Here is a 132,582-nt window from a genome sequence, read left to right on the forward strand (position 1 = left end):
GGGGAGATCTATGTGAAGTCTTCTGAGGAACCTCCATACTGCTTTCCAAAGTGGTTGAACAAGTTTACATTCCCACCAACAATGAAGTATGGTTCCTTTCTGTCCACATCCCCTCCAGCATCTGTTGTTAGAGTTCTTGATTTTTGCTGTTCTAACTGGAGTGAGGTGATATCTCAATGTTGTTTTGATTTGCATTTCTTTTATGGCTAGGGATGTTGAACATTTCTTCATGTGTCTATTGGCCATCCTTCTTTCTTCTTCAGAGAAGCTTCTCTTTAAGTCTTTCGCCCACTTATTTATTGGGCAGTTGATTCTTTGAGGATTTGTTGTTGGGTTCACCACCATGTAATTCTTGTCGCTTCCTCCTCTCTTATGAATTTACCCATACTCATTGATCAGTCATTCCACACTTCTCCCTTATCTCGGCTTCTGGCATTCACTAAGCCATTTCCTTTCCCTATCAGCCACCTTATTTTTAAATGAGAGGAAGTTATGTGATTAACACTTTGAGTTACAATAGCCAATAAGTATAGCTCAGGGCTGGGGGTTATCAACAGAAATGTGATTTCTTCTCTAGAGCATCATTACACATTGTTTTATGTCCAGGTCAGTTAAGCAGCTTCTTCAGGAAATGTGGCTCACCATTTCCTTCTTTTTTGGGGTGTATTTGACAATGATATCCTAAACAAGCACTTCATTGTATCTCATTCATTCAATTCACCAAATACCTTGTTGTTAATATAAGAATGGCCGTATCTCTATGTCATTGAATTATTGACCAAATAAATCATCTGTGTTTGTCTTTCCTGGGCATCTTTTATTACCCAATCTGTCTTCAATTTCCTCTCCTATTGCATTCCAGTAGTTATTGAATATGTGAACACATACCACTAATGACCTTCATTCTATCTCCTTAAGGTAATGGCTGATGATAGCCTGACCATTTTCTAACATGTATTGCAGAAGAAACTTTCATTTCTAAAGTTCTTACTTTGTATCTGGTTCTGCTCTAAGCACATTACTAATGTTAGCTTATTCCATCCTCACTACAGTTAGAAGGTAAAAAAGTAATGTATCATTTTCCAGCATTTCCCATGTGTGGAAATTGGGGTGGTGGAAAAACTCAAACGAGTCACTCATGGTTACATATTTAAGATAATATTGTAAATATTTTATCAAGATTTCGGTTTACCAATAAGAATGTTTTAGGAGGTATATAGAGTCAGGTAATGCATAAATCAAGTTAATTGGTGTTCATATCATTGTATTTCTTGCAAAATTATTAAAATCTATTTAAATTCCTTTAATTGTTGGATCAATTAATAGCTTAATTATAAATTTTAAGGAGATAATGTTAGATGCAATATTTCTCAAACATTGAAAACCAGAGCTTTTAAAATCAACTTATCAAGTTCTAAATTTCTTGGAACAAATGAATGTACCTTAAATGAAAACTCAGTAAGTTACGATAATAGAATATGAGAAGGGTAAATAGCCATTTTCTCATCGTCTTCTCTGGGAGTTTCCTCATTCCAGCACAGGCAACTACCAATTGACTCTCCATCGTTATCAAATAAATGTATCTTACATAGAACTTCACGCATGCAGACATAAATTATGTATTCCCTGGTCTGCCTTCCTGTCCTCAGCAAAATGGTTTAAAGTTTCATTCATGTATGGTTCATGTTATGTCAGTAGCTTTTTTATTAGTGAATAGTATTCCCATATATAGAAATATGTTTATCAAAAGAATATTTTATTGCTTTGATGGAACATCTTTCTTTTTGAAATTATTAATATGGATTTCTATTAAGGCAGATTTTAAAATATTTATAGACACTTGGGGAAATAGAAACCAGAAACATGATGTAATTCCAATTCTTTTAGAGCATCATCTTTACACCAGACATGTTCATCATTCAACATCTCTTACTTCACTGATCCCTGGAATGAGTAGGAAACCAAATGAAGACCATAGTCATAAAGCATTTGGGGAAAGAACCTCTGTGGTGTGTGTGTGTGTGTGTGTGTGTGTGTGTGTGTGTGTGTGTGTGTGTGTGTGTGTGTGTGTGTGTGTGTGTGTGTGTGTGAAATACAATAAATAAGAAAAATAAATTAGAATCTCTCTCTGGATAAATGGAGCATGCTTTTGAAACTGAATGTTAATATAACTACAATCCATAGATTAATAGCATGTGCCTTCTTAAAAGTAATTAATAAATATGAAGAATTAGATATTGAGTCAGATATCTGTTGACCTTGTAATGCTACAGAATTTACAGGCCATAAAGTGTCCCTGTATGTTGTACTGAATCTGTGTCTTGTTTTCACAATTATCTTTGTAACTGATCTCACTCAGTTACCATTCCTGAGAGCGACTCTCCCCTATTACAGCACTAATAAATTAGGAGTTCCATAAGTGCCTTTGTTAAGATTCATTTTCTTCTTTCAGTTAATGAACAGCCATCTGCAGCTGCTCCTCAATCTCAATCCATCTGCATGGAACGCTATTGTTATATACAGCATTCTATAAATATTGCTATGTTGACAAGATGACTGCAAATAGGGGGGGCATTTTTTATTATTATTATGCCTGATTAAGAGAAAGACCAGATTGACAACACAAGGGCTTTGAGGTCCCTTCTCTTCTGTAAATTGTCTGTTTCCATAATTATATTTCTAGTAACAATATTACGGTATGCATTACAATCATCATTGTGGTTGTTTGTCATTTGCCAAGTGCCACTTCTTTATTCTGCATTGTGCGAGACACAGCATGAGAAAAGACAGAGTTCAGACCTGAAAATATTAAATATTCTTCTTGTAAAATGAATTCTCATCAGGCTAAGAGGATGGAGAGAATGGAACTGCAAAAGGAGATAATGGGTCTTGTTCCACATTCACCTGCAGTAGATTTACAGAGGACTGTACCACCTTTGTGGAAAACCCCCCACTTACATGATGAGATGTCTAAAGCTCCTAAAGTAAAGCAGCATGTTAGAAGAGAAGCAACTTCATTTAAATTCAGAATATGAAGATCTTCTTTTAATGGGACATCTTGAGAGATGACAAGTTCACAATTAGTGTAAAAAACTTTCATTACCAATGACTTAGTCATTTCTAATCCAAAAAGTGAGAAAGAGACTGTGGTCCACTTTGTTTGGAGGTAGAAATTATATTATCTTTTCATTAGGTGCCTAGTACATACAAATCATCATGTTGGATGATGGGAACACCACTGGGAATGAGATCAATGTATATTTGTCAAGAGACTAGGCTTGAGGTGAGCAAGACAGATACTGAGCACATAATCACAACCATGGGTAAGCAGAAGTACAGGCCACTGTACAGCATATAATGGAAGTCCCTTGAGAAGAAAGGCATTCAAGTAGTTGCCCTGTAGTATATTAGACAATGATCTCCAAAATAATAAAAACTATAACCCAATCATTCGACTATGTGAATATTACCTTATTTGGAAAAAAGAAATTTTGAGTATAATTAATTTAAGAATCTTGAATTGGGAAGATCATTCTGAATTACTGTGTATGTCTAAATTCAAAGGCAACTATCAGGGAAAAATAGAGGGAGATTTGGAACGGATTAAAAACAACAACAATTAGAAGACCTAGAAAAGAAGAAGAGTCAAGGTAACTAGAGAGGCAAGTACTAGGGGTGAGCTGTATTCAAGGAATACAGACAGCCACAAAGAATACAGATAGCCATCAGAGAATGGAAAAGGCAAAGAATTGGATCTTCTCTACCTATAGCCTTCAGAGGGAGTGTGGCCTTTCTAACACGTTGGCTTTTGAATTCTATCTTGCAGAACTCCGAGGGAATGAATTAGATGGTCTTTCTAATTTTATAATAATCTTTACTCATGATATCTAGACCAAGTGAAAAGGCCAATGTTAGGAGAATCCTAACCTAGATGTGTCTAGTTTAGGATTGCTTGTGGCAATAAATCCACATTCCACTGTTTTTAAACAACATGGAAAAACAAAGTGTACACCTCTCTGGGGGTATAAAATGGAACCATTTTCCATCTTAATTATAAATCTCACAGGTAGATCACATCTTGCATTCTGGGTTCAAGTGTGAAATGTCTAATGGAGGAAAGTAAAAAAAGACCCTGGAAGACACATGAGAGATCTTTGACCTCTCTTTCTAATTTACCATTGCATTTCAATTGCTTGTACAGTAGAAGTTATCAGTAAATCTTGATCTTGGATAAAAACCTGTGATTTGTATGGAACCTTTTGGTCATTTAAATCAATAAACTAGAGACAAGGAAAACTTTATGTGTAAACTGAGAGCTGGATAAAGGGTCATTACTAGCCAGTAAGGCAGACAGAATTCTTCTAGAGTCCTCTCAAGATTTTCTTGTACCCTGACATTTTCACCCTGCATAACACCCACATATTGAGCAAAATGGATGGGATAGCCACGACAAGTTAATATGATGAACAAATCCCGCTCTTTGTTTTTCTTATTTGAACTCAGGCCTCAGGCTTCCCAGGCAGATATTGAACCATGGAATCATGCCTCTTTCTCTAGTTTGCACTGGTCATTTTTGGATAGGGTCTCATTTCTTATCAGGGTATACACCTAGGCCATGGCCCACCTGTGCTAGACTTCCCATCAAGCCTAGGATAATATTATATACAGCCTATCTTTCCCAGGTCTCCATTGGGAAAGATTCTTATGAACTTTCCTTCCCAATCTGGCCTCAAACTTCTCTTCTTCCAATCTGTCTCTCAAGTGGCCACTAGTACCTAGCTGAGAACCACTCTCTTCATCAGATTATGTTATGTAGCAGAAGTGATATGATTATCTTAGTGTGTTAAGCTACATTATAAATGTTCCACCTTAGTAGACTGAAGGGAGAATTCTCCTAGTGCTCTGTTGTTGATACAGATAGATAGGATCTACTGAAGGAAGATATCACTGTCACCCTATCTAGAGTAGTGGCAGTAGGAATGGAAAAAAAAAAGTTCAACTCTCTAAAATATGAGGGTTGAATTTGTCGTGGTAGATGTGGTTATAGAAAGAGAAAGAAAGAAATAAAAGATGACTTAATATTTGGCTTCAGAATTTGGGTGGATGGTGTTGACATTTTACTAAGCTAGGAATTAATACGGATGAAGCTGGTTTGTGATGCATGCTTTCTGTACCACAGAAATCTTTTTGCTCTTTTTTTTTAAAGTTATTCTTTCAGCACCCTACGCTATGCCCCAGGAGAAGGGCCATCATATCTTATATTTGCTCTCTCACTTCCAGCTTGGCTCAGCAAATAAAGGAAAAAGAAGAAATGAAAGGAAGTGAGAAAAGTGAAGAGACCTGCAAATTTACTCCACTGGATCTCTTCATTCAGGGTTTACCTTGGGTTGCCTTGGTTTTGTTCCACTACCTATTAGACATCCTCTCTCTCCCATCTCTCTCTCCCCAAATCTCCTAATCTTTCCCAATCTCTCATTCTTTCTCCTCTCTCTCTCTCTCTCTCTCTCTCTCTCTCTCTCTCTCTCTCTCTCTCTCTCTCTCTCTCTTTCTCTCTCTCTCTCTCTCTCTCTCTCTCTCTTTCTCTCTCTCTCTCTCTCTCTCTCTCTCTCTCTCTCTCTCTCTCTCTCTCTCTCTCTCTCTCTCTCTCTCTCTCTCTCCTCTCTCTCTTCCACTATTTTTCATAACCCTTCAGACCCAGGAGTGCTAATAGATTCCTGCTAGTCCACACTGACACATCAACCATCCTTCCTTTTCTTCCACTTCATTCACATTTTTGCAAATAGTTTTTTCATTATCATTTCTTCAGCTTCCTGCCAGAATTCTGACGGGTACACATTCATATTATACAACATATTGATTTCAAGGTAACTGTAAGGCACACTAGTGGAAATTTGCATGGCTTAGAGTGCAAAAACAAATGTGAAGGGAAGTTATAAACATGCATACTACTAGTATAGGGATAATAACAGAACTTCTGCAGTTGATGAAGGAGGCATAGAGTTATGAAAATAACCTAGAATGAAACAAAGAGGAATTCTAATATTTAAAGGCTAAGAGTAGGCACAAAGCAATGAACATAAATGGTAAAAGAAACCCAAGTGTTGTTTTTTAAAAGGACAAAAAGAAAGTAAAATGGAGAAGTGGTCAACTATTGAAGAAGAGGCCAAATGATGAGATGTTCCTTTTCAGGGGATGCTAAAAAGGAACCATTGAATTGTTAAATGCAGATAATGCATTATGTATGTATAAATTAGCAACTTACCTTTAGGTAGCAATTTTTAGGTGTTCATGACACCTAAAAAATAATTCAATTCTTCATCGCATGAAGTTTCCTATTGTTAGTCAGTTATGACATAAATATAAATATATATGTATATATTTAAACACAATAGTAAAATAAAGCAACAGCAAGGAGCTTTATGAAAGTCTGAAACAAAAAATATCAAATATCATTGATTGTTTACATATAGATGTCAGAAAGCTACTGGGCAACAATAATAGAGGGTAGGTACTATTATTATACCCATGGTTATTTTTAACGTGAAAGAAAAAATAAGAGACTTAGAGACAAAAAGAAATTTCCTAAAACCATTGTTTAGTGAGTGAATGAGCTGAGATTCAGGTTTACTTGATAATGAAACCAGGCTTTCAATGTATAATAAAGGGATACATTTGTTAAAAACAGTTTTTACTGTTAAAAATGATCAATACACAAGTTTTTAATTCCAAAAACTCTCCAAAATGTTAAAAAAAAAATTATTTTCAGGCAGCCAGGCACCAGTGGCTGTAATCCTAATCAGGAGGCTGAGATCTGATGATTGTGCTTTGAAGCCAGCTGGGGCAGGAAATTCCATGAGACTCATCTCCAATAAACTCACAAAAAGCTGAAAGTGGTCCTGTGGCTCAAGTGATAAAAGAGCTAGCCTTGAGCCCAAAGAGACTCAGGGACTGCACTCAGGCCCCGAATTCAAGTCCCAGAACCACTAAAATAATCAGTTTCTATGATAAAAGGGATTATAAAAAGCATAGCCTTTAAGTGTCTTTCACTTCCTCAGATAGGTATATTTTAATAACTACAGCACAATACCAAAACCAAGCAATTAATATTGGTACAATATATGTGTACAATTCAATGTCATTTTGTCCACGGACAGACTGGGCATCTATCACGAAAATCAAGAAACAGAACTATTCCATAATCACAAAGATTTCTTATATTCCCATCTATCTTTTCTACCCCTATCTCTAATTCATGGTGTCTACTATTCTATTATCATTCCCATAATTTTGTTATTTTGAAAATAATATACACACAGAATCAGGCAGTATAGGCTCTTGGGAGTTAGCTGCTTTCATTGAATATAATTTCCTTGCATTCCACCCAAGTTATTACTAAGTGGTATTTGTTATTACTAAGTAGTATTACTAAGTTCTATGTTGTTGATGTACCAGAATTTAATTAAGGACTCACTTATTGAATGACATTTTGCTTATTTCCAGTTTGAGACTACTGCTAATAAGGCATCTAATATTAGCCAGAGATGTTGAATAGCCTTTCATGTGCTTTGTTGTCTTACCATCTCTATGCATTTTTTTGGTATTTAACTTCTTTATTTCTTTTGTTTATTTTGTAGTTTAATTGCTCCATATTTTTCACTATTCAGCTTTAGTGGTCTTTTATATATTTTAGACATGAACCTTTTGTTACCTAAATGATGTACAAATATTTTGCTTGGTCTATAACTGTCTTTCCCCTCCCACCCACAAATGGGGTTTTCATTTGAGCAAAAAATTTAATTTGCACATCTGTACATATATAAATGATTTGAATATATTATATATACAGACTTTTACAGAGCTCTGTATTGTATTATATACGTACACTATATATACAGTGCTTATTTATATAACTTATACAGAATATAATTTATATTGACCAACTTGGAAGTCTTTCATAATAACATTGTTACCTGTATCAGAAACTGCTAATATTTACATATCATTTCTTGGCAAAAGCACATGAGCTAGCAAATGTCATGGTATATTCTACATCAATCACTTTATTATACTATTCATGAAAACAGAGAAGCATGTGGGCCAGCTGTTACTAATCCATGTAAATTGTACAGTCAGATGGCCTATCCTTTGATTATATTTTTTTCAGAGCATTTTTATTCAGGAAAGAAACTATTTCATAAGCAGCAAGGGAAGGATTTCAGAATTAGAGAAGACTGGAAGGTGGTATGCATAGAGAGGTTACACACTACAATTAATGCAATTTCTTTAGATATCAGCATTGGTAAGGAATATCTGAGCTACCTTTCATAGTTGATTAATCTAAATTCACACATTGGAATACAATATCCAAACTCTGCAAGATTTTATAATTTGCACCTGAGAAACATCCATTCAAAGGGTATCTTTATGGGGTGACTAAGTTTCATGTAGCAAGAAAATTAAAACAAAGGTGAAAGTGGAGTTTTTTTAATTGCATTTATTTATTTATTTATTTAGTCAGTCAGTCAGTCATGGGGCTTGAACTCAGGGCCTGAGCAATGTCCTTGGGCTCTTTTACTCAAGGTTAGTGCTCTACCACTTTGAGCCACAGTTTCACTTCCAGTTTTCTGGTGGTTGATGAGAATTTCAAGGTCTTTTCTTCCCCAGGCAGGCTTTGAACCACAATCCTCAGACCTCAACCTCCTGAGTAGGTAGGATTACAAGTGTGAGCCACCAGCGCCAGCTTTATTTTTTTAATTGATTCAAACATATAAGAATACTACCATAAAACAGGAAGATGAGCTTTTTTCCTATCGAGTGTCAAATTCAGTGTTATTTATTCTAGGTTTCCACTGACAACTGAGCTGTGTAATATAACTGCAACATGGTATTACTTTCATTACAGTCTTGCCAGAGAAGCAGGTAATTTAAGTCCTTACATATCTAATCTCCAAATCTCTATTATCTGACAGGAAATAGTTTCCCTTGGTTTTCTTTTTGATATTCACCATTTAATAATAAAAAAAGGTCTAGCAATCACAAAATAAGTCTGAATCCAGCTTGTCTCTAAATTCAGTATTTTATTAACACTGTTTTTTTTATAGAGATTGAGAATAGATGTCTAAATTTTTAATTTAATACACTATTCTCAAATATTCAGAGCTCTCAGGAAATTTTTTGAGTAAGATTGAACTGCAAAGAAGAGGCATTTTTGAAACTAGTGAATTGTAGTATATAGAATAGTCAATAAAACTATGTTGTCCCTCTTTTATGATATTTCAGTTTTGGACAAAGAAACTTTCCAGGTGCTAGTGAAGTCGCAGATCACTCCAGACCACCTTTCATGGACAAAGTGGTTACCAACGAGATACAGGGCCTGGTGGGTTAGCTTCAATACCATCAGCAGTCCGGCTATGGATTAGAGTTCATTCCGTTCTTTCAATTAAGTTCCTAACAGATGCTGGAGGAAATGAAAAGCTTGAAAATCACAATGTACAATAAGAGGCAAGAAGCACAGTCACAGAAATGTATTTCAGATACAACTTTCTAACATCAATAAAACAATGTGTCACAGAAAGGACACACTCAGGAATGATCCGAATGTTGGTCTGATGATATAATTATTTATTCTGGTGAGTGGTATTGCCAGGAATATATTTTATAAATTAAATACTTATAATAAAACATTAACATAATTTATCCCAAGAATGCCTGCTTCATCTCTCTCTCTTTTATAGCAGAGGGTGAAGTCAGTGGCAGTTTGCCATGGTTATGTGATATTCTGGCAAGAAAATGCCTCATGGTATATCACAAACATATGTTCCAGTAATGGCTTCATATTATATTCCTTTAGTGCTTTATTCCCATTTTTAAGAGAGCTCTTCTAGACAAGAGCAATATGTTTTCTTGTCAATCTATCCCACTGACCATTAACACATGTCTCTACTTTTAGAGTTCACAATGGTTAAAGAGTTAAAACTTAACATCACATTTCTTGTAACCTAAATTTTGACTATACAGCAAAGTTGGTCACTGGAGTTCATCTGTGGTGGTTACTCTGCCTCCTTTTCAATTAAGGAATTCTCTTTCTTTTCAATGGTGATGTTCCTCAAATTACAATTGATGAAGTTGGGATGTATACAAAATATGGCAACCACGATGGTAAGATGACTCTAAACTTGAGGTCACAAATTAGCCTTCCAGAGCCAAATCTGGCCCCCAGATGTGTTTTGTTTGGTATACTAAGTGTTTAAACTTTTTTTGTCTCTGTTTCTGACATTTAAAATTTAAAACATTTCAAATAGAAATCTCTATCTTCAAGTTATTTGAAAAAAATCTCTGGCAGCCTTGATAGACATTTTCACATAGCAACAGCTGGTGGGTGCTGGGTAACCTCTGCCTGTTCTCCGGAGTTCTCTCTTTCTCTGGTTCTTCAGTTCTACCCAACATACTTTCATTTGTCTGTGTTGGATGTCTGAGCCTGTCTAGGTCTGAATGTCAGACTCTTCTTCTCAATTACATTGCATGAGAACTTTGAGGAGGAAAAACTGGTAGTCAGTGGCTTGGAGAGATAATCATAAAAGGTAAGTAGCTCTCCTCAATTAGCTGAAGTACTATTCCTGGAGGCAGGGATTAGAGTTGTAAGGTTTTGCCTCAGAGGGTAGAAACAAATCCAAAGTAAGACAAATTATGCTTCTTATACCCATAACAAGTGGAATTCTGGGCCAATCAGACACGTGAGTTGGTATAGGACAAACAGATCATTATCGCTAGACATGTGTATATAGATGGTGGGATGGTGGGAAGGCTTCCTTTATTATTTTCTTTGGATCTGTAAAATGAGGAATCTGCTAACTGAAATCCAGTTGGAATCTAAAAGCATTATAGGAACATGTAGAACTTTAGTTGACATAGTTTTGGACTCGTGGGATAAGGGCTATTGAATACCAACATTATCCTTCTGAATCATCGGCAACTCCCTAATTAGATTTGTTTTAGAGTGTTATTCTCTAGTCATAGACCATTTGATTTCCTTTCTAAGAACACATGGCAATCAGATGTACAGTTTTTCTTCTGGGGAAAATATTATTTTAATAACTAACATCAGCACAACTGTCAAAAGAGAAAAAAGTTTTCAAGTGATTAATAAAGCTTTAATTTTTAAAGAGATTTATTATTATTACCTTTAAGTAGTTGTACAAACTTTTCGATTTGATGTGTCAGTTTATAAGTACAATGCATCATTCTCCCCTTCTCTTCCAACCCACCCTAAAGAGGTTAAATATATACATGTGTACATGTACACATATAATATATGATATCATATTGCATCTATTATATATGTAAATAATGTTCCTGGAGTCATAATAAATCACTGAAAAATGATAATAATTGCTTTGTAAAGGAAAAGCAATCCTAAATACTTAACATTTTCATAGCAGATCTTTCTCTATTAAGGTTTTGCTTTTAACATAGCCCAGTGTTGGCAAACTGAAGTCCTGTAAGCCAAATGTCTTTCATTTTCTGAATAAAGTTTTGTTGGAACATAGCCACACCCATTCGTTTCCATGTTGTTTCTTTTCTACCATGGCAAAGTTTAGTAGCTGCAACACAGACTAGACCCCATACTTAAAAGATTTTCTGTGCGAACCTTAACAGGAACAGTTAACTACCCTTTGCACCAACTAACTGATTTGAACTATTTGTATTTTGTCAGTAAAATTAATAGTCAAGTGACACTGGTGTCTCAATGATGCTGTAGAAGAAAATACCATACTCTATCACTTAGAGAAGGGGGTTGGTAAACAAAATGCAGGTTTTCTTTCATTTCCAGACTATTATTTCTTTTTTCAACGTTCAATGATTGAGACACAAAACTCAGCATCTTTTTTTTCCATTTACACACAAAGAATTCACTCATGGAGAAGATCAAGAAGCTATATAGATTTCACCAAAGTGTTTGGGGGATGGTAAACAGTGATTGCTTATAATAAACTTTAAGGTCTCTTTAAAGCTTTATCAAGAATCCCCTTTTCCAGAAAGCTGTTAACAACTTAGTTCTTAGCAACTTTGACTATGATTTTGATCCAGATAGATGAGAAGGAGCAAAGTAGGCAGGTTTATTTATATACTCCTTAGTTTACTGGAATTCTCTTCATTTTAGATTTCCATTTCTTCTGGAGATGAAGAGAGGACCACACCATTTAGTCTTGGTAATATCTAGTCAACACATGATGACTATTAGCCTAGAGAACTGGGCTGGATTTCAATGATGGCTCCTAATTTTTTTAAATAACACATTTCACACCCATTCTAGTGAAATGACAATATTACTTCTGCTGCTAGGATATGTAGCTCTAACAGTTATCTTTGAAATTACATTTTGGATGGTGGAAGTAGAATAGATTGTTGCTAAATATAATTTGTAGCTACAGTAAAGTGAATAGTTTTTGCTCAAAATTTGAATATACTGAGGACTTCAGTAGCTGGCAGTATGTCAAGTCAGGCATTAAGAAAGCCATTTCAACATTTGGAAATACTGGATAAAATGAAAATTTTTCTTTAAATACAAAAAGGAATCCAAAAGCCCCAAAGCCACTTGGGATAAGCGAAGAGTCCAGGAGTTTTCCTCTCTTATGATTCTCAGTGACAGACAAATCTTCCTGGATCTTTTCCAGAGTATGTCAATTTCTCTTCCCTATTATAGAGACCACTTTGGCTTTGACCCAGTCTTTAACACCCCACTTCCATATGTATTTTCTTCAGAAAAAAAGTTGTTAGATTTGAATAAGAGCCCATTCTTTTTCACACTTAGGTAGCTTTTAAAGAGATTGTTGTCTTGCTATTTCCCAATACCTGCGTAAGCAGTAGGTTCAAAGTATTTTCATAAACATACACAATGTTTCATCCATTACATGGGATTTTCTCCATTTCTTTACTTGAATTGGAAACAGAATTGTATGACTTGGGAAAGTTTCTATAGTTCTTCTGTGAAGCAAAAATGGTATCATGTTACCCTTCCACCAGGTAGATAGGAGAAGACTCTCGGCTGGGTGGACCAGAGTGAGAGCTAGTCGATTTTATTTGCTCTGTGCTTCAGGTACAACATCAACCCTATTCTTATCTCTGCCAGATGCGCACTGAAAAATACCACTGATACTATATAGACATCATCTACCAGTGGGCAGCTCAAAGTCAAAATCAGTCAACTCAAAAAAAGATGAGAAAGTATAAAAAGGAAGCTTTGAGAAGACATCATTAATACCAAATACTTCCAGTGTGCAGAGGTGCCTCAGAAACCCAAAGGGAACACAAGAATCACACAAAATCAAAGATTCTGAGACTAGGCTTAGATTATTCTGACTCATCTTTTAGATATTAGTTCAAATACCACTTCTTTAAGATTGTCTTGATATTGCTAAGGTGTCAGATCTTCCTATCATTCACTTTTGTAACTCTTAATTTGCTTACACATTTGCATGCACAATTAAATCAGTATTCAATTAATCAGTACATATATCTCGTATAAATATATATTCAATGAAATAGAAGACCTCATCTTAAGTACTGGTCTGTTTCCAGTGGCAAGCACACTCCAGCGTTTAGTAAATGAAAGAATTATAAAAGATAAAAGTATTACAATTACACATTTACAACCTTCATAATGTTGCATCTGTTTACAATGTGTATCTAAGCAATGATGTTGACATTTAAAAACTACCATTAAATACTTTGCCAATCTGAGATGAAAAATTAACAACAGAAAATGTTGTTCTCCAAAACACAGAAAATCATCAGATTTACTTCATGCTAAAATTTTCAGATTAATTTTGTTTGTATTTTTCACACCAATCATCTCTCATTCACTTATGAGTTGGAAAACCCTATCCTGAGGAACTTGAGAAACAATTGACTATGGAGTGCTGTTAAACTTTATCGTTCTTCAGTCTGTCTATATTTCATAGAATATAGACCAAACATTCTAGTTACAGCATGAATACTTGCTAAGGATCCCAAAATTACTTAAATTAGGGTATAGTTGGCAATGCCCCACTGTGGTTGCTTATAAGCAGAGGATGCTGTGGGAAAGATGGCCCCATATACCAAGGTTCATTGTGTCCTAGGGGAATAATTCACTTGGAGGAAATGTAATTTACCTCACATTTTGACTGTATATTTATAATTAGATGTGGATTCCTTGCCCAGTTTTACTTTACATCAGACTAACATATGCTGTGTTACAGATGGGAGTCCCAGGTTATTTAGCATCAGGGGCCCTGGTGTCTTGTGATTCCAAATTAAACTTGGGTGTGCACATAAACCATGCAAATTAGGCTGTGTCCACATGCTCTGCACTGCCAAGAAGAAATCAGGCAACAAACTATAGAATGCATCAAGGGCTACCTCTTCTTGGTGGGAAAAATTCTACTAAGCTTGGAAATTGAGAGGTTTTTTGAAAGTAAACTTTAAACTCTAATTGCCATGAGCAGACACATGTATTTCTTTGCCACCAAGACAAGATGAGATGGTGAAGCAAGCTGGCTCAACATTCCTTCACATTAGTAGATGAGGGTAAAGTTAATGAGCCAACCAGAAAACATCTACTGAAAAGTTATCGCTAACGTAAGAGTTACTGAGAAGAAACTTGAAATTTTTTTCCCACTAAAATCACAAACAAGATATGGGTGTTCTTTCTGACCATTCCTTTTAAAACCAGAACTCCTAGAAAATGCCAAAATTCAAAAAAATAATTAAAAGTATACTGACTGGGGAAGGAAGAAATAAAACTCTTTATAGATGATGATTGCTTATGTGACAATTTCAAATGTCAAGAACACAAACAAACTTAGAGAATGAGTAAGTGACTATAGCAAGTTTGCAGGACACATGGTCAATACACAAACATCCTTTGCTTTCCTATATAAAAGAAAAGGTAAAATTTGAAGTTAAAACCACAACATCTAATTTATATTAGCATACAATAAAAGGAAACACCGGCATAAACCTAAAATTTCCACACAATGAAGACCACAAGTGAATTTGAAATCAAAGAATAATTAAATAGATACTTATGCCCATGTGTAGGAAGACTCAGAATTACCAAAATGTCGATTCCTCCCCACTCGATCTAAAGACTTTATGAAACCCTAATAAGTTCTTTTGTGGATAAAAAGAAACTGATTCTGAAGTTTATGTGGAGAGGCAAATGACCCAGAATAATAGCACAATATTGAAGCAGAACAGCGTTAAAGAATTAATGCTACCCAACTCCAAGATTCACTACTAAGCTTCAGTGATCAAGAGAATGTAGTATTGTAAAGAAAAAAAGAATAGATGAATCGAACAGAATAGAGTCTAGAATTCAACATAAAAATTTAGTCAACTGATCTTTAACCAAAGAACCAAAGCAAATCAACAGGGAAAAGATACTATTTTCAACAACAATGCTGAAACAACTGGGTATTCACATGCCAGAAAAGTGAGTCTGCATAAAAATTTCCACTCTATAGAAGGTATCTCAAAATGGAGATAAAGGTACCTAAACATCAACAGTATAAATACCTAAATATAAGTGCCGAACTACAAAATAATGAAGTAGAAAATACAGATGACCTGGAGTTTGGCAATGACTCATTTAGTAACAAAGAAAAGGCATGATTCATGAAAGAAATGAATAACAAACTGTCATTCATTAGAATTAAATTTTTTAGCTCTACAGAAGACAATGCCTAAAGAACAAAAAGAAAAGCCACCTACAGTACCTTAGAAAAGGTACTTTAAAAAGACACTTCTTCTAAAGGACTGTTATTCAAAATAAAGAAAGAGCAATTAAGTTCATGAATTAGAAGGCTACTAATATTAGTAACAGCACAATAAATAATGGGCCAAGGATCTTACCAGACATCACATCCAAGAATACATGAGGATGAGACAAGAGAACTTATGAAAGCATGCCCCATATTGTAGGTAATCAAGAAAATGCTATTGAAACAGCCATAAGATATCATTACTCACCTATTATAATGGCTCAGACCTTGAATAGTAATGATAACAATTGCTGGCAAGGCTGCTTTGGTGGGTATTTTAAGTTTGACAAAAAACGTACTCACTACCTTATATATGTAACTGTGATCCCTCTGTACATCCCTTTGACAATAAAATTAAGGTACAAATAAAATTAAAAAAGAACCTGTATTTGGGAGTTAAACAGATATAACCTTATTCCGTGTTAGTTCTATTCGCCCATGTGGTCTCAAGTAAAGTTTCATTTTCTTTCTGACTTATTTTCTTCAACAGTATAACAATAGAAAAATAGTTACTGACTAGGAAAGTTGTTACAAATGATCAATGAAATGATAATATGCGAACTCATGAGGATTTTGTAAACATCCATTATATATTACTATGCATTTAAAAACAATGGCAAGTGCAATCCATGGTATTTATGAACTACAGCAGTAATAGTCTCTCTTTTGAGACTTCTGAGCATCTGGAATTCCAAAGCATAGAGACAATAGGTTAATCTTGTCATTGTTCCCACAGGAATGAACTGTTGCATCATCTAAATGTAAACTGATTGAGTTTAATGCTTTATTATCATTGGAAAGAAAACCCTGTATCCAGACATCATTGGGACCAAGGTGATTTGGTCATTACTGTCTGCGATTACAAGGCTCCGAGTCACCATGTCATATCACAATGTCATGAAAGAAATGACTGAAAGACCCAGGATAGGATGAGTATGTACCCTTTCTTTTTCACCAAATTAAGAACAACCATGGACTGTTTGGGGGGCCATCAATCATGCTTTCCAAATGCTTTTGTTAGAGTGTCTAAGTGTGAATGGGCTCGTTTGTCAAAACTTCACCACATCTTCTTCTGCAAAGAGATGTCATGTTGTTTTAAGAATTGAGAAGTAAAGTTCTTTATTGACTGCTCTTGCTCAATTTATTGAATCTAACATCCCCTTCCATTTTAGAAGGAGCCGATTCTTTTTAAAAGACTTGGAGAAAGCATCAGGTTAGCATAGTTGGGCAAACATCCCACTGCATCTCCAAACACCAGGGCTTGGTCTGTGCAGTTGGAGAATGCAATGTGTCTTTAGTTTAAAGTGTATCACTCACATTCTTTCTCTTACTGCTCTATTCTTGGGGAAGGTGGGGAAGTGACTTTTATGAGGATTTTGCGTTTGTTTTTTTTTTTCCTGGCTGCTAAGAACCAACTCCACTCTTGGCTCTTACTGAGCTGTGTTCTCCTTGTCTTCCAGTTTTACAAATACTTGTAGTGTCCTCCCATACACCCCCACCCCATACCAGGGCTACTTAGAAACCAAGAAAGACTGATTCTTAAGTTATTACACGTAAAACACATTTTCCACCATACTTGCTTTAATTTTTAAAAGCTTGTATAATTTAAGGAAATTTAAATCCATGTGTTTTTTATTCACTTGGACTGACATCATCAAAATAGCCTTCTAAAGCAGCTGCATGAGCCTTTTTTAATAAAGTCCTCTTATGACTCGTTTCTTTTTGAAAACAGATTCTTCTTTTTGCCAAAGGCAAACGAACTTAAATGCCAAGAGATTTGGATTTAGATCAAAATTTTAGACCTATAAAGTTAGAGATTAAAACTTTTGCAAATGGGCTCCTGACTCCCCATTGAAATTAGTTACAAAGAGGAAAAAGCAGCATCTGAAGGAAGTTCATGGTCAAGCCTGGTGTCAGATTAAAGAAATGTCTATATTTGCTACTTATATTTGTGCCAAACCTGAAATGAATCAATATCTGATGTATATGGGATTATTCCAGAAATATGATCCACTGCCAAGTAGTTAACTTTTCCGCCATCTCTGGTTATCATGAGCAAACCACAATGCCATATTCTCCAGAGGTTGGAAACCCAGCACGCTAGCCTGTCTATGATTTGTGAGATTTGATTGTTTTAGCAGAACCATTTTGGGACAGGACCTTTGCTAAACATTCTAGAGGGTATTATACACACGAACATGCTTGTATGTGCACTTCCAGGATATGTATGCATATAGAGTAAAAGTCCCTAGGTATTTTTCTCTTTTAATAGGAATTTTCTCTTCTGATGGTATACTTAACAGTTTAGCAAACAAAATTATAATTCAGGCACAAAAAATGTGTAAAGGATCTCAGTCCTTAAATATATCCATATGCTGTAGTTGAAACAAAACACTTAAAGCTTCTTGATATTAACAATCAGGCCTGTTTTTCTCCTTGTCACAATGTATATAGTAAGCAGTAATCAGAGAGATGTATGGCTGAAAGAACTTGAATTTTATGGGAATCTGTGAGACAAACAGGCATTCCACACTCTTGTAGCCCTCAAGCAGAACTGCGGAAAAGAATGCCCCATTTGAGAAACAAATTTGTCTGCCATAGAGAAACCCCATGAAGGATAATTTTTCTGGGATAGAAAAATTGAAATAGAAAGACAGAAGGACAACAGAATATGTTCTCTGATTTTGTTTTACTGCAGCGATTGTTGAAAGGAGAAACGGAAGATAGACATGTCAATAGACTCATTTATGAGTTTACAAAAAAAGAACATCTCTGCTTTAAGAAACTGAACAGGCAAAAAATAAATAAAAGCAAAGTTCAGATGATCAAATCTTTGTCATAGATACTTAACTGTCTTAACTTTCTCAAGCTCCAGTTGGAGACCATTGTCCCCACTGAGGAGTAATTGGACTTTGGCATAGGAAGGTGTGGGTGAATTAATGAACTTGCTATGAATGCACAGTCACAGAATTTTTAGTAATTCACTGCTGGGTCAATTTAAATATAAACTTTCATTTACATTGAATAAGTAGATGAAGGTTGAAGATGAAGTATCAAAATGCAACTGGAAATCAAAACCTAAAGAAGGTATCGCCCATTGAAGATCTAACAAAAATTAAAGTTTGCAGTGACAAATAGGATCTGATTTAAATACATTTGATTTATACCTTTTAAACAACTCTTTGATTGTGTCACATGAAGTGCATATCTATTTGCATTATTAAGCAATGGAACTTTTCAGAAGTGTTTTATATATTGACTTTTCAGCCTAGCCTAGAGTATACTATTTAATATTGGCAGCAAAATTGCTGGAATCTATGACTTAGCTATATGACCTTGGCAAGTTAACAAACTTTCTATGCTGCAGTTTCCTCATTTATAAAGTGACAGTGATGATATATGGACATATTGTACAAAAATGAATGTACTGAAAAACGTGAGAGTGTTTTGAATTTCTTACACTGTGTTCAATAATGAATATACATACAAGTCTCTCTTTCCCTCTCTTCCTTAGCTCTCCCTCCCCTTGTGCATTCCATTCTCCTTCCCTACCCCATGAAATTTTCCTCATAGAATTATAAATTGTGAAAACTCAAAAAGGCCACAAAGATTACACCTTTCTGCCACTTGAAAAATTGCAGTTGCAAAGGAATGAAATGATTTACTCAAAGCCACAAAACTATAAAGCTACCTAATATTGTAAGTTCCCAGTCACTAAAACTCCCAATGATAAGCTGATAACCAGTTCTCCTAACTAGGCATTAAGAGTATAAGTTCGATGTCTGCTATTAACTTTCTGCATTTCTTAAGTGAGGTTAAAATGAATATCTACCTCATGATATTACTGTAGAATATTAAGTATATCAGGGAGGTCTTGGATTATATTAGCACTTAGAGAATAATACATATCGTTACCATTTTCTCGTGGCATTTCATAATTTTACTTGAGGCAGTTTAGGCTGTATCTATTTCCAATTTTGCAGTTACAGCTAGTAGTCATCATTTGTATTCTCAACAGCCCAAGCTGATCTATACAGAGCATTAATAACTACCTTAAGTACTAAAGAAATGGTACTTGAGATCAGTAATAGCATGATGCTAATCATATTTACGAAAGAGGAAACTGACTCAGAAAAGTGACTTATTCCAGAGTACATGGCTGTGAATCATGGTACCTCTCTTGGATACATGGAAGCTCCAGGCCCTCTTCCCCCTCTTTTAGTATTTGTGTTTTGCTTCTATGAAAGTTACAAGGATCATACAGCCTTACTAAGTCCAAGTCAGCAGAGCTGGACCATCAGAAAATGGGATGGCCTCACATGTGCTGTGAACACCAGAGCTAATTTCTTTCTGGAAAATTGTGAGATGTAGCTCCCAGCTGCACAGGAAAGAGGCTCCACAATATGAAAATGATAGAGTTGTCATAGGCCTGGAGACCTATGCCAAATCATCCAAGAGTAAGAACAGTAGGATGTCAAATCCTGCTTTCCATGGATGCTTGTCCAAACCCAAGCTAGCTGAGCCATTGTTTGCTGGATGCAATCCTGGCCATCAAGCAGCCAAAGACACTTCAGCTTAAGGTTAAAGTGGTTCATTTCTGGGGGAAAAATTGCATTCACTGAAACCTTCATTCTACGGAACTGTATGCATCTCTCATTCCTTGGAGTATTAGCTTTGTAAGCACGAGGCTGTTAAAAAGCTCATTTAAAAACAGAGACGGATGTTTAATTATTGTTTGATTTGGGGTTACAGTCTTTCATTTTTCAAACATCTTAAGAGCTGAGAATGAAAATTGTTACCTAAGAAACTATTGAAATTCTCTTAACTCTTCTGGGTATGCATTATGTATTCTGTGAGTTCTCTGCCAGGGATATAAGTCAGAAACACTCCTGCTGGTTTTGATTACAGCTGCGAAGTCACAGATTTGAACAGCTCTAGACAATCATTCTTCTGAACCTGCACATAAATATAAAACATTTTCTTTATCCTTATCAAATAAACCTGAAACGACATTTACTTCCATGTAAATTCCAGTTTTCTTCCCATATTTCCCATGATTGTTTGAAAATTAGCCAATAAAGGTGTTGCATTTGCATATCCAAAGGTCACTGTACAGAGTCAGGTTATTTAACATCAAAGCAAGAATAATTTAATCATCTCTTTCTGTGGATTCAGATAAAACCTAAAATTACCCCTGGCTTTTAAATTTTGCCTGTTTACAGGCATATGATAAAAATATGAGGTTGGAATAATGACTTGAGCCATCATTTCAGGTATAGTAAACTTGTTTCATGTTTAGCTTCAGGTCTATGCATTGTCACTTTATTATTTAAAATGAAGCCATTGCATTTTTTGGTGAGTGATATCCAAAACGTAATTTGTTAAGATGCCTCTTTATTTGAGGTGCTGTCAGGCCTGACAATGAGAAATGACATAGTCTTTCGGTTGTAAGTGACAGGCACCACCATATAAGTCCAGTGCTGGTGCATTTCTCTGCTGTTTTTGAAAAATTGCATTTCCTTTGTGTAAGCAGAACAAAAAGAAATAGAAATCGGTTCCATGTGAATTCTGTGGTCCTCTATATTAAACTGTAATTGTTTCCTGGTTAAAGAAAACCAAGCCTGCAGGATTTCCTGAAAAATAATTTACAAGGATGGATACCAGGTCCAGCTTGCTTTTTTATTTTTATTTTCTTGTGCTTTTTTGATTGATGATACTGCAAGGAGTTGATAGATATGCTGCTGTTGAATCTCCAGAATGAGATTTTTCTTTAAATAAACTGTAATTCTGAAAGAGAGAGAGAGAGAGAGAGAGAGAAAGAGAGAGAGAGAGAGAGGATTCTTACATGACATTCACTTTCCTGGTTTCTTGATTAGTAGGTGCTTTTCAGCTCTGTCCTGGCTCTGAAGGCATCCAGTTAATGTCCTCAGTGGCATCAATACCACTAAGAAGATAGCCTGAATGATTCATTTAAGGTCATACCAGGCAAAAAAAAATGTAATTTGATCAAGCAAACTCAATAGTAAGTTCTTTGAGGGGGGTGGTCATGGGGCTTGAACTCTGGGCCTGGGCACTGTCCCTCAGCGATTCAGCTCAAGACTAGCACTCTACCACTTGAGCCACAAAACCATTTCCAGCTTTTTCTGTTTATGTAGTGCTGAGGAATCGAACCAGGGCCTCATGCATGCGAGGCAAGCATCCTACTACTGAGCCACCTTCCCAGCCCATCAATATTAAGTTCTTTAGAGAAGGGTAATAGGGAAGGAATGCTGCTTTGAAGTGCTTTAGAACTGAGTTCAAATCCCACCCCATCTACTGCACTACTTGTGTGTGACACTCTAGCTATGGGAGCCATCAGTTCTTCTTCTGCATATGGGGAAACAGTCAATTAGAAGAGGAAGCAACAAGCTTATAGTAAGAGACAGTGAGTGACTGGAAAACATTTCATATCATCTAATAAAGCCTCAAAATGTTAAATGAGAGCTTAAAACTCTACTTTTTGAGGATCTGGGTTCTATTTTAATAACAAACTCTGAACAGCAAATGTTAAGTGTTCTTAGCTCTCACTCTGTTTCAGGCACTATGACAGTCCCATGACATGTAGCAGCTCATTTATTCCCTACAAATGCTTTTCAAGGGATGTGATAAATATCAGGCTCTACCTTACACAATTTTGCACATTTCTCTTCTGTGTTTACAGTCTATATATTATGGGATGTATTTTACACTTCTATGATGATGTTTTACACTTCTATTTAATAATTGTTTAATAATGTTCAATAATAATATAAAATATATAGAGTCAATAATTATTAAATAACTCAAACATATAACTACATGTAATCTTTAAAATAATACTTTGAAGAGTGGACACGTTTCCCCATTGAGAAAACTGAGGCTCAAGGATATTAATTTATCCAATCATACAATGAGTGAGTAAGATTCATTATATCACATCCCAGCCAGGTGTGGTAGCTCAAGACTATAATCCTAGCTATTTGGGGAAGTGGAAATCGGAGGACTATAGTTCAAAGCTAGCCTAAGCAATAAAGAAGTGTTGCAATTTCATCCCAACCACTGGCTGGGCATGGTAGCATGTGCTTTTTATCCAAGAGACACGGTGAAGCACATAGGAAGATAATGAAAGCACAGGTGGCTCCAGACATAAAGCAAGGTACTACCTCAAAAGGTGATCCATGGGAAAAAATTATCCACGAAGGGGTTAGAGGCATAGCTCAGGTGGTAGAGTGTCTGCCAATGAGTGAACAGAACAACAGAACAGCAATTGGAATCCTGAACTCAGACAAAACAAAATCAATGCACAAAGCTGCTGGAGGCATGTCTCAAGGGGTAGAACACTTGCCTTCGCAAGCTCAACGGGCTGGATTTTAATCTCCAATAACACCCAAAAAAAAATCAGCCCCACCGCTCCTTCCATAGCCTTTGATTTTTTTTCAGTCCTGTTTTTATGTTTTGTTTTTTACAAATCTTGGGGATATTTTAATCTGAGTTTATTTATAAAAGTGTGCAATAGGACTAGATGGTGGCAGGAAGACAAGATGATTTGTTCTGTAATCTTTTTATCGTCTCTCATGTCCCCATTTTACTATGGCCCTGAGAACTTTTTAGAATCATATAGCACTCTAAGGCCCAGAAGACTCTTCTTTTCTGCCCCTTGGTAGTCTTTTAAGCAAGGTTAAGAATATGTGAAATGAGATGAGAATAATGACATAGTCATTCTATTCTACTGCATCTAAATTGACCTGACTATATATTCAGTGCACATGTCCATAAGGCACATGAAGGAAACCATGCTCTCATGCTTTACAAGCAACACTAATTATGTTCCCTAATCGTCCTTCTATTCATCCTTAGTCTTTACATCAAGCTACAAATAATAGATCTCACTTTGGAGGTGTTGTACTATGAGAAGAAAGTCATCCTTCAAACCTACTCTTCTAGGAAGGATGAATGGGTTCGATGCATGGCTGACAAATTCTCTATGACCTTAGAAGAGATTGAAGAATAGCAATAGGCCAAATGAGAATTCAGAAATATTTAAAGGCCTGCCAGAAGTCAGATGAAGTAAACATCCACACCCTGAAGTTCAATAATCAGAAGTATTTAGCAGCCAAGCACTTTTGTTTCTGCTATGGGGAATCTTTCTCATCTCCATGTATCAGATGGCTTCTTGATGAATATTAAGCTTTGACACTTGCTATGGAAGAATCCAGGGCAAGATTCTGATTCTCATGATTACTTGTATTAGATCCTTAGTCTCCTATCCTGAGAATTAAATAAAATATATACCAACCAAAAAGAATGTGGCAGACCCAAAGCTGGGCCATGCCAGATACACAGTAAGCACTGAGTAGATGCTGGTTATTGGTAATCGTCAGCATACACTCAGTTTTCCCTAGAGATCCTTCACCAGCTCAGGCCACATTCTATCAGATCACCATAAAATAACCTTTCTCAAATCGTGTGTCCATCTTCAGCTTACCTTCTATTTGTACCATGATCTTGTTTAGAAAGCAAATATTTTTATTTTGGTTGCTTTGATTTTAAAGGTGCTTTGTGGCATGTTCTGGGATTTAGGAATTTTACAGAAATAATTGTGAAGATAAGTTAAATTCTTTTGTGTAGCTATATTTCATTCTTTTTCTATGCCTGTGTTGCATTCTATTGAGGAAACCATGATACTCTCTTCTCTTGTCACTGGGTATTTGGATTATTTCTATACTTTGCAATCTGCCTTGCTTGAAAGGTATATGCTCACTAAGCAATAATAATTCAATGAATAGCCAGTATATTTCTTCTTAAACACTTTCACCTTTCAGATGTATTAACATAAAACTAATCTAAAAGGAAAAAATGAGAAGCAAATTCATTTCAGTAAGTACTGCTGAATGGGGTGGCAAGAAAGTTTATTTTAGTAAAGACTTGCATTTGTCTATTAACTCCAATGGATGTTTTACCCACATGATTACATTTAACATCCCCTGATCTAGCTATTTTCAATAAACAAAAATAGTTCTGCCACCTTGAATAACTCCCGGCACTTCAATTTCTTCCTCTGTGAACATAAACTGGCTGAGTTTGATTATTTTCTCTAATATCCAGAACCTAAAGAAAAGATAGAAATATGTCTTTCAGGGAAAACATGACAGTTGTTACCTAACTGTAAAGTACATGTTTCCCTATATTACTCACAGTATTTTATTGAACGATCACAAACTCTGGGTTGGTTGATACTGTTATTTCCATTTTGAAGACAGACAGCAGCATAAACTAAGAAACAAGTTCCATTCCTTAATGTTTCATATAGCAAGCCTGGTGAGTTATGGAAGCAGGAAGTTATGGAATCCCTGTGATCTGCACCCAAGATGCTTCGTATGCAAAGCACTCTGGATTTCTCCAAGGCATTTTGGCTACCATTTATTTTCCCTAAACTTCTAAGAGTAAGTACTGTGAAGGTCGAATCACCCAGCATTCTTCCCACAAACTAAAGAATAGAATTGGCATCTTTCGTGAACTAGAGCTTTTATTCTAAGCATCTGCTAAAATACGCATTTTCTGGTTTGTTCCCTACAAGCATTCATAAGTGACCACAGCAGAAGGAAAAGTTGCTTGGACTGGGGGTGCAAGAATGAATTCGGATGAAGTACTGTCATGTCATCTATGTTCCCAACTCTACGGTATGCTGTATTCTTACGTGTTTTAAAAAAGATATCTTCAAATATGATTGTAATAATATGGAAACTTTAATCCACAACATAGAAATTAGTATTTGAACATTTTTGCCAACATACCAAGTTACCACATTTTCAGAGTATATGAAAGTTTCGACTCATTAGGAAGCTAAGGGAACACAGTGTTGCCAAATTTATAATCCATCAGTCAGTGAACATTTATCATGGCTGTGTGCAGAATACACAATCAGGCAGTTGTGGAACAACAAAAGAAGCAGAAGACTCATTATCAAATTGTTCTATAATTTAATTGAGGAAATTATCTAACAGTAAGAGCAGCTTATGGAATAGCTAATATAAATTTAAATGGTATGACTTAGATTGGTATAAAATGAAGCAACAGTGAGTAAAAGAGGTTTAACCCAGCCATCTCACTGTTCAAAACGAAATGTACTCGTTACCTGACTTATGCAACTAGAATCCTTCTGTACATCATCTTTACAATAAAATTTTTTAAGAAAAAGAAAATGCTATCTGCAGTAAAACCATACATTTATTGTAAAGTAACTACTATGGGTAGTCCCTGCATTCAGTATTGTGCAAGTAGATTCTCCTTGAGTCTTTACTTTGCCCCACTTTAAAGATGAGAAAAATCTAAGACTAGAAAGGACATACAAACCATATCCTCACCATCTGAGGATTGTGGTTCAAAGCCAGCCCAGGCAAGAAAGTCTGTGAGACTCTTATCTTCATTTAACTACCAGAAAACTGGAAGTGGTGCTGTGGCTCAAGTGGTAGAGTGCTTGCCTTGAGCTGAAAAGCTGGAGGACAGTGCCCAGGCCCAGAGTTCAAGCCCTACAACCGACAAAAAAAAAAAAAAGGACATACAATATAGCAAACATTGACCAACTACCAACTATTGATGAACTGGGTCAGGATTTCAGCTCAAGCCAGACACCAAAGCTGATTATGTATACGATGATCAAGAAATAGCACATAAATCAAAATTTGCTTTTGATAAATGGACCTGAAAAAGGTGAGCATATCTAGGATACAGATCTTGACATGAAAGTTGGGGATTATGTGGAATATTGCAAGTAGATACAGATTTTTATTCTTCTCTATTTATTTGAGCTAATTTTAGACATAAATTGCAAAAACTGTTTTCTTTTTTTAAGGGTTCTTTTCCACTCCACCGTTTCCTTCCTGTGGTGTTTACACTTTCTGAAACCATACATTTTCTGAATTCCACACTTCTGAAGCTATCTCTTTCTCAGGGTTTGGGATAGTAACAGTAGCATAGTATTGTTCATGCAATCTCAGATCGCGATCACAATTCCACTTTCTTACCAATATTGAATTTCGGCTCAAAGGTTTGATTCAGAGTTCCGCATTCAATTTAGCTGCTTCTCCTTAGTTAGGCTCTCAAAATTCCCCAGTCTTTTCTCTCTCTCTCTTTTTTTTAAGGTTGACACTTTCAAAGAACCTATCACTTACTTTATGTTTCCCAAGTTGCATTTTCAACATTTTCCTACAATTGGAACGAATTACTCATTTTTGGCACGTCTACCATTTTAAAAGGATGTTTGTGTCCTTCTCAGTGCATTATAACTCCAAGCTCATGAGGGTGACGTGTCTTATGTCTAGTTTCAGCACCAAAATGGCTATCTTTCGAATGGTGTATATGCTGTCTGACATGGAGAAATTAGATCTAAAGTATGCCAGGATATGATAGATTATACAGCATTCTAGATATACACAGTGAGACCTTAAGAAGATACTCTTAGGAGAGAAACACAAAGTTGTAATGCCCAAGTGCCTCTTCATATTTATATAAAGTGATACTTATATGTATTATGTATATATATACATACATATATATACTGAAACCAACTCCAAGATATGGAATCAAGAATCATTTTCTTTTTAGCTTTTAGTTTTTGATGATTCTATTTACTTTACCTTATGTATAGTATATTCACATGTATATCTTCCGGAGGATTGGGGGAGGGCATAGAACTTGAAGAAAAAAAAGGGTGAAAAAATGCAGCAATGCAGCGCTGTGGACACTGATGAAAGTTAACTATACAACTTGTGGGTGGAGATGGGAGGGAGGGACACTGTATGAAGGGAAGACACTGTATGAAAGGAAATGTGCTCATTACCTGACTTGTAATTGTAATCCCTCTGTACATCACCTTTATAATAACAATAAAGGAAATAATAATAAAAATTACTGTCCTTTACTTTGTATTTGCTCGGAATTTGAGGAAACATATTTTGCTCAACAAATCCTGATTCTTTTCAAATAATGTCTCACAAATTGTATTATCCTTCGGGGGATGTTGTTTGCCACATTATTATTTTATTGTTTGCCTAATGATGAATCTCTCTTTTTTCCCTACATTTATTATTTGAAATTCTAGTGTGAGAAAAAGCTGTCTCATCTACTGAATTAATTTATTTGATTATGTGCATAAGCAAATACTGTGGATATTTTATTCTATGAATGAACCTCAATATTCTGGATGCAGCTGGAATAATCCAGGATTTGCAATTGGGAGTACCCACAGGTTGAGCCCCGAGTTCTTTCTTTATACACTCTCTTTAATTTTTATTTTTTATTTATTTATTTTATTCTATTTTATTTTTTTACTTTCTGGTACCACAAGGTATTCTAGGTTTCTTTCGTAGTTATATTCCCTCTAGTTCCTAAATCATGCATTTCTTCTACAGCACTGGATTACTTTAATTGAAGAATAATAAATAGAAATTAAGATTTGGTTGCTAAGTATACTCAGATTAGACTTTTTTTTTTTTTGGTCGGTCGTGGGGCCTGAACTCTGGGCCAGGGCACTGTCCCTCAGCTCTTCAGCTTAAGGCTAGTGCTCTACCACTTGAGCCACAGCACCACTTCTGGCTTTTTCTGCTTATGTGATGCTGAGGAATTGAACCCAGGGCCTCATCCATGCAAGGCAAGCACTCTACCATGACCCACCTTCCCAGCCCCTCATAATAGACTTTTATGGTAATTCTCACACTTCTCTTTTCATTCATCAAAAGAAGCCCTTGTGGAAATATGGAGGTCTCGACTCATCAATTAAAAGAGTTGAGATTTGGTGTCATTGTTATTAAATCATATTTTATAAAGATAATCAAGGGAGCAGGTGACAGATTTGTATTATGAGAGAATCCTTAAGCAAGAGTGCAAGGGTTTGGGCAGAAGCTAGTATGATTGCAAATAGCCAGCTAAAGCTATCTCTGCATGGAGCGAGACAGCAAGGCCTCGTATTCTAATAAAAGTGTCAGAGGTAAAAGAAAAGGGGAAAGTAAAAATATTAGAGATAAATAATTGGCCAGAGATAGTGGCAGACATGACAGAAAATTGAGGAAGTGTAAATTATTATGTTTGTTACCTTAGAGAGCTGAATATGTGGAAGTGCCACTGAAAATATCAAGAATGATTGACTCTTGTCAAGAAAGCATACACTTCAGTTTTGATGTATTAAAGTTTAAGAATTATTGAGACATGTTCATAGATATACTTCTAGTAGAGAATGGGAGGTATTCTAGCAAATATAGGTACCATATTTCTAAATTTCTAGTGCTTACCCAATTAATTCAGTTAGAGTGTATATTCAGAACAGTAACAGCTAACATTTTAGAGTACTTACCTGTGTCAGGCTTCTGTCAAGGATATTTATAGACACAACCAGATTCAATGCCCTATTCAAATGATTTCTGTATTTTGGCCAAAGTAACATAACTAGTAAGTTGTGAAGGTTGATTCAACCCATATGACTTCAGCATAACTACTGTTAATTAATCAACTGTTTGGGAAAAAGACATGTACACATATAGAGTGATCATACCTAGAGCATACCTTACAGATTTTCACCACTAAATATGGCACTATTTGATGAAATGCAGAAATTCTTTGAAAAATAAAATTTTAAAAAATGAGAGAAGGGGTAGCAAATTTGAAGAGAAATGTACTTATTACCTTACATATGTAACTGAAACCCCTCTATACATCACCTTGACAATAAAAAATAAATAAAATAAATAACATGATCTGTACAGCTGTAGGTGTTTTTGACTAACCCTATCTATATATATCACCTGACATCCTTCAGGAAACCTTCCCTTATGTGACCCCTAACTCAAGGCATCCCATCATGTGACCCCTGCCAGGTGACTGTCATGTGACTCCATGTCACATGACCCCCATGATGAGAACCCACATCACATGATATCCCATCATGTGGCTACAGTCACATGACCCGCCCCATTATGTAACCCTTGTCAGGTGACCCAATCCGTCACTTGACCCTTGCTAGTCACCATCTTGTCATGTGACCAAACATCACGTGAATCCTGTCAGGTGAACTGTGGTCATGAGACCCCACATCACATGACCACCCATAACGTGATGGTTGGTCATGTCATATAACCTCTGTTATATAACCTCATATGAGCCAAAATCACATGACCCATCATGACATGACTCACCCTTGCCACATGACACCCTTGTCACCTAACCAGATATCACACAACTCCTCTTAGGTAACCCCCAGTCATGTGACCCCATGTCACATGACCCCCATCACATGACCCCATGTCACTTGACATCCTATAACTTGACTTCCTGTCATGTGGTCCCCGCCACGTGATCCCCTGTCATGCGTCCCCATCACGTGACCTTGTATTACATGACTCCTCTCATTTGACTCCCCCACCATGTGACTTTTTATCATTTGACCCCTGTTCCAGTGACCCCCACGTCATGATTCCGTGAGTCCTGTGACCTCCATGTCACTTGACCCCCCCCATTACATGACTCTGTGTCTGGTGACCCCCATTACGTGCCACCTCCTCAGGTGACTCATTGTCATATGACCTCTGTCACATGACTCCTGTCATGTCGCTCCAGTCACTTGACTGCATGGTCACATGACCCCATGTGACATCACATGTCTAGGGGTCACTTGCCATGGGGGTCACTTGACGAGGTTCACATGAGAGGATTCATGTGACCAGCTCTTTGAAAAGTCTACTGGTCTCCATCTCATGAGAAGAAGTTCTGAAGTAATGCAGTGGGTGACAAAGGCACAGTATGTTTAGGAAGGGCAAACGTAAAGTTTCCAAAGTAAGAATAAATAATAAAAGAATGAACAAATATTAGAGTGAACCAAGATCAGAAGGTACAAAGGGTTCTAGTTTTAAATGTTGAAGAATGTGGAAGCATACGATTTGCATCTTTAAATCTGGCAATGTTTGATGAAATGTAGAAATTCTTTAAAAAATAAAAATTGCAGAGTATGACCCAGAAGACAGAAAATCTGACCCAGAAGACAGAAAATCTGACCCAGAAAACAGAAAATCGGAGTCATCTTGTGCAAGCAGAAACTTTGATACAAGAAAATATTAGACACAGAGGTTTCACTGTTGATTTTTCCCAACTATTTAAAGTAGGAACAATACAAAACTTTCTCAAAATTTTCTAAAAAACTAGAAAATAGATACTCATTTTGTGGAGTTGACATAACTTTAATATGGAATCAAATGAGGACATTACTAGGAAAAATACATTCTCATGGGCTGGGAAGGGCTCAGTGGTAGAGCACTTGCCTTGCATGCATGAGGCCCTGGGTTTGATTCCTCACACCACATAAGCTAAAAGAAAAAAGCCAGAAGTGGCGCTGTGGCTCAAGTGGTAGAGCGCTAGCCTTGAGCTGAAGAGCTGAGGGATAGCCACCAGGCCCAGAGTTCAGGCCCACAACCAGGCCCCCTCCCCCCCAAAAAAAACATTCTCATGAATGTAGGGCATATGTATTAAACAAAACTATTAGGACACTGAATCAAGACCAAGTTAGAGTTTTTCCAGGAATGTAAGATTGGATTAATATTTGAAAGTTAATCAATGTAAATCACTATGTTCATAAGTGGGGCATCTTAAATTATGCAGAAAGAATAACTAAAAGTAATCAACTATCACAAAACTCATAGTACTACTAGAATGTAAATACTCACATCCTTAGTACTTAGTACTGCTAGGATATAACCTTTAGAACTGGTGGTGTTTAAGCTATTTGTTCACTGATCACAACTTATAATAGTGTCTGTCATGTAGTAAACCCTCAATAAATCCATGGTAAATGAATCAAACAAGTGATTATGGCTGACTAGAATTTCCCTTTAAAATTTCAAAAATAGTTTTCATACTCAAGATTATGATAATGTTTCATTCAATTCTTAATTTATTTTCATATGCTTATTTGGTATTTTTTTAACCAGAATCTTCACTTAGACTTTAAGGGGGGCATAAAGAGTGTGATTCACAGTCTGGATGGAATGTTCCATGACACACATAGTGAAAAGAATGAGGAGCAGAATTCTGCCATGAGAGTAGAGCATTTTAAAGTTGGCTTCAATATTGTTTGAGTAGATTCATAAAATGTTTAATGAAGGTGTGTGATAAAAAGAGTGATTTTATTAAAAGAAAAATAAAAAGTTCTTGTGTTGTTTCAAGGGATCCTCTTTCAGTTTGATACTCAAAATGAACTGAAGCAAGAAGGCAAAAAATATATTCAAAAATAACTGATTTGGTAGGTTATTTATAATCTATAATGGAACATGTTCCCAAGAAAGTGTGTTATTTCTTTATACACATATAAATTTGAAATTAATGCAATAAAAGTTGAGCTTTTTTGGCTATGGAGGACAGTGGGGGCAGATGTCAAACTCATAATAAAAACATTGCTACAGCCAGACCCGAAAGTTACTCTCTGATCTTTTTCTGAGTATTTCAATAAGATTTTCTGATAACATTTTTTTCTCCTCCTTTTCACCATTTTTATAGCTTTTCTCTTGAAAGACTCATTTTCTGTGATGAATAATCACTCCAGCAAAAAAATCTCTCCAGCTTTTGAACAATAGTTTGATTTGTTAAAGCTTTAGCTTTAAAAAGAAGATAAATAAAAAAATCCCTTTGAAGAAAAATGACTAATCTTTTGCTCTTTTACTATTTCTGGGAGTTTCTATGAGTAATTTTGGCACATTACGTTGTGAAATTATGTCTTGAATTAATAATCACTGCAAAATAAGTATAACTTTTGTATAAAATACATAAAATGGCCAGTTTCTAGAAATTATCATCCTTTAACTCCTATCTGAGAAAGAAAGACTTTAGCTGGAGCTGGTAGCTCATGCCTCTAATCCTAGCTACTCAGGAGTCTGAGATCTGAGTATTAAGGGCATGAACATCCATGAGACTCTTACTTATATCTCCAATAAACTACAAAAAAACAAAAACAAAAAACAGAAGTGCAGCTATGAATCGAGTGGTAGAGTGCTAGTCTTGAGCAAAAGAAACCCAAGGACAGCACCTATGACCTGAGTTCAAGCCCCAGGACTGGCAGGCAAACAAGCAGGCAGGCAAGCAGGTAGGCAGGAAGAGAAGGAGGGAGAAAGAGAGAGAGGGAGAGAGAATATTTAAGAAACAAAGAAAGACATCGCATTATCCTTAAGCAAGGAAAATAGTATCAAGCTTCTGACACCATGAAGAAAATTATTTGCCTAATGTGTGAGGGTTCAGTATCTGCCCCTCTTCCCTACCTCCTTTTACTTCTTAAAAATAATTTCGATGCAGTGCCTTTGGAAATGATTTCAGCACATCTTAGAAATGTGTATGTGTGTGTGAGAGAGAGAAAAAGAAAGAAACACAGAGAGATAAAGAAGATAAGAAGGAAGGAACAAGAAAAGAAGAAAGGAAAAAGGGAAAGGAAACAAGGGGAAAGGGAAGTAAAAGAAGGAGGAAGAGAAGTAGGGAGGAGTGAAAAGGAGAGAAAGAAAACACGAGAGAGGAGAGGCAAAAGAGGAGAGGAAGAGAAGAGGAGAGAAAATTCCTAGATGCTATCCCTTAACTTCTCAGAATCTGTTCTCTAACTACAAGTAAGCATGACATTTAGTAAACAGATTCAAATCCCTTCTCTACCACTTATTAGCTGTGCAAATTTGGACAAGTTACTTGAGCTCTTGGAGGCTCAAAAATTCACCAATAAAGTAAGACTCCTCAGGAATATTGTTATAAAAATTAGGGGAGGTAATTTGTGAGTATAACTGGAATATGTTAGATACTTTGAAAAACAATGATACAATTTTTGTTTTCTCAGTATTTCTTCTCTCTGGTCCTTTTCATACCTATGTCTATCTAAATGTCATTTTTCTTTAACCCAAGTCTGGTTGGCCATAGTTGTCAGCTGTTTAGTCTTCCATAAGAGTTTCATTCAACTGAAGCTCATACTCAAATATCTCTTTCTCCCCCCATCTCTCTCCCAGACATCTAATAATTAGAAATGGTAGATGTGAAGTATGTATCACTTACTGTGTGTTAGCAGTATTTTAAGTAATAACTCATATATTTTCACATCAACTTGATGAGATATATATTCTTCCAACTTGCATTTTATAGCTGGAAAGAGTAAAGAAAGGACAAATGAAGCAAACTGCCCCAGGATACACAAAAGCAGATTCTATCAGAGACAAGTACTGAACCAAGATCCTGTGCCTAAAATAATGATACTAGACATTCATCAGTTTATTGTAACAACCCCAGAATTTAATCTAAAATGATGTGACTAGAGACACATCAGTTGAATCTGGGATTGAAAGAGGCAAAATAAAATAACATAAAAATAAAAGAAATTTATGAAAGAAAGAAAGCTAGATGTCTCTTAGCATGAGGTAACCATGAAGTGTGGCTCGAAAGGCAGAGTGGCATTCTTACAAGGTTGCTTTTCTCTGCTGGAGATTTTCCTTTGTCTCATTTTCCTTGAGTTAAAAAAAGAAACGGCTGGGTGAGATCCAAATAAGTAAATTGATATGGGGAACGTGATTGCAGGAAATAATGTCTTTTGAACAAGTCCCAGCAACTTTTGGGACTACTTATCAAAATGAATCAAAACTGTATATCTACTAGGCCAAATAACAGATAACATTAATTGAATATTTACTTTGTGACAGGCACCATGCCAAATCCATTCTTTAGATAGTCTTATCTAATCATTACAGCAACCTTTTTAAGAAAAATACTATTATTTTGCTTCTTTTGAAGACATGGAATTAATGCTGACAAGTAGTGGAACTAGAGACAGAACTAGCCTGTGGATGTAATTAACTGAATCAAGATGGAAAGTTTTCGTCATAGTCAGATACAGTTGAATTCCTTGGTTGAAATTCCCCTGGTTCATCCTACTCTGTCCATATGAAACACCAGAGGCTGGACCAATGAAAAGACTTGTCCAAGCACCTCATGGCTTTAATGACAGTGCCACAATGAGAACTCTACTTTCCTATAACCCTGCTCCTGCATCTTTCTAACTCACAGCACTACTTTTTGCTTGAGGTTATAAAGTGATTACAGAACTCCCTGAGCATAAATTTTGAAAGCTTCCAAGTTGTGTATTTTCTGCAGCAAATCTGAAGGGCATGGGGAAGAGGAGTTAGTAGAGTTAGAGAAATTTTGGAGGTGGATCAAAAAGAGTTGGATATGGCGAGAAAGGTCCTAAAAATGTCCTTAGCTGACTCCTAATGAACACTGGAATGCTTTGTTCCAAAAGATATAACTAAAAATAAGCCAAGGCAAGAGCCCCTATAGGAAAAACAACATTTCGTGCGAAAGTATGATTTCAGTTAAGTCAACCGAGTCCAAATTTAGACAGTGATTCATTTTACAAATGAAGTTACACCCCCAAATCATGTATGCATCCAATTTCAGCCTTTGGCCATATTCTTCATGACTCTTGTGGGGCATGTGTTTATTAAATTATAGCCCCTGCCTTGTTCTGTGGTGTGGTTTGTTTATCTTGCAGATCTGAAATAACATAATTACTTTAAAGCAAGTTTGAATGGCATACTATTAAATTCCTTTTTTTCTCCTTTGCCACTAACAGAAAATATTCTCATTTGCTAAATTTAAAATATTTATCTTTTTAAATCTTGAATTTGTATCTCTGATACATACACAATAACATTAAAAGTTGTGTGTGTGTGTGTGTGTGTGTGTGTGTGTGTGATTACACTGTCAAATGGTTCTGTCTTTCCTCTTAATCTTCCTCTGGCTTACTGGGCTTCAACACAGTGGTGCTGCAAGACTAATAAATCATCCAGATCATCCATGTGGGCCTTGAATATTGTACCATACAAGGGAAATTCAGGAGGGCTACATATTTTTTATGTAAAGCTTCATATTTGTACCTGTGATTGCATATTGCTAGAACTTGGACTGGATTATCTGACTTTGGTAGTTAAGGTGGCAAATCCATTCCAAACAAGGGTCTGGCATGCTATTATATTAGTACATTTCATTGTATTTTTTCTGGATAAATTCAATGCAAGATTATTTAGAAGCAAGGCCACAGCAATACCAACTATGAAGAGCTCTTTAGGTGCTAGGTATGTCCACAAAGTATATTGTTGCAATTACGTTTATTAATGAGAAAGTTTTTGGGCTCAAAGAGTTTAAAGAATAAAAGGAGGTCAAAATCTTACTGTGGCAGATGTTGAGACATAATTAACATAGGTTGGAAAATTAGATGGGGAATATTGATTTAAATAATATGTAATGATGCCTTCGAAATTCTGTGACTTTACACAGTATGAGCCATACATAGCTTGTTCAAAGGGACAATCACTTTTCTTCTATTCTTGCTACTTCTTAGCAAGTTTTTTTTTTCTTTTGATGATACTAGACGTTGAACTTAGAGTCTTGTTTTTGCTAGGTAGGCATTCTACCACGTAAGCCATATATCCAACCCTTTTTACTTTAGCTTTCTGGGGGGACATAGTCATGTGTTTGTGACTATGTTCATCCTATTTACAATAACCCCAATAGCTGGAATTATAAGCATCAGTCACTGCCTTTCTTAAAGGAAACCAACATGAGTTGAGCACTTACCTTTTGTCAGATTCCATGCTGGCTTTTTGCACATAGTGCTTCATTTACATTTTAAAAACACATTGGCATCTCCCTGACTCTGCTTCTTACCATGACAAAAAAATTAAGATCTTTATTTCAGTAGATAATCAGATAATTACTCACTCATGAGTAATGTTTGTCAGTGTCTTCTATAAAATGGGAGAAATTGTTACTGCCTACCTCTGTCTCCACTCAAATATACCTAAGAGAAAATAGAAGGGAACAGAATTGTCTATCAAACAACTCTACTATAATACAGTCACATTTTATAATTGTAAATTCTCAAATATATGTGATCAATAAAGAGAGAAGGCGGGATCAAAAAAAGGGAACACAATAAAATAACTGTTGAGCATGGCCAACAGTTGTTTCTGCTATTCTATTCAACAGGAATCAATGGGAAGCTTCAATCCACCCAAGTTTTTTACATTTCTCCAAGTGTGAACATCTCCCTAGGACAGGTATGGCTTCTAAGGATTAAATTCATAATCTTCTAATAAGATGGCCTATAAAGGAAAGCTAACTGGTTCTCCAAGAAAGAAACAGTTAGTCATTTTAAGGCAGAATCAAAAACTGACTGTGAAAGAATACATATTCTTAAAGACATTTTCAAGAATAATGTAAATCCTGCTTTGCAAACCAGCTGTGGTGAAGCGTTATTGGTTTCTTTTTGAACACCTTTATGCTCATATTTTTGTAAAAATAAAATAAATATTAATTACTCAAAAATAATCCCTTGTTTGGGGTCTAGCCATGCCCCAGGGCTTTCTCACAACTTGAATACTTATCTCACTGCTAATGTGAAGCAAGTTTGAGATCCAGTACTGGCTCACGATCCATCTTCGATTAGCACAACTACTCAAAGTAGTTATTTAATGCCATTGCCAATGCTGAATTCTCAAACCCTCTTAAAAATAGGACTCTACTTTCTACTCAGGGGAAGACTTTGCACTCCTCTTTGATTGTCTCCTGATTTCTTTGCCCCCAAGTCCCCCCCGATGTCTAATGCTCTTAGGCTCTTGTTGACCCATTCCAGCCCTCCTGTGAAATCTCCAGCCTTCATTCTTAACATACAACTTGGTGTTTTGCTAACCTTTCCCTTCACAGCATCCTGTATTTTTAAATGTTTTTCTCTCTCTTACCTCAACGCTTGTGGATCCACTCACGGTCTTTTCTGTCATAGGGTGATGAGCTGGATGTATTTGGCAAATTTATTCTGAGTCACATGAATTCATGGCTTACTTTATTCAGTGGGATTCAAGTTAATAGCTGTTTCCTTGAGCCCATAAATTATCTATTTGGAAGGATATCAAATATGTAATCTCCACAATGCTGTTAAACTTAATAGCCATCCCATGTAGCCCTGTGTTATGTGGTTCTGAAATCATTAAGTCAGAAGTTTGTTTTTTTTTTCTTCCAAATTACATTACTCCTGTTCTCAGCAGTAGCTACATTGTCTGGTGTCATGGTAAACACTATTCCTTCAATACCAATACACATTGCCTACTGAGAATAAACATGAGACTCCATAGATGATTATAGTCTAGGGAATTTAATCAGCTTTTTATTTCCATGTATTTTGTGTAACTCTTATCCTATCTCATACTCCATGAAGAAGAAAGTTGTATTAGTAGTCAAGGAATTTTTCAAAACTTTTGTATTACTCTTTCTTTAAAAGCCACATGGAAGCTAACACATCAAAATATTAAGAAGTTGTACACAAAAATTTGACTATTTAAATGAAGATATGATGAAGAAAAAATGACCATGAAGCTCTTTCATCTAAAAATACTAATATCTATCAAAACTAGTGTTTTTTAAAAATATACTTGTAAAAACATTAATAAGGTTAAACTCCAAGATTGAAAAGCTACAACTATATCAGATTATTAAAGAGTTACTCTTAGCCAGGTGTTGGTAGATCATATGTTATAATTCTAACTACTTGGAAGATTGTTGAGATGGTGGTTCAATGTCCTAGAAACCTCTCATCAACAAAAAGCTGAATGAAGTCATGCAAGCCTATTGTTCTAGCTACTAAGAACCAAGCATAGGTGGATGGTGCCAAGGCCCAGGCTCAAGAAGGAAGCCAGACCCTACACCCAACAAAGAGCCAGCAAAACTCTGGGCTGGAGGTATGGTTCGGCAGTAAGAGCACCTGCTTAGGAAAAACAAGGCCCTGGGTTCAAATCCAGTGCTGCCGAAAAAAGATTTTGTTTTGTAAGATGTCATAACAATGTGTGTGTGTGTGTGTGTTTAAGCCGTCCTTTTATTTAGAAAAAATACTGAAATAGTTGTGTATGAAATGGCAAATGTCTGAGGATTAAAAAAAAACATATTCTATGAGAGAACAAAGAAGTCGAGCATGGTGGTTCATATCTATAATCGCAGCACCCAGGAAGCAGAAGCAGAAGGATAGCAAGTTCTAAGTTACAAGGCCAGTCAGAGCTGACAGTGAGACACTGAATCAAAAATTTTAGTGCTGAGCACATAACTCACCTACTATGCACATGGCCCTGCTCTCTATCCACAGCCCTGCAAGAAGTTCAGACAGTTATAAAATCAGTAATATTTTCATAATTAACTTAGTAGAGGTTCAAAAAATATCCTATGTATTTTGTGTATGTTTCAAGAATGCTGTGTTGTAAACAGCTTTATTTTAATCCTCCACATAATATATGAAGTCATCTAGACTTTTTAACTTGGTTTTCATCCATTTAAATTCTGTTAGTAGTACAATAAGTACTTTAAATTTTATTTTAAAAATTATCTTTAAAATTTGCTCAAAGTTAATGTAAATGCCCCCACCAAATAAAGCAGAGAACTGGTTTTTAAATCCCCAAGACTATTAATACAACTTTCTTCTTCATGGAGTATGAGATAGGATAAGAGTTACACAAAGTACACGGAAATAAAAAGCTGATTAAATTCCCTGGACTATAATCATCCGTGGAGTCTCATGTTTATTCTCAGTAGGCAATGTGTATTGATATTGAAGGAATAGTGTTTACCATGACACCAGACAATGTAGCTACTGCTGAGAACAGGAGTAATGTAATTTGGAAGAAAAAAATTAATTATTTTTTAAACAGTAGAACTCTTTTTATGAAGTTAAGCAGATTTCCACTCTATTAAAAAGGTAAAAATGGGGTTTCTTGGATTGTAGTGGGAAGATTGATGCCTATTGGTTTGCCTTTCTCCACTCATGGTACCCCATTTTTACCTTTTTAATAGAGTGGAAATCTGCTAAACTTCATAAAAAAAAGTTCTACTGTTTAAAAAAAGAATTAAAAAATGCATAGCATATTACACAGCATTCCACTTAGCCAGTTAGATGTGATCTACTGGACTAAATTGTGAAGACCATCATTGCTTCAACCTAACCTAGAATTTCAGAGTTGATAAACTGATTTCTCCAGCCCCATTTTCCTATGCTTTCCCACAAAGGCCAGGCAGTGCTACATACTGGGACTTTATTAGTTTGTGGACTGTGGGTTGGCAGCTTTCTGACAGCCAACTTTCTATATTGTTCAGAGTATATCATGCAAAGATTCTTACTCTCTGCTAGCAGCTTTCATATCTCTTGGTATGATTCTCTACTCCAGATTACCCTGGGGAAGCTTCGCACCACTGTTAAAAATCCAGGACTCAACCAAGATAACTCTAGTATGCAAGCTTGTCTTTCTCTAAAAACTGTTAATGGTTAATTCTTGCCTTGGTCTCCATTGATACCTTTGAAGAACACAAAACCCCATTTAGAGAGGACTTGGGAGGAACTCGAAAAACTTCAGGAAACATTGTCCAAAGGAAATGTCCTCTTTGCCTGATTTATGGAACTGTAACCCCTTTGGGGTTTTTTTTAGCATTTTAAAACAAAAATAATGTGAAATAAACCCTCAGGAAATACCCCAGGAGTTCATCTTTATCAGATGTGGATGGAAGCCAGTAGGAACTCTTTCTGCTGCATCCCAAGATCCAGTGCCTTATTGTGGAAGATACTGATCACAGATCTTCAAAGCACCAAGCCATACCTGGAGTCATCTCAGCTGTGCCACAACTTGACCTTAAGCCAGTTACAAGTCTCTCCACATCCCAGTTTCCTCATCTCTCATGGGATTGGGAATAATATCATGTGTCACATAGAATTGTTTAATCCCAACTCAATGTTTCCAAAGCAACACTATAAAATAAGAGAAGATGAATGAAATAGGCAACATATGAGAAGCCTGTCCTAACAGTGACCTTACTGCTTTTGTTCTCACTGTTGACATTATTCTTTTCTTTGGTGTTAGTAGTGTGAAGATGTATACCCTTGTTCCCTAACAGCAGCTGGAACAATCAAATCTCCCCCTTATGGTTAACTTTCTAGAAGATGTGAACATAATAACCTTGACTCAAGGCATATCTTGGAACTAGTAAAGCAAGCTCTGGCTACTATGGTGACCACTCCGAAGTCCTAGCCTCACGGTATCCTCCCATGCCTCTTTACATTGCTTCTTCAAACATTAGGAGAACATCAGGAGACACTACGGGTACCAGATGCTGGACCCACATTTATTTAGCAATCAACTTTTCACAAATGACTCCATGTTTAAATTATGTTTAAGAAAAGTGGTATCAACCCACTAGTATAGTTCTGGCACCATTAATTGAATCTAATCAGTCTGGCACCACTTTCTGAAAGCTGTGGCCACTGAGGCATACTTCCAAACACCACAGTAGGAGTGCCATTCATTTGCCAGGAAATGGACCACGCTCTTTCTAGAAACAAGACCTGATGTATAGAACTGATTATTGGCTACAGAGAAGTAATTATGGCTTTCAGTTCTTCATTTTTCTGTTCTGCCACTTCCTCCTCCCCTACTTCCTTGTTTCTGATACATATTTTTACCACAGGCAAAATATGTTCCAACAAGAGTGAAGTTATGTCTATTGATAAATGAATTTACTAAATTGGTTCTCTCTTCTGCAAATGAACATAAATCTTTACACAGAGGCTTCATTTTACTTCCGGCATATGTGAACAATGAAGTAGCCTGGGGAAGCAGAGTTCAAATACTTTAGAACAAAGCTTCTTAACAAAGATTCCCAAATTACAGACGAGCAAATCAAAGAAAATTGTCAACCTCCGAACACCTTCCCTGCCCAGCCACACGTCAAAGGAGCTGCTAGGAAGGGAAGAATGGGCCTTCCAATAATGCATAGCCAGGGAGAATGGAGAAAGAAAAGAAGATAGTATCAGATTTATAAATATTTATAAAACAATCATTAGTCTTGGCTGGAACATGCAGTTCTTTCCTGAGTTCACTGCTGGGAAACAATAATAAAAAGCATAGAATTATTCAAATGGAGGCAAAAGGAGATCTAATTTGTATATTTTAAAAAATCTACTGGCATTCTTCATACTATATGTTGAATAAGGTTGAGTAATGAGCTCCATGTAATCTGTGCTCCACTTGGCAGAGAAATCCAGCTGGGTTACATGTTTTAGACCCACAAATTGGCCTCCAGTCTCATCCTGGCCATCCTGACCATCGAAATCCCATCAAAATTTGTCATTGGCCCAAGTCCTACTCACTCCTGCACTGGGTAGTAACTGCCATCTGAGCTCACATCTGGACAAAATGACTCCTGTTTAAGAGGCACAGTTTAGGTCTTTCTTTTGAACCAAGATAACTTAATAGTGCCTTCTGCAAAAAAAGTTCTACTAGGAAACATTTGTCTTGCTCGCGTTTGTATTGGGCCAGGCTTACCAATGCAGGGAAGCAGTAGTCCATGGCAGAGATTCACAACCACTAGGTCTCAGCACACTGGACATGCCAAAAAGCAAGCTGCAACAGAGCCAGAAGATACAAGGGGTCATAAATTTTCATCCTTTTAAGAACTGTGCAGCCTTTTTTTTTAAGCCACCATTTGAAATGTTACAATGATTGAAGGGATTTAAATGAGTCCCTGTAAAAACTGTCTGAATTCCTGTTAGTGAAGGCCCTAAAACATCTCTCTGCCACTAGTTCACACCACTTGTTTTGGAAGGATTTTGGCCCATGATAACAAATCAGCTCAAGTTTCTCATTGCACATTTTGAAATAATTTTATTTGAAAATTATATGCAAATTTCAAGTGTCATTTTCCTTAGATTTAAAACAAAATGTTTATATGGTAACCACATAATACAAAAAAAACACATTTCAACAAGTTTCTATACAAACCTAAGGTCATCTTTTCCTACAGTTATTCCAGTGTTCAGTACACATAGCATCACTTTCTATGTATACCTTAACAAAAGTACTATGTAATTCCCACTCTGTCACAATACTTGTCCTGGGTGTTTCATGTGTATTAACTTTCTTAAAAATAGAGCAAATCTATAAAGGAAAGAATGTTATTATAAGATTTTACATACAGGAAAACTCAATCACAGGGGGGTTAAATAACTTGTCTAGGCCACGCAACCAGGAAGTAGTGGAGAAAATGCTGGCTCTCTCTCCCTCCTTTCCCCCGCTAATTGTACTTGCTTCTAGTTTGAATTTTTAGTGGTTTGCTGATCACATTATTGCACAGAAACATCAAGGTAGCCGTCTAGCTTAAGAAAAGAGAATTCCCCTCTTCATTGTTGCAAGTATTTCCAAAGGGAAATTAAAGGTGTAATTTTTCTGAATCAATCAAGTGATTGCCAAGACAGAGTAAATGAAAGACGTTTTTCACAGGAAAGGATTAGCAACAAGAGAACTTATCATTCACCCCTTCCATTCCCCCATTGGGGTTTTGTTTGAGCCAAAAATAAGTTTGCTTGATTTTGATCTATGTCTTTAGTTCTAAAGTTTGGGAGTAGGGTGGTAACTATGACCTCCTTAGAGAAAAGGAAGTATAAAAAAATACGTGGAAACTTTGAAGACAAACGTATTTTGGGAAAATCAATCTAGTCATCACAGTACTACTTCTACATTGCCACTTAAAAAAACAGAATTATTAATTCCAATTTGGCCATGGTGATATTGGCCTGTCAGACAAACCGTACCCAATCGTAGAGCTAAGAAGGTCCCATCCTCTAGCAGAAGATACATATTCTTCCCTCACTACTGAAAGGATCCAGAAACAATTTCTCCCATCCCCCTTCAAAATAATATGATTCAGAAATATCCAAACCAACTGATTACATTAACATAGAACTTTATTAAGCACTTTATTTCTCAAGTTCACATCTAGCTGTCTCCTACTATGACTTTAGATTTCATGTTAACATTTGCTAAGATGGATGTCAGTTATTTAATATCTCTTTTTTTCTAAGATATGATGACCACTATTCCAAATTCCTTTACATTGTCTCAGGAAGATAGTTTTGTATGATTTGAGCATCCATCTGTCCCTGAGTAGGCCAGCAACTTTCATACCACTTGAGTAGTCTTGAGGAAAAGAACCCCTGAACATCCTCTCATCTACCTTACTTCCAACCTGTTGATGATGGGCTAGCATAGCATGCTCTAAAATTGAGTTGTCCAATAATGCATTCACTGGTGGTATAATGGCTAAATCAAATTAATTAAAATGCAATACATTGTAAAAGTCAAGTCTTCAGTTATATTGACTATATTTCAATTGCTCTATGGTCATAGGTAGCTAATAACTTGTGGGTGGATATGAAGCATTTCCATCACCACAGAAAGCTCTGCTGGGCAGAATTACTCTAAAGCAAAGAACTTAGGCAAGGATGGCTACTCAAGGCCACACCTAGAGTGGAATTACTCATGGGATCCATTGTTGGCTTGTAGCACAGATTTTTTTCTGCCAGCTAAACCCTTCTGAAAATGACCTCCAAGAAGCTCCTGACTTCTGACTTTGCTATTTGGTAAACTACTTTTTGCGTTCAGAAATTTCATAATGTAAACCAAGTCCTCTGAGTAGAAGAAGGAAGAGATAATGTTTTAGATAGCCATCATCCCTTAAAAGTATTGAATTTGTTATTCTGGCATACTAATACATAACATGAACCTTGACATTTTAAGCACACAAGGCTGTGATATTAAATATATCCACCAAGTTATGTAACCATCACCACTATTTCCTTCAAGAAAATCTTCACACTATTCCTAAATACTTGGGAGGTTTAGGTCAGGAAGATCATAGTTTGAAGGCAGTCCAGGCAATAAAAACGTTTGGGAGACCCTTTCTCATCCAAGTATCTCAGTGCAGTGGCATGTCCTTTACATCGTAGCTATTTGGAAAGCCGAGATCGGGAAATTAATGGTTCTAGTCAACCTGGGCAGAAAAGTCCATGAGATTTCATCTCCATGGAAAGGCCAGTGTCTGTCATCCTAGGTATGACAGAAAGCAAAAAAATAGAAATGTTGCTCAGTTTCACACACAAGCTGGAAATAAGACTTGATTTCAAAAATAACCAGTGCCAAGACAGTTCTGGAGGTGTGGCTCAGTGGTAGAGTGCCTGCATTGTAGGAATGATGTCCTGAATTTAATTCCCCAGCTGTGCCAAACAACAACAAAAAGATCGTCTTTTTGTTACCCTATACAGAAACTCTGTACCCATTAATCAGCGCTACTCATTCCTCTTTCCCAGACCCTAGTAACTTGTTCTGTAAATTTGTCTAACTCTAGGTATTCCATATGAGTACAATCATACAGCATTTATCATTTCACATCTGCTCTCTTCACTTTAGCATTATATATAAACGATATATTCATATTGCAGTAAGTATCAGTATGTATCCAAATTTAATTTTTCTACATCTGGACAATATTCTGTTTTATGTATATGTATATACCACATTTTATTTAAAGGAAAAGATCATTTCACCCTGATGGAAGAACTTATATCTAATATTTTACACGGTTGAATTCTCTGCCATCCCACTACCCTTCTCTGTTAAAAATAATTATTTTTGTTGAAATACAGTGCAAACATGTAGGGAAGAGATGTAACAGTGAAGCCCACCTTGACTATACCTAATATACTCTAATGAAAAAAATTATTTCCCCACTTCTTGCCTCACATTAAAAGGAATTAGAATTCCTTCTGTCATTGTTACTTCTATAGACAAAATAATTGCACGAGCTTGGCACAGAGTAAGTGAGAATTCTTATAATCATGTTATTTTTGTTATTCTGTTGGGTCCGTAGTGCAGGGTAGATGGCTTGAGTATGAATTGCTGAAAAAGCATCTGGCATCTGTTGTTATGATTTTGCATGGGCAAGATGGTCTAGTGGTCCAGTTACTTGGCCTAGATACTGGTGAGTGTCTAAATAGCCTGATCTGATTGTTTTTACTGTAGTCTTAAAGGGTTGGAAAGCCTATTATGTGTTGAAGACAACCTTCCTGTGTGTTACTTCTGCTAGGCATACTTACTCTACCCCTGCAGTGACACACAGTCTTTTACCAGGTGACACTGCTTAGCTAATTGTTAGTTTATCTACTCTTCTCCTAGGAAGCATCCCTACTTTCTTCCTCTGCTTATCCTACGTTATTGCTTCCAGATATTTCCCTAGAGTATATTTCTTCTTTAAATACATTTTAACATGTTCCAGGTCCTTAGAAAATATGTGAAAAGGCTTATTCAATAATCTACCTGTGAGCTGACCTTAGAACATCATGTCAACTATATTGAAAGACTAAGTAGACATGTATTCCTATGTTTACTTTCCTATCTATATGGAGTTAAAAGGTTTAAATGCACACATATACACACTCATACACATATATATATACATATATATATATATATATATCCATAAATAACTCTCAACTCAGACTCTTGTATTGTGGTGGCCATGGGTGTTTTGGTATGTGTGTTCAGGCTTTAGCATCTCTGAAGAACACAGTGTACTATTAGATCAGCCCCCAAAGGTCACAGCAGTGACATGATTCTGTTGCTCAGCTGTTGGGCCGAGCAGGAACCTGAGTGGTTGTGATGACTTATTGCATCTGGAGGCTTCCCAGAAGAGCCAAGCCTGTTAGCCAGAGAGACATGGGTTTGCTGATCCTGACTTTGATGCATTGAAGTGGTACCCATTGCTTTGTTTGATGCTCTTTTAGATGCTGTTATCTTTTAGGCATATCTCTGATATGTTTTAATTGAGTTTCAAAATTCACCATTACTTCTTTACAACCATGCCTCTCTTCTGCTCTCTCTCTCATTTTCCTCCTTCTAATCTATTAAAAACACATTGGAAGTCCCAGGAGTAGAAGTTGGGAAGCTCTTATGTATGTGAGATCAGACCACAGAAGGTTTAAGAGAAAGCTATCAACATTCACAGAGAAAGATTTCGGCAACACACATTTGATATATTTTGGTGGGTAAAGCTGTTTATAAAGAGGGAACGGAGAGGAGGAAACGCTGAGCTTCAATAATAAAGTGACCTTTCTTCTGAAGAGCTCAGCTTCATAAGTTAAAATGATTCAAGCTTCTATCTAATATCTAGGGAATAGATTTCTGTTTCCACAGACAGATGTGATTATGACACATAGTCAACAATGGTTTTTGTTCCATTATTTTTTGGCTTGAAATGGGGGATTATTGAGAAGGAAAAGGAGGGAAGAAGAAGAAGAAGAATTAAATGGGAATGTATCTGTGGTTCAATGTCTCTGTTTCAGAGTTTTATTGTTGGCGTAGGTAAAATATTATTTGGAATTGATCATAAAACAACCCCTGTGTCCGTTGGTAGACCATTCTTAAGGGATAGAATTTGAGTCCCGTGAGGTTGTTTCTCATTAACTTAACAGAAAACCACATTCTTAGAATGAGGAACTGAAGCCAAGATGTGAGTTTCCTAAGCTACTATAACAGAACACTTTAAAATGTGGTGTGTTACACTTAGTTCATAGATAATTCTTTTATGACACTCAAAATATGGCTCTGTCTATGCTAAGACAGCTTTTGGTTTCATTACCTAGGTGATTCTTACAGCTTTATGACAATAAATGCTGAGTATATAAGCCCAAGGTCGTAAAGATGTTTCTTGTTCCCTGCCTTCAATACCACTGGCAAGTCATTCAAATTTTATGTGTCTCAAATGTTAAATATTTATAATGGGTGCAGCTGTATCAAAGAGAATAAAATAAGAAGACACAAGAAAACACCACGTTGGAAAGGTAATAATACAATTACAAGTATATTGAGATCATATTAGCTGAAATTGGTTCCTTGGTTTTCACGTGTCAGTCACTATATCGCACAATTTTAAATATATTATCTCATTTAATCATCATGAAAAACTTCAGACGCACAGACTGTTATAATGTCTGCTTCACAAATTAGAGATAATGACATTAATACAGTGACAGTTATGAAGCGAAGCCGTTAGGATTCCGATGGCAATTTGTCTTACATCACAACTGTGAGAGTCTGCCTGTGCTAAATTAAAAAAAATATTTATTTATTATGGAAAGGCATTGATCCGAATACTACAGAGTGACCTCAAGCTTAATATTCAATGAACGAATATGCAGAGATTGTCAGCCTCTAGGATGGCCTGCAGTTTCCCACTTCTCAGCATTGGCAGCCTGATGTCATTTCTTCAGTGAAAGGGGATTTTGTGAGTCACTTTTTAAAAATATTATTTTTATTTAAGTAGTTCTACAAGGAAACCTCATTCTACAAAACAGTTTATGAATACAATGCATCTTGATCAAAGTCATGAGTCACTTTTAATGAAGAGAATATAATAGAAGTGATCCCTTACAAATACTGCATCATAAAAAGACAGCAGTTTCAATTTTGGAATTCTCTCTCTCTCTCGCTCGCTCTCTCGCTCGCTCTCATTTTACTTTGGAGGAAGCCATGTGGTGAAACAATCCTGTGGAGAAGCTCAAAAGGAAGGGCAATTATCAATGGCCCCATGAACAATTTATGAGTGAAATCTGGGGACTGCCAAAAATCATCTTGGAAGAAGAGTCTGCTCAACTTGAGACTAGAGATGAAAATAAACTTGTCATGGCCCAAACCCTGGCAACAGCCCCTTGAGAGGCCTGGGTTCCTAGGATCTTGTTCCATGGAACTGTGAGATAATAGTTTTTTAAATCCATGAAGTTATTCTTTACTCAGCAATAAATCACAAATACAAATGGTAACCAAGTGATTGTTGAAGAATAGAACAAGGACCTTCCTGAGGTTGCCTCCTCCAACTCATTCATCCAAGTCTTGCTGAGACCTCACATCTCGGACATTAGATATGATCCCTGTCCTCTGAACTGTTAACCTTCTGACTAATATGGGATGCACGACAGAGGGTTGGGGAGAAGACCAATATTAAAACTTAAAACTCAAAATTCCTTCTAAAATTCTGAAGGAGTAGCTAGAGCCGAATTGTAGGTCTACCAAGAGGGCTCCTGTTCAATACTAAACCAAGGATTTTGGAGAAAATCATCATTCTCTTCATGTGAATAGATGGAAACTAACTCTGAGGAGTTTGTAGGATTAAATAAACAACAATGGGCATGTTGCTTATATTAGGAGCCCAACAAATGCTAACTCCACGAGCCTTCCTGACCTTTAAAAATGGGAAATAATCATTCACACAGCACCGGGTATTGAGCGAAGAGCACAGAACATGACCCATTTTTAATGCATCTAGAATATCAACATCCATTAATATTTATTTGTAAGTATGACTATGAGATACTTAAACAATTCCCTAGAATAACTTTGAAGGTTCCGATTATTGTTTTGCTTCTCTAGAGTGAAGATTTCATTTCCTTTTATAAAGGGCCAATAAAGAGAATTAAAAACAAGGATAGGATGAGATCTATCATGGAGTAAGAATATTGGATGAAGGGCTCTTACTATAAGCCAAAGAAGAAGAAGGAGAAGAGTATGGAGGATAGAGAAGACACCGATGCTGCTGTGGAGCCCCACAATCCCACTAGGAGAAATATTGTTACAAGAGGCTGAGCATAATGACCATAGCTGTTAAAACACAAACAAACACTGGAAAATTATTTCTGTTCCAGGATGGTTCAGACTTCTGGACAATAGCAACTGCATCCTAGTCCTAAACTAAACTTGCAATACCATATATAACAAAAGGGTCCCAAATTGAAATGACTATTCTGGCAATCAGAGGTGAAAGCTAATGATCAGAGATCAGAAGTTTAGGATTTTCCCTTTGCTTCTCCAATGATCATCACCAGTTGCAGAAGTCAAATAGTCTCAGGACACAGGGTCACCTAACACAATCATTATCTGTAAAACATACGCATTTCTAGTACAACATACCATAGGAAAGGTTAGTAGTGATCCTCACAAAGTTCACAGTTTGACAGATTTGGATAGCTATTAATAATAGGACCAAGGCAATATCTGAGACTGTAAAGACACAACACAAATGCATACTACCTCCCTAACAAGTGAAAAATCAATATTAGACTATATTGGATTTTACTTCCAACAAAACTAAACATGACCACTAGATGGCAGAAAAGTCTGATTTCGTCTTTCTGTTTCCAGAACAATCCCTGGCAAAACAACTGTGAAGCTATCATAAATTTTCAGTCAGTTACTTGTTTATCTGACGAGGTACAAGGTATAAAACATCGTGATACTATATTTCAAGTTCCTGTCAATAAATGAACATACTGCCAACTGTTAACCTGAAGCCAACTGATCTTGTTCTGACAAGTGAATTTCATGATCCCTTGAAGAACATCCTGAAAGTGAATTTAAGTTTCCACCAATGAAATAAATTACAATTTATGACTGAAGAAAAGAAAACATGATGTACCTCAACCAAAGCACTGAACCCAACTGTTAATTTCCTCATTTCAGAACCTCTAGGGCACTGCCTAAAAATTCATTCAAGTTCAGACCTCAGTATTCTCTTGCCCAATTGGATGTTGAGGTGCTGTGGGCGTTCCCTGCAGAGCTGACAATAAGCAAATGAATAGACACAGTAGTTCTATATTCCTTGAAGAAAATCAAGGAGTAATGATATGTATGGAAAAGTAGAAGTATATTTGCAAAAAAAACAAAGTAGTCAGAATTTTCCCTGCAATGATGACATTGGAGCCAGAGCTAGAATAAATCACTGAAAGGTTAAAAATGACTATTCTGATCCCCTTTCCCATCAATTTTCCTCTCCATAGATCTGATTCAGGAGATCTGGGGTTGGCCCAGAAATTAGCATTTATAGTGAGTTCCCTGGATCAACTGCTGCTGCGAATCCAAGAACCAATAGCTGGAAATCATCACTGCAAGAGGCTGAATACAACCTGCCCATAGCACTACAACAAAAACAAACAGGGAGAACTTATTTCAGTTCTGATATGGCTAAGACTTCCACGTGTGTTAGAATGCATCCTATTATGGGGTCCATTACCCTAATGTGGGAAAGATGGTTCATGTCCTGGCTCAGAATGAAGGATTTCTCTTCTTTTTTTTTTTTTTGCCGGTCATGGGGTCTGAACTCTGGGTCTGGGCGCTGTCCCTCAGCTCTTCAGCTCAAGGCTAGCGCTCTACCACTTGAGCCATAGCGCCACTTCCGGCTTTTTCTGTTTATGTGGTGCTGAGGAATCGAACCCAGGACCTCATGCTTGCAAGGCATGCACTCTACCGCTGAGCTACCTTCCCAGCCCCCAGGATTTCTCTTCTTTATGAACAGAATCTCAGACTTGTTCAGTCTTGTGTCTAGGCCCATGACTGAACCTAGATTGCCTTCAACCACACATGAGAAATATTTTAGAACACAGGGTTCTGTAAGACTCCTCTACAAACTACGCCTCTTCTGCAGCTACCTACATTTCTGCATGGTGTTAAGAGAATCTATTTTCTAAAGCAGACACATGCAAACTTCAGTTGGAGGTACCTCTAAGGAGGTGGCACATCCTGTTTCTTCTCGAATGCAATGCCAACATCCCATTCTTCTCCATCCCCGTGATCATGTAAGCTTGTGCTCAGCCATTGTTGCAGGCTACAAGGTCTCACAGTAACTTCCAGAGACTTCTTTTTGGCCCTTGTCACGGTCTACCTTCTTGTCAAAATGGCATTCCTCAGATTCTCCTTACTTTCCATGTGTCACCTTAGGATGAATAGAACCTCAGCCCACCCTGAGGTTCATCACCTCATGCACCTAAATTACCGAGTTGCCAGAAAAAGCTGGATGTGCACTAGTAGGTAGGGATTCTCAAATCTCATCCCTTGATCAGCTGAATCAAAATTTACTTAGCCTTTACTCAAAAGACCTTTATTGACAGTCTCGTCCCTCCTCAACATTGTCTAAGTCGCTATCACTATCATAATAGCATTATCTTACAGTACATCCAAGGACTTGGTACCTTTTCTGACGCATGCTCAGTAGATGCTCATAGCAGCTACTCAGTTGAATGATAGACTCACGGACCCTTTGTGTTTTATCTGTGAGCTGGGTAAAGCTAAAGATAAGGTTACCTCTTCATCAGGTAATAGTTATTCACACAAGCACATTTGTCAGGTCCCACATCCTAAACATATGTGTTAGTATTCTTCCTTTGCCCAGTCTTAATTTCCTGACTTCTAAAAGGAATAGGGAGCACAAAAAGAAAATAGTCCTTTGCAAGTTTAGTCGGCTTGAATTCCAGGGCTTTAATGGGAATCTTTGAGGCTTCAATAGCAAACAGAACAGCTTTTGCTCTAAGGAGCAAGTTTACAACGGTGATTGTTTCCTGATCGAATGAGATGATGTCTAATCAGAGTGCTTGCCCGTCCATTATGGGGCAGTGTCAGTGTCTACTGGTACAGTTCTTCATAGCATTAGATGAGTTGAAGTCTCGCATCTCCCTGTCTCCAGAGGGCAAATGCTCAGTATTAGATTCTGGCACCCTGTGTCACGGCGGTGGCAGTGGAGGCGTAGATCAAAAAGGAGATGCAGCTTTTCCAAAGAGCACCGTATGTCTCTTTTCATTTCCAAAGCAAATGAGATGAGTGAGGGAATGAATGTAGAATTTGTGTCAACTTCCTGATTCTTACGGATCAGACACCTTCGTTTTATTTTTATTTCTTCCTCAGGCTGCTCGTAAACCAAATGTATGCCCTTTCTGACATTCACTCACTTTGGAACTATTTTTCCTCAGCTTTTTTTTTTTTTGGCTAAAATCTAGAAGTAAGCAACCTTGTAGGGACCAGATTGCCATTCAATATCAATTTATTGCATGTATTGTGTGTGCCAGACACTACCAAAGAGCTAGCCAAATAGGGGATATTGTTGTCAGACATGACTAATGAGGAAGAACTGTTGGAGAATATAGGTGACTCAGCTCAAATCCATTCCTAGCATGTGGCAAATATAATTCTCCATCATAAAATCAATGGGTGAAGGTTCATATGTTTTCCAATTGACCCACAGATTGTTTGAGACAAAGGAAAGTTTAAGGATACTCTTTTATCTCATGTAGATTTTAATGGATGTCATTAAGACATTTTATACATACATAATATACTTTGATCATATTCACCCTCCTATTCCCTTGTCTTGTCTCTTTTCACCCCTCTTTATTCTTTCAAATAATTCCCCTCCCACTTCATGTCCATTAAAAAAAAACATTAGCTGGGTACACAGCTCACACCTGTAATCCTAGCTACTCAGGAAGCTGAGATCTGAGAATCACAGCAAAGCCAGCCTAAGAAGAAAAGTCTATGAAGCTATTTATCTCCAACAAACTATTCAGAAGAAGCTGGAAGTGGCACTGTGGCTCAAGTGGTAGAGTACTAGCCTGAAGCACGAAGAAGCTCGGGGGCAGTGCCCAGGCCCTAAATTCAAGCTCCTAAACTGGGGGAAAAAATTCTTAATTCATATATAAGAAAAAACATGGTATGTTTCTTTCTTAGTCTAGTTTATTTCACTCCACATGGTGATCCAGCCATTTTCCCACAAATGACATAATTTTATCCTTATTTATAGCTGAATCATACTTAAAAGTATGTATAACATTTTCTTTATCCACTCATCTGCTAATGCATTCTAGGCTATTTCTGTAACTTGGCTTGGTTACTGTGAATAATGCTGCACTAAATATGGATGATGGACATGATTCTAAAACCTTTTCAACCTTTAGTTTACATGAATTCTTCTTGGAAGCACAGTGTTTAAAAAGTGACTACCCAAAGAACTACTAAAATTAGCACAGATGTAGAAGTATTGTTTCCCATAGTCTTATTGCAATGACAATTGAAGAGACTCCCTAAATTCAACATGAAGATCATAGATCTAATGTCTTACCAATGAGAATATTGAATGCTCAAAACAGAAAACTATTTTCTGATAAGCATAGACTACATTAAAGGAATAGCCAGGCCTAGAGCCAGTATCTTCTGACTTCTAAATTGGGCCTGGTTCACATCACAATACCATACAACTTCAGCCATTGTTCCTTTGTAATGTGTGTAACACCTAAAATTAGTTCCCTAGTGAGTTGTTGATATTTTTAGAATTACTTCTAGATATCACAGGAGCAAAAGCCAAACCCAATCCAGCAAGCCTAGAACTTCATTACAGCCAATAATGTATAAGTATGGCTACCCTTCCAATCCAAAATTGAAAATATTTTAATTGCTCTGCATTGAACATTCATTTTTTTCCTTGTCAATACTCTGTAAATAATAAAGTTATGCAACAGGGGCTGGGAAAGTGGCTCAGTGGTAGAGTGCTTGCCTTGCATGCATGAGGCCCTGGGTTCGATTCCTTAGCACCACATAAGCAGAAAAAGCTGGAAGTGGCGCTGTGGCCCAAGTGGTAGCGCACTATCCTTGAGCTGAAGAGCTGAGGGACAGCGCCCAGGCCCAGAGTTCAGGCCCACGACCGGCAAAATAAATAAATAAATAAATTTATGCAACAATGTACAGAGTATTTACATTAATTTGTATTAGGTATTATAAGTAACCTGGAGGTGATATAAAACATTGTATGGAGAATATACAAAGGCTATAGACAAATAGCACATCATTGTATATAATGGACTTGAGCCTCCTTGGGCTTTGGTATCATGTGTACTTGACCTAATCATCCATGGATAAGGAGAGAAGAATGCAAACACTTCCCCCCCACACACACACACATATAGTTTGACCACACACACACACACGCACACAAACACACACACACACAATTTGACTTTTCCTACAATCATAGTACAACTTAGAGGTGTACATTCTCTAGCCCCCCAAAATAGATGAATTAATGTGACATAGCATGTTAATATGTTTGAACAAAAAGAAAAGTGCTTCCTCTTCATTTTGTCTGGCAGGTGACATGCTGTTACCCGGAAGAGTAATCTGAGGTTCCTGAAAAGAGATGCTTTTACTGGCTACTCTTGACAGACTAATTATATTTGTCCTTTTGCATTTATTTTACTATTAATAAAATTGACATCAAAATATACTATCCCGAGAAATGGAAGTCTGCCTTTACATTTATTTAGCTATCTTTTCATGATTTTTTTTCTTCCAGGAACTCATCTATATGTAGCAAATTTTGTTACTCTGACTAACCTGCTGCTCTGTCAGCCACCATATGTATCTTTTAATTAAGTAGAAAAGAGATCTTAAAAGCACACATAAGCCCAGGAAACTCTATTTCTGGCTGACAGCAATGGCTCCTCATTTGCTAGCAAAAGCACAGATTGACAGAATAGAATAGATCAAGAAAATTGATCGTTACTCATATGCTGGATTGAGTCAATATATGTAAATCCATCCGTATTGCTGGCAGGCGCCACGATGCTTGCCATGCAGAACAGACAGAGTTACAGGCTGCTTTCTAGTCCAAATGCCAGCCTTGCGCTTTAATGCAGCAAAACTACAGTTATGTACTCAGAAAGCTCTTTTGTATTCATAACAACTGCAGTTTGAATGCAGTTCAGGACAGAGAAACTGTATTTATGAGCCACCATCTCTTCTGAGTCAATACAATTTGCAGTAAATACAGTTTAACTTAGAGCTAGGATATAGATGCTCTGGGACTTTCTTTGTGATTTTTACCACATTTGGGGCGAAAAGGTTTTAAATGTTCAATGCTTTCAAGTTCATTTCTTTAAAGTGAACAGTCTCACATGGTTGTTGCAAAGATCAATTGAAATCAAAGATATGAAAAAGGCTTTGAAAAAATTAAAAGCATTATGTAAATGGGAAAGTGTGATTATATATTTTTTGGTCTCAAGGTCCTTTAACTTAAGGGCAATGTTTCGCAGTTATCCCAAAGCTTGCTTTATTCTTGATTTAAAATAGTTGAATATTCAAAGTATCAGTGCCTGAAACAGAAGGCCTAAGAACATAAAATACACATTATGTATTTCGATATCCCTTAATATCTTCTCAGAGAGGAATAATTGCTAACCTCAGAGTATCAAAGAAGTCATGTTTCTTTCCTCAGGAGTAGGATTCAATGGTAGTGAGTGTGTGTCATTTAGAAGCTCTTAGAATTGCTACCTTCTTTCCCCTAGACTATCTAACACATTAACAGCTAAAGCCAATAATCCTTCCAATGTTGTAAATTGCATGAGGATCATAGTTCATAAACAAATATGGGCAAGCCATCATTCAAGCTGATTTAGCACTCTCTTAATATATGACAGAAAACTCAGGGGACACTCTTGAAAGCTAAGGGAAGCAGAAGAATGGGAATTAGGAGCTGCAATAACTTCATTCAGTGATGCTACAGAAGTGGCCCATTCATTCACTTACAGCCATGCTAACCACCCCAAAACACAGTACTTCTCTATCCCCTTTACCTTAAAAGCAGTTAACAAATCAAGAACACTTCAAAATGACCAGAAATGTTTGCAGGGATAGAATCACATATTATCAGTGGAAGGTATGTTCAAGGTCTCTGGCTTCAGTCTCCCTTTTTGCAAATGACCATCCTCTGCTCCATCGTCTTAGATCCTATAAAAGGTTGATACCTCCCTCTACACTCATGCCTTCTTCTCTGTCTTTGCATGGTCTAAAACATGTTTTCTGCACTTTATTTGACTTTGTACCCATTCTGTAGGCCCTACTGAATTTCCTGAACAGAGTTGCCACTTTCATTTTGACATCCTGGCCTCTGTTGTAAGTTCTCCTTCCAACAGGTATTCCCTCATTTGGCATTCAACTTTATTTCTCAGAATCATGACAGTCCACCACACCTTTTATTCCCAATCCCATCTTTCCCCTTGGTGAGGGTGACTTCTGTGGCTTCTTCCTCATCTTCTCTTCACTGCTGCAGGTTGGTGTCCCTGGGGTTACCAATCTTAACAGACTTCTCTTTCATTAGAATCGTTTTTCTTAGTCAATTCTTCACCACCATCTTTTTGGGTTCTCTGAGCAGATAAAGTTTCAATGCCCCTCTAGCATTAACCACTCCTATATACTTTCTCATCATCTACTTGCCAGAGCTCTCTCTGATTCAATAAACCCAAAGCTCGAATCATCCTGCTTTCAAAAAACCTTTCCTTTCCTTTAGTATTTCAGCTTGAATCCTTCAAAAAGGACAAGTTCCCCCTTCATCAAGTGTTTGACTTCTCCAAGACACAAATCATAGAGGAATAATAGGAGAATTGGATTGCTCCCCTTTGCGTACTAGATTAGAAAATAATACATTTATTTCCTCGCTTCTTTCTCAATATATTGGAGATGTTGGGTATGTTTATATATTTATGAGCTCATGGACTTGAACTTATTTTATGTACTTGAATCTATGGTAGTCTTTCTCTCTAGTGATAGTTATTCTATATTTGGTGTCAGGAGAAAGCTCAAGTTAATCCTCACTGTTTTTGACATAACTTAGTTGTTTCTGAGACCTTCCTGGCTTTCTGGTAGATAGTAGGATTTCATAAGCATTTCTTGCCTTATGCTTAAGACCACCCCAAATCCAAGAAATGAGAAAGAATGTTTCAAGACTAGAATCTGAAAAATACATTTTTGACAACTTGGTTATTCTTTCTAGGTCTTTTTAGTGGGAATGATCTAGAAGTCAGTGCCTTAATTTCTTTTGCTATTGTAAACTATCTGAAGTGGATTGACTTAATAGACTAAAAATAAGGTTCATTTGAGAGAAAACTAAAGGGAGGCTGGAGGAATTTTTGGATTTAACATCCTAGCTGTTATATGGGTTTTACATAGGGCAGTGTGTCTTACCCAGGGATAATTTTGTCCCCCTGGAGACATTAGGTGATGCCTAGAGGAAGTCTGAGTTTTTATAAGTGAAGAGATGAAATTAGTACTAACATGTAGTGAATGGAGGCCAACAATCCCTCAAAGCTAAGATTTATCTAATCTACCTTGTTCTTAGTGCCAAGGTCAAGGTATCCTGGTCTATAGGAATTTGGGGAGTTTCTAAAACTACACTTCAACTCTCTGGTGTCCCTTGAGATCTCTCATCTATCTATCTCTAGGTTACTATCTATCTGTCTACCCTATTATATTGTTATTTTACCATGAGAAACAATTTTTTGTTCCAGTTAGCCTAGCATGTCATGGTATTTCTAGCATCTCGCAAAGGCTTTTGCAAAGTAGATGCACAATATTTTTGAATGAACAAATTAATAAAACCAAGAACAAAAGAGGTAAAATGACGGCCTATAGCTACTTCCTCTGGTTAGTGACAGAGACCAGATTGCTTCTGAAAAACAATAACAAATGATGGTGATGGGCTCTTATTCTTAGTGAGGTTTTTGTAGAGAAACAGAACTTCCAAGCTATATACAGTTATGTAAAAAGAGACTTATTCTGAGGAATTGCTCACATAAATATGGAGACTGAGCAATCAGACAATCTGATGTCTAAAAGCTGGAGGCCTATGAAAACTGCAGCTACATTCCAGTTGAACCCCAAAGACCTAAAAACCAGAGAAGCCAATGATGTAAGTCCCAGACTGAGAGACCTGTTCTACTCTAGTTCAACACTTTGAGGTGGATAATGTACTTTCTTCAATCCACTGATTATAATGTTACTTTGTCAGAAGAGCCCATATATACCCTAAAATATTTTTTTACTAGCATAGGCATCTTATTAACTAATCAAATTGAGACACAAAGTTAACTGTCACAAACCTTTTAGATTATTTTATGTAAATGGTAGTAATCATCACCATTATTATCAATGCAAGTAACAATTATGAATCTGGGACTGCATGTTTGATGGACAGCAGTTGCTATCATGGTACTGATAAGAAATTTTCTGGGTATGGCTGACTATGCAGCTAGGCACTCAACAGGCATAAAATTAAGAATTCCAATAATTGTTTGATACTCTAGCTCCCAAGCTTTTGGATCTCCAGCACTATGAATTTTGGTTTTGAGTTATGTATATTTTTAACTTATAGGATCATAGCCCCTAGAAGAGATGTATCATAAATCTAGAGTATCTTGCCTCCAGGTCTTTCTTTTCTTTCATGCTGAATGTCAAAGAGTTTCTTTATCGGCTAAGTCTGACACGAACCACATTAAATGTACATGATTTCCAGAGGAAACATGTCTGGTACCTTCTTGATAGGCAAGCATATATATAATGGGATGCAAAACCCTCCAAAATGCATCCTATCTATTTTTTAGCACTTTCTATGCATCAAAAATTTTTCTCCAATGTTTAAGATAGGAATTGTGTTAGTCATAACACTATAATGGAGTATGTTTCAGACTTCCAAGCCTAGAGGGAGACTAGGAGGTCACAAAGCTTGTGACAATGAGCAGATGCAGCTGAGTGTTCAGGAAAACCCAGGACCATGGAACATTTTGCCATTTTTATAATTTGGCTACAACCTCTCTGTTTCCTTCTAGTCATCCATCTTCCAGCTTCTTCTACAGTACAAATGATCACAAGCCTTGTACTTTTCAAGGTTTTCTGGACAGTAAATAGAAATGGAAACGTACTTTAGAACAAGAAAAACACTATGTGCCTCTAAGTAGGAAGAATTACTTACATATCATATTGACACAGCTAATATGCACAGTGGGCAACTGAAAAATAAATCTATATAACATGTTTTAATATGTATACATGTAACAGCAAACACAAAATTACTTTGGAATAACAACACTAAAGATCTGAAAATGTGACAGGTTATTTGATTCCATAGGCTGTAGTCACATTATTTTAAAATATTCAACATCACTCCTATATTTTCTCTTGGGGACTGGAATTATTATCTGAAATTTAGACATTGTCATGTCTCTGACTACTGAAAATCAATTAATGAAAAGCTGTGTTAAATATGAGCCATGAGCTACTTACCCATCTGGCTATCTCTGCCAGACACAATGAGGTGAGCTGTTGTTAGAGTCCTGTTTTAATTACATACCAATATTCTTCTCGGGAAGTGCCTGGCACTTGATGTTTTGTTTTTTTTTTTAATTTAATTTTATTTTATTTGAGAACATACTGTACAGAGGGGCTACAATTACATGGGCAGGATAATGCATACATTTCTTACCAAGCATTGCAGCCTCCTCCTTTGTTTACCCTTCACCTCCCTTCCCAGCCTCCCCCCTCCCCCCACCCAATTATACCCCCCTCCCCCCCCACACCGACATTGTAAAGTTGGTTTTGACATGACATTTTGTACTTCTCATTGTTGCAACAGGTCCACCTGAATCCTTAAACGACTTGTTTGTCCCCATCTCCTCCACATGTTATACTGACATCAAATATAGTGAAAGTGGGGGTTACACTGTGGGGGAGGGACATACAAAGCAACAAAGAAATAATCTTATAAATGCGTTAGAAACACATGCATGAAAGAAACGAAAACATTAAAATACATATTTAAGGGTTCATTTTCCTAACATCACATTATCTGACCTTTTCCGCTTGACTCATACCTATACTAGATATTGCAAATAAGGGAAACCATGGGACCTATGCTTCTTTGGGCCTGGCTTACTTCACTTAATATAATTTTTTCCAAACCTTTCCATTTCCTAACAAATGGGGCAATGTCATTCTTTCTGATGGAGGCATAGAATTCCATTGTGTATATATACCACATTTTCTTGATCCATTCATCTACTGAGGGGCATCTGGGTTGGTTCCATATCTTAGCTATGGTAAATAATGCTGCAATAAACATAGTTGTGCTGGTAGCTTTAGTGTGGTCTTGTTTGTAAACATTTGGGTAAATGCCCAAAAGTGGGATTGCTGGATCATAGGGGAGATCTATGTGAAGTCTTTTGAGGAACCTCCATACTGCTTTCCAAAGTGGTTGAACAAGTTTACATTCCCACCAACAATGAAGTAAGGTTCCTTTCTGTCCACATCCCCTCCAGCATCTGTTGTTGTTAGAGTTCTTGATTTTTGCTGTTCTAACTGGAGTGAGGTGATATCTCAATGTTGTTTTGATTTGCATTTCTTTTATGGCTAGGGATGTTGAACATTTCTTCATGTGTCTATTGGCCATCCTTCTTTCTTCTTCAGAGAAGCTTCTCTTTAAGTCTTTCGCCCACTTATTTATTGGGCAGTTGTTTCTTTGAGGATTTGTTGTTGGGTGGTTTAATTTTTTGAGTTCCAAGTATATTTTAGATATGAGACCCTTTTCCGTTGTATGGCTAGTAAAGATCTTCTCCCAATCGGTGGGCTTTCTATTGATCTTGCTAGCTATGTCATTTGCCCTGCAGAAGCTCTGCAACCTTATGCAATCCCATTTGTCCAACCTTTCTTTGATTTGTTATGCTTCCGGGTCTCTATTCAGAAAATTTCGGCCTGAGCCAAGGAGACCTAGGGTTTCTCCTATTCCATCCTGTAATGTTTTCAGAGTGTCTGCTTTGAGTTCAAGGTCTTTGATCCATTTGGAGTTGATTCTGGTGCAGGGTGATATATAAGGATCTAGCTTTAGTTTTCTACATGTAGTTAACCAATTTTCAGGCACTTGATGTTTACCCGCACTTTTTTTCTCATACTTCAAGAACAAATAAGCTGCAAGAAGGGTCAGGCGGTACACTATTGTCTTTAGGGATGTGCTAGGCTGTCCCCATTCTATCATGGTGTCCTTGGGATGTTTCAGAAATGGGACTCATATTGGTAATTCCAATAGTATGCAAAGTTCCACTATCTACCAAATAGCTGTGAATTTTTCATTTAATGAACAGAGACAAAGTCATAGAATAATTGATTGTTTGACAAATACTCACTTTGTCCCCAGACACCTCAAATCTCCCTTTCCCAACACTGTCACATGCTTCAAAATCTCTTTTGATCATACAATTTTCTGTACCGAGTTTTGAAGATCTTTGTATCTTGGACTGGGTTTTGAAAACTGTGCTACCTGAAAATGAATACTACCTAAATGATATTAAAAGATCTGTAATTCTTTGCAAACAGGATTAAACACTCAATAAGTTGTTGTTGTTGTTGTTGTTGTGCATGTATGTGATATTCATCACAGCATTTATCAGAGAACTTGATATACAGATCTGTATATGTCTATCATGCTTCAAGCAGCAAGCATGGAAGCCATCATTTTGAAACAATTGACCCTGTCACCTTTTTCCCAGAAACACAACTTAATATCTCAAGAGATACTAGTGCTTCATAGTATAGCGTTTGGGAAAATAGTAGCCTGTATTATAAAGTCAAATATCTAACATGACCTTCTATGCTATATAGCCCAAACCTACGTTTTTTTAAATCATCCTTTTATGTTTTTAATTTTACAATCTTATAATGAAAATTTTGAAAACATAAACAAGTTTAAAACTTACATGCATCTTTTAAAAATAAGCAGTATTTGGTTTGTTATTATTTCCTTACAGACTTTATATTGTAAATATTTTATGTAGTACTGTAGATCATTAAAACTATAACTACAGACTTGATTTTGTATGTATAACGCTTGTTTTATGAATAAAATATGTCATTAATATTTTATTTTCATTTCTACTATGACATATTTCAAGGTAATACTATTGTACCTTTTGTCAGGCTTGCCAAACTATTAATATATGAATGCACATGTCTCAGATATTTTTTATTTCCCCCCAAAAATATTTCAGAACTATCAACACTCTGCATTACCCTTCTTCAAGGCAATTTCTTTCCTACCTTCTCCAGAGATACCTACCATCCAGAATTTATCCTTTCTTTCTACCCTCTTGCAATTTTACTTCAGGTATTTGAACCCACAAATAGACAGTTATATTATATTAAAACTCAGTTTTTTGCTGGGGGCATTCCACATTGTTATATGTAGCTTCTATTCAGTTAGAATAAGAATAGTATAGTTACACTACAAATTTGTATCTGTTTTTTAAATTTTAACAGATATTATGTACTACTTTTATTATTTTAAGCAATGTTGAAATTTTACAAAATCACAATTATCAAATAATAGGTATAGATACTGTCAACTCTCTTTAATATTGCCATTTTCATCTCCAAAGTATATGTACTAATTTGCATTCTTCTGTGCTCTCACCTTCTCAGATGGTACCAGATTCAGATCATTGCCCAATGTGATGGGCATGGAGATGTATGTCATGATGATCTTATTTTGAGTTTCTTTGGGACAAAGTATTTTTACATATTATCTGGACAACCAGGCTTTTTTTAATGAGTTATTTGAGCTTTGTGGGTTTCCTTTATTTAATGTCCACATAGAAGTATAAGAATAGTATATTCTCAATTACAAAAGACTATAGAAATTTTTAAGGAAAAGTGGAATCACCTCAAATCTCTCCATTTGTTAGTTAATGTCATTAGCATTTTGTTGCATTTTCCTAGTAGTGTTTTGGTATCCACCATTTTTAACAGCTAAATTTGCTACTAATCTATTTCATTTCCAAATTACAAAATCCAATTTACTGACTTCAAAAAGCAAACTGTGGCTTGACCAGTAAAATTCTTAGTATTCCTCTTTCCAGTCACTATTGTTTTTGATGCTTTTAGTATATTGTACATAACATTTTAGAATAAAAAATATTGCACTAGAGAATTGTTTCTGAGCTCTTGAACAATGGTGAAGATCTTTCTATTACTGTCACAAATGATAAACAACTCAGATGGGTTGTAAATTCTTAGGTTATAAACTTTTTTTCTTCAAATAAGATTTTTCTCAGATTCTGGCATTTGCTATTACAGTAAGGTTAAGTTCAGCCTCCATGGTCAACATTTTTCTTTTAGACTGTGTGAATGTAGAATTTATTTTTATTTTTCTCATTCAAGCATTTTGACCATCTGTGTTCAACTATAATTTCCTTTGCTTGATTTTTTTTTTTGCTCCCATGTAGGGAGACCTTCTTTTCTCCATACTTAAGACTTTGCATGACTTACAGAAGTTGCCTTTCACTTACCATTTATGTGTGATTATTGCTCTATCTCTAGTCACTCTGGTGAGCACGTAAAATGATAGCTTTCTTCTCCATTCTGTCATAACCTCTTTCATCATGGTCTTCATTTTAAATCTTTTTCCTCTGAAGTGTGTAAGAGTTCTAGAGCTTGCTCAGTATATCATAAATGTATTTTTCCTATGGTGTCTATTTTTTCCTTTACTGCTATTCACTTTTATCATTTTTCCCATTGTTGATTTCTTAAAGCCATTTCTTCATTCAGAAATCCTTTTATCTGAAATGTCTTTTATTAAGACTTTCTATTAAGGTTCCACAGAAACTAGTTGTCTTACATTCCATGACTGATGACCCAGTTTCTTAAAATTCTCTTTTGCATGCAGTAGCAAATCATTTGCTGAGGTTAGCTTCTCTTATAAGAGAACATTGTCGGTAGCAGTGTTTAAAAAGAAATATACTTATTACTTTACTTGTGTAACTGTAACCCCTCTGTTCATCACCTTTACAATAAATTCTCAAAATAAGAGAGTATTTTCTTGTATTATCTTCATTTGGGGCACAATATTTTTAAAGATTTCTCAATATTTTACTTTTATTTTTATCTATATTTATCTTATTCCATGTTTTGACTTATTTTTTCTTCAATAAGGAAAAACTCCATTTGATTTTTCCCCAAATTGACAAAAATATGTAAATAGCCTTCAGTTCCTTTCTTTGTGAGCTTGGATACTGGCTGACTTGTTCCATATATCTCAGTTGTAATAGCTGCTCATAGATGCTACTAAGTCTTTCATTGAAAATGATCCTCCTAACCATGAATGAAGATCTCCTTTATTATTTTGGTCAGTCATGGAGCTTGGACTCTGGGCCTGGGCGCTGTTCCTCAGAGCTCTTCATGTCAAGGCTTGTACTCTGCCGCTTGAGACACAGCAGCGCTTACGGTTTTCTAGTGGTTGATTGGAGGTAAGAGTTTCATGGACCCTGGCGCAGGTGACTCACGCCTGTAATCCTAACTACCCAGGAGGCTGAGAGCTGAGGATCGCGGTTCAAAGCCAGCCTGGGAAGGAAAGGCCGTGAGACTCTCATATCCAATAAACCACCAGAAAACCGGAAGTGGTGCTGTGGCTCAAGTGGTAGAGCGTTTGCCTTGAGCTGAAGAGCTGACGGACAGCGCCCAGGCCCAGAGTTCAAGCCCCACAACCGACCAAAAAAAAGAAAAAAAGTCTCATGGACGTTCCTTCCCACGCTGGCTTTGAATTGCAGTCTCAGATCTCAGCCTTCTGAGTAGCTAGGATTAAAGGCTTGAGCCACGGGCACTCAGCAATATTTCCTTTTTAATGCTAGTAGTATTAATTAGTTATCTAACATATGTGTACTGTGTGACACCACCATTTTTGCATCCTTAAATACATTCTTTTTTATTTTTCACAAACTCTCTAGCATAGGAATTACAATATCAATTTTATTGGGAAAGAAACAAGGGCATCTAGAAGTTATAAAATTTGCTCAAAGATAACAGAAGAAGAATTTAGCCATGTTTGTCTAATTCTAAAGCCCTCTCCTATAGCTCACTCCTATATCATTTCTGTTATGGTGATAGATATTGCTTAAATGAATACAAATAGATTGTTACTTTTCCTAGTTTTTATATATACATATATATGTGTATATATATGTGTGTGTGTGTGTGTATATATATATATACATATATATATACTTTACTTCTTTCCAGGGAAAGTAGTAAATACTACTATTTCTATTCTTTTTTCCCAAATGCATGTCATAAAATTTTACAAATAAGGTGTTGTTCATGTAAACTATAGACTGACTTGATTTAAAACCAGAATCTTGTGTCCTGAAAATTTAGTATTAAAGAGTTGACTTGTAGCAAATTGGAAAACTGAGGTTCAGAGAAATAAAATGATTTTTGTTGGGTTCAGACTGGTTACCCAGATCAATAGTCCATAATTTTTCCAAGCACATGCTGCCTCTTCTAGAGAGGCGAAACAACTCAGACCCAAATCCTGACTCTGGCCTTAAGTATGTCTCAAACCTCTGTACCTGGTTCTTTCCTCTTAAAATAAATTAATGATACCTCTTTGCAGAAGTACTGTGTTGGAATGAACTATGGAAGTACCTAGTACAACGCATGGCAGCAGCCAAGTGTACATTAAATGGTACCTCACGCTCTCCATTACTCAACCTGCATCCATTCATCCCACATTGTCTTTTTTTTTCCTTTTTTTCACACCCATATAAATTACTCATTGTAAGAATCTATGAGTGTCTGTGTAGCAGAGGCCATTCTAAAGTCTTTTTTTAATTTAAAGGAAGAAGAAGTCAAAAATGCTGAGCCAATATTTCTACAATTCAATCATTAAATATTAATCGATGTCAATGCATTTGTGGGAGCTTTTAACTGTGACAGGTGAGCTGAAAGTAGAAATTCTGACTTAACGAGGCCTCCTGGCTGCTTTGGCAAAATGTCAGGGTACAGGGTGCAGTGGAGAATAATTAACTGATAAACAATCTTCTGGGGGAAAAAAAGATTAGTAGCTATGAAATTTGGGACAAAAGCTTCTCTTCTCTTCTCTTCTCTAGAATGTATTTCTTTTTCTCTTCAGACTCTAACAGTCCTTTCTGAATCAATCCTGATTTTGTAACCCCTAAGTTGGAATGCCCTTAACTGTTTAGTTTAGGCTGGGCTATGAAATGATTAGGCTGTTGAAATGATAAATCAGGGAGACCGCAGGATTTTTCACAGTCTCTGTGAACAATGCCCCATATCACACTTACACTGACAGGCTGTATTTTTATATTTGACATGTGAGAGGAACATGGAAAATAACATACTGACAGTGCCTTAGATACCAGTCATACATCTTCCTAACACAGATTGATGGGTGGAAAAGAATATTATTTAGTGAACCCTTCTTAAGCTCTCCAAGGAAAATATATAGATCTACTAGTAGATTGAGTTGAAATTCATATTAACATTCCTTACAAGCAGGAAGCAGACAAGCAATCCCCAACTATTCCCACTCTAGCATATGGATCAAAAAAATTAGCAGAAACCAATCCAGGAACCTGTGCATTACTCGTTGATGAGTGGTGGTTCGCTTCTCCCTACTTTAAGATCAGAGCAGGTGGAATTTCTTCATGGGGGAAGATTGGTCTTTCTAATTTCAAACAAAAGATGAAAGAAGCTGTTACAAAAAAATCAAAGCTGCAGGTACATCTGCTCAGAGAACCAGATTGAAACAACAACAACAACAACAAACTGAAATGGAATAGCCAAGAAACTAACTGGTGTCTATGAGATATCAAAAACCATGTGGGATTATAATGGCTCTGTCCTTAGGAGACATAACATAAGGTAAGGGTGCATGAGTAAATGTACCCTGTAGTGAATGTTGTAATGTTCTGGACAATCTACTTCCAGGAAAGCAGAACTTATTCCCTCAATCGCTTGGAGTACTGTGAGTGGCAGCCCTCATATCTGTCACCCCAGTCCAGAAGGTCCTCTGCCAAAGAGAGCTGCCTCATTGAACAATACCTTGCCTCCACGGAGCAGTCCCCATCCTCTGACTAGTCAACTCAAAGATATAAAGGAACAGCAGTAGTGGTCCATCTCAGCTGCAGCTATCAGTGAGGAAGCTAAGATGTCCAGTTCATAGCTTGACTTCCCTCCATCCACTGCAGTGGATGTTCCTTCTCCCAACACAATGTTTCCATCCCATGAGCACTCCCTGATAAATGTTTTGCCTACTAATGCTCACCCTTTTATTTACATCAAGGAATCCACAAACTATTGAGAGCCGCTTTATCTCCAGTCTTCTCAATACAAAGTGTAACTTAAATATCCACCCATGAAAACATCCTGTAAAGGTGTGAATAATCAACAAAATCATTTTATTCTTTTAAATTATCTTTAAGTAATTAGTGGTACAAAGGAGCTGTCATTTAATGAAGAAATTTATGAATACTACATATGTTAATCAACAAGATCACTTTAAATCAAAAATCGTAATTGTTCCAATTTTTAAGAAGATAATAAGCAGAGAAAGATTTGCATCCTCCTCTGAAAGAAACTATTGTTTATTGTGTGTTTCTTTGTTTGTAATGGTATGACTGTGCTAATGAAGGAAATTATCCATGAATTCTAATACTCAACCAGGAATAGTTGAAAGAACTCTTTTCCTATAATAGCCAATAAAAAAAGCTAACTATCAAGTATCTATATCATTGATTTGAAGGATCTTAGAACACCTTGCATTGCATTTCCAGTGGAAAATTCTGGGACACAAAGGTTTTGAATTAGTAGCTGATATAATTGTAACCCCTCTGTACAGTATTTTCACAATAAAAAAGTGTATAAAAAGTGACAACAAATTTTCAGCGTTTGGTTCTAATCAACAGTATCAAGTTCTTTGTAATTTAGTTATTTTACCTTCTTTTCCTGTTTTTCCCTTCTCTTCTCTATTCTTCATTTGCTTCATCTATATATCTTTCCTTTCCATCTCTTCTGTGCTACTTTCTCCTCTTTATGTCTCTTACATTTCATTTCTTATGTTTTCTCTCGTTTCTTTCTCCCATTATGCTGCTCCTTTTTTATTGCTATTTCAGTGTCAAAGCACTGATTGGGGAGAAGGAAAAAAGAACTGTATCTAAATGTGGTGCAAATACAGTGAACTAATTTATTCTGTAAAAGTTAATTTAAACCAATAAAAAGAAGACTACTTTGAAGGGAGCAGTACTCTCTTGGAAAGACTTGGGTGGCATTCATTCCCTTGGGAGTACTCTAAACATTTTATTTGACCCCATGATTTTTCATAGACATTGGTTTATCTTATATGCTACTAAAATAACACGAAGGATTTAATGGTGTACTCCAATTATAAAAAAGTTTTAAGTTTCTTTTAATGTTCTCTAGGAAAGCCTTAGCTCTTTCTTCATGATTGGAACATTGTGTGGTATTGACTCAAATCATGTAAACACAATGTACTACTTTTGAAGTGTTTCTGATGCCGATAAATATATTTTCATATATCTTACATCACATCTTACTTCATTGTCTGACAGAACAAATGAACAGTCAGAGTGGTACTTGCAGAAATAGTGGCTTGATGCTAAGATCACTAATACATTGTAAATTCCTTGACTGCAGAACTCTGCCTTGACAAGCTCTACAATCCCTTGCATGAAAGAGAGAACTTGAGAAGATAAGAATGGATGGATGGCAAAAGATAGATTAATGAAAAGAGAAAAGGTTGGATAAATAAACCAATGGATTGCAGGCTGTTGGGATAGACTTGCTTTTTTCTCCTTATAGAACTAGAATTTGATGGAAAAGATAAAGTTGATCCCTTCTTTCCAAAGTAAAAGTAGAGAAAACTAATAAGCATGAAATTCCAATTTAATATCCAGATGCACACCAGATACACATTGAATAAATTGAATTGTCACCCTATCCTGATCAAAGTTTTCTCAGTGGCTCTATAGAAGCAATGCCAATGACAAATATTTGCAATAATTCTTAGTAAAAATTTAAAGACATATAAATGTTCCAATAATTTTATGTGAAACATTTCTATGCTTATGTTGTAAATTCTGTCATCATTTTATTTCTTTGCCTTATCAAATAACATTCCATCTATCCATCTTTCCATTCATTATACAATCTTACTTTTTAGTCATTTTAAGTTAAATTGCCAACATTAGTACCTTTCTTCATAAATGCTTCAATAAACATGTGGTTAGAGTTCAGTATTTGTTCCAAATCCTTTTCTTTGATATAAAAGTGATCAGTCATTAAATTTTGACAGTCACAAACACCTGTGTAACTCAGATTTCCATCAAGATATAGAACATTACTGTCATCACAGAAAATTTAGCAATGAAGATTAGACAGCCTTTCAATTAATTTCTTTTCCTCTTTAAGTAGAAGGAAACTAGCTAGGGGAGAAATTAGAGTTTTAAATAGAAAAATAATTGTTCACCCTCATAAACTGCTTCGGTTTCAAGTAAATAAACAATTGCTCTCTTGCCTTTATTTCAGCAAAATTCAGACTCCAAGTGCATAGTTGACGATAGGACAGAGATGTATGTGAATGTATTTGCAATACTATCTTCAGGTCCAGTATGTTGGCAAATAAATATGAGATAATAAATAAAAATTATAGCCTAATTTATTAGGTATGTGTTTGCTACTCAAAAATATGAAGAGAAATATTAAGAAATACATATAACTTCTGTCAGCATCACAGATTTGCTTTGGGTATTAATTATTTACTGGGTATTCCCAAGATATTACTTTTATAGGAAAAAAAGAACAATCAAGAAGCCCTCTGTTAGACACTGAATATTGCCAAGATGAAACCAGTGCCAAGCTAAGTCCTTACCACATGGTATATATCACTTGAATGTCATCCAAATGCAGAACTCCTTCTTAAGTAGCTGAGTTGACTAATTATATTCATCAGGATAATTACACCTAAGAAAAGGGTACAATCATTTCTATGGAGGAGAATGTTGACATTGTTTAATGAAAAATTAATGCATGTGGTGACAAACTATGTGTTTGGGAAGGAAATTAAACAGTTACCAACACTCCTTTTCCAAGAAAGAATTTTTAAGCATTCCTGGTATTCATTTAAGTATTGATGATGGAGGAAAGAGTTATTTCCCCAGCAGCCAAGACTTCGCCTCTATCTGGAACAGTTGGTGTCAATAAATGGTTATCAGCCAGCCACTAAAGGGCCCTACATTGTGGTAGAAGAGCAGAGTAGCAATTAAACTTGGACGAACTAATACCCACTTATCCTATCACATTTTGAGGTTTTTTTTTTCCAGTTGCTGTTACCTATAAATAGTAAATCCACACCATCCTTCTTTGTGGGAATAGCAAACATTGGTTAGTTGCAGTGTCAAAGGATTGGAATCACATACCCACTGATGAGTGTAGATCTACATTTTATGTTTTAATTTATATAGTTAATTCATATTGACAGATTAAGCAATTAGATGTAAAGTACTGTGCTGATTGCTATATGGGAATCCAAAAGGAATTCAATATCTAAAGTCTCCAAAAAGACTATCCATTCATTGTACAGCATTTACAGGGAATGGTATATACTCTGTAGTCCACTGTACATGTACTTCTTCAAGACCAAGACAGTCATTTCCCAGTTACATAAAATATAGGCTGTTGATAGTACACAGCTGAGTTCCTCTTCAGGAACTGGCCTGGGATACAAGAAGTTGCTTCACCAAAGGTCAACCTTCCTGAGGCATCAAAACTCAGTAACTGGTGGTGCTGAAATAGAAAGACTTTTGTCCAGATTAAAACTGTAGAGGACAGCAATGCTCCAGATCTTACCATAGCATCGTCTCAGAAAGCATCTCCAGAAGTGCCTGACATGTTAGCTTCTCTTCTGCTCAGTCCAGCAACCCTCACTCAGACATTGTTTCTCAAGGCCTTCCTTCATGCAACTTTCACCAACTCAGTTTATGTCCCTTAGTAAGCTACGCTAAAATGGTCCGTGCTAACAGTGGTTCTTGAAAAATAAATAAAAAGGAAGTTAGGAGCTATAACATTCTGTTCCAAATTAAGAATTCCATTATGGATACCCAGTGATGGTGCAGTTGTCTAAAATGTCACTAATGGAGAATGAGATGGAAAAGAAAGTATAAGGATGAAATAACACCATAGTCTGAACTATTAAAATCTGACAGCACCTTGGTAATGGGAAAAGAGATTTTCTTCCAGCAGCAAGACAGAAAAGGCTGGGGCTAACACTCAGGCAGAACCTCAGAAAATGTTGAATTCTCAATACTGTCATGTCTGCTATAGCAAGGGGAAAGCCCCACTTGGGATGGAGTGGAACAAATGTTGAGCCTTGTGATGGCTGTGTGTAGCTGATATGTCATTGATATATGAATGTATTAGACTCCTTAGATTTACTTTGAACTGTCTAGCTGTTCACATATGGCACACTCCTTCTTAAAGGCCCAAATCCTTACCTTTCTTTTGCTTAAAGGAAATTCAGAAGCTTCTGCCTTGCAAAATAATATACATCCCCACATGAATTGTTCATATTCCATGATGTCACCAAATCATAATGAAAGGTATAATGTAATAAGACAGGTTAAACATTATGAATCCCAGAAGTTGAGGTAGTTGTTAACATACACAACTGAAGAATTTTAAAAAAAGTACTATCAAATAGATGCTAGATAGATAGATAGATAGATAGATAGATAGATAGATAGATAGATAGATAGATAGATAGATAAATAGATAGATAGATAGATAATGTGTGTGTATACCTGTATAATCAACCTGTTCCTGTACTAGAAGAAGTCTAAATCTTCAAATCCAGTGTGTTTAATTCACACAGTACAGAGTACGAAGACATTGGTGTTTAGTACTGAAAACCACATTTGCAGATTTATTGCCCAAAGGTGTCTAGAACAAGAACCAACACATAAGTTTTATCGTTATTTTAGTGACTAAACTACAAGAGAAGGTTTCTCACTAAGAATATCCTCATACAAAAGTATCAGACATATCCTCCTTAAGAGATTCATAAATCCCAATAAAGAAACACAAGAAAATATGAGAAGGAAAGGCAACATGATTCTGCCAACAGCTCATAAATCTTCAATAACTGTATTTAAAGATACTGCAGCAGAAGCAAAGCTGGAAAATAAGTTGTCTAAATTTTTAAATAATCAGTGATGTCAAAAAGGATGTAATTAAGTAATTAAATGGAATAAACAAACAATATATGGCATATGGGAAATTCAGCAAAGAGAGATGTAAGCAGAATCAAATGAAATTTTGAAAATGGAAAGCTCAATTGATCAAATGAAGAACTCAGTAGAAAGTATCACCAATAGACTAGATTAAATGGAAGATAGATTAAATCAAAGAAAGATTATCAGGGCTTAAAGATAACGTTGGTTAATTATTATATGCAGATAAGAATAATAAAAATAGGAAAGTATGATCTAAAATTTCAAGACTTTTAGTACGCAGCTAAGAGACTAAACTTAAGAAGGTGATGCCAAAATTCAGTCTAAATGCCCAAATACTGTGCTCAGTGAAAAGGAAGCAGAAAAATCTCCTAAATATTCAAAAAGATATACATATCCAGGCACAGGAAGCATGAGAAAAAAGGGTGTCCACATTATCTTACAGTAAAAAGGTTGAAAACACAGAACAAAGAAAGAATACTGAGAGCTGTAAGAGAGACCTACCAACCACTAACAAAGAGAAAGATATCAGGAAAAAAACCTGAATATTTCAACTTTCTTGAGATTGGGTCTCATTCATGATCCTACTTTAGCCTCATGAGTGCTAGGGTTGCAGGTACATGCCACTAAACCCAACTCAACCTTCCTTCTATTCTATTTATCTGTCCACTTATATTTTCTCCTGGTGCAACTTTTTGCATGCCCCCCCCAAAAGGAAAAAATTAGTATAGCCATCTAAGAAAGAATAACTCTAAAGGAAACTTTCTTTCAGAATACTGAGTATATTCAGAGTTTACTTATCATGATCTTTCTTTATCCACAAGACATGTCTTGCATGAGAACATAGAGCAATTCACAATCTTCTTTTTTCTCTAATCTAGCAAGTGATGGTCAATTCTTTGCATTTTTGTTTCACATGTGATATATATATATATACATATATATATATATTCAATAAATTTTGATTGTTTCTTCTGGACTTGAGTAAGAACGTTTTTATTCCCTGTTCCCTTGTGCATACAATAGATGTTCAATTAACACTCTTAAAATTAATTTAATTAATTAATTAAGTTAATTAATTAAATTAATATTTTTCCAGTTTGCAAATATATTATTCCCAAATCACTGATGCACAATTAAGTTTTAGGATACAACTTAGTGGCAGTATGAACAGTAAACATGCCTTCCTACATTTGCCTCCTAAAGCCACAAGAGGGGCAGTATAAGGCAGACATAAATATTGTTTCCAAATCAAGGATTACAAACTTAAAGAGAAGTCTATATAAATAAATCAGCTCAGTAAGGGTGTGGGGAAACAAAAATCACTTCTTCAGTTTAAAAAGAGTTGCTATCCAACTCCAAGTAAATGTAAGCATATAAAAAAAATCAAGCCTGACACTACTGGGTCATCTTGTTTCTCAACTGAAGATATACCAGGTTTTCATGTGCTTTACTCTGAAATTTTAAACTGGGGGATAAGAGAGGAGTCAGGAGATAGAGTAATGTTTGCCAGAGGCTGGCCAACAGCTTTGCAACCATGTCCTGATAATGCCTAAGATCTTTGAGGAAAGAAGCGAAAGAATCTAGTTTTATACTTCAGTTTTCATCATTCCTCAATGCTTCCTGTCACTTGTTTAAATGGGTACACTTGGCCTAGGTCATTAGGCGCCAAACATAAATTACATTTTGATTGGGCTACACCCCATCTATACAAGTGCAGATAGCAAGCACTTCCTTTAATGAGGTAACAATTCAGACAGCCTGCAAGGTACCCAATAAGCCATCTCTGCACATGTTCTATTGCCTCATAAATACTTGGCATTATGAAGGACTGTCCTATTTTTAGTTTGCTTATGAGTTATTCATGAAGAATATTGTAGATAGTCTGAGTAATTTCACTAACCTTCCTTCAGATTCACAAAGCAGTTGACTCTTTTTAGTATGCATGTGTTGTGTTTTTTTTTTTTTCTTAAAAGTGCTTCCTTTGCTTTCTGTTAATTTAGATGGAATCTCTTGGGTGACACCTTCAAGATATCATTGTGTGTATGTGTGTGTGTGTGTGTGTGTGTGTGTGTGTGTGTGTGTGCCTATGCACGTACTCACTGGCTTTCATTTCAAGTTCATGAAACTAGAATCCATCTTTAAGTTTGCCTCTAAACTGGGAGCAAGTGGTTCATGCCTGTAATCCTAGTTACCCAGGAAGCTGAGCCAAAAGCTTTCATGGAAGTCATTTGTCCTCTCCAGGACTTAGACTATTTCTCACCTCTCTCCCCTCAGCTCCCTTATCTCCCCTATCTCACCTCATCTTCTCTTCCTTCCTCTCTCCTCCCTTCTCCTCCCAAGCTCCCTCCTTCCCTCCCTCTCTCCCTCCCTCGCTTGCTTGCTTGCTTGCTTGCTTGCTTGCTTCCTTCCTTCCTTCCTTCCTTCCTTCCTTCCTTCCTTCCTTCCTTCTTCCTCTTACATTAGGTATCAGATCCAGATCCTTGTAGTAAATATTCTTATTGTAGAAATCAAAGGTAGTAATAGCTGATAAAATACTCTGCTTTGAGTTGGCAGAAACCATGTGGGATGGAAAGGTAAGACTACTGTTGGTCAGATCTCCTAGAAACAAGTGCTTCAGGTGATTACATAACCCTCAAGCTCAGATCGCTTATATTTCTCAAGCATATTAATCATAGTTATTCATATTTATGGGGTAAATTGTAATATATGAATACATTGTACAATAATCAAATCAGGGCAATTAGCATAGTAATCAACTCAAACATATCATCTCTGTGTAACATTTAAAACCCAGCTATTTTGAAATATATAGTACAATATTAAATACAGTCACCTACTATATAATCCAAAAAAAATTATTCTTTATAACTATAATTTTTTTACTTATTGACAAATCTTTTCCTCTCTTCTCTATAATTCTACTAACCTCTATTTTATTCTCAATTTCTCTAAAGCCAAATTTAACGTATTATCCAAACGAGTGAGATAATGTGTTTGTCCTTTGGTCTTGTCATTTTTTTAAAGTCAGATATTATATATCTGCCAAAAGATATGAAGTAAATAGACAAATGTAAAACTCCAGTTGTCTGAGCTCTGAAAAAGAACTTTTTTGAAATTTTTATTTGAAAATGCTAAAAACAGAAGGGTTACAGTTACATAAGTCAGGCAGAGTACATTTCCTTTTGGATAATGTAACCCCTTCCCTGTTCTCTCCAAGTTTTTTTTTTCTTTTGTTTATCAGATATTTATTCAATGATTTTTTTAAAAAATTGTAAAGGTTATGAACAGAGGGGTTACAGTTACATAGGTCATAAAATGAGTGCATTTCTTTTTGACCCCTCCTTAATTTTCTCCCAGTTTTTCTCCTCCCAGCACCCCTCTCCCCCAAGTATGTAGTGCATTTTCAGCATAGTGGCTAGTGTGTAGCACTGCTGAATTGGCTCAACAGTCCCACTGTTTATGGGCTTTCCATTTCCCTCTCCAAATCAGATAAACTTATATACAAGACAAAGAGTATGGAAATCAAGTCAAAAACAGTGACAAAAGGGAATATACCAAGACAGGGAGAGTTGCAAGCAGTACAAAAACAAACATACACACACACAAACCTCTTGTTACCATTTCTTAGAGTTCCTTTCAATAAGCCTCATTTTGTAAGATCCTATACACATAGCTATTGAGCCCTTGTGATCCTCTCCTAAGAATATCCTCCTTTGGTCTCATTGTGTGAATGTTTAGAGTGCTGTTTAATTAATCAATCATATCCAAGTGTAATTATTTGCCTTTTACTGTCCATTGGCTTAACTTGTAGATTTAAAGGCTGGCTTATTTTGCTTATGTAATTTTTCCAAGTCTTTCCATTTCCTTTTGAATGGTCTCCCAGTACTTCCCTCCCATCCCATCCACAAGTTGTGTAGTTCACTTTCAACATAGTGTCCAAGGAGTATCACTGCTTCATTTGTTTACCGTTTTTCCTTCCATTTCTGTGCCTGCCCTTTCACTTTCTTTTTGAGGGCACCTCTTGCTAAGAATTACAGAATTGAAGAATTGCAGAATTATTTAAATGTATACCAAAATGGCTGCTGTTCCTTTCTCACTGATATAAGAACAAAGATATTTTTCTCTAGTCTTCACCAGAACATGTGGGCACCCCAGAGGTAAAGTTCACAATGGTATGTGTGTGTTTTCCTTTGAGATCTCTTCCACACTAAAGTTTTTAACTGTCATATCCATATTCTGTGGGCATCCCGAGGTAAAGTTCACAATAGTATGTGTGTGTTCTCCTTTGAGAACTCTTCCACACTAAAGTTTTTAACTGTCATATCCATAGTCAGTTGCAGTTTGTTTGCTTACCTCAAAACTGGTTCCCACTATGGTTTCTTCTGGAGGACTCTATACTATGGCAAATTGTAATTTTCTATTTCTTCCAGATTGGAACCCGTGGTTTGTGTTGTGGCCTCATTTCCTTAATGTATGAAAGAGTTGTTGCTGATGTTCACTTTGTTCATTCCTATAAAGATGAAAGTAACAACTTCCAAGTTGTTCATAAGCCAGACCAGAATCTAAGTGAGTCCTTACTGACTTTCATCCTATGTACTAAACTTTTGCTATATAAGATGTTGTTATCAGTATACCTTAATTGTTCAAAGGAATTCCATTGTGACATGTCTGCATTTGTATACAAAGAATCACAATCAACCTCACCCTATCACTCTTCCTTATCCCTTTCCTGATTTTAAGACAATTTTAACAGGTTTTGTTGCTATTTTCATTAAAGTAAAACACTTTGACCATATGCTTCCTTATTTGCCCTGTCCATGTATTTATTGTATTTCAAGCAAAATTACTCTATCATTATTCTCTTTCCCCCTCCCTCTATTGATCAACAGCTTTCACTGAAATTCCTTATGCCACCTTACATATAATTGCCACCCACTTTTATATAATCTAGCTTCCATCATTTTTTCTTTCCTCTTCTCCACAAAAAACCTAGAGTTAGCATTATTGTCTATGTATATATTTATGTGTGCCTATATATATGCCCATAGATATGTATGGCATTTGTTTCTAATTTCCACAGATGAGAAAGATTGTATACTGTTTGGATTTCCAAGCTTGACTATCTCATTCTACATGTTGATCTCCAGTTTCATTCACTTTCCACAAATAACATAGTTCTACATTTCTTTATAGCTGTGTGATATTCCACTTCTCATGGCAGTTGTCAAGATGACAAACATAGCAAGTGCTGGCAAAGATGTGGGGAAAAAACTCTCAAGCATAGTTGGTGGTAAAGCAAAGGAATGCAACCACTTTGGAAATCAGTATGGAAGTTCTTCAAAAAGCTAAAAATAACTCTACATTATTATCCCACTACACCACTACTGGACATATATCCAAAAGAGTGGAAATCAGTTTACAAGGAAAATACTTGCATACCTATGTTTATTGCAATGCCATTCACAATATCCAAACTGGGGAATCGGCTGAGTTGCTCAACAATTGATGAATAAAAAATACAATATGCATATACTATGTATTAAACTTTGCAGCTTCATGACACAGTCATTTTATAGGTTATTTTTTTCTTTTTTTATTGTGAAAATACTGTACAGAGGGGTTACAATTAAATGGGCAAGATAATGAGTACATCTCCTATCAAGCATTGTAGCCTCCTTCTTTGTTTCCCCTTCCCATCCTCCCCACCACCACCAAAGTTGTAAAGTTCATTTACATAAGGACTTGTACATCTCATTGTTGCAACGTATCCCTATTTAAACGATTTGTTTTTTTCTTTCCCCTCCACAAATTATACAACATCAACTACGGTGAAAGCAGGGATTATACCATAGGGGATTTATAGGTTATTTGATATTATGATTGTATTATATAAACATTAGATTTTGTTTGATTTTAAAAATAGTGTTAGATTTCTTCCCTGTAAGTGCATAAATAGGCTGTATACCCATTTGATAGTCTTGAGTCTTATTTTACAAGTGTTTTGATTAACTCTAGACTAGTTTTCCCTTTGGAAGTCATTAATGAATGTGCTATGTATCCATTTGGGTGTCTTCATCAGGATTTGAGATTTACATGATTCCAAGATTAACAAAAATTCTGGCAATTGGTTAGCCTTCAATTTACTTTCTACTCACAGTAGTTGTTTTTTCTTCGTTGTTCTGTGTCCAGCTTTGTATTACTCTTCCATGTTGCATATCAGTATTGGCTAACAAAGACACATATTTAATCCTGGAAATATTTCTGTGCATCTGTTCCTTTCTGTAGTTATTTGCCTTTCAAATTCTTGCCACCTGAGAATCTCTGGACTCCAATCTCTGAATCTCTAACTCAACAAGAATTCTGGACTATGCATGGATTCCTGTTCAATGTGCCATGGTTGTTAAATGGTTCCTGGCAGAAAGCCAGGGAACCCACAAAGCTCACTTTCTTTGTGTACCTTTTTTTTCACAGTTCTGCACTGGATATTATGTAATGCCTGCAAAAAAAAACCTTGTTTTTATGTTTTATCCAGTTTTCTAGTTTTTAGCAATCAAAAAGTATGTAAGAACCCTTTACCCCCTCATGTGAAGGCATCCTCCTTTCTCCCAGCCATTATTGACACCAGGAAAGCCCATTCATTTCAGAATAATTCCTGCCAGTTCCCACAGAAATCAGATCTTAATGTCTGCATAGCTCCATCCCTTGACATGAACACAATACATCAATATATTTTTATAAAATCTGATTTATTCATTCTGAAAAACGCCACATGTGGAACTTCTACAAAACAGTCAAAATTGAGCTTTAGAAATGTTGATCCATTCTCTTTCTGAATGCCTCCAGTAGAATCAGAAGAGAAGAGTAACATCATACCTTCAATCTCCTGGGTCTTCCTATTTCACTTCTGTCCCAATTATGGGACAAGAACTCATATCAATCATCCAACTATAACTAATGCTTTTCAAAGATGAATCAGTCTAAATTTTAAATTAGAAAATACATTTTCCCTAAGGGAAATATAATGTGATAGAATAAAATGCTAACTAAAATGAAAATTCGCTTTTTTACATTAGTATGGAAAACTGTCCATATCTTTTTTTTGAATCTCTCTATTTTCAAATTTACATTATCTTTGAAAAACTTCAAGGTTTATCAAAGTGGACTTTCAGGGCAGAGAACATCTGCATAATGACTTCATGTCTACAAATCATATAAAAAGGAAAATCAGAGAAAATCCTAAAGCTTTTAAGTATAGTTCATACCATAGGTATTACATCTCTAACAAAGTTTTACAGATTCACAGGACCTGAATTCTAAGCTCTAGGTTAAATTATATTTTCCCCCCTCTCTTTCTCCCTCTAGTAGTCTCTATAAAAAGAAATCTTTTCAAAGTAAGTAACCTAAGGAGCATCCAATTATGTTATGAAGGCACATGAAAGTTTCTTCTCATTCCTCAGGCCTTTTCCTTATTTTCTTTCTTTGGATCATAGGCATATAGATTACCCACACTATGCTGCCATAAAATCAGTGTTGTGATTCAACTTTATATACATGAGCAAATTCTCAGATCTCTTTCTCCTGTACAAAGTAATAGTATTATGCAGCTCATATAGAATTTTTTGAAGCCCACCGAAGTTTTTTTAAAGAGATTAGAAAAAATAAAAATATATCCTTTCACTTTTAATGATTTCCCAATTTAGTTTTATTGGGCTTGATATTCACATATTTGCTGCATGTATGCATTCTAAAGAACATGTGATAAATTTTATCTGAAAACCATTTTTGATTAAAGGCATTTCAAAGTTGAAAGTCTTAGCTGATGTAGGACAGGGTATCTTTCCCTTAATGAAAAGCCTTCTAGTGAGAAAATGCATGTGGCCCCTATACGTGGAGAGAAGAGTAAATTTAATGTTGTAGCTATGAGCCTCAAATTAGAACTTCCCGGTAATCACATAGATCAAATTTTATAATGTACAAGTGGAAATTTCCTCCTTTCACTAACAATCATTTTTCTCTCCCTTATATAAAAGGGGAATGCAAACAAACATTGGTTCTATTACCAATTCCTCCTGCTTCCTAATTACTTTGCCTCAAAATGAAGCTAGAGGGCTGGGAAGGTGGCTCAGTGGTAGAGTGCTTGCCTTGCATGCCTGAGGCCCTGGGTTCGATTCCTCAGAACCACATAAGCAAAAAGAAAAAAGCCGGAAGTGGCGCTGTGGCTCAAGTGGTAGAGTGCTAGCCTTGAGCTGAAGAGCTGAGGGACAGCGCCCAGGCCCAGAGTTCAGGCCCCACAACCGGACCCAAAAAATAAAAATAAAATAAAATAAAAATACAAAAAAGAAGAATGAAGCTAGAATGTAGGATTGGGATCAGAGTTTTGACATTGACCCCTGGTGGTTCCTACCTCTTAGAATTCACAAACAAGTGTAATTCCTTCCTTGAATATGAGTTTGTTTGAGTGGCCACTTCTAAGGCATAGAAGATAAGAAAAAGAACAAGAACTCACTTTCAAGGTTACAGAACTCTGACGTTCAATCTCAGCATCCAATCCCTCATTACTCATTCTGTAGAAAGCCGGTATGTAGTCCTTTCTAAAATAGCATGTGGAGAGAACCTGAGGGCTTCTCTCCCCATACAATAGTTTGGAAGAGGATCTTTCTCAATTTGATTCCAATGTGCTGCAACTTAATAACAGATTTTAAACCAGTGGTATTCAGTTAAGCTATTGATTCTTGGCCCAGGAAACTGAGGCAAATGTTTGTATTTTAAACCGTTATATTTGGAATGATTTGTTAGGCAGCAAATAGCTAGCACTAAGCACTACATTAAAGCCAACAAATTTTTGAAGAAAATCTATTAATTTCTTAGTCAATGATTCTGTTGGTTAAACAATATGATTATACTAGTATTGTTTTTGTCATGAACAGTTGAAGTGAAAATCAAATTTTCTTCCTGGGTTTCTATTTTTATAGGGAAATAGTGTTAGCTTATTTTTAATAGTAAATGGTTTCACATTTTTTAAATCTTTAAGTACTCATACAAAGGGGTTTCTATTCAACATGTTAGTTAATGAGTACAGTGTATCTTGATCAATGTCATACTTTTATAACATTTCTTTTAGTATCTATGTAGTGTATATATTCTCTCTCAGTGTGTATAAAAATAAAAAGCTTCAAAAATAAGGAAGAAATCAAAGAAAAATGTGTGAATAAGAGTATAGGTAGGAAGACTCAATACTGCTCAATATTATTATTCAGGATGCTTAAATATAGATGAGTGCAATTTGAAGGCAGCTCACAAGGCAGAAAAAGTTGCTAGATTCTATCTGCAAAATAGCATGCAAAAATTAGGGCTGAAGTAAGGCTCAAATGGTAGAGTGCAGTCGGGTACCAGTTTAGCAAGTGGGGGGACGCTGAGTTCAGATGAAAGTATTACCAAAAAGATAAAAATAAAAAAAAGTAAATGAATAGGCAAGTGACAGACTGACATAAAAATTTTTTTAAAGTACAATTACCAAACTTTTGTTACCTAAAATAAACAAATAACTCAAAACTCAATAATAGAGAAAATCCAAATGAAACTGGCTAAAATAACTTACCAAATACATATAATACATATCTATTTTATGAAAAAATACATGATAGCAATTGAAAATATGTTCAACATCATGTCTTTTTCTGATATGTATTTATACATTTAAACATATATTTATGCATTTATATATTTACAGATATATGCTGCTATATAACCTATATTAAAATATATCAATACATAAAAACATATATCTACATATAAGTATATATACATAAATATATTTGTGTGTTTCTGATATCAGAGAAATATCTGTACATAGTAAATACCTGTATTAGTTAGCTCTCTGTTAATATAACAAGTTCCTTAGTTAATGAACTTATAAAAACAAAGGTTTATTTTGATTTTCATAATCAGTTAAGTCTATTCTTTAAGCCACTGATAAGGAAGCAAACTGTAATGATAGACTATATGGTGGAGCAAAAATACTTCTTTCATGGCCAAATTATGAAAACACAGAAAAAAATGAAATCAAGATCCCAAAATCCCTTTCTGTGAATGCCCTCACTGACTTAGTAGACACTACCTCTCCAAGTTCCCATCGCCTCCCAATAATACCAAACTTAAATGTTTTAACATTGAAGATCCACCTCTATCTTTGGCTCACTAAATCTATTAATTTAGCAACAATTAATTTTATATTTCTTAGTATGTAGGGTATATATCTTCTCTGTGTGTATAAATTATTAATGCTACAAAATACAAGTAAAAAATCAAAAAATGTATGTGTGAATAAAACTGAAAGGTACTTTATAGATAGGAAGACACAACATTGCACAATATGATGAGTAAATGATTAAATGTAAGGGTGGTGATTCATACTTTCTGCCTACATTTTTGTCTCTCTGTGTTAATGCCCCCAATCAAATGGCAGGTCTGCACATTTAAACACCTTTTTTAAAAAGTCCAAAATTAAACAGTAAGCTTTGCCTTTGTTAGGTGACTAGTAAGTATCTGTTAACAGAGGTTTAAATGAATAAAAAACTGAGGGATGTTTGAAGAGAAATAGAAAGGGAAATATTTTGAAAATGACCTTATATTTGACACATCAATAAAAATAATGCTATTTTTCACCAAACTGTCTAGAGAGACATTTTCATCCACACCTTTTTCCCAAAAGGACTTTTTCTTTTCCAGTCTATTTATATATCAGCATTGAATGTCAGCTAGATTTTTCTATTATAACTTTAAAGCAGACAAATCAGTCTCACAAAGAAAATGTACTCACCAGGTACTTCCTGACAGAACAGAACAGCTGTGCCAACAAGCGAGGAAGTGAATGTTAAAAAGAAAACCAAACCAAAACAAAACAAATAAAACCTCTAAATTCTGGTTTGGATATACCTACTTTCAAAGATAACAGTTCATTGTGTTAAATATTGACTAATAACAAAATCTAAGAAGCACAATTGCAGTAATACTTATGTTGCCTGAGCTTCAAAAAGAGATGATTCAAATAGAATTGTTCTAAATTGAAGAGGTCATATATCAGTCACAATATCCATCAATTTTTCTAGGCTATGGAAGAACCTCATTCTTCTTTTTTGAATGTGCAATACATTGAGAAATGGAGATGTTTGAACCTCAACCGTTAGTGGCATAGAAGATGGAATGTCAATCACAAAGAACTCAATTTCTTTTCCCTGCAATGTCCATTTTAGTCTCCTTTGTTGAACAGAAGTATATGTTCATTGGTATATAACTGGCTTATTTTTTGTTGTACCACCCAAAAGATTGGATTAATAATAACAATGAAAGCATTGGCTGATATTAACCATGTATTTTCTCATCACATCTATCTTTTGGCTATAGAAAACTGAAGCTGAAGGGATCAAAACAAATTGCTGTAGCATTATTACTAAGTGATGAAATAGGGCTTAAATGTGTATGAATTTCATAGCCTAACTCTTACCCGATTGTCTGGATTCAGCTATCAAAGTGACTAAATAGACATAACTCTCGAATCCCTGTGTCTTCTATCTCTAAGTAACCCTTCTTTATACTGTGTTTTGTTGCCAAAGGCTTGATTGTTCATGTGACAATATTTTCATTATAACAATTTATCTCAGTAAAATACTGGTCACTATTTCACAAGAACATACTATCATTCACTGTGAATATATAGGTGTGCATGGATTATATCTAAGGAATTTTGAAAACAGGGGGTAATCATAGGAAGAAAAATTCTACTTTTAAGGAACAGAGAAGTCTCTCCTTAATTATCTTCCCAACCGAAAGGGGGAGTATCAAGATAGCTTACCTTTTAATTTTTAAAAGCATTGCTATACAACTTGAATACCAAATGTTGATACATATTTTATCATATTTGTGAATACTAACATTGAGATGGAAAGAAACGGTAGAGGCAACACAGCTGAAAGGGAAAGATCTATGTATCTATTTATCTTGACCTATATTTATTAAAGTAATACTATTACTCCATAAGATGTAAAGTAAGCAAAGATGAGAAATTCTGTCATTTCAAATTAGGCCCCCAAATACTGCTTATTTCAGTCCCCACATGAGAGACCTAAATTATACACAAACACGAAGAGATCTCACAATACACAGGCAAGTAATTCTTGCTTCCACCAGAGTTGTCAAGTGTGATATCTATTGACATTCTTAGATACTGGGTTTCCATGGAGCATACATATGCATACTACTGTGCATACTTCCACACTGCATTTATGAATGAGTGCAATCACTGAGGAGAGGAAAGAGAAAAAAGACAATGACTACTAATATGCATACTTCCACACTGTATGTATGAATGAGTGCAATCACTGAAGAGAGGGAAAGAATAAAAAAGGATCACTTGATTCAGATCATAAAGTGATAGTGACTCCCAATTGAAATTTGGATTGTGTGGACTGAAGCTACTGTGGGTTGTAGATTGATTGCTACAAGATCTTCAAATTTTTAATGGCTTTACACAGAGACACTAGTTTAGTTGACCATTCAATATGGATATCAAAGAACCTAAATTCCTTCCAACTTGAGATCCCAGAGCCATCTTCTTGATTTTCAACATTGGATAGGAAAGAAATTAAAGTTCTCATGGGAGGTTTGGTTCATCCATACCTAAAATTGATGGGAATCACTTGCACTTGAATTATAGCCACTAGGATGCAGTCACATTACCATGTTGAGCTATGAAAGAACCTGAGTAATATAGCCCAGCTGTGTGCACCTAATGTAGCCTAGCTATATGTTGCATCAGAAAAGAAAATTATTTGGAAACCTATTCTCTGTTAGACACTCTGAAGTTGGAATCAAAATTAAAAGTCAGAAAGCTTTGGAGAAAAGAATGGCTAAAAGCCAAGTTGGGTCTGTCTTTCAAATTGTCAAATTTCTCACAGATATAAGATATTACACTTTTTCACCTTGCAAAGTATTTTTACCTGACAATCTTGAATAATGAGCACTGATCTATTTCTCTGCCTATTTCAAAAGTAAATATCTTGTGATTCCTATCTTATTGAATTAGATAACAATATTCTCAAAGAAGAAGAACCAGCAAAGTTTCACCAGAATTTAAGGATTCTCATCTCTACAAAACAACATTTTTTGTCAGTTAATGAAGGAGTCTTTCTTAAAATGCCAAGACCATAAAAATAGAATATGAACAGGTCCATTCATCAGCTACATGTATAAAGTTTTTCATTCATTCCTGACAAATGTTTCACTAAATATGTCAAGAGCCATTTTATTCTCAGAGGAAGTTAAAAGTAATATCATATAAATTGAATTTCAGATGACTCAACCAGGATGTCCTACATTAATTTGAGTATATGTCATATAAAATCACCACCTTTTCTTATGAGAGTATGCATGCATGGTTATTCAAAGACTGTCTGTTTTAGGATAAAGGAATTGTCCACTGATATAAGTAGATCTGGTTCATATGCCCATAGGAGAAACATTGAGAAGTTCTACCAGATGTTTGAAATAGCTTTGAACTAAGCATCAGGAAATATTTACTATAGGTATGGTGTTCAAGTATCAAAGTAGAAACTTGTCTCCTAAACATTCCAAGAACGTAATGGTTAGTTGAGAGACAACTGCTTAGAAAGGCAAAAAGCAGTATTTGAAAGAAAGTCTGTGCTCAACCTCTCTAGCCATAAAAGAAATGTAAATCAAAAGAAAATTGAGATACCACCTCACCCCAGTTAGAATGGCTATAATCAAGAACTCTAATAACAACAGGTACTGGAAGGGATGGGGACAGAAGGGAACCTTACTGCATTGTTAGTGGGAGTGTAAACTTGTTCAAACACTTTGGAAAGCAGTATGGAGGTTCCTCAAAAGACTCCACATAGAGTTCCCCTATGACCCAGCAATCCCACTTTTGGGCATTCACCCAAATGATCACAAACAAGACCACATTAAAGCTACCAGCACGACTATGTTTATTACAGCATTATTTACCATAGCTAAGATATGGAACCAACCCAGATGCCCCTCAGTAGATGAATAGATCAAAAAAATGTGGTATATATACACATGGAATTCTATGCCTCCATCAGAAAGAATGATATCGCCCCATTTGTTAGGAAATGGAAAGACTTGGAAAAAATTCTATTAAGTGAATCAAGCCAGGCCCAAGGAAACATAGGTCCCATGGTTTCCCTTATTTGCAATAACTAGTATATGTCTGAGTCAAGCAGAAAAGGTCAGATAAGTTGATGTTAGTGTAATGAACCCCAAGATAAGTATTCAAATATTTTTTTCTCTCGTGCAGTTGTTTCTATCATATTTATAAGATGATTTCTATGTTGCTTTGTATGTCCCTTCCCCACAGAATAACCCATACTTTCACTGTTTTTGATGTTGGTATAATTTGTGGAGAAGAAGGGGGAAAAAAAACAAATCGTTTAACTAGGGATACAAGTAGACCCATTGCAATAATAAGATGTACAAGTCTTTATGTCAAAAAACGAACTTAACAACTTTGGTAGGGGGTGGGAAGAGGATCGGTTCGGGGAAGGAGAGGAGTATGGGAAGGGATGGGAAGGGGAAACAACGAGGAGGCAACAATGCTTCATAAGAAATGTACTCATCTTGCCCATGTAATTGTAATCCTCTGTACGGTATTCTCACAAAGAAAGAAAGAAAGAAAGAAAGAAAGAAAGAAAGAAAGAAAGAAAGAAAGAAAGAAAGAAAGAAAGAAAGAAAGAAAGAAAGAAAGAAAGAAAGAAAGAAAGAAAGAAAGAAGAAAGAAAGAGAGAAAGAAGAAAGAAAGAAAGAGAGAAAGAGAGAAAGAAAAAGAGAGAGAGAAAGAAAGAAAGAAAGAGAGAGAAAGAGAGAAAGAAAGAGAAAGAAAGAGAGAGAGAAAGGAAAGAGAGAGAGAGAAAGAAAGAAAGAGAGAAAGAAAGAAAGAGAGAAAGAAAGAAAGAAAGAAAGAAAGAAAGAAAGAAAGAAAGAAAGAAAGAAAGAAAGAAAGAAAGAAAGAAGAAAGAAAGAAAGAAAGAAAAGAAAGAAAGAAAGAAAGAAAAGAAAGAAAGAAAGAGAAAAGGCTGGCCTAGACTGGCCATTGATGAGAAATTATTATGGCGTCTTCTAGGAACATACTTCTGGTGAACACAGTTATCATTCCCATTTTATAGATAAGAAATTCAAGAAGTTCAGGAGACTCATCAGCAGAGGGTGATGAATCTGGTGTTTTAAGTTCTAAAGACTCCTGTTTGAGTACTGCATCTTTTTCCCTGTTTTCAGATGAACTAAAAGCAATTCCTGGTGAGCTGTCCTAATTTATGAACTGTCTCCAACTAAAGATCATTTCTCAAAATATGCCCACAAAAAGATATTATATTTTATTACCTTGAGAAATACTTTTCCTTGAAGATATTAAATTTCATTTTGTAAAATTGGTGAAGTATTCCCAGACCCTGCCATTTTATTTGTTTCAAATAACTTCAATGAAATGTTCATTTTTCTGAAGATGTAAAGAAAATTCTTCCTGACTTCTAACCCATTACATTAGGTGATGGAGAATCACATTCAGACATTTATATCAAGGGAACGTTGAAAAGGAATCTGTCCTAGTTTTGAGTGTGGTCGTTTGTGCCTATAATCTAGTTATTTTAGATGCAGATGCAATAGTGCCATTAGTTCAAAAGTTAGCACAACTCTATCTCAAAAACAAAATAAAAGGCAAAACTATTTTGGGACCTATCTTAAGTGGTAGAGCGTTTACCCAATTATATGTGGCCAAAAATAAGACTATAATGGAGAGATAATAGAGGTGTTGCCTCAGATAAACTAGTGTCAGGGATGGGGTGGCACAACCAGGAGTCTGGTAGAGGCTACTATAAGTCTGTAAATCTAACAGTTTGAAAAAAGAACGGATAGCAAACAGGGACTGAAACAATCTGGAATCTTCTAGGCACTTCTACATCAGTCTTCCATGAAGTCTCTACCTGCAAAGACTTTGCAGAAGTTAGAGCCACTATTTTACTTCCATGTTCTAAAATCTTGCACAACTTCTTCTTTTACCCACATCCAATCATACATAGAAAATGTATGGAAAAATGTTACTTTCAGGATAACCAAGTTCACAAAAGAACAGTCCAATTAAATTGACTGATGCTGTAAGAGAGAAACGACAGTTCATATATTTGCACTGAGTCTGTAAATGTAAAGTTGAATGCAGAGATACTGAAACCCACAACCATCAAGGGAAAAAGACAAGGCAAGTGTATACAGGAGAATTGTACCACTCCCAAAACACATTTTTTATCTTCCATACTGAATTTTCATTATTTGGAAATTTTGGAGAGTAATTTTGTGCATGCAAAATATCCCACCACAGCAGTATTGACTATGAGTATAATCCAATAACGTACCAACAGCAAAGTTGACAGAACAATCATTAACATTTCCTCACCCCAAATGACCACATAACAGAGAAGGAAACATACAGAAGAAAACTGTTACAAATGCCATAAAAAATGACCAATGTTTAGAATATTCTAAAAGCCTTCAACATGCCTTGAGCCAAAATCAAGAAATCAAGGAGATATCAAGTAAGTAATGGTATAGAACATCTGAATAATAGAATAACAGTCTTTTTTTTTTTTTGTCGGTCATGGGGCTTGAACTCTGGGCCTGGGCTCTGTCCCTCAGCTCTTCAGCTCAAGGCGAGCGCTCTACCACTTGAGCTACAGTGCCACTTCTTAGAATAACAGTCTTGATTCACTCTTCATTTATAAAATCCTATATTGAACAGGATAAAATTCTTGCCTCATGTCAGAGACATCTGTAAATGTAGTCATATAGAAAGCTATTAAAAAATAAGCAACCTAATAAAAGCAGATATGAAACAAGCTATATCCTTGCATAATAAGGCAATAAAATAGGAACTTTAAAAGTGTAACCTTCATATGTATTTATACTCATTGAAATTTAAAGCATTCTGAACAAATATTAGATTAAATAACAATAAAATAAAAGTTATAAACTATTTTTCATATTAATGAAAACAAGAACATACCAAAATGATAGGAAATACTAAAATATATTTAGAGGAAAATAGATTATAATATGTAACAGATCCATGTATACAAATAAAAATGATTGACCTGTTAGGAAAGTTGAAGAGCAAAAAACCAGTACACAAAGTATTAGTTTTGTTTTTACAAACTAACAGTGAAAAATCTGAGAGGAAAATTTAAGAATCAATACCATTTGCAAAATTTCCAAAATATTATGGAATAAACTTAACAAGGAAAGCAAAAAGGCACTTCATGGATCAAAAACCTTAATATTATTTTTAAAAAATAAACATGTTATTCAAGGAAGTCTACCAATTCAAGACAACTTCTGAAATTCATAAATATTTTCTGTAAAAGTGGTTTTAAAAAAAAATCCTAAAATTCAGAGAATCCTGACGCTTCTGAATAGCCAAAACAATCCTGAGAAAGAACAAAACTGGAACCACGACACATCTTAATCTTGCACATCACTAGCTTCAATAATCAAAACATTATGATACAGGGTATGAAGGCAGAACAGAGAACAGAAATAAATACTTGTGTATGTAATCAAGTGATCTTCAACAAAGATGTCAAGTTTTAAAATATAGAAAGGAGATTCTCTTCAACAAATGGTGCTGAGAAAATTGAATATCCACAACATTGGGTAGAATTAAGTTGGATCTTTATCTTAGCACCCAACTCAAGAAACATAAAAACAGAAACTAAAGCTCCTAGAACAAAACATAAGGGGAGAGTTTCAACATTGGCTTTGGCAATAATTTGATGTCAAAAAATAGACAGATGGGGGCAATATCAAACTTAAAAACTTTTGTACAATGAAGAAAAATCAAACAAAATAAAAGAACTATCTATAAAGTCAGATAAATGATTTTTAAATCATATTTTCTAATAAGAGTTTTATTTTCAATATAAAAACTACAATTAACAAAAGCAATACTTAGGGCTGGGAAGGTGGCTCAGTGGTAGAGCGCTTGCCATGCATGTCTGAGGCCTTGGGTTCGATTCCTCAGCACCACATAAGCAAAAAGAAAAAAGCCGAAGTGGCGCTGTGGCTCAAGTGGTAGAGCGCTAGCCTTGAGCTGAAGAGCTGAGGGAGAGCACCCAGGCTCAGAGTTCAGGCCCCACGACCGAACCCCCCAAAAAAGCAATACTTAACTTTAAAAAATGGACAGCATACCGCACTGAGAGTACCTGATCTTGTCTGGTCTTGGAAGCAGAGCAAGTAGCCTGGCTAATATTTAGAAAGGAGACTACTGTAGAATTTTAACTGGAGGTATGGCTCAAGTGGCACAGCACTAGCTATGAGCAAAAAAAAAAATGGCAAAAGATTCAAATAAACATGGTTACAAAGAAGATAGACAAATGCTCAACAAATATCCAAAAAGTCCTTCGATGTACCTAATCATCAAGGAAATTAAAATCAAAACTACAATGCAGTATTACCTTATACCTTTTAGAGTAATCAGTATTAAAAACAAAAGGAATAGAAAAAGGTCAGATAAGTTGATGTTAGTGGAATGAACCCCAAGATAAGTATTCAAATGTTTTTTTTTCCTTTCATGCAATTGTTTCTATCATATTGATAAGATGATTTCTATGTTGCTTTGTATGTCCCTCTCCCACAGTATAACCCATACTTTCACTGTATTTGATGTTGCTATAGTTTGTGGAGGGGAAAGGAAAAAAACAAATCGTTTAAATAGGGATACAGGTGGACCCATTGCAACAGTGAGATATACAAGTCTTTATGTCGAAAAACGAACTTAACAACTTTGGTGGGAGCTGGGGGGAGGACCAGGTGAGGGAGGGGACTAGTATGGGAAGGGATGGGAAGGGGAAACAAGGAGGAGACAACAATGCTTGATAAGAAATATACTCGTTATCTTGCCCATGTAATTGTAACTACTCTGTACGGTATTCTTACAATAAAAAAAAAAAGAAAATAACAAATGCTGTCAAGGATGTGGAAAACTTGTGACTATTGGTAGAACTGAAAAATGATGCAGCCACTATGGAAAACAATATTGTAACTCTTCACTCTTCAAAGTCTTAAAAAAAAAACTATGCACTCCAGAAATAATACTTTAGGGTATATCTACAAAAGAATAGAAAACTGCCCGGCGCCAGTGGCTCACACCTGTAATCCTAGCTACTCAGGAGGCTGAGATCTGAGGGTCACGGTTCAAAGCCAGCCCAGGCAGGAAAGACTGTGAAACTCTTTTCTCCAATAAACCACTAGAAAACTGGAAGTGGTGCTGTGGTTAAGGGGTGGAGCGCTTGCCTTGAGCTGAACAGCTGAGGGACAGCGCCTAGGCCCAGAGTTCAAGCCCCATGACTGACCAAAAATAAAAGAATTGAAAAGTATATTCTCAAAGACATATGTATATACTCATTGTCACTGCTACATTATTCATAACAGTAAAGAGATAGAGACTGCATCAGTGTTAGTCAGTGGCTATATGTATACAGACAATGTTGACAATTGTAAATAACGCTTCCCAAGGTAATTACCTTGGAAGGGAAAGCAATTTATTGAAATGTACAAGTATCAGTAAAACTATTTAAAAAGTTAATTATAGCACTGCACAAATTTCTCTGTTACAGATTTAGGAAAACTACTATTTGTAATTTTTGCTTACTGAGTGCTCTTCTATGTTTTAAATAACTACTATTATTTTTTGAATACTTTAAAAATTATTGCATGCATTACTTATTTTAAACGAGATTGTTCCAGAAAAGCTAGACTATACTCACTTAGAAGTGATATTATTGCACAACTCAATTATAATGATAAAACTCAAATTTGGATTTCAGAAAATGGAGTAATTCTTGACATCTCTTTAACTAGGAGTATTTTAAAATAATTTTTGAAGTGGGCACTGGTGTTTTATGCTTGCAATCCTAGCTACCTGTGAGTTAAAATCAAGAAAATTGTTTACCCCAGCCAGAAAAGTTCATGAGGCCTTCCTTTCAACCCATAGCTAGGCACAGTAGCATCTGCCTGTCACCTTAGCTATGTGAGAGGCTGAGATCTGGAAGATTAAGTTTCAAGGCCAACCCAGGGAGAAAAATCCACAAGTCAGTTATGGGGAATATGCTTTGATATCCAGCTGCAGCTATAACCCTAAAATAGGTGGATCACTGTACAGGCATGAACCCAGGCCAGAACAAGTTTTTTATTATCTAAAATAATAACCACCACCCCCCCCCCAAAAAAAGGGCAGATGTGTATGTTAGTAGTAGAGCACCTGTGGAGCAAGTGGAAGGCTCAATCCCCAGTACATCCCTTTCCTAACTTAATATAGATTGAAGTGAATAAAGATAACTATGCATACCTTTGCTCATTTAGGATCTTTCACTATAAGGCACATAATAGACTTTCAAAAGTGGTGACTGAATAAATAAATGACTGCATGCATTAATGTTTCAACATTTCTTCTAAACAATGATTTGCACTACAAGCATTTTAAATACATATGTGAAATGCATTAAATAGACCTGATTTATTTCTATTATATTTCTCAAACACCTAAAAAAAACCCAAAACAAAAAATAAAACCATGTCATCGCCATGAGCATACTTTTTTCAAATAATTTCTCTTACAAGTTGAGAGCAGAGAATTAAAATGGTAAGTTCTTTGATTTTTATTCATTGATGCTTTCTGGTATTTAACACATTCTCTACATTTGATTCTGAGCCAATTCAATAATCTCAGCAGAGAATTTTTTCTTCAACTTGAAGGGCATCAGTTAATAGATGTAAAAGCATGGATTAAATCATAAGCATAATTAAACACAAAAAGACGTTATTCAAAACATTAATCAAAATCTCTAACCTTCACTGAATTGTTTGTTGTTATTGTTGGTCATGGGGCTTGAACTCTGGGCCTGGGAACTGTCCGTCAGCTCTTTAGCTCAAGGCTAGCACTCTACCACTTGAACCATAGTGCTACTTCTGGTTTTACGGCAGTTTATTGGAGATAAGAGTCTCTGGAACTTTCTTGCCAAGCTGGCTTTGAACCATGATCCTCAGATCTCAGCCTCCTGGGTAGCGAGGATTATAGGCATGAGCCACTGGCACCTAGCTTACTGAATATTTTATTTATTTTTTTTAATTGTATTTTATTTTATTTGAGAACATACTGTACAGGGGGGCTACAATTACATGGGCAGGATAATGCATACATTTCTTACCAAGCATTGCAGCCTCCTCCTTTGTTTACCCTAAGTTTTAGATAGTGGGTTAAGAAAGAGTTACATATATTCTCATTTAATCTTCAAAAATAGCCTTTTGAGAAAAAATATGATTATAGCTAATAAAAGCATGAGGTTTAAGAATGAGAACCAAGCTTCCACCATAGCGGTAAGACTCTGGGAGATGATGTTGAGTTTTATAAATGAGTCTTTCTTTATGTCTTCAGTGATCCAAGGATAACTTACTGGGAAAAATACTGAGAGCCAACCACTGCCTGATTTAGTTAAATCCCTATAGGTATCATAACACAACCATTAGTTTGACAAACTACCATTAGAGTGACTCAGAAAATCATTTTAAAGGCATTAGTCCCAGCTTTCATAGAAAGTTTTCTGGTGAAGAAAAATGGAAATCCACTTGAGACTTGGTGCTCTGTGGTGTGTGTGCTTACAGTTGAGTGGATTCAAGTTCAAAACTAAAAACACGAGGAAGCGGAGGATGTGTCAAACACTTCCAGCCAACTGTTACCCTACTGAAGACAGTGGGAGGGAGAGAACTCCTCATCAAACAACTCCTGCTGTTCAATAAAATAGTTTTGAAATCTGTGAAGAGAAAAATGACATGTGATTGAGTCAACAAAGAGTTACGTATTTGTACAAGTTTTCTGGAGTCAACTGAACAAATCTCACACGCTAAAAAAGAAGTAACATTTGAATTAACATTTGGAAATCATATTATATTTTGCTATATCCATTTATTACTATTAAACTAATTTTGGAATGAGCTGTCATATTCTATTTTCACTCAATATATCACAATGAAATGATTAAATGTCTTATATTTTGCAATTAACAAAAGACTTTGATCTTTTCCAAAAATCACTCAGAAACTGTCAGTACAGTATAATGATGATATACACTTGACTGCTTTCAAATGGGAAACTCTGAAAGAAAGGAAAGACAGGGGAAAAAACTTGTGTTTCAAATTAAAATGGAAACTGGATTTCTAAAAGAATGTGAATATTAATTTTAAAAGACTTGATTTCTTTATCAGGTGATGTTTGAATTACTGAGTTGTATTTAAATGAAAAGGGAAATAAGAACACATATTTGAATGGCTCAGAATTAACATATTGATACCTAAAGCAGGCTGTAATAACTTATGAAATAACTAGTTAAAGCTAAATGTAATGACTCATTTGAAAATTTCAACTCCTTACATTACCATGTTTAAGTAATATTGTGTTAGAGAAATTTTCTATCACGTATGTGTGTGTGCACTTGCCAAACATACACATCTCAGAATATTCCCCAACCATAATCTTAGACATGTAGTAGCAGCTCAGTAAAGGTGTTTTTTTTCAATTCCATTGCTTTATTATCACATGCCATTGCTAGAGGTCATTGCTCATCAGACATCCAGAAATCAATAAGTACAACCTCCTATTATTTGAGTATGTCTTTGCTTCATTGCACAATTACTACAAAGACCTTGTGAATTTCAGGAAGGGGGAAATCAACTGGAAAAAGGAAACCTGGCCAATTGTAGCTCCTGCAGGAAGTAAATGAAAGGATTTCCTTTGCCTTGTAGGTTCCTAAAATATTTTCCATCTCCCAATAAATTACATGCAGTTCTCTGGCCCCAGGAGCATAGTTTTCTAAGTTTGTTTTCAAATATGGCAGGGGTTTGCAGACAGCTGCCACTGGAAACATCTCTGGATTTCTCCCCTTCACTGAGCAGCTGAGTACATTAAGACAGAACAGCACTTTCTCCCAAGGGCTGTTTCCAAGCCAAAGGAGATTAGTACAAGACTCAACGCATGAACACCAGAGGTAGTACATCTTAAAAATAGAAAATCATTCGCAAGAGGCTAAATTAAGATCTGTGCATAAACAAGTCAATGTGGGTTACAGAGAAAACCTCAAGTGTGCTAGAGAAATCTCTGGCCTTATTATTTACTAGACAGTCAAGGAAAAGATCAAATTCCTTGCATCTCAAGTCTCAACTCTGCCATTTATTAGCTGTGTTATCTTTGGATATAACTTAACCTATCTGAGCTTTACTTTCCACATTTGTAAGGCAAAGATAAACCTAAAGGTTTCTGTGGGGCTTATATATGATTCAGAGTGAATATTTGCCATTGTACCTAAACTCAATAATCCTCCATTAGGTTCAGCAGACCCAATGCAGGCTGCTGAATATTGACAGGGTATAGGCCTGACCTAGAAAAGCAGTAATTATGCTTGTAGGCAAAACTTTTAACACTAACCCAACACTAATTTTGACTATGCCTCCAACCTTACCTTTGTGCTAGTTTATTTGCAGATGGAGTCTTGCAGACTTTTCTGCCTGAGCTGCCTTCAAAACAAGATCTCAGCCTACTGAGCTAAATTTTAACCCATCACAATTGAAAACGTTACTAAAGCATTATTATTTCCTCTTGTTTTTTGGTGGAATGTGTGCCTTTGTGTTTGATAGATAGGTGTTGTACCACTTGAGCCATTCCCATAGCTCTTTCTGTTTTAGGTTAATTTTTCAGATAGTGCTCACTTTTTGCCCAGAGCCAGCCTATGTTTCCTGCATAGCTATTACAGACCTGAACCATTATATTCTTGTAGCTTGAAGACCTGAAGTCTTGCTAATTTCTTTTCTATGCTGAAACTGACCTACAGTCCTTCCAATCTCTTCTGGAATTATGGGCATAAGTCACTGTGCCACTGATATAAATATGCTAAAGCTGTACACAGGGCACTAGCAGGTTGAATAAGTCATGTTTTCACCTTTCAGGCAGACTACTTAAGAGGAAGGAAGGAGAGTCACTCAAGAATGTCAAGGATTGGGCTGGGTAGGTGGCTCAATGGTAGAATGCATGCCTTGCATGCATGAGGCCCTGGGTCTGATTCCTCAGCACCACATAAGCAGAAAAAGCCAGAAGTAGCACTTTGGCTCAAGTGGTAGAGCACTAGCCTTGAGCTGAAGAGCTGAGGGACAGCGCCCAGTCCCAGAGTTCAGGCCCCACAACTAACAAATAAAAAAAATAAAGAATGTCAAGGGTTGAAGCAAATATAGGATAACCATCAAATAGACCTTTAACTGTGGAGCAGGAATAATTGTGTGGATTGATATGATCTGGAGAAAGCTTGAAGAAGTAGGACATTTATACTGAAACTTGAATGATCTGTAGAGAAACAAGAGATTGAAGTGACTGGACATAGTATGACAGAAAAAAAGAAAAAAAGGAGGACCCAGCACACATTCATTTATTCATTTCCGTGATAAACGTTGAGTGCTTGAGGATGAGACAATTCTTACATTTGGTTGGGAAATTGGGAACCTAGGACTGGAAGACTATGACATGATTTCACATGTAGTGGTATGGGAAGCTTGTGTCAATGTGTCACCACAAAAGATTAGAACTCTGGGTTTAAGATGATGACCGCAATCAACTATGTTTATTGCAGCCTTATTCACCATAGCTAAGATATGGAACCAACCCAGATGCCCCTCAGTAGATGAATGGATCAAGAAAATGTGGTATATAGACACAATGGAATTCTATGCCTCCATCAGAAAGAAGGACATTGCCCCCATTTGTTAGGAAATGGAAAAACTTGGAAATAATTATATTAAGTGAAGTAAGCCAGGCCCAAAGAAACATAGGTCCCATGGTTTCCCTTATTTGCAATATCTAGTATATGTCTGAGTCAAGCAGAAAAGGTCAGATAAGGTGATGTTAGGGAAATGAACTCTAAGATATGTATTCAAATGTTTTTTTTTCTTTCATGCAATTGTTTCTAACACATTTATAAGATTATTTCTTTGTGGCTTTGTATGTCCCTCCCCCACGGTATAACCCCTGCTTTCACTGTATTTGATGTCGGTATAATTTGTGGAGGGGAAGGGCAAAAACAAATCATTTAAATAGGGATACAGGTGGACCCATTGCAACAAAGAGATGTACAAGTTGCTATGTTGAAAAGAAACTTTACAATTTTGGTGGGGGGGAAGGAGAATTGGGTGGTGGGGGGCGGGGGAGGATGGGAAGGGATGGGAAGGGGAAACAAAGGAGGAGGCAACAATGCTTGATAAGAAATGTACTCATTATCTTGCCCATGTAATTGTAACCCCTCTGTACAGTATTTTCACAATAAAAAAATTAAATTTTTAAAAAAATAATAAAAAGCATACATGATAAAAATAAGAAAAACCTCAAATTTAATGATTAAGAAATCATTGGTGCTGAGTGTGAGTGGCTCATGCCTGTAATCTTAGCCAATCAGGAAGCTGAAAACTGAGGAACGCAGTTCAAAGCCAGCACAGTCAAGAATGTCCATGAGACTCTTACATCCAATTAACCACCAGAAAACCAGAAGTAGCTCTGTGGCTCAAGTGGTAGATGCTCACCTTGAGCTGAAGAGCTTAGGGATATTGCCCAGGCTCAGAGTTCAAGCCCCAAAACTGACAAAAATAAATAAATAAATGAAAAATAAAAAAATAAGGAAATCATTGGTGACCATGAAAATTACTTTTAGTAGAGAAGTGAAGTGAATAGGAAGAGCACACAGAGGCAATAGATGAGTCAGAGACTTAAGAGTGGGTGGGAATAGATTGATTGGTTTTGTGAAATTTGGCAGAGTTCCCCCAAATAGAGTTATAAGGGAAGTCCCTGGCCAATTGTATTTGCAGTGATGAATCTTTTAATGTTTTAAGTGCTTGTATCCTTTATGCTCAAAGTGCTTTGAACAAAAGTTCTTTAATTTACATTACCTAGTTTCCTAATTCACATACCTAATTAACTTCACAATCGCCTTGTAAGGCCAGAAAATCAGGTACTAGTTTCATCATTTATAAAATGAAATAAAGAGATCTGATATATTAATGAGGTATTATGAAATATAGCTAATTACATAAGCACCATGAGGGGGAAAGTGTTCCGTGTTCTTGTAGCTGAGCAACTCAATGTCACAACATCAACTACGTTTTTAACAATGTCATTATTGGCATTAATCCCCACAATTATCCCCTGAGATAGCAAATCACTTTATTCAGAATAAACTGAAACTAACCTTGCATTATTCTAGGTAGTACAGAACAAAAGTGTCATTTTTCTTTACCTAAGAGGCTGTAATATACCAAAAGTAATATGCCAACAGAAACAAGTTAAGGGTCATCATTCAGGAAGAATCAGAGATTGGTGATGATGTTTACCTTTCACCTTTCAAGGCACGTTGTCACAGATTCAGAGCCCCTGTGTTTCCAAGCACCATCTTTGAGCTTATTGTATAAAGGTGGGCTTTCCAGGAAGCAACAGCTGTACAAAACAAATGTTCAGATACCCATAGGTTCCAAGTCCAATGTTAAACATGCAACTACCTGTATCTCATCTTTGGCTGTGCTTATTCTTATTGTAGTTGGGAGTCAGGAATCTAGGAGTTTTCACAGAAACGCAAGTAGTATAGGGTACCAACAGTTTTGTGAGTCATATGAAAAGATCTGTGAGTTCTGTATGGTTAACTGAATGCACCCAACAGAGTAGACTCCATTTTTGAATACAATAGGCTCACATATATTGAATATGAAATCAAAAATCAGAATTAGGAGATAATAGAGTAGAAATAGAATCCTAACCAACTACATGCAACAGGTATGAAGAGCACTGAGGTTGTTTGCAGATCAATGCTTCTCTACTGAACAAGAAAGCCCGGGCACTTATCTCAAGTATAATATATATGTATATATATACCTATATTATATACTTGCATATTATATATACATATTATATGCATGTATTATATACATGTATTATATATACATATATGTGCACATATAATATATGCACACATATTTACACAAATTTTACATATACTCTATAATATATAAATATATATAAATATATATGTGTGCATATATATTATATAGTATGTGAATAAATATATGTGAGTATATATAATATGCACATATATTCGTATGTGTGTATTTATGTGTATATATATGTGTGTATATGTATATATACATGTGTATGCATATATATAGTGTGTATATATATATATATATATATATATATATATATATATATATATACACTAAAACACATGTAAAGGCCAGCACATTTCTGAGCATGCTCAGTTTAAGGCCTTAGATGTTCAAAAAGATGTCAGACACAACTCATCCTGGAATGCTCAATTCAGTTACTCTAGGTTGAATGAGTATCCCCCAAAAAAGTGAATCACAGTGACTTGGTAAACTTGTCTGGCACCTAGTAAGGTCCTCCAAAGAATTTTAGCAGGCACAAAAAGGAAGAAAACTTTAAACTTCATTACTAGTCTGTCAAAAAGACAACAGCCTTCTCCCCATAAGGGGGAGAAGTGATACCTTTGATGCCAAAGGTACCTGTCTGACTTAAAGGCGAACCTTCCCCTTCTCCATCACTGTTCCCTGCCCATTCCTCAACATATATATATATTCTTTCAGCATTGCATTGAACACTTGAGTTCTTCTTTAAGGATAGTTCTGGCAAGAGTGCAGGGTGGAAAGGGGGACCAGACATTTTCAGAAATGAAACCCTAAATCCTACCATTATAATTTCTGTGTGAATATCTTGTCCACAGAAGACATTATGCATGTACACAATATGCTGCAGAATAAAACTATTAGAATATTCACAATTTACTTCCTGTGTCTTTAAATCTGTAGGTCACTCCAATGTTTTGATATATAATAAATTTTGCAAGAAATCTTTGGGACTTGCTATCTTCTTGCTTTAGTGCTAATAAACTGCCCATCTTTAAATACCTTACTGACCTTGCTCGCTGCCTGTGGATTTCGTTTTCTCTCTTTGTTGTTGTTGTTGTTGTTGTTGTTGTTGTTGTTGTTTTTGGTGGGTCATGAGCCTGAACTCTGGGCCTGGGTGCTGTCCTTCAGCTCTTCAGCTCAAGGTTAGCGCTCTACCACTTGAGCCACAGCACCACTTCTGGCTTTTTCTTCTTAGGTGGTGCTGAGGAATCGAACCCAGGGCCTCATGCATGCAAGGCAAGCACTCTACTACTGAGCCACCTTCCCAGCCCCTGCGTGTGGGTTTCTTCAACCATAAAACAAAGATAATAAAAGTGCCTAGTCATAGCTATAGGGTTCTGATGAGGATTCATTCACAAGTTAAGTACAACCCTTTGCACAATGCTGGGCTTGTAGGAATCAATCAATAAATGCTAACTGCTATCCTTGTCACACCTATGAACATTATTACTTATGTTATTCAGAAACAAAATGATAATAAAGACTGAAGGAAAGCTCTGGGTTTTCTCAGTGATATATAGCTCAACATAATGTGTCCTATGGTGGTCTGAATTTGAAATGTCTCCCAGAAGCTTACACACCAGCTGATTGGGGTATTTTATTGAAAGAATCTGGTATTTCAGCACCTCTTCCTCTCCCCTCTCTGTCTATGCGCTGGCTTCCATGATGACAACAACTTGGCTCTATATCACACACACACACACACACACACACACACACTCCTTCCCATGATATTTTCCAACTGTCCAAAACATAGGCACCAAACCGTCATGTACAGAACCCTCTGAAAACATGAGGTAGAATCAGTCTTCCCTTCTTCACTTGTGTCTCGTGGGTATTTTATCCCAGCCACAGAAAACTGAGGTCCCATCACCCAAAAACTGGTTGCTGTCTCATATATATTATTTGAAACGTCCAGTCCTGTCTCTCACAGATTCTCTTGTTCCAGTGAACAGTTCATTATGACATTCTCAGAATATGTACTCCATCTTTTTTTAAATGTTGTCCCCTAGAAAATATTGTCTCTGATAAGTATTCTACTAGGAAATGTTTGACAACCTTTGGAAAAGGTGTGAACCTTGAATTGTAATACTTTCCAATTACCATGGTATAACTACAAATATAGACTATCCCTAATCTCTTACTATACTTGGAACACATCCAACCAGAGACTTGTTAAATGGTTTTTAGGGTTCAGGGAAAAATACAATAAATCATCAATATCTAATAGCTAACAGGTGGAAACTGACATAATGACAACAGCTGACTGTCACTGAGTGTTTAAAATATGCCAGACATGGGGCAAATCTCTTTAGGCTATATCGTATTATCCTCAACAACTCTGCAAGGTTACATCTGTTTTTATCCTGAGTTAATAGGTGAGAGTAGAGACTCAACATAACTCAAAGGTAACATTCCCAGGCTCAAGTTAGTATTTAGAAGACCTGAAATTCTAGCCATGGTTTATCTCTGTGAAAAACCCAAGCTCCCACCATTATGTAGACTTGCCCTCAGTGAAAGGGAGTGGAATATATACATGGCACACTTCTTGATCGTCATGCAACTATAATATTGACTTGGTTATTTCTCTTATCAATATTCATACAAGACTTATGTTGGCTGAAAAGGGGTAGTACATAGATATTTAAACGTGAAATCCAAATGCCTTACTATAAAGCCTAGTAAATATTCCAACCCCCTATTTCAGACTAGACTCCAAAAATGAGATTAAAAATTGCCAATTAGAAGCCTGAAGTTTTAGTCTGTTTTACAATCCATTTGAACAGGGTACTCAGACAAAATTAATTCATGACAACTTGTTCTCAAACTGTGAATTTTTGGGAACATTTCCAGTATTCATTAGTTATCAGATTCACACTTCCACCTGTGTGTTGAAGAGCTGTTTTATCAATTCCTAGAGCGAGAATATAAAATATATGAAGGATCTGGCTTTGTCTCCTTTTCTTTTTAATTTGCAACTTTTAAATGTCAGTAGAGAAAGGATGTCTAACTCCTCCAATCCTGCCTCTGTTAAGTCTCTAGTCTTCTTTATGTGCATTCTTCCTTCATGTTCCAGGTTCCTCTCATTATGATGGTGTTTTAACAGAAATACATATGGTGTGTAGTAAGAAGGGTTCCACTTTATAATCTGTAATAGGTTTCTTGGCCAATAAATATTGAACTTGACCAAAGTTTGAAAACCACTATAACACATGTGCTCACTACCTTAATGCAACTGCATGCCGCTCAGTGAACTTCTGATGTTCAATGTTCAGTGCAAAAGCTTAGTGAGAAAATGTCATCTGGATGGTGGATTCTCTCTTCAGGAGAAGAGCTGGGTAATAGTGATAGTGCTCGATTTAAAAGCGGATTTTCTATTTCCTCCTTGTATATTCTCACTCCATCATTCTCACTTTCTCGTGAATTACAGCAGGCTAGCCACACTTTGATTAGTGTATCAACCAGATGATAAAGGCAATTTATAGACTTTCTGCAAATGTTGTAACACCCACCCCACTTCCTCTCCTACTGCATTCAAATTTTTACAACTTTGTTAATTTAAGATCATTCTATTATTTTCCCTTCCGTTGACTCGCTCTCGGGGAAAAAAAATGAGTCAGAATGAATGGTACCCATTTCATGTTCTTCGTTTTTCAACAAAGAGATTTTTGGTACTAATGACATCCAAAAGAATGTAAAAACTAAGTTATTAGGAGGAGTAAGAGAAGCAATTGAGGCTATACTGGAGTCAAATCTATACTTTTCACACAAATTGGAATTGATATGAAAGTAGGAGGGGCCAAAGGAAAGGGAGGACAGTGCTCCAAGCTCATCTCTTCACCAGCATCAGGAACAGTCCTGTCCTTGGTGCTCCTAACTTTTATTCTCTATGCTTGTTTCCTATCTTGCCCTTTCTGACATCTCTCACTCTCATTTGAACATGCACACATATATGCATGCACACAATTTTTCCACTTTCACTAAAAAGTATGTTTCTATGATTTGAACGTATCACCAAATGTCCTGTATTACAAAGATAATTCCCCAATTCATATACTAACGGTATTTGGAAATACTGTTTGGGTAAGATAATTAGAATTTGATAAAGCTAGCCAAGGGATATTTCTATGAGGGGACTGGAGGCTTTATAAGAAGAGAGAATCTCGTTTTGGACATGACAACTTGTACTTCTCATTGTTGCAACAGGTCCACCTGTATCCTTAAACAACTGGTTTTTCCCCATCTCCTCTACAAGTTATACTGACATCAAATATAGCGAAAGCAGGGGTTATACTGTGGGGGAGGGACATACAAAGCAACAAAGAGATAATCTTATAAATGCGTTAGAAACACATGCATGAAAGAAAAAAACATTAAAATACATATCTAAGGGTTCATTTTCCTGACATCACATTATCTGACCTTTTCTGCTTGACTCATACATATACTAGATATTGCAAATAAGGGAAACCATGGGACCTATGTTTCTTTGGGCCTGGCTTACTTCACTTAATATAATTTTTTCCAAGTTTTTCCATAACTGGATCAGTGATAGTAGACACTGTTGAAAATGAACTATACAACTTGTGAAGGAGGTGGGATCTAGATGGAAAAACTGGGAGAAAATGAGGGAAGAGGTAACACTGTTCAAAAAGAAATGTAATCATTACCTGACCTATGTAACTGTAACCTCTTTGTACATCACCATTACAATAATAATAAAAAACTAAAAACACTAAATAAAAAAAAAGAGAAAGAATCAAGCTGATGATACTTGCTGGGTCCCACCATGAAGTACCTTCCACAACATTCTGCTTCTTGAAAAAGGTCCTCACACCATGTGCTAACCCAATGTCCTCTGACTCCCAGCCTCCCAACTGTAATGAAACTATTTCTTTTCCTCAAAAGTTAGTCTCTGGTATCCAGTGAAAGCCACAGAAAATGAACCAAGACAGGTGTGAATTATCCAAATGATTTGTCAGCTATCTCTTTTGCATACTCATAGATACTCATTACTGTGAAGTTATGCCAATATAAACAGAGCCATTCGAACTTATAAAGGCATTTCTAAGGCAAGAGTGAGTTGGCTAGATCAGTGAACAGTTGTATTTTTTTTTAATTTAAAAAGACTTGTCACGTCGGGACTTTTTTAAACACTGATTTGACGGGCAAAGGAATAGCTTCAGAGAAATGTATGAGACAGTCATATTTATGATGGTGAATTTTCTAGGCAGCAAAGATCTGAAACATGGTTGTTTTTTTTAATAGCCAGATAGAAAAATCTTGGTGTGAGCAATTTACACTTGAAGTGACTGTTCTGTCTTTAGAACACTGGGGAAAGGGAGGTGTTTAATGTATCTTCCAGACAATTACAAAGCAGTCCTTGATCAAAACCCTCTGTGAAAGCTATTGACAAACCTGCCTAGTTGCAAGAGCCTCCTGGAGAGAAAATGATCTATGAGATTACCTGCTGGTGGGTTCATGGGTCAGATTGTCAATAGCTAGAGAGGGATCCCAGAAATAAACATTTAGTGTTCACTGAGCTGACGTCTATATTTATGGTCCTGTGAAAGCAGTTGGTCAATCAAAACGAGTTAAAGCAATTACAATTTTTCCCAGCTAAATGTATGAGAGAAAAACTGAATTCCTTGTGATAAGAAGTCAATATGGGAATATAATCCAAAATCGTATTTCATGCACGTGGAGAGAATTTAGTACTATTCTATTTTGTCACTTGTAATTGTCTGATTAAATGAATACAGTGAAGATGTATTCATTAATGAAATCAAATACTCAATTAGGTTTTATTTTCTCCTTCCTGTCCTACAGTGTTTGAGATCCCTACAGAATTTGGAATACAATAGTCTTTTCTATTTTGAGTGTGATTCCTTTATATTTGGAAAATACTTATTTTATCTATGGATAAAATTGGAACTGCAATGAATAAGTCCATTTTTTATGGCCTGACTCTCGCTGTCTCACTGTATGGGTAATGTTGCTAGGCATAAAATTATTTGGGGGAATGACAGAAATCACTAATGCAAAACAGATTGTGCTGAATTCTAATAGCAAGTTTCTTTGAAGGGATAGGAGAAAAATAGCAATGGCAACATTTGAAGGAGATTGTGGTTTCCAAAATGTTGGCTTGGAGCTTGAACATGATCTGGAAAAAGATGTGTCATGTTGTAAATCTTCTAAAGGGTTAAAAATAAAGACAAGCCAGGCTCCTGTGGCTCACACCTGTAATCCTAGCTACTCAGGAGGCTGAGATCTGAGGATCACGGTTCAAAGCCAGCTAGGACAGGAAAGTCTGTGAGACTTTTATTTCCAATAAACCACTCAAAAACCCGGAAGTGGTGCTGTGGCACAGGTGGTAGAGCACTAGCCTTGAGCTGAAGAGCTGAGGGACAGCACCCAGGCCCAGAGTTCAAGCCCCACGACCAACAAAATAATAAATAAATAAATAAATAATAAAGACAGAATGAAGCAGCATCTGTTTTGTTGAAGTTTCGCTTTAAGTGCTTGAGAAAGAAGTGAACACAGTTTCTAATTAAAATCTCACGTTCTAGATTTAAGAAAACCTTGCTTATCCCACTTACTGACTCCCAGGAGTCAGTTCACCCATATAAGCTTCTATTACCTCATTTGTAAAATCATCAAACCTGCCTCTTAGGCAGGGGATGTATAGTATGTGCCTAGCTTTTGCAAAGCCTAGGGTTAATTGAGCACCAGCACACACACACACACACACACACACACACACACACACACACACACACACACACACACACACACACACACACACACACACACACACACTAAAGGTAAAACTTGCTATAGAACATGAGGGTTTTTTGTTTGTTTGTTTTAGGCTTTTTGGGGGGTGGGGAGGTTGCAGGTCTAGAACTCAGGACCTGGGCACTGTGCCTGAGCTTCTTTGTGCTCAAGGCTAGCGCTCTAGCACTTGACACAGCACCACTTCCAATTTTTGAGTGGTTAATTGGAGATAAGAGTCTCATGGGGACTTTTCTGCCTGGGTTGGCTTGGAATCATGATCCTCAGATCTCACCTTCCTGAGTAGTGAGGATTATAGACATAAACCTCTGGCACCCAGATGAGTTTTTAAGTTATATAATTCATGAAAAGTTCTTGGTACAGAGTCTAATTTGCAACGAGCATGCAGCAAATGTTAGCTATTATTAGTGTTGATTTGTATTTAATGGTATTCAATTCAATGAGCATTTGTTTTTATGCTTTTATAATACCAAAAACTAGAGGGATTCAGACATGAAAACATGATCACTATCTTCTGTTTCCAATTTAATTCTAAAATGAACTATTAAAAATGAACTATATAAAAATGAAAAAAAGAACCTTGGGGAAGGTAGGGAGGGAAAGAATGGTAGGGGGAAAACAATGGAGGGGGTAACAATGCTCAATAAGAAGTGTACTCATTACCTTACTCATGTAACTGTAACCCTCTGTATAGTATCTTTACAATAAGAAATTTAAAAAATACATAGTTCATTACAACAATAAATTGCCACATGCTGAGCTCCTAAAAAAATGAACTATATAATTTGTGAGTGGAAATGGAAGAGGAAACTGGGAGAGAGCAAGAGAAAGAGTAACGTCTAAAACAAAGTATTCTCATTGCCTGACTTATGTAACTGTAATCCCTCTGAACATCATCTTTGTAATAATAATAAAATACATTTTTTAAAGTGGGATGGGTATTTAGAGGAAATGTTAGAAGACTTATTATCTTCTTAATAGGACTTAGTTATTTTCAATTTATTACTGGGATCCATTTTATGGAGAAGCAAATTATCTTTGTAAAATTTTCTGATGTCCGCCTGTTGAATTTATATATAACAAACTACTTACTACAGGCTACTGGACCCTGCTTAACATGGCATCCTAAGCCTTCATTTACTGTCACTCTGTTCTCTTACACTTCTTCAGTCTTCTCTGCCACACAAATAGCTCTGCCAAAGTATAGGAACTTTGCCTTTGTAGCTTCCATTTGTCCAAACTCTGCCTCCTCTGTGTGAACGTTTTCTTTTTTTAACATTAGAAAAAAACAGTTTTTATGGATATTTTGACAAAAACACCATTTGAGTTACATTAAAAATAGCAACACAACATTTTATGTGTGCTTAAAGTCAGTACCAGTGATTTGGTGGGGCAGTCAATAAATAGAAGGCAGTACTTGTGGAAGAAGAGGATCAGGCTGATAGTCAAAAGACACTACTTTTTTTTGGGGGGGGTGGTGGCTTGAACTCTGGACCACTTGTTACCAGTCGAGCCATCTCTGTGTGAACTCTTCATCTGTCTGAACTCCTCCTTTTTTCACCTACTTAATTCACAGCAATCATTCAGTTTTTAACTCCAATGCCACTTTGTGAAGGGGACATCTAACTTCCTCACTGTCTACCTCCACTCTAAACCAAGTTTCTGTGTTTTTCCTTTCTAACAACCTGCAATTTTCTATTATGGTCCTTGGACTTTACATATGTCTGTGAGTTTCCAATAATGTGACTACCATAAACAACTGGCAGTTTAACTAACAAAATGAATACCAGGAAACTGAAACATATCTTGTCTGAGGGAGGTGAAATTTAAGGGGAGGGAATAGATCAGTGAGAGGAAGAGTGTCAGAATATAGTCAAAACATTCAATGTATACTTGTGAAATGGAACCAGGTAACTTGAAGGGATGGATGAGATTGGAATAGATAGAGGAGAGAATGATGGAAGAATGACACTGTTCAAGATACATTAAGATCAAGGGACTCATAATTTGGCATGTTGAATTGTACAATTATTTAAAGTTAATTAAAAAAATAAAAATCTTTCTCCAACAGGACAGAGGGGCCCTTTAAAATAATAAGAAAAAAACAGGAACAACGAAATTTTTAGATTATTTTTATCTTCTCAGCTCCTATTACAAAGGTTGACATATATTACTTACATGACAATTATTAAAGAAATATATAATAGAATATTTTTCAGCTCAAATTATAAACTTAACATAGTGGTACACACATGCAATCACAACACCAAGGAAAAAAGCATGGAATTTACATCTAAGACATGAATTATATAGAAAACAAGAAAGTTTTTTGTTGTTGTCGTTGTTTTTATCAGTTGTGGGGTTTGAACTCATGGCCTGAGTACTGTTCCTGAGCTCTTCTGCTCAAAGTTAGCACTCTACCACTTTGAGCCACAGTTCCACTTTTGGTTTTTGAATGGTTAATTGGAGATAAGAGTCCCATGGGGACTTTTCTGCCCTGGTTGGCTTCGAACTGTGAGCCTCAGATCTCAACCTCTTGAGTAGCTAGGATTACAGGCATGAGCCACTGACACCTGGCTGAAAATAAGGAAGTTTTGGTATCCAAAAAAAGCTTCCAGATTCTAAATGTGTAGTTGTCAGTGGAATTGGAAATAATCATCCTGTGCCTATGACAGGGACTGTCCAGTACCTGAACAGCATAAGGAACAGTATCCCCATCACATAACTAACAATTGTCATTGCCTTCCAGGATGGGGTTCAGTAAACATTAAAAAGAAGAAAAATAAAAGATCAGAAGTTAAAAACTTTAAGCTTCTGTGTGTACTATTTCCATTGTAACTACCTCCCCACTTCGGTCACTGTAGCATGAAAACAGGCATAGATAACAAGTAAACAAAGAAGCATGCCTTGTGCTCCAACAAAACTTTATTTTTTAAAGCAGGCAATGGGCTACATATGTTTTACAGGTCACAATTTTCTAAGCTCTGTGTTCAAAGATAAATGGGATCAGTGGAGTTGTACAAGATCATAAGTGATCCAACCCAGCAGTAGTCAAAGATCATCAGATTTACCTTTGTCCTAAATGTACTTTGCACTGAAATTTAAAAAAAAAAATAGATTGTAAAAAGGAAAAAAGAGCCCTTTGTGAACATGTAGAGGAATGTATAACTCTTATAACATTCATCACATCCTGCCCGGGACTAGTTACCCATGTGCTGTCTTTAGTTCTTCCTATGATTGAAACGCTTTTTTAAAAAAATAAGTTTTTATTGTGAAGATACTATACAGAGGGGTTACAATTACATGAGCAAGGTAATGAGTACATTTCTTACCAAGCATTTTTGCCTCCTTCTTTGTTATTCCCTCTCCTCCCTGCCCTCCCAAGTCCAGGACTACACTCCCACACACACACTATTTTCTATCTTTCTGTTTGCTTCTGATAGATGCTCAGCAATGTTTGGGGGATGAGTGAATCATTTCATTTATATTTTTATTGTTGCTTTAAGTTTTATTACTAATTATTTGTAGCATCAATAAGAGGGAATGCTATTACTACTACTACTACTAATAATAATAATAATAATAATAATAATAATAATAATAAGGGAAAAGATCTTGCATGTTCGACAAGATCTCAACACTTTTCCCCAAGAAGGAGGTATCTTTTGTAGCAGAACTCTTGCCTGTAATCACTCCTAAAACTCACCATCTCTCCCCACCTCTCCCCACTCCCTGCTTTATGAGCTACTCTGGAATAAGTGATTATTCGCCTTCATAGGAAATGTCCTCTTAGTGGATAGCCATGACCCATTTAACATAATTCAATGCAGTGCTCATATATCCCCCCTCCCCAGGCTGTCCCTTTTGCATGAATGTCATGAAAGCTCTTACTTTACATAGAGAGGCAATGTTTTGTTGTGGTCATTTATATACACCACAGACAGCAAACTGTCAATAAAAAGAAATACCAACTACATCCAAATTTCTCATTTGTTTGTTGTTTTAGAAGTTTTCCTTAAGTGTTTCTTCTTTTGTGAGCAAACTATGCCCTCATTTCCCTGCCTCCTAATAGCTTTTTCATGAAGTTTTTTTTTTCTTTTAAGCAGTACCAGATGTTGAAAGAAACTTTCTCTGATTGGTGTCCAGAGGAAACAAAAAGCATGTATCACTTCAAGACTGACCTGAAAGGGAGGCAGGGGGAGGAATGGACTAAACAAAGGCTGCCAGAATTAAATACACTGCAGATGGTATGAAAAGAAAATTCTAGAATAGTATGTTTTTTACCTCCATTTCTTCCATTATTCCTCTTCACACCTGATTACAACATTATTTTTTTTTGGTCAATAAGAAAAAATAAAGTAGAACACAGAAAAGCCACATAAAAGGGATTGTATTTTATACTCATCTCCTGTCTGAATATATAATCCTAGGCCAGGGGTTAGCAAAGGAAATCCATATTGACTAAAAGGAATGTCAAAGAATGTTTTGAAGGAGGAAGTTTCATGACCAGGAATTACACAAGCAATCCCTAGATTACAATGGTTCAACTTATAATGTTTGGATTGTACAGCCATCAAAAGTGAAGTACATATATTTCTTACTAAGATTATCCTGCCCATGTAATTGTAACCCCTCTGTACAGTATGTTCTCAAATAAAATAAAATAAAATGAAAAAAAAAGTGAAGTACACTCAGTAGAGACTATAGGTCAACTTTTAACTTTGGCCTTTTCTCTATTGGTATGTGTCATAACACTGTCATAGTGCTAGGCTGTTACAGAAGAGATCAACCACAGGATCCCTGAGGCAAATGGTCAGTCCTATGCCACAGACTATTTGAAAGCTATGATGTTTTACATGCATTTTTTTACTTGGACTATCTTCAACTCACCCTGGGTGTATTAGGAGGTAACACCATGAAAAGTCAAGAAGTATTTGTGGTTCGAATATCTGTTTCCCTATAAAATTTGTATCTTGAAACTTAAATCTCAAAGTGATGGTACTAGAGGAAGTGATTATATCACAAGGGCTCTGCCTTCATGAATGACATTAGTGTCTTTATAAAGGGCTAAGAAGGAACTGCTGTGTCTCTTTCCTTCTGGTTTTTACCATGGGAGACATGGTGTTTACCATCCAATGAGGATCCAGTAAAGAAGACACCATCTAAGCCAAGAGCAAAGAGACAAAAGGCATACGGTCTACCTGATATTTGGATGTTTAATACAAAATGTAAGGAGATACAACAAAGTAAACAGGACTCTAGAAACATAGGACCTCCACTCATCTTGTCATATCATTACTAAATGACCCCATGCTGCTGACTACATTTATGGTGTATATGCACACATCTGAGGGAAATGAGAAGGAGGACACAGAATCAGAGGAAAGCAAGGGAAAAACATACAACAGAGGGACCCATCAGCCACACTGATGAAAATGAACTAAGTAACTTAAGGGCAGCGATGGGAGGAAAGGAATGAGAAGGAAAGAGGGAACAGCTGACACTAAGCAAAAGGAAAGAAATGTACATATCACCCAATGTGGAAGAAATAACTGTATTGTCAAAGCTCATAGAACTCACAAACCTTATAGACCACCATAATGACAATTTGCCTCATGAAGGTTAGAATGTGTTTGTGACTTTAAGTAAGTATCACACTATATCACAATACTATGAAATTTGTGAAATTAATGCAATCACTTAATCACAATAAAAAACAACTTTAAAAAGGATACCATCTTGGAAGCAGAGAGAAATCTTCTGAGACTCTATCTGTTGACTACTTCAACTTTCCAGTTCTCAGGCTATAAGGAATACTGTTCTTATCAACTACTCATATTCCCTTATTTTTGTTAGTAGACAGAAAGCTACCTAAGAAACATGGAGTAAAACAAAATTGAGAGGGAGAAGACAGTGTGACTGGAAGAGCCAGAATTCTAGGGCAGAAGAATTTTAGGAAGAAGTTTTCATTAGTGAAAGGCTCTGGGGTAGTAAGAGGAACGAAGCAAAGAGAAGAGAGAAAGGAGACACAGAACATGTTAGTGAGACTCTGACCCAGAATTGTTCAAGTCTCTTGGATAAAAACAAAATGAAGCTCTTTTTCTCTATTCTGTTTAGGAGTGTGCTTTCTTTTAACATGATACCACATAAATATTGGATTATGTAGGCTTAGAATGCTTAAGTGTAACAGAGGTCAACATGCCATACTACTACATTGGGCACCAGATTTTGAATTGATTCTTTCAATGATGTTACTCAAACCTTGAAGAACCTGAAAAAAGACTGAAACTCCAGTGATATAAGCAGTTTTTATTATCTTCACTGAACTTGACAAACAACCCACAGTGGTTTGCTTTTTCTTTCTTTGAATCCCCTGTCACCAAGCCTCCTAACTTGTTTCTAGTTGCTATAGAAATGGTGCAGGGAATCTTGACTATTTTTTTTAAAAGAATTCATCTCGTGACACCATTGCCTTTAAAAGTAACATTCAGATTACTTATGAAAATTGGGTCACTGTGCTGTATGGTTATTATAAGTGCTATTATTTTAATTGAAAGCTATGAATATGACACTTCTAGTGTATCTCTGTTAAGCTTGATGAGTCTTTTGAGATTTTTTTAATCTGTTGTCTAATATGATTCTCCAATTTCTTTATTTTTTTAATTTAATTTTATTGCTTTATTTACTGTTGCTGTTTATATTTATACCTTTTCCCTCACAACTCCTTTCTCCAAAACTTAAAACTGACTTTAAACCAAAGAACTGTGGCTTTCCATTCATGCTACTGCCTAGAAACATTTGCCTTATTGCTAATAAGTATTTTGTTGTGGGCTATCTTAATGGATATAAATGAATGGAGAAAGAATTCATTGCTTTCCAGAATCATCTTCTCTCATAAATTTATGGCCTTTGGGAAGTTCAGGGCATGATTCTAAGGTAATATTCTCCATATTCTGTGAAAAGAATGAACTTAGGAGAACCAAGAATGTGCTTTCTTATTTTGTCATGGACAGGTGTAGGGATCAGAATTCCTTCATCTTTCATCTGACCACGAACAGAGATTTATCTCTTACCTGTAACTAAAAACATTCAAAGAGAGTCTTGGATAATTGGAGTGTTGATAGCCTGGATCTCATTACAACAGATCAAATGATATATTTTTAAGAGACCACTAAGACATCCTGCTTTCAATTCCCATGTAGATTTGGTTTCATCTTTCTACTTCAGCCTCTTAACATGTGACACCATGAGATCAGTTCTGCTAAAAGAGATGTTTTCTATAGAAGACGTCTTAGCCTCAGCTGTGCATTTTTTTTCCAAGGGTAAGAAGTTCATTTTGCATATAAAAATCTCTACAGACGTATTCAGTCTTTGGCTGCTTAGTGTAAGGGGTCATGGATATAATAAGGAGACTTTATATTGAACAAATCTGACAAAACATGTTTATTCCCAGAGCTGAGAAATCTCAGGTCATTGTAATTATTGGGCACAAAACAGAATCTAACTATCTATTTTTGTGGGGATGTTAGTATTTCAAATGTCTTTCCCCAGTGTTTTGCTCTCAACAGCATCTGGGACTACTGCTTTCTCAGTTATACCTGTGTCATTTGGACTTAACAAAATTAATTCTCTTCTCTTTCTTATCAGTACTCCATTTGTTTGCTTATCAATTCATTTAGCTTATGGTTCCTTATTTGCAGGAAAGTTTACTGGGGGCTCTTCAAAGCCATCTTCTCTCATCTCTAAGTTTCCCTTCAGGATCCTTTCTAGATTGCTTTTGAATTTTTCAGAGAAGCTCTGAATAGCCATGATTTCCACTTAAGACATTCTGAAACATATTTTAAATTGTTGTGATTTCAACAATTAATGCATTAGGAGGGAACATCTATTTATTTGTTTAAAACACAACTGTATAAAGTATTAAGATATATAGAAAGCTTGAAGAAAACTTTCCAGTCTTGTCATCTAAAGCACTGGACTGAGAGTGAGTCAGTAGCTCAGTGGTGGAGTATTTTCCAAGCATATATAAAACCTGGGTTTAATAATCAGCACCACAAAAAACAGTCGAACTCACCAGACTGGACTAGAATACAATGTGATAAGTGTCTATTTTTCTCTCTTCCCCCCCCCACAACACTCATGTGCATGAATACACACAAATACATTCATATATATATATATATATACATATATACATATACACACATATATTTGCACATATATAATCATACTCCTTGGAGATACTTATTAGCAAACCAATATTTTTCTAAATTAATACTTCAGGTCATTCACAAAAAAAGTACGTCCCAATATTAGAATTGAGCAACCAATATAAATTTTCCTTTATCTTGGAGAAGCCCTAGCTATTCTTCCTTAGTCAGATGTCCTTAATCATAAAATCCAGACAACATAAATCAATGAAAATTGGCCTCTAAAACAGCCCTTACCAAAACAGTCAGGTCAGTCCAAGTAATCCATAAATGAGCTAGTCAAAACTGTCAAACTAGTTTTGCAAAGAAAACAGGCATTGTCTGTGAAGTAAATTACTGTGGTATTTGCCTGAGAACAGGTTCAGATTAAATGCCACAGGATTTAAATGCCAGTGAGAGATATGAGCGGAAGAAAGGAGTGCAACAACAAGAATCAGTCTTTATATCATCTGACTCTACTATCTCCTGCTTCCATTCCTCATGAAAATATTTTTCTTCAATTATATTTTATTCACTACATTTTACAGCTGTTAGATGCTATATGTTCACCAATTTCGCAACCTTCTTGACTAAAAAGCACCTGTCCTACTCTCATACTTGAAAATGGCTAAAGAAGAGGAAAGAACATTGTTTCAAATAATGGAAAAATTCTGGACTTATTTTGTTCTTACTAATTTGAATCACAGTCCTTAAATTAGAATATTAAGTGGCTTGCATTAAATCTACTTAAATAGATTCCAAGATGCCATTGTCTGAATGAACAAGAAATTTTAAAACCAAAAGAGCATCTTGTAGCCAAAAAACTAAGAAGACAGTCTACAGTCTACAGAATAGCATAACATTTTTACCAGCATCAGACAATCGCTCAATATTCAGAAGATACAGAGAGCTTAAAAATTAAACCCTCATAGAACCAACAACCTAAATAATGAATGGTATAATGAACTAAAGAAAGTTTTCTCAGAAGAAGTAAAAATGACCTATAGACACATGAAGAAATGTTTAACATCTCTGGCCATAAAGGAAATGCAAATTAAAACAACATTGAGATTCCATCTCATCCCAGTTAAAATGACCATTAACAAGAAAACTAAAAAGAACAGATGATAGGGAGGATGCGATCAAAAGGGAAACCTAATAAATACACTGATGGTGTGAATATAAATTTGTTCAACCACTCTAGAAAGCAATATGGGAAATGTTCCTCCAAAAACTAAACATAGAACTACCCTATGCCCCAGCAATTCCACTCCTGGGCATTTATCCAAGAAATCACAAACCAGCTTACAATAAAGCAATCAGCACCACGATGTTCACTGAAGCATTATTCATCATAGCCAAGGTACAAAATCAGCCCAGATGCTCCTTAATGGACTAACAGATCAAGGAAATGTGGTATGTATGTATGTGTGTATATATACTTACATATACACATATATACATATAATGAAATTTTATTGGTTCATTAGAAAGAATTATATTACAAAGAATTGGGAAGACCTGGGAAAGATTATGTTAAGTGAAGTTAGTCAGGACCAGAGAAACAAAGTTTGCATGTTGCCTCAAGCTAAAATTAGCTCACGATCTCACAGGTAAATCCATTGGGTGATATGTAAATATATGCGTGAACTGAAGTATAGTAGATTCAAGGGAGAACTCAAATAAGGTAATTCCTTAGAAAGAGGCAAGTCAAAGTTCAAAAATAAACACCAGGAAACAGGCACATGACAGGGGAGGTGTGGGTAGACAAATGAAAGGAGAGAAGAGTATGAAGTCAAGAATTTAATGTATATCCTACAAAATTAAGGAGAGTGAGGGAAAGGGTGGGAAAGGGAAGGAAGAGATGGGTTGGGGAAGGATGGTTGAGAATGTGGAAGAGGGTGACATTGATCAAAATGTACTGTATTCATAAACTGCTTTATTAAATGACAACTTCTTTGTATAACTACTTAAAGATAATCAGAGTGGGGGAAATTTTTTCCCTTTTTGGTTATTCCTCTAAAAATTACACAAGAATTTTGTAGTTCTAGGAAAATGGAATTCTTACACCTCTTCTCAACTGGTCACCTGGTATCTTGTAGTCAAGCTCAGAGTACTCTCTTTTTTTTTTGGGGGGGGGTCCGGTCGTGGGGCTGAACTCTGGGCCTGGGCGCTGTCCCACAGCTCTTCAGCTCAAGGCTAGCAGTCTACCACTTGAGCCACAGCACCACTTCCGGCTTTTTTTCTTTTTGCTTATGTGGTGCTGAGGAATCGAACCCAGGGCCTCATGCATGCAAGGCAAGCGCTCTACCACCACTGAGCCACCTTCCCAGCCCCCAGTACTCTCTTGAAATCCAATTATTTCTGTTTATAGCATTGTCTCTGGGATTTCCCATCCCTTTTGAGCATTTCCATTTTCAATACCTGTTAGTATATTGCAAATTGTTCCAGTACCTTTAAAGCCAAGACCAGTAACCTATCTTACTCTGGAGTGACTGAGATCAGTTAGGTGGTTCCTTCTCACAGCTCTTCATGAAGTTAGAGTGAAAAAGTGATTGACTTAGGGTCATCTAGAAGCCTTCTTGCTTATAAATTTGAATTCAGAATGGCCAAAAAGATGGGAACCATAATGGCTGTGGCTCCTCAGGCATGTTTCTCTCTCACCGTGGTCTCTAGTCTTTCTATATGACTGCTTCAGAGTAGCTGGACTATGTTTATATATGATTGGTAAAGGCTCCTCAAAAGTGTTCCCCAAGAAAATCGGGACATGAAGGGACATGGTTTCTTGCCTCAAACATCATCTAGTTGCCACCTCTACTACATTTTTCTCCTCAACGCTCACAAAAACTAGCTGAGTTTTATGCAAAGAATATCAAAGTGTTTTAAAAACCACCAGACCCACAGAAAATAATATGATTGTCTCCACAATCATGGTTGTGTAACTTTTGAAGGAATAGCCAGAAAGGGAAAAGATTTCCCCACTCTGATTATCTTTCAATAGCTATACAAAGAAATTGCCATTTAATAAAGCGGTTTATGAAGACAGTGCATCTTGATCATTGTCACCCTTTTCCACATTCTCAGCCATTCTTCCCCAAACCATCTCTTCCTTCCCTTTCCCACCCCTTCCCTCACTCTCCTTAATTTTGTAGGATATACATTAAATTCTTGACTTCATATATATATAATAAAATATATATATAAGAAAACTATTAGCCTCAAGATCACTCTAAGTATGGATATTGGTAGAGATACTGAGATAAAGAAGTAACCCTTTACCATTAAAATGTCAAGGAAAAATTATAAGTAGCCTGGAAATCATTTCAGAACACATCAGGGAGTGGTGAGGACTGTGGTAAATGGTCCAAGAGGGACCAGCTGCTGTGCTGATTTAGGCATCTTTGAGAGATTATTCTCAGCCTCTGGACTGCCAGATTTGCTCATTTTTGGAGAAAGATTCATATAAAACATAGTAATTGTTGAATACTAGCTACTAGGGTTTTTTTTTTGCAATATCACGGGCAAAAATATGTGGCATTTCCCATACTCAGTCTTTCCAATGCCAGGTTGCAATGCCCACCTTGCATTTCAGAAGTAGAAAGAAAAGTAATTTTAGACTCCTTCTTATTTCTGCCTTACTGAAAACACCTAAATATGAGAAATGAAGGAAGATAATCTATAAGGAGAACATATACATATATATATATATATGAATATTTCACTACAGTATCTTACCATATGATATACATGCTTGGAGTTAACAACCAATTATTCACTGGCCAAATTTGGTCTGTCACTGAGTTTTGTAAATAAAGATTTACGGAGCATAAGCACATGCATTGGTTTTGTGTACTGTCTGTGCCATTTCTTGTCCTACAATGTAGAATTGAGTGGTTAAGATAGAATACAAGGCTTACAGTGTCTGAAATATTGTCTGACTCTTTAATATAGAAATACTGCAAACTCACATGTATATTGTCCTTCATTATCATTGAGCTAGAAAACCTAAATACTCTTAGACCTATTTGGCAACATTGGGCTACACTGGGGATGTCTCTTTTTTAAGGAATAGGCAATGGATTATCCAGATTGCTGGTAAGTGGATTTTCTTATTCAGCTCAGCCTAAAATTAGCAGGGATACTCAACCCTGACCGCATTCTCTCTGACATGATACAGATCATAACTCAGTAGCTTTATTCTAGTCAAGGAGGAAAATAAAACACACTGTCCCTTTCATGGTGTTTTAATCTTAATAATCAATGGCATTATCACATTAGACTGTAATTCTTCCACGTCAGGAGTAAAAAACTTAGAATGATGATATAATTCCTAAGTCTTTAGGTTTGTTTCAACAGATTCTTTGGTTTCCTAGATAGTCAATGGTTCTTAAAGCAAAAAGTAATTATAGGTTTTTAGCACTAGAATTCTTTGACCTCTCATCATTGGAAGTATCTGGGTAAAAGTGTATCAGGGACTCTTGTAGTTTTGTTGCAACTTGCTGAAATCCACAACTGTTTTCTATTTTTAAAGTATTAGCTCTAGGGGGTCACAAGCTTCTCTCAAATAAGAAAGTTCTAAAAATTGATAATGATAGTATTTCATGCCATTGAATTATATACTTAAAACAGAAAATTTTATGTTGGATGTGAATATATTTAATGCCACTGAATTGAATACTTAAAATAGAAGATTTTATGCGGTCTTTAGTTTTTCCAGATGTGAGATTGTTTGGCCTGGGAAAGTGGTTTCATCACTGGGTTCATTTCATTCTCTCACCATTTAGCATTTTGAGTAGATTTATTTTCTAAGACAAAGGGGAGAATGCTGATGTTGGTCAAGATGCATTGTAACTATAAACTGATTTACTGAATGGTAGTCCCTTGTACAACTAAAGATAATAAAAATATAATTTTTTGGTCTGTCTTAGAGCTTGAACTCAGGTCCTGGGTGCTATCTCTGAGCTCCTTTTGCTCAAGGCTAGCACTGTACTACTTTGAGCCATAGCTCCACTTCTGATTTTCTGGTGGTAAATTGGAGATAAGAGTCTCAATGGAGTTTCTTGCCTGGGCTAGTTTCAAATCACATACTCAGATCTCAACCTCCTGAGTAGCTAGGATTAAAAGCCTGAGCCAACAGCACCTGACAAAACTATAATTTTTTTTAAAAAATCCAGAAATCCAATATCCCATTCACTTCTCATCTCCCTTTGAAGATGTTTGGTACTATCTAGTAATGAGGCAAAAGTCTGGATATCTAGAAAAAATCCTATGAACTACTTAAAAATTTGCACAGAAGTTGTTAACCTGTGGTGGTAAATGTCTTTTAGCTATGGTCAAGTTCTACAAATAGATTAAGCTTTCCTTCTTCTTAAGACAAAAAAATAAACAAAGCCAGGCACCTGTGGCTCAGCCTGTAATCCTAGCTACTCAGGAGGCTGAGGTCTGAGGATCACAGTTCAAAGCCAGCCCAGGCAGGAAAGTCTGAGAGACTCTTATCTCCCATAAACCACTAGAAAACTGGAAGTGGCTCTGTGGCTCAAGCAGTAGAGCGCTTGCCTTGAGCTGAAGAGTGCAGGTACAGTGCCTAAGTCCAGAGTTCAAACCCCAGGACTGACAAAAATAAACAAACAAACAAACAAACAAAGCCTGCCAGGTCCTAAAAATAGGTTGCTAATAACTTGACCTATTTTTTTTACTATTATGTTTTAATTCCTTTGGCCAGTTATCAGTAATTTTTACTCATCTAATTAAGAAATCAAGTGTACAATTCTTTAATAGGAGCTTTGTCTGATAAATTATCTCCTTTTAACATGTTCATGGTTTCTTATACCAAAAACAGGACAATTGCAAAAGGATATAGAATATCTAAGCAAATTGAGACTGGAACTGTTGATGATGGCAGACTATTAAAACCTTTTTCTTAAACTTGTTCCACTCAAGCTTTTTCTGATAAATAAGAACTTTTCATTTGAGATTCATGTGATATTGTTTCTACTTTCACAATGAACACCTTTGAATCTATTGAATAAGGTTGTTAGAAAATCTAATGATTCTTGCATTTTTCCAGTATAGCCTATTCTTTCATGTGTCTTAAAAACCATAGCAGACCAGTGGGACCTCCCCAAGAAATCTTACACTGTAGAGGCAGATTTTCCCTAAGTCTTTTTCCAATAAGAAAAGTTTTACTGCATTTGATTCTACTCACGATTATTTCCCTATAAAATGAAAATCTTCACAATTTTCCAGGCATACTTTCTGAGAGAGCTGGCAGGTCATCTTATACTTCCCAAGATTAAAAGGCACCGACAAAAATAGTTCTTTTATCTTATTTACGTTCATTCTTGTTCCAGAATGGAATTAAGGGAGTTGTAAAAGATGATTCTTTATTAAGTATTCTGTTGGTGGCAGAGGTTGTACTGAGCATTTTTACATGAAGGTTTAGCGCAGAGATTTTGGAATCAGACTGATCTAGTTCAAAGTCCAAATTCACCATTTACTGCTCTATCTATACATAAGAACCTCACCCATTGTTCACCTCTTCCTGGTTAAATAGGAGAAATTATTATGACCAGCTTAGAGTAGCCGCTTACTTTTAGACATTTCCACACAAACTCCAATATCTAAAAAACATCCATGTAAGAACATCGTTATTTAATTAATATTTAACTTATTAATTCATTTTTCTAACTTACAAGATATAGTGTCTTTATTCACTAGGCAAAGATTTAAATCAATTAAGTTTTTTTCTTAGATTGAATTTAAATCTATGTCCTTCTGTTCCCAACATCTATGATTCTTTCTTCACTGCTCTGACTCTGTGTATTGTATTCATTTTATAATAATAGCCACACTCATAAAATTCATATTGCTAGATGCTAAAAAATAAACTCTAATAAAGACTCCTTAGCTCTCTCTACATCTCCTTCTCTTTATTCATTCTTCTTCTACGTTGGGTAAAACAGAGATTCTAATTGCTTAATACAAAAGTTCCTAAATTGTCATTGTTCTAGCTGAGAGATAGAAAGGTTCCAGATTCTGGGAGGGGACACAGAGCCTCAAACAATTGGGCCAACTACTTACACATGTCTTAGTCTTTATCAGTTCAAGACAGAGAGAAATGGGTTCTCTATGTGATCAGTTGGCTTGAGCGATGCTCTATCAGATTGGAGCTTCTTGTGTGCCTGCCAGTCCCTGCACATTGCTGATGTCACTCAGGATGGTTTATTACATAGTATTGTTCAATAATGATGACACATATGACAGATGGCTGCTGCCATTGAAATCACTTTGTCAGCTCTTGAAAATATACTCATAACCACCTCCCACCCTGACCTCATTTTCTTTTATATATATATATATATATATATATATATATATATATATATATAAGCATGTTTTTATTGTAAAAATACTCTACAGAGGGGCTATAGTTATATGAGTAATGAGTACATTTCTTATCAAGCATTGTTACTTCCTCCTTTGTTTTTCCCCTACCATCCCTTCCCTCCCCACCTCCCCAACTACTCCCTCCCCCCTGAAGCTGTAAAGTTCATTTTCAACATAGTGTCTTGTACATCTCATTGTTACAATGGGTCAACTTGGATCCTTATTTTAGCATTTTGTTATTTCCCTTCCCCTTCCCAAATTAGAAAATTGTATATACAAGATGCAGGGCACTGACATCCAATACAGTGAAAACAGGGGTTATACCATGGGGGAAGAACATACCAAAGAAACAAAAAAATCACACAGTACATTATAAGTCCATTTAAAATAATAGCAAGAAAGTAAAACCACTTGTGTCCCTATCTTGGGGTTCATTTCACTTAGAATCACCTTATCTGGTCATATGTACCTACCTTTTGCCCTTTTCTGCTTGTCCTAGACATATACTAGCTACTGCAAATAAGGGAAACCATGGGACCTATGTTTCTTTGGGCCTGGCTTACTTCACTTAAGATAATTTTTTCCTAGTCTTTCCATTTCCTAACAAATGGGGTATTCCTGCCCTCATTTTCTAATTGAGGATTACTTAAAAAATAACTTGTATATAATACATTTCACCTTTTCTTTATTTAGCTAGGCAGTTGGGATTTGTTTCTTTTCTTCTTCCTCTTTCACCTCATTCTCCTTTCATCATCATCATCATCATCATCATCATCATCATCATCATCATCATCATCATCATTATATTTTTCTATGCCTCCTTTGTCACATTACTTCCTCTTGGAAACTACTCTAAATATTACCTGATATTTCTGTACAATACACTGTTCTATTCAGAAGGATTGCAAATCCATATGTACAATTCTTCCTGTTCAGAGTAGATGTAGTAATCGTTGTTGTTGTTAGTGACACCTGTGGCCTGACAAAAATGTATTTTCCCAATGAGTACACAATCTCCCCATTTGTCTCAAGCTACCTGATGGAAAACCCCCATTTTAGCTTTATGGCTGTGGCTGTCACCTTTGTAAATTACAGAGCCAGCTTCATGAGACACCACTGCAGCCAGGAATTCATTTCAAACTGATATTTTTGGTGTGACCACATGTGGCCCTATTTGTTCACTGAAACCTGCAGGAACGGGAACGTGGCCATTTTAAAATCTCACCACGCTTTCATCTCTCATGCTGTGCGTCCCCTTGCTGACACGGACCATTATTTTCCCCTCACTCGCTCAGCCTCCCTGATTTGTTTTCTACATCTCCACACATTTCTCATCAGCCTGTTGTGAGTTCTGACACATCCCAAGTAAGTTATTTATTTTGACAGTTGTGTGTGTAATATGTCTAATGTGGGATGAGCCTAAGAGTCAGATAACCAGTTATGTTAGTCCTGGGGAACAACTTCATTATCTTGTGAAATGTACTTTCAACACTCAATCCTAACAAGTAATGAATGATATTGTGTAACACGTTTGTGGCAATTACCTTTGGAAATGAAGACTCCCTCTGGTGCTCTTGATAGAACACAAGATAAGACCCTTTTTTCCTGTAGAAGTCTGGGCTTCTGCGTGTGATCAGCAATTACACAATGCAAGAACATTTGTCAGACCGGGTTGAGGCAATGACCGACATGTCCACCCTTCTGCCCTGTGGACCTCCAATCTCATCCACTTCAGGCTCAGCCTTGCCCTGGGCTTAGAGACCAATCTTGATTCTAATTAGGGGAATTTAAGGATCCTTAGACCAAAGGCCCTACTTTTCATCAGCTCATCCTTTGTGTAGTTCTCTGGTGGCCATAGATTCTGACTCACATAACTGGACTATCCTTATCTCCGTGGAAATGAGTTCTCTGACTCTTTTCTGCGGCTGATTCTATTGAGAAGTACTTAGGTATTTGAGAACACCAGGTTTCGAACATTTATTGTGTAGGTACATTTGTTATATGTTTTAGAGGACATTTGAGGATCCTTCTCTGTGGAAGATGCTGAAACCACTTGGTCTCTTTCTCTATCTTCAGTGTCTAAAAGTAGCTCACTCTCTCACTACCTATATCATTGGCTGGAAATTAATTTAAACTGCAGCTGCCGTCAGGTTTTCTTGCCTGTTACAGATGTTTCCATCCTCAACTCCTAGCTTCTCCATCATTTGTATATACTCTCCTTTATGTCCTTTTCCACACCTCTGCAACATTATACATTGCAGTTTTCAAAGGGGCCAGTATCACCCATACCTTGTTTACCATGGTGAATTTCTTAGACAGTTCTGACTGTAGAAGATTAGCATGAGGTAGATTCTACTCCACCGAAGGAAGAATCATTCACCTTTCTGCATTCTTTCCTATGGTTAAGATGGGGAAATGCTGCTGGATTGAGCTCTCTTTATTATAGCTGTAGTGGAAGGGATGTTAGCCCTACCCCTAAATCTAGAAGGCCTGGCACTGTGCCTCACTGTTCAGTTGTAAAGTTTTGTCAGCCACTCCCAGCAAATAAAATGCTCCAACTTTTTAGAATTTCTGTTAAATGCCCCGTACTGTTCCAAGAAATAGTGTTTTATTTAACTCACACTATAATCCTATGAGTATTATCACATCTATTGTATATTGAGTTTCCTTGAGATTATCAAATTTTTCTTAAGTCACAATGATAATTGGCATGTTTTTTTATTAATTTATTCAATAACCACTTGGGTAGTTAATATGGTCTGGGGAACTTTTCGGGTGCCAATTATACAAATAAAGAACAAAATTTATTTTTTATTTCTGTTTATGTTTGTTTGCTCCATATTATTTTATTACCTGTTAGAAGGGAGGAGGTTGTATCTCCTTGGGCTTATGTATAAGTCTAGCCACTACCACAATGCATGGAATCTTCATCAGTGACTCTCAACCACAAGTAAACTTGCTTAACAGGGAACATTTGACAATACTTGTGCACATGTTATCCATGCATGACATCTGTGAGGTAAAGCCAGGATTCTACAATACATCCTAAAATGTACAGGACACATACACATGCACACACAGAGAAAAAGAGAGAGAATTATGTGGACCCAAATATGAGTAGTGCCAAATGTTCAGGAACCCTGCCTTAGGTTCTGGCCCTCTCTTTTCTATGGCTTGCCAGCACCAATTTAGCCATGCTTTAATTGGTTATATGCTTACAGTAGATCCTTTCTCAGTTTTTTTAGGGTAAATTCTGAAAAAAAAATTCACAGTCCTTTCAAAGGCTTGCTCTCATGAAAGCCACAATTGATCCATAAATGCATTCATCTAATAGGTGCCTTCCATCTCCCCCCTGGATTTTTACTTACTGAAACTTGGACTTAGACCGGATTACATCTAGATTTATCAATGAATAGAAATGACTTCAATGCACGTGACTGCTAAGCTTATCTGAAAGTGATCCTTTTCCTGGAATTGTTTCCAAAAAGGACTTCACAGAAGTGAGTTCTCAGTGGCTGTAGCTACTGCTGACTATAATGGAAGACTCCTAAGCCTCTCAGATTTAGAGCATGCATTCCAAGAATGCACAGCTTAAGGCCTTGGAAGTGCAACTAATGGACTCCAGGAATCATTGCTGTCCTGACTTTCCCAGAAGCTAGGCGTGTCCTGGCTTCTCATTTAGGGTTCAGCTAGTCAAACTGATTTCTCTTGGATGCAACCAAAATGATAAGATTTCATCCAAACTACAACACCACATCATATAGCTTCATAGTTATAGATAAACTGAAGCAACCTATAAGGAGAACTTCTGTCATGAGAAAGCAAATGCATTTTTAAAGGCAGAAACAGAAAGCATAATGCACAAACAGTAAGTTTGGGGGTGCACAAATAATTTGCTTCAATAAATTTCCTCATTGTTTTCCACCCTCAAGAAACATGTATATGGCATTTCTCTTTTTTCTCCTTATTCAAATCACATGCCAATAATATATTATATTCCAGTGGTGTTTGACAACACTATGTATGAACTATGGACTGCCTTCTACCACCCATCTCTCCTCTTGCTATTCTGATATAACAGTCCGCTAAGGGCCATCCATAATTTTCAAGGGCTGAATGAAGTATTTTAGCAGGTAATCATGGTGTACAGTCACCTTAGGCTACCTGTCCTGCAAAGTCATGCATTCCAATGATCTAACAAAAATCTGTGGTCTTATTCTCCAGGAAAATGCACAATGTGTTTTATTCTCTTGTCGGTATCAGGAAGCACACAGGTGCCCTCCAGCCCATCCATAATCTTTGATTAATAAATTGTTTATAGACACCTCTAGGCAATGGTGGTGGAGAGGTAAGAAGTAGTTAAAAATAAAACATGTTAACTGCCTTCAAACACCTCCTTCTAGTAAAATGTCAGAGAGACATGAACTGATCATTTTTCTTGGCTCCACTCAATATTTTTCGGCTTTCTTCTAACTGACTTACCATACCATCTTGCCCATGTTTGTCTCACATTAAATATAAATAAGAATTCTTCTACCTTAGAACTAACAAGAGTATAAATAATATCCAAGTATTAAGGTAAGGCATGGGGCACAAATCATGGTTACAATCCTTTTGGTGCAGAATAAATGTTAAGTAAAGCTTATGATTGTTTATGCATTTATTAATTAATACATGAATTGCCTATTATTTTCCAAGAACCTGCCTGGAAGTAGATGTCAGTGTTGTACATGCATAGAATACTGGAAATGCAGAGCAAGTAAAGGAAGTGCCTGATGCAATATCCTTGATAAGCTCTTAATAAACCTAACGAAGTTCAAGTTGTACCCAAGGAAAGTAGCACTGGTGACAGCTCTGACAACTCTCTGACTCTGACGTCTTAAAAGTCTAGGGTATAAAGATAGCAGCATAGGACGCAGAGTCCAAAACTTGTAAAGCCTGGTCCTTTCTCAGTCATTTCCCAGTTGCATGAACTTGGATGAGCTGCTTTACTGATGTTAATCTCCATTCACTGTTCAGAAAGCAATGACAGGGGTCACATTCCCTAATGAGAAATTCTTAACATATAATGAAATAGAATGAAGGAAAATATGTTTTATTACTTACAAATTACTATGTAAATGCTACTATTGGAGGGAGATTGGCATAAAGAAATGAGGAAGATGAGGGACTTGGACTTAGACAAACGACTTCAAATTTGATATCTATCATGAAAAAGCAATACACTCTTAGACAAGTCTTCAAACTCTATGAGCCTTGTTTTACTTTTCTATGACATTGGAGTCCTTTTCTTATCTTCTGCAATTGTCATGAAGATTGAAAGTCTGTCTGATCCATAGTATGCACTCAAAATACATTTGTTTCTGTCATGTGTCAATATTAATAACCACTTTATTTCTTAATATTTGTTAAGGAATAGAAGTAGATTTATACTAATCTAGCAACTTTTTCTTAATTCATACATTGAGAGATATATTATATTCCACACATTTGCAAAAATGACCTGATTTAGTGAGCCTCTAGTTATCCTGAAAATTGGACACAGAAAAATCTAACACCTATTCTGCCTTCATTTGATCAGTTTAAATGATGTGCTTGACTTTGGAGTGACTTCTGCTAGGTCTATCATTGTCACAGCAGATGATAGAAAAATAGAAGTGAACTTAATTAAAGTTTACTTCCTTACAAAGAGGTTCACTTAAAGTATAATTTAAAGTAGTGGTGGGTATTTTTTATATCACTTCAGAAAAAAATTCTTAGAACTTAAATGATCATAAAATCTCCACTTCAAAAAAATAATTAAATTTTTAAACAGCAGCTTGTAGTCTTAGAAAGTTCTTTCTTTATCATCCAAAAGGAGCACTCGATTAACATGAAAACATCTGGCAACTACCTTGGACACTGACATCAATCCTTCAGGCAATAAAACTTGGAATATTTCATTAGGAACTGAAGATCACTGGGTTATCTGGCTTTTCATATGCTAGGACTGTTCTGACCCTGAGTTTTTATAACAACCATGCATCTATGAGAGACAGATTGTGCAACTGGAGCAGAGCTCTGATGAGCCCATCTAAGCCATGTCCCCTGGTGCTACTCACCTTAGACTGCTGGGACAAAAACATTCATTGATCATGCTACATTCAGCCACTATGATCATCTCAGGGGTAAAATGATGAAAAGTGGCTTCATGTTTTTAGAGTGTAACATTTTTAATTCAAGTACAGAGACCTGAGACCTGATGCTTTAAGTTAGACTGTGGAAGGATTGGGTAGCAAGTTTTGAACCTGAATGCACTTGAAGGCAACAAAATTTAATTGAAAGCATATCTAGGGACTTTTCCACTGAACCTTTCAGTCTTTTACCTACTAAGAAAGGAATTACCACCAAAAAAATTACAAATAAATAAAAGAAAAGAAAACTGGTGTTGAAAAGCAATGTCAATACTAAAGGGTGAAGAAGATCACAGAGTCCTGCCTACATACATAAAGACAGTATAATGAAACCCACCAAATTCTGAAAAGAGGAGGAGGTGTGAGGAGAATATGAACATACAATGGAGGGGCAAATCTATTCAAGAAATCTATACACATTGATAGAATTGTCACAGTGAAGCCCCATCATATGATTAATGTACACTAATTCAAAAATTAATGCAAAAACTGGAGTCAAAATAGGGAGACACCTATTTTGATGAACATAGAAGTAATGTCAGCTTCTAAGCATTTTCCTAGTGTCATGGTGCTATCACTCTGGAGTTTCTCCCTTTCCAGTTCATTGTTTTCTTCAGGGCTCTATATTGGTGCCTATGGTGTAATTTATTTGCACATCATCTTCCAGCATTGGCAAATAATTCGCCTATTGTTTTGAAAGGAGTGAAACCCCAACTGGAATTAAAAATTGGATAAGATAGCATTCTTAGTGGTGGTTTGTAAGGACATATGTAAATACTGCTATTTCAGAACAATTTATGGGCCAAGTATGGTTGGATACATGCTTTGGTGATAAATCACGTCTCCTTTATAGGTATACTACCACTGTTAAAGATTTCTTCTAGTCCAGGGTAGCAAATGGAAAGCATCCTTACCCAGAATTCTTAAACATGGCTTAAACAAGCCCTTTCCAACTAAATCTAAATTCGGCCTCAACATTCTTTCTATCCACCCATCCATGAAGCTATTGCAGCTATCTGAAGGAAGAGAGAACTAGCTGCTTTCCAAAATTGTCTTCTTTTCTTTGTTACTTCAACATATTTTCAGACTAATTTTCCTAGGAAGAAAAAAAAATAGAACCTCTTCTGTTTGAAAACATTCTGAGAAGAAAATGAAATAGAAATGGAAGATTGTTTCCATTCTTAAGGGCTTTGGTAAATGGTTTGTTTTTAGAACTTTCTTCCTGGGATTTATATCATTTCCCTCCCACCTTACCTCTCCTGTGTCCATTTTGGAGAAAAGCACCTCATTTATCTTTGGGAGACAGTAATGCAGAAACTGTAACTGAGCAGAATTCCCCTTGAGGATCAAAATATTTGTGTTAAATGAAATGAGAAATCTGCTAAGTGGAGGCATAGATCCCCCAGGGAAGGATATTTTGTAATTTTGAAAAATTCCTACTGAAATTCTTCTCTTGCCAAGAAAAGAAGAATGATTTCTATTAAAATTACTTCATGTCTGAATTACTCTCTGCCCCTCGGGAACATATAACATTACGGTTTTTATACTTGGTAATTTAGAAGGACGGGGGACACCTTATTTGGAAAGCATGCAGACTTAACACGAAATGTTGAGTATTAAGTATTTTCACTGCAAAAGTCTCCTTTTGAAAATTTTGCATTTAAACTGTTCGAATTAAAGCTCGTTGTCAGAGCTGGTTTCTACAATCGTCTGTATAAGTCCTTTTAACTTTTTACCCTAATGCCACCGTTCCCTGAAGCTGCAGAGAAAAAAAAATCTTTTGATTTTGATGTTCAAGAGTTGTACCTTTTACAGAAACTGGGCTACATGGCATCACTTTAATACAACAACTGGATGCTTTGAAGCAGTCAAATCAGTAAATTTTATGAAATCATATGTATATGCTTCCATGTAAGTTAAGAGTGGACCTAGAGAAAGGACTTTGGAGAGGCACAAGAAATAAAAAATACTTCTATTCACAGGCCAATTTTTATCAGGTATTATATATCTCACTGGCATTCTATTGAGAAAAATTCTGAGACCAAATTCAGATTCAGAAAGAAGAAAAAAAGGCATCATAAATGATGAATATTCTGCCATGGTCCTACGTAACCAATTTCAAAGCTCAATCACCAGACAACATTATAATCCCTGGCCTATATTAAATATCAAAGTGTCTTTCAATGGTAGAATTGTAATTGTAATTCAGTTTTCTGCAGTAAATACATACTGTGTTCATAACTCCTTCAATTGTTTTACTTTAAAAACCAAAAAAACAGTATTGATTTCACCATTCATCCTTAGAAGGATTTCAATGCTTAGAGAAATTTATTAAATTATCTTCTTTGTGTCCAGTTGAGAAAGAGTCATCTTCGGGACTAATACAAAGTCTGGCAAATGTGTTATGTCTGTTGTTACGTGTTAAAAGTAGTGTTTTGGAACATTAATTAGTGACTAATTATTTGAGTTTTCCTGGGGTATATTCATTGTTTTTATGAAGACAGAACTCTTAAAGTTGTTACCACATCTGTGGGCTTGGATTAAGTAGAAGCAGATGTTGATGTAAGACAACAGAAACAGCAAAGCTTAGGAGAGTGTGAACACTCTCATTGTGTTCAGCATTTTTATTAGAACATTGTTATTCTTGCTGTCTCTGTGTGTGTGTGTCTCTCTCTAGGACACACGCATTCACACACACACACACACACACACACACACACACACACACACACACACACACACACACACACACATTTACTGACCCAAAAATCTACATTTCTACCTTTCAAATAGTAATGTAGTCATTCCTTGATATTCTTTTGTTTGTTTGTTTTTTACAGTATGGCTCATTGCTTTATTGTTTTGTTTTTTAATGATTCTGTTATTGTGAAAATACCGTACAGAGGGATTACAATTACATGGGCAAGGTAATGAGTGCATTTCTTATCAAGCATTGTTGCCTCCTCCTCTGTTTCCCCTTCCCATCCCTTACCATCTCTCCCCCTCCACCCCCATGCCAAAGTTGTAAAGTTAATTTTCGACATAACATCTTGTACATCTCATTGTTGCGATAGGTCCACCTGTGTCCTTGATATTCTTGAAGAGAAGAAAGGTTTGCTTCAAAGTTCCCCAGAAGATACAAAAATCTGCAGCTGCTCAAGTCTCTCATATAAATTGGTTTCATATTTCACAGAATCTACAAATGCATTTTAAACAATCTCTAGATTAGTTACAGTAACTAATATGCAGTAAATGTTATGTAAATAGTTGCTATTTAAGAAATAATACCAAGGAAGAAAAGGCTTGAATTGATTCAGTACAGACACAATTTTTAAAAACATTTTCTATCCACAGTTGGTTGAATCTGTGAATTCAGATCCTGCAGATACAGAGGACGCACTATAATATTTCTCTAATACATTGCTTAGAAGTCCAAATGAGCCAATGCATTTGAAAAGCACTGTGAACAGGCTACAATAATGCTAGTGCTGTCACTCTTAGGCGTGATCATAAACACCCTTGATTTCTGTGTTAAGGATAGCAAAAGAAAAGTAGTATGATTTAACCCAACTATGATTTGGTAACTAATTTCTAATTAGCAGAGAATCAACAATGCTCCCATTTAGCTATTGTCCAGGAACACGAAGCTTAACAAATCACAGCATGGATAAAACAGGGCCTCAGAAAAGTGCAGTGATGATAAGGAGTTACGTGTTATAAAAGACAATAAAACCAACCATGAATCATCCAGCTATAAATGTATCTAATATAAGGATAAATGCTGCTCCACTTAATACATTTTAAAAAATATGGCTAGAAAAAATAAAAGCACAATATCATGTTTGAACTTTCACATTCTATTTTTTCTAATATTTGAATGTAAAGTTCCAAAAAGTACTTAATTCACAGAGGATTTGTGCCGAAATAATAAGTAAGAGCAATAGTATTATTCAGTATGCCCACCTCTTATATTATAGATACATTTTATAGAAACTCCAATAGATATTACCATTCCATGTTATAGCGAGAGAAACTAATGCTTGGAGATAGTGCATAAATTATTTTTAATTTGGTAAGTAGAAACTACTTAAGGACAGAACCAAGTTCACAACCCCCAAATCCATGTTCTCTTCCTGCGGTCATGCCATTACATTATCACAAGAAAGTCAATTACAATAATTTCACTCCAGTACATTAGTTCAAATGATGTTAACCAGGCTCAGGATACATATGACCCCATATCATCACTGTACTTAACCCCATATCATCACTGTCCTTCTCTGGGGCCCTGTTTTATCCATGCTGTGATCTGTGGCAGACCTAGAATCTAGTTACTTGATCTCCACTAGGCTATGTCTAGTTGGTCAATCCTTGGTGTTTGGTCACAAGTAACCAATTGGCCTACATACTTCTCAAGTTCTGGCCTTCTCTCTCTTATGTTTTATAAATTTTATAGGTGAGAACATTTAATATGACATCAGCCCTCTTAACAAATTTTCAGT

The 132,582-nt window shown here is 36.1% G+C and overlaps 1 long non-coding RNA gene across 1 annotated transcript; it reads right to left on the reverse strand.

The window, feature by feature from the left end:
- Positions 1-68,275: 68,275 nt before the first annotated feature.
- Positions 68,276-121,686, reverse strand: LOC138825765 (uncharacterized). The gene is made up of 3 exons (XR_011371510.1): positions 121,602-121,686; positions 76,813-76,969; positions 68,276-68,335 (listed from the first exon to the last, which is right to left on the reverse strand). It is a non-coding gene; the product is annotated as an uncharacterized lncRNA (long non-coding RNA).
- Between the last annotated feature and the right edge of the window lie 10,896 nt (positions 121,687-132,582).

Source organism: Dipodomys merriami, unplaced genomic scaffold (genome assembly GCF_024711535.1).
Source record: "Dipodomys merriami isolate MVZ:Mamm:240054 unplaced genomic scaffold, mDipMer1.0.p SCAF_14, whole genome shotgun sequence".
Lineage (NCBI taxonomy): Eukaryota > Metazoa > Chordata > Mammalia > Rodentia > Heteromyidae > Dipodomys > Dipodomys merriami.